This window comes from Hyla sarda, chromosome 3 (genome assembly GCF_029499605.1).
Source record: "Hyla sarda isolate aHylSar1 chromosome 3, aHylSar1.hap1, whole genome shotgun sequence".
Lineage (NCBI taxonomy): Eukaryota > Metazoa > Chordata > Amphibia > Anura > Hylidae > Hyla > Hyla sarda.
In genome coordinates this window covers 141502100-141646278 of record NC_079191.1, presented here as the reverse complement: position 1 = coordinate 141646278, position 144179 = coordinate 141502100, and the positions used below count along the sequence as shown (strand labels likewise).

The window sequence follows — 144179 nt, the reverse complement described above, 5'->3', positions numbered from 1 at the left end:
ACTTGCCTAAAGCCTTGCTGCTCTGCATCCTCATCCTTTCACTGCTGCCCGCTATGCAAAATTAGCCCGCAGGAACAATTGGGGGGGAGGATCTGTCATTACAGGAGCAAAACCACGTGAATCCCCCCCCTCTATAAAACCCTAATGGTACAGCCTACCTAAAAACATAAATTAGTATACGCTCCTTCCGGACACCCTATAACTGCAGGAAGAGGGTCACCTACTGAATTCCTGTCTAGCTATGTAGATAGGCCCATCTCCCCACTTTTGAAACATACTACCGCTTTCCTTCGTGATACAGTGGGGGGGGGGATCTCATCTCTGCTCTACACTGTTTTAGTGGCAGAAGGGTTTTAAGCTTGCCTCAATAGACATGGAGAGCTTGTACACCCGCATTTCACAGGATGCGTGTGTACAGGCTTTTTGCAAATTTTTCCAATGTACTGAAAAATCTGGCAAGTTTATAGATTTTGTGGCTGAGTCTGTATCTTTGATTCTCCAGAATAATGCCTTCCAATATGATAACCAATGGTATAGGAAACAAATGGACATGGCGATGGATATGCCTATCTCGTGCTAATTCACAAAAAAAAAAAAAAATGTTGCCTATGTTCGAACGGAAATTTGTATTCACATCTTTAAACCCTTATGTATCCCACCTTGAGAGTTTCCTCCGTTTTGTCAACGATATTTTCTTCGCGTGAGACGGTACTAAAGAAGAGTTTGATGGCTTTGTGAATTTATTTAACGTGATCAATGTTGTTAATATGAGGCTTACATCATCCTTTTGGGATCAAACATTGGAGTTATTGGATGTTAAAATTGAAATCATTGATGGTTTCCTGAAAACTTCTGGTTACAGGAAACCTACATCCAAAACTCCATTTTGCATTATAAATCCCCACATCTCACCCATGCAAAAATAGTATTCCTTACAGCCAACTAATTCGCCTTAAAAAGGGGTACTTTTTTTTTTTTTTTTTTTTATCAACTGGTATCAGAAAGTTAGATTTGTAAATTACTTTAAAAATCTTAATTGTTCTAGTATCAGCTGGTGTATGTTCAACAGGAAGTTCTTTTCTTTTTGAATTTCTTTTCTGTCCGACCACAGTGCTCTCTTCTGACACCTCTGTACATGCCAGGAACTGTCCAGATACAAAAAGACAAAAAGCAGATGAGCACTCCAATGTGCCATGGTTCCCAAATATAAGGCAGAATCTACAGGTAGGATAAAACTCACTGTTTTTTGTTGTGCAATTCACGAGGCACAATGCTCAGAGGATTCGATCATCAACAATCACATCCTACAGGCTCGGAGAATGGTGGTAGTATTTCCGTATTCGGCTGAAGCTTCAACCCTTTACTCAAATTCATGTGGAGATAACAGCATACAGGAGGTTTCTACACTGGTAAAGTGCAGGTTGTAGGGATGTGCAAAAGCACTCCATGGATAAGGTGCAAACATTATTGAATAAAGTGCAATTTTATTGTAAACATGTAATGCGTTTCAGGGACGGTCCGTCCCTTTCATCAGATATATGCTAAACATGATCAAAAAACGCCAAGTCAATGCACATGACCGGAAAAGGACATCACAATCGGAACGAAAATTTTATAATCTAAAAACAAAAACAGTCCATCATATTCCAATTAACTTTGCGTTGTTCTCTCAATGGTCTCGTTCAGACCATGGGGCCATAAGGAGTTCAACTTAAAGATCCAGAACAATTCCCGATTTACAAGTCTCCGATACCGATCAGGACAACAAACAGGTATGCTCTCTAAAACACAGTTTAAAGGGTACACCGGTGGAATTTTATTTGTGTCACTCACAAAAATCTTTTTAAATCCCAAAATAAAAATAAAATTGATAGGTGTATGTTCTCATTTAAGAATACTTCTATGAATTGCCAGATTAAAAAAAATCTAACCTTTCTAATTGGTACATGTTGCAGCAGGACAGCGATTTAAAAGTATGTGTGGCAAAATCCCCAACCATAACCCATAGAAAAAAAACATTACCATACGAGACTTCATTAAAAACCAAAACCGTTAGAGCAAAAAAGTCTAACTGGTTAATAGATAGCTGCCCAATAGGGAACTTTGCATGCGGTTCATGTTCTTTCTGTAACTACAATGCTAAATATTCAGGTAACACAGTATTACGTGTAGATCTGATCATGCTGTCTACAGTCTAATATGCAGCTGTGGGAGGTTTCATTTTAGTAAAACCATTAGACCCCTATTCCATCGTATTCAGGAACATAGTCAATCCCTGACTACAGGAATCAAAGCAACCCGTTTTATATCCTACATGTAAGAAGTAAACAATGACCCGAGCGCCATGAAAATTTGCTGCCTTAGAAAGCGTGGAATACGCAGATAGAGGTAAAGACAGACACCAACAGCTACTGATAAGGAGTCTAGATAGATACTCCGCACAGAGGCAATGGGTCCTTTAGGGCTCAATGAGTGCAATGAGATGGGAGTTTCTCATCTCCTACGTCAGTAGCTTTGGTTCCTGGATCTCACCTTCATAGTAGGTTTTTGATTTTAATCAGTATTTTTGCATCTTTGTCTGTTTTTTGCTTTGTTTACATGTCATAGTGATACCTGTATGCTCAGATTTAAAAGCACACCCACTTACGGCATGATGCATAGGCTTTACGAACGGTCCGTCACCTTTCTCCTTCCCCCCACATTGTCCTCTTACCTGCTCCCCGCCTGTACATGCTGATGCACTGTTTGCTTCAATAAAGAAGCTACGCACTGCAAATCTTACCTAGTGAGTGCTTAGTTTTCATTCTTCTATATAGATTGGACTATAAATAGTGTATTGCTAGCCCTCAGGTGAATGAGACTAAACTGCAGTCAGACACCTGCTACAAAATGTATGGAGCTGTACCTGCTATGCCCACTTCAATCACTGGCTGAGAGGGTGCTGGGAGTCACCCATATTAACCTGTTTCTAATGGCCTATCCAAAGGCTATGCCATTAATATTAGCAATGGGAAAACCATGCGAGTACTAATCTACAGCACAAGCAAGTATGGAAACAGAAGCACAAGTTTTAGAGGCCTGTAGAACTAAATGTGGTCATTGTACCCATCACTGCCATTTAATTAGTGCTGTAGTGCCGGAGCCTCTCCCCATATCTGTTCTTGCATCCATGGTGTAGACTTATACAAACGGAAATCATTTGCACATTGGACAATGCATAGCTCAAGTTACTGAGGAGCTGCTAATCATCCACACAGCTGTATACCTAGCCATGGTATCCACTTACATACAAGCTCATCCAGCTTTTCTACTTATTTTACTCAGCCATAATCCATGCAGGAACATGGAACAATTTGCTATATATTGTCTTTTAGGTGGGGTTCAGACTGGGGAATTTTCAAGCATAATTCCGCTTGGGAATTAGAGTGCAGCGGAATCCCATTGCTGTCAAATGGAGTTTTGCTGCATCGTCCACACTTCCAGAGATTCCAAAATGTCCATACAGTCAGAAAAATTCTCAATGTGATCCTAGCCTTAGAAAACCCATCTCATACACTATTCCTGAACTGTGAGATAATAAGTGATCCTCATCTCTTGGACAGAGTGGAGAGTAATTCTAAAGAGAGATCCAAGAGAATTATCCAGCCTTAAAATATTGATGGCCTATCTTCAGCATGGGTCTGACTTGCAGAAAGCACTGACAGAGTTTAAATGATTTCTACACCAACATGGATAAATCTCCCCTTTATCCCTGGTAGATTGCCCCCCCCCCTCAGAGAAACCTATGGACATCTTCTCAACTGAACCCTTGGCAGAAAGGCTTAACCCCTTTAATAAAATGTATATTTCTTCAACTCCCATATCCACTTAATAAAATCAGAAGGTTAGGGCTGTGCTTAGTCTTTCTTTGGCACAAGTCATAGGGTCAAAGATCAGAACTGAAAAGCAAAAGTGGTAACTTTAGTAACGTTTGTTCACACAGCGGAATTTCTGCAATCTAAACACAGAAATTCAAGCATCATTTATTTCAATTCTGCCACATAATTCCACAAAATATACGACTAGTCCTAAATTTAACAAAATGCAGAAAGCAGAATTTCTGGAGGAATGCCTGCTGCAGAAATTCTGTCTCAATAGGACTGCAGAATCCCATTCAAGTCAATTTGCAGTAAATTGCCACAGAATTGGTCTGAATTCTTCAATGGAATTCCGCAAGGAAATTCCGCTGCGTGAACATACCATAACATACCCATAACATCCCTGATAGGAAAGTGGATGGGCAAAATGAGTATTCAAATTAAAGTTCAATTAAAACATTCATCTAAGAGGTATAAAGGCTTTAAAATCTTTTGGCCAACGCAAAGCTCAGGTCTGTAAGCTCTGGCTGGCAGGGCCCGCACGCCTACTGCTTGAATATTTTGTGCGTAATATTGTAATGTCTAATACTTGTCTCTATTTGCATCCTCAAATTTGTAAAGTGCTGCAGAATCTGTTGGCACTATATGAAAATGATTATTATTAACCAGTTAAAGACAGAGTGTATGGGTACACCCTTGTCCCGTTACCCAAGGTTTGAAGTGTGCTCAGGAGCTGAACACACTTCATACCCCATGGGTCCCAGTTGCTATCAGCAGCCAGGACCCAGGGTTAATGTTGGATATCGCTAATTGAGCTGATGCCTGGCATTAACCCATTAGACGCAGTGATAAGAGTTTATTGCAGCATCTGAAATGTTAAGAAAACAATCCCAGCAAGATGTCCTGATCAGCTGAGTGGATGGTGGGAGGGACCTTACCTGCTTCCTCTCCGTCTGATCGGGGATCTGATGCTCCCAGCCAGCCACGGCAGGCTAGAGCAGCAGAGCACCGATAACACTGATCAATGCTGAGCCAAAGCTCAGCATTGAATAGTGTATGCAATTGAAAGATTGCATGATATAGCCCCTTATGGGGACTTAAATAAATAAAAAATGTGAGTTAACCCCTTCCTAAGTTTAATTCTCGTTTTTCCATTTTTTTAAAATAAAATAGTGTAAAAACAAAACAATCATATGTGGTATACGTAGATGTCCGAACTATTAAAATATAAGGTTAGTCTGCACAGTTGATGGTGTACACTTAACACCAAAGTCCAAAACTGTGCATTTTTCATCACTTCATATACAAAATAACTAAATCATAAAGCTCTGTAGTAAAAAAAAAAAAAAAAAAGAAAATGACATTTTTTAAACATAACGTTGATGCATGTAGTTATATATATTTTTTAATTAGTCAAATAAAATCTACATAAATTGGGTATCCTTGTAACTAGAGATGAGCGAACTTCCAGAAGTTCGATTCGTCACGAACTTCTCGGCTCGGCAGTTGCTGACTTTAGCCTGCATAAATAAGTTCAGCTTTCAAGTGCTCTGGAAAAGGTGGATACAGTCCTAGGAGAGACTGGAAAATGAAGGAGAAGTCCGGCACTGCAGTGGAGGCAGCTTTATTAAGTGAGAAGCACACAGTAAAAACACACCAGTCAGACATGTTTCAAGCGCGAACGCTCTTCCTTGGTGACTCTCTTCCTAGGAGAGAGTCTCCAGCCCACCGGAGCACCTGAAAGCTGAACTCATTCATGCAGGCTAAAGTCAGCAAACGCCGAGCCGAGAAGTTAGTGACAAATCGAATTACTGGAAGTTCGCTCATCTCTACTTGTAACTGCATAGACCTATAGAATAAAGAGATGGTGTCATTTTTACTGAAAAAGTGCTCTCAGTAGAAATGGAAGCCACCAAAAGTTACAAAATGGCGTTTTTTATTTTTATTTTATTTGACCCCATAAAATTTTTTTTTTTAAATTTGTGTTTTGCTGCAGATTATGTTATAAAATAAGTGATGTCATTACAAAGTATGATTGGTGATACAAAAAACAAGCCCTTATATGGGTCTGTTGGTGCAAAATTTTAAGCGTTATGATTTTTAGAAGGGGAGGAGGAAAAACGAAAGTACAAAAATGAGAACTGGCCGGGTCCTTAAGGGGTTAATAATAAAAAAAGTTAATAGTTATACAAAGAGCATGATTGGTGATTTTTTAAACAAACCATACACAGTGTAACCTTCGTGATTAAAATAAAAAAAAATAATATTAATTTATAGAATCAAAAAACAAAAAAATGAACATAAAAACCTACTAATTTAAAACTACCAACCCAAGTGGGATAATTTAGTGCACAATTTAGTTCATAGGCCCCCATTCACATGATGGTTGGACAATCCTACCAAAATTGATGGGTTCAGTAAACTCATGTAATATGTGCCCCTTCCTTCACTGGGTTTCCACGCAACAGATTTTTATTTCTTATTCAAAGTGGATTCAAAACAAAATGAGAAATATAAAGTAAGAATTTATACTTCACCTTCCTGCTGCATCTACTTCTGACTTTGGCTCAAAAACTGCAGTAGAGGTTGTAAAAAAGTGGAAAGCTAGCATACCAAATTGCCCTACAGATAAGAGCTAATTTCTGTGGGTCCTTTCCGATCAACCTATTGTCAAGAGTAAATAAGTAAGACTGCTTTTACATTACGTTTTGTGCCCTCCATCAGGCTACACCTCGGCATCCTGTGAATGAGCTGAATGTAGTCTAAATAGGGGACATTTATCAAAGCATTTAGGCTTTTTTTTTGCTTAAAATTGTCGCAAAAAAAGTAGCATGTGCGACTATTTTTTGTACGACTGATTGTGCAGTGCCCTAAGCAAAAAAGAAACTCTTACCAAAGCAAAAAGTGATTTTTGACTTGCAGTGGTCAGATTTATCAAGTGCAAAAGTCGCAAAAAAGTTGCATCACATCAAAAAAAAAAAAAAAAAAAATCCAAAAACAAAAGAACTTTCTCTGTAATATACAGCTGCTGGTAAGTACTGGAAGGATAAAGAATGTTTTTAATAGAAGTAATCTACAAATCTAACTTTCTGCCACCAGTTAAAAAAAAAAATATATATATATATTATAAATATATCTTCTGTAACTAACAGGACATGCCCTGCCATTCCTCTGTAACACGACATTTCAGACGAAGAAATGAAAGTGCCTTGGGTGGTGTAATGTCAAATATATTTTGTGACACAAAATGCTTTAATAAAATACGTCATAAGTTGAGACTGGACAAGTCCTGGAGAGCCTCATTGATGATAAAAAGTAGGGTCTGCAGCACAGTACAAATACTCAGGTCGCCAAAACTACCAATAAGAGCTGAAGGGGCACACCAGTCAAAGTGCAGCAGCCCCTTCACTTTGAGCTATGTTTCCTAACCAGTGTGCCCAGCTGTTGCAAACCTACAAATCCCAGCATGCCCACACAGCCCTTGGCTGCCCTAGAGATTGTGGTGGGCTAAAGCCCAGGACCCCAATTAACTGACAGATTTGTATGACCATGTTAGCTCGCGAATCTTAGAGATTGGAAGTTTTTGTGAATACGTAGGTGGTAGTAAGCGTCCCTGAGGTCTAATGTAGCCATGACTGCCCTGCTTTTTATTAGGTGAATGGCTGACCTCACGGTTTCCATCTTGAACTTTCTGTAGGTTACTAGTTTGTTCAAGGGTTTCAGATTGATGAGTCCTGAATTTCCCATTTGGCTTCTTGACTAGAAAAAGACAGGAATAGTGACCTGAGCCCCTCTGGTCTTTTGGGACTTCTATGACTGCCCCTAAATCTAATAGATCCTGGACTCCCTGGAGGAATAAGGCTAGGGGGCCTGGGGATTGGTTGGTTACCACAAATCTTGGGGGAGTGGGAAAGGAAAATTCTATCTAGTAACCCTCCTGAATGTTGACTATCCAAGGATTGGGAATCGTTGATTTCCAAATGGGGGCGAAGGATGACAGTCTCGCCCCTACCGGAATGGCGTCATTGTTTACCTCCCCCAGTGATGGACTGGTTGGGGTTAAACAAGAAGCCTCTTCCTCTATCAGCTTTGCTGTAAGACCAACAGCCTGTCTTACCCTTTCCTCCTCTAAAGGTCTGATTAGTTTGAGAAAAGAGATAAAAAGGGGTCTTTTTTGGCTGAGCTTTCTCTTTGGGAAAACCTTTTTTTTTTGTCAGAGGCCTTTGCCTGGATAATATCCAAATTAGGTCCAAAAAAATTGTCCATGGAACGGAAGGGAGGCAAATTTGATTTTTGGAGGCAACATCACCTGTCCAGGATTTTAACCATAACACCCTTCTAGAAATATTGGACAGAACAGCAGTGCGGGCAGATAACTTGACAGATTCTGCAGATGCATCCGCTAGAAAGTTAGTAGCCATTTTAAGATTAGGCAGACTTTCGATGATATCCTCTTTAGGTGTATCGCCCTGTAAGTAACTGAACTTGGTTAATCCATACCCCCAAGGTTCTGGCTACACAGGTGCTATGTTGGGCCTAAGCAAAGTAGCTGCTGCCTCCCAGGTTTTTCTCAAGAGACTCTCTGCTTTTCTGTCCATTGGGTCCTTTAAAGGGGTTAAACAGTGCTTAAACATCTTATCCCCTATCCAAAGGATAGGGGATAAGATGCCTGACCGCGGGAGTCCCGCCGCTGGGGACCCCCGGGATCATGCACACGGCACCCCGTTTGTAATCAGTCCCCGGAGCGTGTTCGCTCCAGGACTGATTACCGGCGACTACAGGGCGGGCAGCGTGTGACGTCACGCCTGCGCCGGCGTGACGTCACACTCCGCCCCTCAATGCAAGTCTACGGGAGGGGGAGTGATAGCTACCCTGTATCCTCTTCTTCCTGTGGGCTGTCTACACATTCACCTGCCTCAATGTCTTTTTGGATTTTCATAGATGTAGACTGACTGCCTGACTAGAAGATAAACGCGGCCGGAAGTGACCTCTAGAGGACTCAGACATCACCGGAAGTGACGTTTAACCATAAAGTCCTCCAGCCTAGTGACGCCGCGGCCTGTGCCAGCCTGCATGGGACCGGAAGGCAGGACTTGGGGGGGGGGGGGGGGGGGGGGGGAAGTCAGTTTCCGGAGCTCCATCGCAGACAGAGCCAACGCCGAATCCAGGTAATTGACCTGGTAAAAATCTTCTATGGGGCAGACAAACATTAGTAACCCCTAGAAGGAAAGATCTACTGCACTTTCAGAGATTCCTTCCCTAATCGGGTCAGGAAAAGCACTGGGAATGGAGAGGAATGACGTAAGTGTACGTCCTGGTGGCGTGGTACTTAACGCACCAGGACGTACATTTACGTCCTAAGCATAACCGCAGGCATCGGAGCGATGCCCGGATCATGCGCGGCAGGTCCTGGCTGTTGATCGCAGCCAGGGACCCGCCGGTAATGGCGGACACTCGCGATCCCACGGATGTCCGCCATTAACCCCTCAGATGCCGTGATCAATACAGCTCACGGCATCTGCAGCATCGCGGTCAATTAAATGGATGATCACATCGCCCGCAGCGCTGCCGCGGCGATCCGATCATCCAGCACGGCAGACGGAGGTCCCCTCACCTGCCTCCGCTGCCTTCCCGGTGTCTTCTGATCTGCCTTCCCGCAGACCAGAGCAGAAGATGACCGATAACCCTGATCAGTGCTGTGTCCAATACATAGCATTGAACAGGATTAGCAATCGAATGATTGCTATAAATAGTCCCCTATGGGGACTATTAAAGTGTAAAAATAAAAGTTAAAAAAGTTTAAAAAAGTAAAAGGGAAAAAACCTCTCCCCCAATAAAAACGTAAGTTGTCCTATTTTCATTTCCTATTTCACCCCCAAAAAGCGTTACAAAAATATTTTATATACATATTTGGTATCACCGCGTGCGTAAATATCTGAACTATTAAAATAAAATGCTAATGATACCGTACGGTGAGCGGCGTGAAGAAAAATTCCAAAATAGCTAAAATGAAAAAGTTATGGGTATTCAAAATAGGGGGATTTTAAACGTACTAATTTGGTTAAAAAGTTTGTGATTTTTTTTTTAAGCGCAACAGTAATAGTTATCATGGGTATCATTTTAATTGTATTGACCCAAAGAATAAAGAACACATGTCACTTTTACCGTTAATTGTATGGCGTGAAAACGAAACCTTCCAAAATTAGCAAAATTGCGGTTTTCTTTTTAATTTCCCCACAGAAATAGTATTTTTTTGGTTGCGCCATACATTTTATGGCAAAGTGAGTGATGACATTACAACAGACAACTGGTCGCGCAAAAAACAAGCCCTCATACTAGTCTGTGGATGAAAATATAAAAGAGTTATGATTTTTTGAAGGAGAGGAGGAAAAAAAAAAAATCGAAAAACGTAAAAATAAAATTGTCTGCGTCCTTAAGGCCCAAATGGGCTGCGTCCTTAAGGGGTTATGGACCAAGCCCATTTTAATCTTAAAGGGGTACTCCGCCCCTAGACATCTTATCCCCTATATGAGTGGCGGGACCCCCGGGATCTCAGGTGCAGCACCCACCTGTTAAGGCTTCCGGCAGCGCTGGAGGCTCTCATCCTAACACCTCCCGACCACGGTGACATGAGATCGTGACGAGGCGCAAGGATGAGAGCCTCCAGCGCTGCCGGAAGCCGCAACAGGTGGGTGCTGCAGCCGAGATCCCGGGGGTCCCCAGCGGCGGGACCCTCGCGATCTGACAGGGAGGAAATTTAAATGAAAACCACAATTTTGCAAATTTTGGAGGGTTTTGTTTTGACACTGTACACTTTACAGTAAAAATGACATGTGTTTCTTATTCTGTTGGTCAATACAATTAAAATGATACCCATGGCTAGATACTTTTATATTTTTGTACCGCTTAAAAAAAAAAAAATTATTTAAAACTTTTTGTACAAAATCAGTAATCTAAAAATCGCCCTATTTTGACCACCTATAACTTTTTCATTTTTCCGTATATAGGGCGGTATGAGGGATCATTTTTTGCGCCGTCATCTGTACTTTTTATCGATCCCACATTTGCATATATAAAAATTTTAGATAATTTTTTTTGAATAAAATGTGACAAAAAAAGCTGCATTTTTGGACTTTTTTATGTTTACGCCATTTACCGTACAGGATCATTAACATTGTATTTTGATAGTTCGGACATTTATGCACGCGGCGACACCAAATAGGTTTAAAAATGTTTTTATGCTTTTTGGGGGTAAAATGGGAAAAACTGACAATTTTAATTTTTATTGGGGAAGGGTATTTTTCACTTTTATTTATTTACACTTTTCATGTCCCCATAGGGGACTATCTATAGCAATCATTTGATTGCTAATATTGTTCAGTGCTATGTATAGGACACAGCACTGCTCAGTATTATCGGTGATCTTCTGCTCTGGTCTGCTCGATCGCAGACCAGAAGACCCCGGGAGACGGCCGGAGCCAGGTGAGGGGTCCTCCGGCTGTCATGCTGGATGATCGGATCGCCGCGGGCAATCCGATCATCCATTCAAAATACCTCACTGCTAGCAGCCGGAACCTGCCGTGTGTGATGCAAGCACCGTTTCGATGCTCGCGGTCACACACAGGACGTAAATGTACATCCTTGTGCGCGAAGTCCCGCCAAACCAGGACGTACATTTATGTCCGAGGTCATTAAGGGGTTAAACTGTTTTTTTCCTGTCCCAATTAGGCAGAGGCAATCTCAGAGTGCTGTCATGGAGACGACTTGGGAAACTTTTTAAAAATCTACTCGTGCCAGAACGTTAAACAGATTTGTAAATTACTTCTATTAAAAAATCTTAATCCTTCCAGTACTTATCAGCTGCTGTATAATACAGAGGAAGTTCATTTCTTTTTTAATTTCTTTTCTGTCTGACCACAGTGCTCTCTGATGACACCTCTGTCCATATCAGGAACTGTCCAGAGCACTAACAATTCCCTATAGCAAACCTCTCCTGCTCTGGACAGTTCCTGACATATGAACAGAAGTGTCAGCAGAGAGCACTGTGGTCAGACTAAAAGGAAACACAAAAAGAAAAGAACTTCCTCTGTATTATGCAGCAGCTGATAAGTACTGGATTAAGATTATTTAATAGAAGTAATTTACAAATATGTATAACTTGCTGGCACCAATTTTCCACCGGAGTTTTAGGCACCTCCCCCACTGTACTATTACTTTACCCCTATTTATAAAGTCAAGGAAGACAAGTGGTGCCCGACAGCCGCTCATCCCACTGGAAACAGCACATTGGCCCAGATTTATCAAACTGTGTGAGGATAAAATTGGAGAGATTTTCCCGCAGCAACCAATCACAGCTCAGGTTTCACTTTACCACAGCTTCATAGCTGAGCTGTGATTGGTTGCTATGGGAAAACCACTCCAATTTTTCTCACACAGTTTGATCAATCTGGGCCATTATGTCTAAGGCTGGGTTCACACTACGTTTTTCAACTACGGTTCCTGCATACGTTTTCATTAGTCAAAACGTATGGAACGGTATTGAAAACCGTATACATAGGCAAAGCATTGCAAACCGTATGCACCCTGATGCATACGGTTGCGTACGGTTTGCTTGCAATACGGTTTTTAACAGTACTCCAAACTGTGTTCAACCACGGTTTTGGCTCCAGTTTTAAAACCGTATTGCAACCACATATACGGTTCCATACGGCAAAACCATATGCGTTTTTTCTTTGCACATGCGCATCCTAAAGTCCCCACCAAAGACCCCTCCCATTAAAAATGGACAGAATTTTCAAAAAACTTATGTTTTTTTTTAATAAATACGGACAGAACAGTATGCACTTTTAAAAACGCATACTGTTTACTTTTTCCCATACTGTTCCATCTGTTCCCCCTCCCCCCCCCCCATTAGGTGATAGAAAACGTATGCGGGAACCGTAGTTGAAAAACGTAGTGTGAACCCAGCCTAATCTAGATTTAGCCAACAGCAGATATTAAGCATGGCTCAGGTAGTAGACTATAGGGCAGATCCACAGACAGGTAACTTCAGGCTGCATTTGCTTGAAACCTTCCCCTGAACATTTTCCTGATGTGTTCAGTAATTTACATGATGCCTTGTTAGTGACGGAAACCACAATGTAAAAAAAAATATATATATAAGTAATTCTAGGTGGAGATACCGACAGATTCCGTAGTGGGCGCCAGCAAAACACGCCAGCCTTAGGACAGCTCTTAAATGCGCCTTCTCAATACATGGCAATGTATTTCAGAGCGGATTCCGCTGACAGAATGACAAAGTTTATTTTTTTCGGTGGAGTCTGGGATCCAGAACATCTGCCGTGGAAATTCCGATCTCCCTAACAGGGCGCCGCCATAAGCACTCAAGGTGAGCGCTAAAGCGCGTAGCGGTTACCTAGAGGTCGACGGTGACGCGCCGTCTCCTCCCCGTCCCCATACAGTTCTATGGGGAAGACGGGGAGGCACGAATGCCATAGAGATGTATGGAGGAGGCGTGCCGGCCGCAACGTCATGCTGCGGCTGGCATGCCCCCTGCACGGGAGAGCTGCGGCCCCGTACAGGAGATCAGACCCCCCTAGCGTTCAGACCCCCCGCGATCAAACACTTATCCCCTATCTTGAGGATAGGGGATAAGTGTTTGTAACGCTGCAGATGTCCTTTAATGGGAACTTAGAAGGGGGTCCTCCCTCTATATCAGTGTTTCCAAACCAGTCCAATCCAGCTGTTGCAAAACCACAACTCCCAGCATTCTCAGAAAGCCAAAGGCTATCTGGGCATTGAGGAGGCTGTAGTATTGCAACAGCTGGAGGCACACTGGTTGGAAAAACACACTTTACATTTCCCAGTCCTTTGAAAGCTACATCAGGCTCAAACAAAAACAAACAAAACTGAAGGAGGAAAATGTTCCCGAAGGACAGGTTTTCCTGCTTTCTTTTAATGTGACCTACATGTTCCTGGTATGAGATGGATAGCTGTGATGCAGCCTGAAGGCACCTGGACACAATACATGAATGTGGTCAGACCTGCTGGTGTGTGGGTGACGAGTTATGTGTCCACAGTAAACTATCCCCATTATGCAGTGCTCTCCAGCTGTTGCAAAGCTACAACTCCCAGCCATTTGGCGTCCAGGCATGCTGGGAGCTGTAGTTCTGCATGAGTTGATGGTCCACAGTTTGGAGACCACTGCCTGGTGCACAGTCCACGGACAGCGCTCCACTCTAGGGGGGAGATTGATCAAAACCTGTCCAGAGGAAACGTTGCCGAGTTGCCCATAGCAACCAATCAGATCACTTCTTTCATAGGCCTCTAAAAATGAAAGAAGTGATCTGATTGGTTGCTATGGGCAACCCAGCAACTTTTCCTCTGGACAAATTTTGATAAATCTCCCCCATATATGTGGCCACCAAACATTCAGGAGTCAGACCCCACCAGTCAGCTTGTTATCCCCTACCCAAACGTCACCTGGCAGCTCCATTACAGGAGAAAGAGGGAGACAGGCCGCTGCCAGACACATCCAGTCAGTGCCTGAAGACTTTGTCCAGAATTACTTGGTGTACAGCAGTGGTCCCCAAACTATGGCCCTCCAGATGTTGCAAAACTACAACTCCCAGCATGCCTGGACAGCCAAAGGCTGTCCAGGCATGCTGGGAGTTGTAATTTTGCAACATCTGGAGGGCCACAGTTTGGGGACCACTGGTATACAGCAAGATGGTAGAGGGGGAATGTATCCAATGCCAGTGGTCTTCAACCTGCGGACCTCCAGATGTTGCAAAACTACAACTCCCAGCATGCCCGGACAGCCGTTGGCTGTCCGGGCATGCTGGGAGTTGTAGTTTTGCAACATCTGGAGGTCCGCAGGTTGGAGACCACACGCCTGTCTACGTGAGCCTCACCCGCTCTATGGCTCCTATATATAGATGACTAGAAGTGACTGCAGCGGACCCCAGCACACCTGCCTATCGGCACCTGAGGAGCTGAACCCCCGTCACAGCCTCTTACCTGCTCCCCGCACAGGAACATATGTCCGCCGCTACTGCTCGTGTTCTCTACAGGACACATACATCCTCTATGCGCCCCTCCCCAGTGCAGGCAGCGCTATAAGGGCGGGCTCTGTGCTCAGGTGTGCGGGGCGGCTCCATATTGCGCCATGGACACCTGCTACAGGGGAGCAGTTACCCCTAGCAACCGGACAGGTCATCACTGTTCAGTGCACGGTAGAAAATGAAAGCAATAATTTGAGGCTGCTTTGGGCATTTCCTTTTTGTACAGGTATTAACCCTTTGAGGAGGCAGAAATGTTTCATTTTCCCCTCCTTACATAATAATAATATTAATAATACTGCTTTTAATTTCCCAGCTACAGACCCATATGAAGGCTTGTTAATTTGCGCCTCTAATGGGACTTTGTAATGACACCTTTCATTTTACCACAAAATCTAGAATTTAAAAAAATAATAATTTTAGGGTAAAATTGAAAGACAACCCTGCCATTTTGCAACTTTTAGGGGCTTTATCCTCTTCTGACCCCTGGCTAGGTTCAGACTTCGGAATCTCCAAGCAGAAAATTTCCGCCCAGAGATTCCGAGTGCGGCCAGCGCTGACTGAATCAGTTGGCGCTAGGACCGCGCGGACACTGCAGTCTCCAATAGACTGCAATGTGTTCCACGATGATTTCCGGCATTAAGAAAGAGCAACGCCATTTTTCAGGCGGACATTTCCAAGCGGATTTTCCGTTCACAAATTCCGCTACACAAATTCCAGAGTGTGAATTTGTGAACGGAAACCCATTCACTATACAGTACATTTTAGCAAGCGGGATTTCCGCCTACAATTTCAAAGCGGAGTTGCAGGCGGAAATTCCATAGTCTGAACCTAGCCTAAAGCTCTTTTCTGTATAAGGCTAGGTTCACACAGTGGAATTTCTGCTGGAGATCAAGTGGGCGGCACTAGGACCGCATGGACTACATTGCCGTCCCCATAGATGGCAATGCATTTCTGAGCAGATCTTCCAGAAGATCCACCCAGAAATGCATTGCAGTCTATGGGGGCAACAATGCAGTCTGCTCGGTCCTTGCGCCGCCGGCTCAATCTCTGGCTAGAATTCTGCACAGACATTTTGCAGTGTGAACCTAGCCTAAGGGTCTGATTTTTGTGCCGCGATCTGTACTTTGTTTGTTTTGATGGGACTTTTTGATCACTTTTTATTCATTTCTATAAGTTTTTTCTGGCATATAATGTGACCAAAAATCCGCAATTCTGGAATTGGTATTTCTTTTACACCATATAACGTTTACACCATTGACCATGCAGTTTCATTAACATATTTTGACAGTTTGGATATTTACCCAGGCAGCGGTACCATATATGTTAGCATTTATGATTGATTAGATTATTTTATTTGAAAAATGGGAAAAAGGGGTAATTCAAACTTTTATTAAGGGCTTATTCATTTGTAATAACTTTTTTTTTTTCTTCACATTTTGCTCAATATTTTTTAGTCCCCATAGGGAACTATTAGCCTATGTTCACACGTCAGAACTCCCATGCTGAATTCTTCACGGAGATTCCGCAGCAGCAGAGTCCCATTGTATTCAGATGTTTATGAGACGGCGCATTCCTGTGCGGTCCTAGTGCCGGCAGTCTGCAGAATATCCACACAGAGATTTTTTGTGCTGACATTTTGCTGTGTGAAGATAGCCTTAGAAGCAAGGGAGGAGGCAGAGGGCGTACATTTAATCCCTTAGGGACTCAGCCCATTTTCACCTTTAAGGACTCAGACCTTTTTTACACATCTGACCACTGTCACTTTATGCATTAATAACTCTGGGATGCTTTTACCTTTTATTCTAATTCTGAGATAGTTTTTTCGTGACATATTCTACTTTAACATACTGGTAAATTTTCGTCATTACTATTTACTTGCATCCTACAATAACAAGCTGGTGTAGACCCCAACTTTACCTTTTAATAAGAGGTAAAAGGAGAAAAATCCCCCCAAAATATGTTAGGCAATTTATCCCAAGTACGGAAATACCCCATATGTGGCACTAAATTGTTGCCTTGAAATACGACAGTACTCCGAAGTGAGAGAACGTCATACGAATTTGAGACCTGAATTAGGGATTTGCATAGGGACGGACCCGGATGCAAGAATTACACTTGCCTGTAGTATGAAACAGCTCTCTCCTGCGGCCGACGAATCAGGACAATTGTGATGTGGTGGCCCAATACGGGATGGTGTTGCCTCGTACCTTTCCTGCCCTTTCAGGCAGTGTCCCTTAGTGTCCCCAGGGCCCCCTGTAGTTGTTTCCCCATTTGTACATATGTTTTATATTATAAGATGTGTTATAATTTTAATAAAATGTACCATGTAATTGATACAGGAGGTATCAGTGGCCAGCTGACCACAATGGTGACCTATGGTCTCCCTGCTAGTCTCCCCTATATAAGCCCTGGGTGGAGCTAGCTTCTTTCTCTTGTTGCTAAGGTCCAGTGCAGTCAAGCTGTCTCAGTGTGTATCCAGAGCATTGAAGGCCTCAAGCCCAGTCTGCAGCCACAGTCAAGTGTAAATAAGCTAAACCTGCAATAATTGTCAGTCACCACTCAAATCATCTGTCTAGTCAACGTTGTCTGCACTAAAATACCCAGTCCTACTACAAGTCCCAGCAAGCCTGCAAGGTCTCTGAGTCACTGGTCACCTCCTTGGGTCCTAGATGAACTATATAGACTTTACCAACTGTCTACCCTCAGTAAAGCTACCATTGTCCGTAACTTGGCGTCAGAGTCTTTATTGCCCCGTGCCTAGTCCAGGATCCAGCGGTATATCTTCGGTTAGTTATAGTCTGAACAACGCCCTGGCGTGACATATACGAGGGGTCAATACCATCTGCCCTACACCACACACTCTGCCACCAGTGCCACCTCACTCCTGCTGCTAAAGGATGATAGGGGCCGTCTCGGACAGCCCCTATCATCCTTTTTTTCCAGGTCACCGGGTACCCGATTTACCCGGAATCGCCGCAAATCGCTGATCTGAATTGATTGGCAATTTGCAGCGATCACTGTCACGGAATGCCTGCTGAATGATTTCAGCAGGCATCCTTTTCCAGACCGTAAATACTCAGGGCATACAGGTACGCCCTGAGTGCTTAAAGATTGGGGATGCAGGGCGTATGCATACGCTCTGCATCCCCAAGAGGTTAAAAATAAGAAAAAGGAGGTGATTCAAACTTTTATTAGGGAAGGGGCTTATTCACATTTATTAACAGTTTTTTGACATTCTACTTACTATTTTTTAGTCTCCATAAGGGAGTATTACATGCAATCTGTCAGTGGCATACCCTGGGCAATGCTGTAGCGGTGGTCCAGATCAGTTCCCTGTGCTAACCAGCAATGGTTTTTTTCCAGTTTTATTGTCAAACATCAGCAACCAGGACAAACCGGGTATTAAATATGCATATGCTGAGTTCCGGGAGCAGGACATTTATGTTCCATGGCCTAAAGGAGTTAAATGTATTTATTGAAAAAAATGTTTTAAAAAGCTATATAAATAGGCTTGTTGTAGTTGTACTTACCTACAGAATAAAGATAATGTCAGTTTTACCGTAAAGTGCACTGCAGAAAAAAAGAATCCCCTAAACCCCCCCCCCCCAAAAAAAAAAAAAAAATGTGCATTTTTATTTATTTTATTGTCCACAGTAAATAACTTCTGTTTTTTGCTTTTATACACTTTATGGCAAAATTAAAGGGGTCATTACAATGTACAGTTAATTCTGAAATAATCTAAGTCCTATGGCTCAGTTCATAGATTACTAGGGGTAAAGCTTTTAGAAGAAGAAAAAAAGATTCCAGGTTTTAAAAGGGTTCAAGGATCTGACTGGATGAAATAGTCTAATATTGCTATTTCAGCCTTCATTTTCTGTAGTATTCTAACATATACGAGCACACAAAAATTATCTATGGAAATCAAATTTATCAACCCATGGAGGTCTGAATATGGAGTCACACTCAAAATCAGTGGAAAACCACACTACAGGCTGATCCAACTTTGAGGTAGTATCCTTAAAACAAGTCATAATAAGGCTCAGTAGTGTGTGTGGCCTTCACGTGCCCATATGACCTCCCTACAATGCCTGGGCATGCTCCTGATGAGGTGGTGGATGGTCTCCTGAGGAATGTCCTCCCAGACCTGGACTAAAGCATCCGCCAACTCCTGGGCAGTCTGTGGCGTTAGTGGATGGAGCGAGACATGATGTCCCAGATGTGCTCAATTGGATTCAGGTCTGGGGAACGGGCAGGCCAGTCCATAGCATCAATGCCTTCCTCTTGCAGGAACTGCTGACACACTCCAACCACATGAGGTCTAGCATTGTCTTGCATTAGGAGGAACCCAGGGCCAACTGCACCAGCATATGGTCTTACAAGGGGTCTGAGGATCTCATCTCGGTACCTAATGGCAGTCAGGCTACCTCTGGCAAGCACATGGAGGGCTGTGCGGCCCCCCCAAAGAAATGCCACCCCCCACATTACTCACCCACCGCCAAACTGGTCATGCTGGAGAATGTTGAATGCAGCAGAATGTTCTCCATGGCGTAACCAGACTCTGTTACATTTGCCACATGTGCTCAGTGTGAACCTGCTTTCATCTGTGAAGAGCACAGGGCGCCAGTAGCGAATCCAATCTTGGTGTTCTCTGGCAAATGCCAAACGTCCTGCATAGTGTTGGGCTGTAAGCACAACCCCCATCTGTGAATGTCGGGCCCTCTTACCACCCTCAGGGAGTCAGTTTCAGACCGTTTGAGTGGACACATGCACATTTGTGGCCTGCTGGAGGTCATGCATACAAAATGCCAACATCTATGTGTATGTTCCCATACCATGCAAAATTATAACAAAAAGGAAAACCAAGGTATTCAGGGACACAAATTTCAATCTTTATTGTTTAGCAAAAAAGACATACATTTAAAAACATTTAAAAAAGGCACAAAATACCAAGATGGTCCTACAAATACACAACCGGAGGTCCTAGAGCAAGGGGTTAATCCCCAAAATTAACTATATATCCAGATAGCTAAAAGAGCCTACTTATAATAACAAAAGTGTCCCAACTAGTGGCTGCATCCAGTAAGGTAATAGCCCTATACATTTGTACACATAGCAAGAGGTTGTTAACTTCACCTTCTAGGGACACACCAGGACCTCCGTCACCCAACGTTTCGCAATTAAATGCTTCTTCCGTGGCGTAGGTTACTGTGGGTCTGCCACCTATTTATACACCTAAATAGCCTATCATATGTGTCTACGTAATATTGCCTCACCTCCGGGTGTGCGTCGTCCCTGCTTCCTTATTTCGTGCCGTGTCACATGACCCATCGTGTCATGTGACGACGTATCGTGAGAGTCAAGGAGAGTGATCTCGCTACATAATATCTAAGTGTCACGGGATTCATTGTACCATCGCGAGATCCTAACGTCATGTGATGACCCGCTGACTGAGCCGAGGACATGTCAGGGGACCATCCAGGTCACATGACACATCATAGAATCATGAAAAATACGGAGAACTAGCTCCGAAGCCATGGTGACCATATTAGCAACGATCTCCCTCTGTATTTGTATATATTGGGGTCTCCAAGTGTAAATGCTAACTACAGGTAAATTAAAAGTGAAAATTAAAAGTGAAAAAAGTGCAATAGTTACCGATACCTTAAACTCAGATATATAAAGCAGTTATTATATACTGCAGATATTATAAACTAAATAACCTATGTATATTATCCTGTATATTACACCTAGTGACCTAATAAACACTATTCACCCCTTTCTCTAACAATTCATTGTACATGATGTGAAATTATACAATACCAAGAATAAATTACAATTACATATTATGTACAGTCACAACCCTATATAAAGGACAATAATAGCTTGACACCTATAGAGTTAAGTTAAATGATATGGCTCACACTACAGGTACAATTATACTCATAGTCGAGCCATACCATGTAACACCCAGTGTATAAAGTGAAATCAATTTATATATTTATTTTCTTTTGTTTAAGATGGAGACCAACCCGTCAACAAGACAGAAAGTACTCCAATGGCCATGTGTTGATTATTAAAATGTGTAAAATGTGAGTATCATAGTGATCAAAATTAATGTGATTATAATTCCACATATAACATATATCACATACAAGGACATACAGGGCCCACTTTTATACATTTGTTACACACATCTAAATCCACCACGTCAAAAACAAACAAACAACACACTAACGGAAATTATATGATAAAACCACCACGTGAAGTGTACATACCGTGACCACCACAATAGTGAGAGGACGTGACATATCTTGTGCTGTACTAAAAGGAAAAGGAATAATTATTTGTGGATTGTGTTCATGTACATGGATATGTTAACATGTTAAAATTCCTATTTTAAATAAGTCACTTAGTATAATAGATAATCCCCATTTGGGAGGAGTAGATTCTGATACTCAGTTCATATTGATACCATATGGAAGGGGGGAAGAAAGGAAAAGAAGAGAGAAAGAAAGAAGAGGGGGAGGGGGGAAGAGGGGGGGGGAAAGAAAGGGGAAAGGGGGGATAAAAAGGGGGAAAGGGGAGGGGGATCGGGGAGGGAAAGAGAGAAGGGGTAAAGGGAGGAGAAAGAAAGAAGAAAAGGGAGAAAAAAGAGAAAGGAGAAAAGGAGAAAAAGGAAGAAAGAGAAAAAAGAAAAGAAAAATAAAAAGAAAGGAAAATAAGGGGGGAAAAGGAGAGAAAGGAAAAAAGAAAAAGAGAAAAGAGAGAGAAAAAAAGGGGGAGGAAAAAAGAGGGGCAGGAGGAAAAGGAATAAATCACCCCATCATATGGTGAACAAAACATTTGGGTTATGTAGCCCACGGTATATTGCACAAAACCTCATTATGTAGCACCAAAGGTGTATTGCACTTAATCCAGGTCATATAAAAGAATCCCAATTCACCATGAGATATTATATATTGCACTTAATCCAGAGGATATATATTGCACGAACGTCCCAAATATTCTTCTTGTGATCGCAATTTTATATTTCATCTTGTGTAAGGGATATCCCATAATTCAAGGAACCAGGTGCAACACCATCCAAAGATATTCATTACATTAGGCTAATAACTCAATATTCCTAAGTGAAAAAGGAGGAAGAGCAAGGTGTAAATTCAGTTAAAATTTTTAAAAAAATGAACTATAAAAAGGTTAAAACCCTATGTCAGAAATCTCACGTCACGCCCAAAGTCTACAGAAAAGGGACAAAGCTGTTAACCTCATTTAGGCCTTGGGGAATCATCGTATCAAGTCAAAATATCCAGCGTGTTTCACGTTGGGCTACCACTTTCTGCCAGTTCCCTCCTCTTGGGCCCACAGGTACATGGTCAATGCCTCTGAATCTCAAGAGGCTTGTCACGATGCCGGCTGGCAGGTAGTGGATCCTCTGTGCCAGAGAGGGATTGGCGTGGACCGTGCTAGAGGATCGGTTCTAAGTCACTACTGGTTTTCACCAGAGCCCGCCGCAAAGCGGGATGGTCTTGCTGCGGCGGTAGTGACCAGGTCGTATCCCCTAGCAACGGCTCAACCTCTCTGGCTGCTGAAGATAGGCGCGGTACAAGGGAGTAGACAGAAGCAAGGTCGGACGTAGCAGAAGGTCGGGGCAGGCAGCAAGGATCGTAGTCAGGGGCAACGGCAGAAGGTCTGGAATCACAGGCAAGGAACACACAAGGAACGCTTTCACTGGCACTAGGGCAACAAGATCCGGCGAGGGAGTGAAGGGGAAGTGAGGTGATATAGGGAAGTGCACAGGTGTAAACACTAACTGGAACCACTGCACCAATCAGCGGTGCAGTGGCCCTTTAAATCGCAAAGACCCGGCGCGCGCGCGCCCCAGGGAGCGGGGCCGCGCGCGCCGGGACAGAACCGACGGGGAGCGAGTAAGGCACGGGAGCCGGGGTGCGCATCGCGAGCGGGCGCTACCCGCATCGCGAATCGCATCCCGGCCGGAGGTGGTAACGCAGCGCCCCGGGTCCGTGGAACCGACCGGGGCGCTGCAGTGAGGGAAGTGTAGCGAGCGCTCCGGGGAGGAGCGGGGACCCGGAGCGCTCGGCGTAACAAGGCTACCGTCACAATCATGTTTAATCTTAAAGTGCCGGGGGATAGTTTTCACACATGGGCGATCTGGTTGTTCTAGGGCCATTCTTATGTCAAGCACATGTTCCCGGACCCTTCTACGGAGAGGGCGTATAGTTTTACCAATATATAATAGCCCGCAGGGACACGTTGCAATGTAGACGACACCTTTGGTTGCACAATTGATGTGATGTTCAATATCGTATGTGTGGGAGTTATTAGAGTTTTGAAAGGTGGTACACCTATCCATGTTTGTGCATGCAACGCAGTTACCACATGGATAGCTCCCCATTTTGGGTCCCCTTGAACCAAAAATGTAGGATTCAGGTCTAATTGTATAGTGGCTCTGTACAAGTTGATCCTTCAAATTTTTAGCACGTCTAAAGGAAATGGATGGCCTTTCCCCAACGATATTGTTAAGCATTTCATAGTTTTGCAAAATTGGCCAATGTCGGCCCAAGATTTCCCTTACTTCTGAGCTCCGTGAGTGGAAATCAAGTATGCACCTCACCTGTTTAGAAGGTTGGGTGGCAGATTTTGGTAGGTGAAGTAAGGTGGTCCGATTGCTTCTTTTGGCCCGCCAGTACGCTCTGTTGATGACACGATTGCTGTAGCCTCGTTCTCGAAATCTAGTTTTTAGGTCCTGCTGGAGGTCATTTTTATTCTACTGGTCCTCCTTGCACAAAGGCGGAGGTAGCAGTCCTGCTGCTGGGTTGTTGCCCTCCTACGGCCTCCTCTACGTCTCCTGATGTACTGGCCTGTCTCCTGTTAGCCCCTCCATGCTCTGGACACTACGCTGACAGACACAGCAATCCTTTGCCTTTGCCATACTGGATGAGCTGCACTACCTGAGCCACTTGTGTGGGATGTAGACTCCGTCTCATGCTACCACTAAAGTGAAAGCACCTCCAGCATTCAAAAGTGACCAAATCAGCAGCCAGGAAGCATAGGAACTGAGAAGTGGTCCTAGGTCATCACCTGAAGAACCACTCCTTTATTGGGGGTGTCTTGCTAATTGCCTATAATTTCCACTTGTTGTCTGTTCCATTTGCACAACAGCATGTGAAATTGATTGTCAATCAGTGTTGCTTCCTGAGTGGACAGTGGGATTTCACAGAAGTGTGATTGACTTGGAGTTACATAGTGTTGTTGTTAAAGTGTTCCCTTTATGTTTTTTGAGCAGTGTATATCAAGAGCTACAGTGTAGCTACTAGAAGCTACAAATCACATTATATATATATATATATATATATATATATATATATATATATATATATATATATATAATTGGCATTTGGTTTTTGATTAGCAGTAAATTCTAGTTTGTACAAAGGCGTTCAATTAGTATTCTAGTTTGTACAGATGCATTCAGTAAATGTTCTAGTTTGTAAGAAGGCAGTTAGTAAAAACTGGTGTTTCAACAAAAGCGTTTAGTGAAAACAGGTTTTAACTAGGAAAAACAGTCAGTTCTAGTTTTCGCAAAGGCATTCAGTCAAAACTAGTTTTCACTGGGGAAGAGCAGTCAATTCTAGCAGTCAATTCTAGTTTTCACAAAGGCATTTAGTCAAAACTAATTTTCACAGTAACTAAAAGCTAGTTTTAACTGTAACATATATAACAAAAGATTTATAATAAAAGGTAGTACAGTGGTCCCTCAAGTTACAATGGCCTTGGGTTACAATATTTACAATATACAATATAAACATAAACATAAAATGGTTTTTAATGGACCATTGTAACTTGAAACTGTACTCCACATACAATGCTACAACCAGTCCAGATGACACATGTGAATGGTTGGAAGATTTGACCAAGCAGAAGGGGCATTTCATTGGTAAATCCCCTGACTAGCTGTCTACTAGCTCCGAGAGTACAACAGTATATTGCAGTATTGTACAGCTCTTTACCTTTGCCATTATGATCTGCTTCTTTGGACACCAGGTAAGAGCAGCTCCATGGTTTATGGTTTATTGTGTATATTGTACAGAACCTTAAATAAGCTCCTGTCACATATATATATATATATATATATATATATATATATATATATATACAGGGTGGGCCATTTATATGGATACACCTTAATAAAATGGGAATGGTTGGTGATATTAACTTCCTGTTTGTGGCACATTAGTATATGTGAGGGGGGGGGGGGGGGGGGGGAACTTTTAAAGATGGGTGGTGACCATGGCAGACATTTTGAAGTCGGCCATTTTCAATCCAACTTTTGTTTTTTCAATAGGAAGAGGGTCATGTGACAGATCAAACTTATTGGGAATTTCACAAGAAAAACAATGATGTGCTTGGTTTTAACATAACTTTATTCTTTTATGAGTTATTTACAAGTTTCTGACCACTTATAAAATGTGTTCAATGTGCTGCCCATTGTGTTGGATTGTCAATGCAACCCTCTTCTCCCACTCTTCACACACTGATAGCAACACCGCAGGAGAAATGCTAGCACAGGCTTCCAGTATCCGTAGTTTCAGGTGTTGCACATCTCGTATCTTCACAGCATAGACAATTGCCTTCAGATGACCACAAAGATAAAAGTCTAAGGGGATTCCCATGCTCGTAAAATTTACACCAGACTTGATTTACTAGTCATTGCCTTCTTCCTAGCGTGCTGTCAACTTCTATTGGGTCCATGGTGTTCTCGGACCATGCCCCAGTATTTTGTGAGCTGTCGCTTCTGAATGGTGCATGGAAGGAATTTACTTGGAGACTTAACGAATCGCTCCTTTCTGACGCATTATGTGCATCAGAGCTAAAGACAACAATTACTAATTTTGTGATAGGTCACACAGCCGATCCCACTTCCCCTCAATGCCAGTGGGAAGCACTGAAATGCGTGCTTCGTGGTGTTTTAATTAAACACGGGGCTCATCTCAAGAGGGCGGCAGCTCACAAACTACAAGTTTTACTCAATCGTTTGCACTCCTTGGAGACCCTTCATAAGTCTTTGTCGGAGGCAACTCTTAGAGATCCCTTGACAGTACGCAGGGAGGTTCAGGTACTGATTGATAAAAAAACACAATAGATACAGACAGATATGTTCAGGGGTACATTATGAATGGGGGAACAAAGCAGGTAAATTGTTGGCGAGGGCTCTTCAGGATAAGCGGGCTTCCTTACATGTCCCCTCTATCAAGACTGCAGGGGGGGAACTTGTGCACCTTACGTCCCAGATCCTAGATTGCTTCCGCACCTATTACTCCGCTGGGGTCCTCGGGGGTTTCCTTGCTCCGCAGGAGATTCCCCTTTCAATGGGCGTCTTCCTCCTTTAAGTACCTGAGGATTCAGGTTCCCAATGACCTTTCCCGCACTTTTGACTTGAATTTTGCCCCCCTTCTATCCACCTTCCATTCTGACCTGCTCAAATGGGACCGTAGGGACTTCTCCTGGATAGGACGAGTGAATATTCTAAAGATGAACATGCTGCCCCGACTACTCTATCTCTTTCGGACTCTCCCGATTTTCCTCCCCAGGTCCTTCTTTCACGCAGTGTCCAGACTATTTACCAAATTTGTCTGGGGATCCTCGGGGCACCGACTTGCACGCTTAACTTTGATTAGAACCAAGAGAGATGGTGGTCTGGCAATGCCTGATCCCTATCTGTATTATCTTGCTGCTGTATCCTCTAGGATACTGGATTGGTTCCACCATTCCCAGTCTAATCTGTGGGTCTGCCTCGTGAATCTGTTGTCCCCACTCTCTCTCACGGCCCTGCCCTGGACTAGACAATCTTACTGGACTAATGCGCACTTCCTGAGTCTTCCCTGGGGTGCTAGGGTTATTTTACGAGTGTGTCATGGTTACCTTATTAAAGCGGGGCTTTTGGGATTAGGTGGGCCCCTTACCCCGATAAGAGACAACCCTGACTTTTAGCCAGGATGCCTTCCCAGCGCTTTCCCGGGGAGACAGAAAGGGGTGACTTTTGTTTTTTCTCACGTTCTTCACCCTCTCGCCCTCAAGCCTGTCATAGAGATACTAGGGGGCTCTTCCCCGACGACTCCCCCGGATTGGCAATACGCCCAACTATCCGACTTTTACTACACTTGGAGACAGCCTTTGGCACTCCACAGAGAACCCCTCCCTTGTGAGAGTCTTTGTATAGCCTCTACCCCCCCCCCCCCCCCGGGCCGCTTGATATCGGAGCTCTACCCTCTCCTCCTTAGTGGTGCCCATTCGTCACCTCCGGCTTATAGGTTGGGGTGGTCTCGGGAGCTGGGCTGCAACCTTGGTCAGGGGGATTGGGAGAAGGCCTCTATACTATGTCATAAAACTTCAGTCTCTGTCCAAATACAGGAAACCAATTTTAAGATCATGTCTCGGTGTTGCTGAGTTCCGGATTTGCTACATCGATACTTCCCGGCTGTTCTGGAAGCCTGTTGGTGGTGTGGTGCGGCTCCCGGGACCATGTATGGTTGGATTGCCCAGTTCTGCTCCCATTCTGGACGGGGGTCTTGGAAGCGATCAAAAAAGTGACGGGGACCTCTCTACCTCATGCACCACAGGCTCTCCTGCTCTCTGTACTATCGGGCTCCCTCAAGCATCTGAAGAAGGGGTTGCTTTGTATTCTGTTAGCGGCTGCTCGTAGGGTGATCCCAAGGCGATGGAAGTCAGTGCTCCCCCCAACGATCACAGATTGGTTCAGAGAGGTGCATTTTATTCATAGCATGGAAGAATGTGCTGCAGAGTCTCTGTCTCCTTAGGGTGCCTTTCCCACACCTGTCCCTACCCGACTGGCTTTATATACCCTTTCCTCCTTCCTGAGCTAGCTGCACTGGCGGAGTCTCTCCCCTCCAGCTCCCTTCTCCCCTCTTTCCCCCCCCCCCCCCTTCCCCCTTTTTTTTTTCTTTTTCATCTTCTTTTCCCCCACCTTCTCCTTCTCTCTTGTGTCCTTTCCTCGTGTTTTCATTTGCTTTGTCTATGTTTACCCCCTCTCCCTTAGGTGTTTCTGTGTCTGCAGTTTTTTTCTTTTTGCTTAGTTTACTTATGTGTTTGTTCTTTCATGTTGGTTCTACTTTATGGGGTCTTACTGATGGAGCATACCACTATTGAGGTCCCTTCCCCATGGGCAGAATCTTCCACCTCTCCTCGCTCGGAGTTATGGAAGGATAGCGGACAGCTACCTCTCTGACCTCATTGCCAGTTTATTTAGAGGCTTATGTTTTATGGCTGCATTTGTATGATTATTTGTTTCATGCCCTGATCTGTAACTCCATCTAAACTCCTCATGTTTTTGTTTTATTGTTTACCTGTTTTTCACTTCAATAAAACTCGTTTTGTATATGAAAAGTCTAAGGGGGTCAGATCGGGAGACCTTGGGGGCCATTCAACTGGCCTACGACGACCAATCCACTTTCCAGGAAACTGTTCATCTAGGAACGCTCGGACTTGACACCCATAATGTGGTGGTGCACCATCTTGCTGGAAAAACTCAGGGAACATGCCAGCTTCAGTGGCCCCACTATCTTTGTACCCCATATACCACACCATACCATAAATTTTTGTGTTCCAACAGTCTTGGAGGGATCTATCCAATGTGGGTTAGTGTCAGACCAATAGTGGTGGTTTTGTTTGTTAACTTCACCATTCACATAAAAGTTTGCCTCATCACTGAACAAAATCTTCTGTGTAAACTGAGGGTCCTGTTCCAATTTTTGTTTTGCCCATTATGCAGCACCTGAAACTATGGATACTGGAAGCCTGTGCTAGCATTTCTCCTGCAGTGTTGCTATCAGTGTGTGAAGAGTAGTGTTGAGCGGCATAGGCCATATTCGAATTCGCGAATATTCGCGAATATATGGACGAATATTCGTCATATATTCGCGAATATTCGCACATTCGTTATATTCTCGTTTTATTTTCGCATATGCGAAATTTCGCGTGTTAGCATATAGGAAATTCGCATACTCGAAAATTCGCATATGTGAAAATTTGCATACACTAATCTTCGTATATGCGAATTTACGCACGCCAGTCTCACACAGTAGTATTAGAGCCTTCTTTACACCACACAAGCTGGAAGCAGAGAGGGGTGATCACTGTGATGTGTACTGTGAAGAAAAAAAAAAAAAAAATGAAAATTCGTAATTACGAATATATAGCGCTATATTCGCGAAATTCGCGAATATGCGATATTCGCGAATAATATTCGAATTGCGAATATTCGCGAGCAACACTAGTGAAGAGTAAGAGAAGAGGGTTGTATTGACAATCCAACACAATGGGCAGCACATTGAACACATTTTATAAGTGGTCAGAAACTTGTAAATAACTCATGAAGAAATAAAGTTACGTTAAAACCAAGCACATCATTGTTGGTCTTGTGAAATTCCCAATAAGTGTGATGTGTCACATGACCCTCTTCCTATTAAAAAAACAAAAGTTGGATTCAAAATGGCCAACTTCAATATGGCCGCCATGGTCACCACCCATCTTGAAAAGTTCCCCCCTCACATATACTAATGTGCCACAAACAGGAAGTTAATATTATCAACCATTCCCATTTTATTAAGGTGTATCCATATAAATGGCCCACCCTGTAGTTTTAACAAAATTACTCAGTTCAAACTGTTTCCACAGAGGTCAAAGTTCATATAGCTTACATGTGGCGCTTGAGATCAAAGTTCATCTAGCTCACACGTGGTGCTTGAGAATGATTCTTATTGGTTGTGCGATGTCACACGACTTGTGGTGGGTTGACCACGCCGCCTCCACATACCCATGTACCCCTCTGCTAAGCATGACTAGGGTATCATTCACATGCACTGTGACCCGTATACCCCCCTCCATTTTCCCACATAACACACTGACTACATAGTTTTGATATAAAGGCCACAGCAGCCATTTTTATTTTCTAACATAAACTTAATACCCAAATATTAAATACCATTAAATAACCTTATACATAATCAGGTAACATTACCTGACCACCCATTTACAGTATAGACATTAGTGCAAACATTAGTGCAAAACTTATTCCTTAACATGGTTATACACCTAGCCGGAGGGGGACTTGGAGGCTTCCCAACTTTTACTCGGGTCTCCTACTTTGCACTGGGTCGACCCTTCACCTAACCCCAGGGCACCACTTTTAGAGACCCCCGCCCCTTTGGGCTTCTCCCGCCGGGGCTCACCACACGAGGCTGGGAACCGCCCCCAGCCTCACCATCCCATTCAGTGCCAACTCTCTCCAATTGTCTCCAAGTCCCCCTCTAGCTCCTGCCGCTGCGACGCATACAATTACCCCACCAATGCCAAAATACAAGGGTGGGCAACTTTCTCCCTGCTGTCCTCCCCTCGGAATGGTCTCTCTGCTCCCTGACCTCTTCTATATATAAACTCCCCTACACTCCTCCCCCTTGTCCTCCACCTGCCCTCTTGAACTCTCCCTCACCCCATGTACACTCCTGGGCTGTCCCCCGTCATGGACCCCCTCCCTTCCCATACTGTCCAGTACGGAGTTATCTTGACTAGGGTATCATCCACATGCGCTGTGACCCGTAAACCCCCCCTCCATTTTTCCCACATAACACATTGACTACATAGTTTTGGTATAAAGGCCACAGCGGCCATTTTTATTTTCTAATATAAACTTAATACCCAAATATTAAATACCATTAAATAACATAAAATAATCTTATACATAATCAGGTAACATTACCTGACCACCAATTTACAGTATAGACATTAGTGCAAACATTAGTGCAAAACCTATTCCTTAACGTGGTTATACACCTAGTCGGAGGGGGACTTGGAGGCTTCCCAACTTTTCTTCGGGTCTCCTACTTTGCCCTGGGTCGACCCTTCACCTAACCCTAGGGCACCGCTTTCAGAGACCCCCGCCCTTTTGGGCCTCTCCCGCCGGGGTTCACCACACGAGGCTGGGTACCGCCCCCAGCCTCACCATCCCATTCAGTGCCAACTCTCTCCAATTGTCTCCAAGTCCCCCTCTAGCTCCTGCCATAGACGGCCCTTTGTGACCTCTTACAAACGGCCGTCCTCCCACAACTGAACCGCTCTCTCCACCACATCCCTGATTTCCCAAGCCCAGAGGTCAATACCCACAGGGTTCAAATGAATCCCATCAGGCCCCAAAAACTCAGAGGAGGCCACCTCCAGCTCCCTATGTCGGACCACCAAGCCTCCATTTCTTGCCACGAATCGACTCACCACCCGATTTACCTTCGCCCTTGCCCTATTCAAGCTGGACACCGATCTAGCATTCCTCCATTTAAGTCGAGCCACGATATCCGACCAGATAAGAAAAATCCCCGGAAACGAATTCCAGATCCTCAACAGGTCAAGCTTGATGTCCCTCATCAATGACCTAGCGGACCGTCCCCTAAGATCATTGCCCCCAACGTGAAAAACTACTACATCCGGGGCCCTGTCCAGCTCAACATACCTCTGAAGGAAAGGCAACACCCCCGACCACAGCATACCCCCTTTTCCCAACCACCGCACCTGTGCCACTTCCCTGGAGAACCCCAACTGCCTCCCATCCGGCCACACCGCGGCCCTCGCCGCTCCTCTCACCAGGATCCATATCAGGCACGGAGCACCACCTGTAAAACATAAACGGAAAACCCCCTTACAGCAAATAACTCCCACACCAATCACAACAATTGAGGACGTACGTACAAACGAAACCTCTCAGATTCCCATCGCCCAATGTGCCGGATAGCATCGGGCCAAGCCCCCACCTAGACGCCTCAGTTGCGGTCCCAATCCTAAAGGAATGGGAACTGAACTCCCCAGGGATCCTACCCATCAACTCCAAAGCCTTGCTGAAAACCCTTATAAACTGAAAACGGGATAAAAATTCCCGCCAGCATGCAATAGTAAGGGCCCCCCAAGCGCGGGACGCTGTGCCCGATACTCCCGAAAACAACGCACCGGGCACATCCCCGACCCGGCCAAAGGTGCCAATTGAACCACAAACCCCCGCCCCACTTGATCCGTTTTTGAATGTCGAACCACACACACCAAAACAGCCCCCCCATCGATCACATATGCAAAAAACAAACCCCCCGCCTTCACCTTTCTAGGCGCCACCAACTCCGAAATCCGAAATGCCCCAAAAAACGCCAACGAGAAGGCACATCGGAACAAAACCCGTTCGAACTCCGAAAAACACACACTGGCCAACACCACACCCAACTCCTCCAACAATGAAAAGGAAACCGGCCTCCTAGAATCCCTAATCTGCATTCCCCTCCGAAATCCCCTGGCCGCCCTCCTAACCAAAAACGATTTGGTCGCATCCGCCAAACCCCTCACTTGGAACCAAAAGGCTAAAGCCGCTAACCGCCTGCTAAGCCCCGACCCAGACACCCCGTCCCCAAACAACCTGCCTACAAAAAACAACACTGCCATCTCCCAATCCCCCACTGAATGCAACTCCCCCAAACCGTCCAGCAACTCCTCCCATTCCTTCCAGCTCTTACAATAGCCGACCCAGGTACTCGCGCAGACTGACCGCCTGACAAGCCCAAAAGCCGCCGTCAGACCACTCTCCACAGCTCCTCTGGACATGCGATCCCATGCGCTTCCGACTCCGGCGCCAACTCCCGAAACCGATCCCACTGGAAACGAGAAAGGGAATCAGCGATTTCATTCAGAACCCCAGGGACATGCACGGCAACAAACTGAGCATTAAGGCGCAACCCCCTCAACACCAACTGCCTCAACAAACGCACCACCGGCACCATTCCCCTTGCCAATATGCACCGAAACCATGACTCCCGGAGGCGTCAGTATACAGCTCTAGATCCCCATTGGACACCTGCCCCTACCCATAATCACGGACCTCCCATTATAAACGTCCAAAAACTCCCTCCACACCGCCAAGTAAGCCCGTAATTCGGCTGTCAAACGAATATAATGTCGCGGCCTACTAGCACCTGCAGTCGCTGCCGTTAATCTCCGACAAAAAACCCTCCCCATTGGCATAATCCGACACGCAAAGTTTAGCCTGCTCAACAAAAACTGTAGATCCCTAAGCTGTATCTTCCGTGCCCTAGCGGCTGAGGCCACCGCCGCCTTCAGGTCCCCCAACTTGTCCTCGGGCAGTCGACACTCCATAGCCACGGTGTCGATCACTATACCCAAAAACTGTGTGGCAGGCCCCTCCGTTTTGTCGGGCGCCAAAGGCACCCCAAAGCTGGCCGCCATCCTCTCCATAGTTTGTTACATAGTTACATAGTTAGTATGGTTGAAAAAAGACATACGTCCATCAAGTCCAACCAGGGAATTGAAGGGAAGGGTGTAAGGGGATAAGGGAAAGGGATGTCGTTTTATAATTCTGCATAAGCATTAATGTTATTTTGTTCCAGGAATGTATCTAACCCTGTTTTAAAGCTGTTAATTGTTCCTGCTGTGACCAGTTCCTAAGGTAGACCGTTCCATAAATTCACAGTCCTCACGGTAAAGAAGGCGTGTCGCCCCTTTAGACTAAACCTTTTCTTCTCCAGACTGAGGGAGTGCCCCCTCGTCCTTTGGGGGGGTTTAACCTGGAACAGTTTTTCTCCATATTTTTTGTATGGGCCATTTATATACTTATATACGTTTATCATATCCCCCCTTAAACATCTGTTCTCAAGACTAAACAATTGTAACTCCTTTAATCGCTCCTCATAGCTAAGATGTTCCATGCCCCATATTAGTTTAGTTGCGTGTCTCTGCACCCTTTCCAACTCTGCAGTTTCCCTTTTATGAACAGGCGACCAAAACTGAACAGCATATTCCAGGTGAGGCCGTACCAATGCTTTATAAAGGGGGAGTATTATGTCCCTGTCCCTCGAGTCCATGCCTCTTTTTATACATGACAATATCCTGCCTGACATTGCACGCTATTCTGTAGTCTGTGATCTACAAGTACACCCAGATCCTTCTCTACCAGTGACTCTGCCAGTTTAATCCCCCCTAAGACATACGATGCATGCATGTTCTTAGTACCCAGATGCATAACTTTACATTTATCCACATTGAACCTCATTTGCCAAGTGGATGCCCAGACACTTAGTCTATCCAAGTCATCTTGTAACCTATACACATCCTCTATAGACTGTACCGTGCTACAAAGCTTGGTGTCATCTGCAAAGATAGAAACAGAGCTGTTAATACCATCCTCTATATCATTGATAAATAAATTAAACAGCAGCGGGCCCAGTACTGAACCTTGGGGTACTGTTAGGTTCGACCCCAAAGGCCGAGACGTCTTCTGTCGGCGGATGCCCAATTTGTGTGTGGAAAGCCTGTATGGGGCTGCAGTCACCCAACGTTCCTTCCAACACTACCTGCCATTCAAAATCACGACACAAACACAAGTGTTGTCTCTGTAAGCTGAAGGCAGAACTGGCCTGCCCTCTTTTCAGGAGTATTTTATAGCCCACTTTCAATTAGGCGTGCGCAGTAAACTCTACATTGTACAAACACAGGAAAACCATAAATCTTTCGCAGAAGAAAGTTAGATACAAAATATACATTGCTTAAGCTCAAATATAATGAACCGTTGTTTCAAGGACGCATCTGGGGTAGAAAAAGATAAGAGTGTCTGCATTCTTGAAGATAAGGTACCCATCGTCTCTTAGTTCAAAAGTTTAAAGTTTGTTATGTAGAAAAAAACAAGAAAGATAGAATACAGTCACTTAGACCGAGAATAATCAAGTCTTCATACAAAATGGTGTCTTTGAAAACAAAAAATGGAGTCTCCTCTACCCAATTCTATCATTTCCCCCTTTGACATCATCATCTGAAAGAACTGGATCCTCCAGGTCAGGTGTATAGCGGGTCTTTCCTCAGGTGCTATCCCAGACCCCGAGTTGTCTGAGGGAACCAAGTCTTCTTAAATTGGCTCCGTCCCCTGAGTAATGGACCGGCATCCTCACCAGGAAGAGTGTTTCAGGTGTGATGTCAATCTAAAAACAAACGAAAAAGAGAGGAGACATGAGAACCTGAAAACAAATGCCGATCATTATTCCTTCTACATCCTGGGAAAACAACATAAAATGTTTATGTTAACCCATTCATTTGAAGTAAACAATACTCAGTATTTACCGATTCTATATTTACAGCGACTTATGCATATCATCAAAAGCTTTATAACTAAATAAGATAAAAGAATAACAACTGCGACTTGTAATATAAAATGTATGGCGCCTCCTACCCATCCTCCAATACCTTTCAACCAGGTGACTGGGTTCATTATGGAGAAAGTGTCTCCCCACCATTTATCTTTATTTTTCTCATTGTCTTTAGCGTACTGTTCCCTTAGTTTTTGTATGTTTTCAAGTTGGTGGTGCATCTGGATGGTACTTGTGGTGTCTATGTAGTGACAGCAAGTGGGGCCTATAATCTGGCACATTCCCCCTTGAGCAGCTGTAAGGTAATCAAGAACTATTGTGTGCTGGTTAGTTACTATCATCAACTGATTTTGTACAGACACAGAGGTGTTAGTGATTTCCAGAATGTCATATATTTGGTCGTCAAGGTAGTCAGTGGCCTCAACTAATTTGTCCCACATTTGCATCATCATGGGGTATACAAAGAGAGTGCTGAAGAGTTTATTGGCTGTTCCCATCTGAACTACGTGTGGTCTTCCATTTTCTCTTTCCTTGTTGTCAGCTGCTCTCTGGTATAGCATGTGTCTTGGGACTGCTCTCATGTCAACGTCTTTGTTGGGTATCACAAAAGTCGAGGGAGTGAGTCTTGCTAGGGTACATGTGCCATTTACCCCTACTGGCAACCACTTGTAGGCCCCTCTTCCGCATACCCAATATGTGTCTCTTGGGATTTCCCAATATGAGGAATGTTGATTTATCAGTTTGTTAACTATGTCAACCAGTCTTGAGGCGTTAGTCATGTAGCACCATCCAGGTTTCTGTCCCAATGTACCACAGTAACCAATATCTGGGTTATTACATGTCGGGTCATAGGGCTGGTAATATGAGGATTCATTACATCTTTGATGTCCTATCATGTTATGACACTCTTCTCCAGTACCTTGAGGAAAAAGTGTATTATTCAGCCAGTTTTTGTCATGTAAGTACCTCTCTATTTGACTAGGCTTAAATGTATCAGTACTTACAGATGTTCTGCTAAAACTGACCTTTATCCCCTGTGTGGGTATTCGTCCTAGGTCTAGTATTTGTGTGACTTCACGTGCTACCCAGGAGCCCCCCTTAAAGGTCAGTATCTGCTGTGGTCCTTGTCCATAACTGCTCAGGTTTCCCTGCCACCAGGGTTGCCCAATCCACCCCACTATTGGAATCCCCACTGAAGTGTTCCAATTTTTTGTATACCGTGGCTTGCTGCTTGCTAATGTGTCGAAGCAATTCCCCTGGAACATCTCATGTGGTGGCACAGGGTTAGCCAAATAAGGCATACTCTGGGCAGATGTAGGAGCATGTGTGCATATCCAGCAATCTTTTACTGTGAGATTTTGTGCCAACATTAAGTGGTGTTTCAAGAATTTATTATCTGGATGCTTTTCTAGCTCATCATGTAAGGTTGTGATGTAACATATTAGACAGTTAAACAGAAACCAAAGTATTGTCATGGTCAGATACCGCCCTTTTGCAGTGTGATGCATGAATCCAGCTGGCTTTTCCTTGCAGCTTGACTGATGTTTTGACACAATCATATAAGGGCTGCATATGTGCGCTGGCATGGATGATCCACTGTCTGCAGTAAGATATGAGACCCAGGAATGCTCTGAGCTGTTTGTGATTCCTGGGAATTGACATGTTCTGTATGACTTGTATGCGGTCTGCTGTAAGGTGACGTGTACCTTGTGAAATGCAGTGTCCCAAAAAGACTACTTGAGTCTGGCAGTACTGTAGTTTGTCTTAACTCGCCTTGCACCCATTCTCTGCCAGAAAAATGAGTAAGGACAGTGTAGCTTGTTCACATGTGTGAAGATCTGGACAACAGAGTAATAGGTCATCTACATACTGCAATAGGACACAGTCATGGGGTATTGGCCAGCCGGCCAACACCGAGGCTAGGGCAAGTGAGTAAAGTGTAGGGGAATGAGCCATCCCCTGTGGTAGTCTCGTCCATGTATACTGAATTTGTTTAAAAGTGAAAGCAAACAAATACTGGCACTGTTCTGAAATGGGTACAGAAAAGAAGGCATTTGTAAGATCAATGACTGTAAAATACAATGCATGGGCAGGTATTTGTGACAACAAAGTGTGGGGGTTTGGGACCACAGGTGTTAAAGGTAGCAGGATATCATTGATTGCCCTGAGATCTTGGACCATTCTGCATTGCACAGGTTCCCCAGGTTTAACTGCCTTCTTTTTAACAGGATACAAAGGAGTATTAGCTCCTGATTTTACAACTTTTAGGGCCCCTGACTTTAAAAGTTGCTGCACCTGAATATCTATGGCATGTTCTTGGGGTGCACTAAGGGGATACTGCCTGAGCTGAGGCAGAGTGACCCCTGGTTTTATGGCTACTTCAACTGGGGATACAGGTAGAAGCCCTATGTCATTTTTGTTGGTAGCCCAGAGACAGGGTGGCACCCTATCCAGCTGCGGAAGGTTGGTTACCAGTAATAAGGGAGTGAAATTTTCATAGGCCTCTATCTGAGTGCATGCCTCTAGTACATTGTCACTTGAAGGGACAGAGAGAGTGACTGTACCATCTTCATGATACTGGATGTTAGCTAATAGGTCTTTCAGGACGTCTGCTCCCAATAGACAGCTTGGGGCAGATTTTGACACCAGGAATCTAGACAAAAAGGTTACTGGGCCTAGTTGGGCTTTGACAGGTTTTGTAAGGGGCAGAGTTTGAGGCAATCCCTCGAATCCTGCTACTGGGATCGTGTCCCTGGATAATTGAGCAGAAGTTATGACAGACTCTTGAATGACTGATTTAGTGGCTCCAGTGTCTACCAAAAAAGGTACTGTCTTGCTATTTATGGTCACGGGAACTGTAAGGGCAGGGGAGTTGCCCTTTAGGGTGACCTGACAAATGGCAGGTCAGTCCTGAGCTTGAGCATCTCTTTTTGTCTGACGCTGACTATCTTTGCCTGTTGTGTCCTCCGTGTCACCCCCCTCGTCAGCAATACGTTTTCTGCAGTTCTTTTTTATGTGTCCCGTCTTGTCACAATAATAACAAATTGGGGGTTTACGGAGTCTGTCTCCTTTGTTATTCTGACCCCTACCTTGGGATTTTTCAGAGACATATGCTATTGTGGTCTTTTTGGGGGCTTCCTTCCCTACTTATTTTGAGTTTTTCTCTTATTTGGGGTCTTAGACCGTCCACAAAAGCACGTACAAACAGTCTCTGTATTACGTCACTGTCCATGTCTAATCCTTCGTAAGTAAGTAATGTTGTTCTAGACCAAGGTAATAGTCAGATACAGTCTGGGTCTGGGTTTGAGTCCCCACTGCTACCGTCCCCCTCTCTCTCTGTCTTTGCGAGCAAAAGGTTCTAAGAGAGTTAGTAAACGTCTGTCTGGAGGCCTCTCCCCTGGGTTCATTGGGTCTAGCTGCATGAGTGACAGTTATAAATTGAGAGAACATGGTGGGTGGCATTTTTAACCTGCAAAGGTCTTCCCCATCCTGCCATGTGGCATTATGAGATTCCATGACCTGAGTCAGGTACCTACAAAAACCCAAAGGCTTAGTAAGTGGGTCAGGGGCATTTTGCACAAGAGCCATACATTCCGCAGGGCTCCATGGTTTATACAGGTGCCTATTTAAAGGTACTGTCTGATACTGGTTGTCTCCTATCATCTCTCTTACCTCGTCCCTCCGTAGATGTACAGGGGCTAGGCTGACAACCTGTCCTTGCCGGGGTGCCCCACATGCCAAGCATGTGTCTTTCCACCCTGGATTTTGCTGGCCGCAGTTTGTGCAGACCCAGGAATGCTGAGGATCATAGGGACCAGGTTGTGACAGGAGGGCAGTCTGTGGAGTAATCATTCTGATACTCCGAGGTCCCCCACAGTGGAAGCATTCTAAGGTTTTCTCTGGGTTAGGATACCCACATTTACAATGCCATCCTGAATAAGGGGGGTTACATACTTCTGACCCACGTAATGTAGAGAGGACGGGGTACATTTTCTCAACAGAGGGTTTTAACTTCTGTTGGGGAGATGGATTATTAGTTGGTGTAACATAGGGTGGAGGTGGGGCGCCTGTTTTTCCCCGAGATTTACGGGGCTCTATTTTCCACCCTTTCTTCTTATCGTCATATGTCCAGCCTTCCTCAACACATTGTGTGGAGGTGCTGATCAGACATTTGACTTGATAATCCCAATTGTGATCTTTCACTATGCCCCTCTTTCTTTCTGCAATATTTTCCCAAAACTCTGGATTCAATTGGTCATTTTTTGGAACATGGAATTCCTGCAATATTCTCCTTAGCTGGATTACTGCATCCTTGCCGTGTAATTCTTCAAGGATTGTTTTAAGAGCGTTTATCTGGGGCTCTCCGTCTGCCTTCTTTTTGGACATTAGCTGACCCATCCTTAGCCGTCCGGTCCTAAGTAGCTTATTGGGGAATCCCTCGTAAGGTGTCTATTCCCTCGTTGCCGTCCTCTTAGGCGACTAATATGTTAAAGGGCTCTCCTGGCCTTTCCTTTTGATGTATGACAATTCTATATCCTATCCACAAAGCGAATAGACAAATGCAACCAATAGCAATAACTGTCATCCACATCACTCTTATAGGGTCAGTGTCCGTCTAGATGTTTTTACCACACCTTATTCCCCAACAAACTACACGGGCTTATCACACGAATCCTGTCCTGGACTTATGATGTAATCCAGGCTCATGCTAGCAGCCAGATAATGGTTTATGTGATAATATGGGATTTAAGCATAATCTGTGACCCCGTTAGGCGCTTTCACAGATCAGTTCGGCAATACCCTCATAAAATCACATACCATCCTCTCTTGGCTCATACATTCATTCCATGTCTCCTGGCGGAGTAACACTGTACTCATCCAACCGACAGAAGGTATATGGGTTCATTGTCTATTCAAATAGACCCACTATCACAGGAGCTTAGCTATTCTAAAACCCAGTCTAAGTGCAGGACCCACAGCCACAGATCTCAGGAGGGCACAGATATAAGAAAAATAAAGCTTTTTCTTACCTGGTCAGGTTTTGTGTAGTCTGTGGTCTCCGGAGGCCCGAGCCGTAGTGTTCCCGCACTATATCTGAGTACACCACTAATAACCGGGGACCAATCAGAGTACGAATCATTGACCACCACTCTCTGAATACGATCCATGAGCCAGTGTTCAATCCAGTTACAAACTAAAGTTTCCAAGCCCAAGGACCTTAACTTACCTGTCAGACGTCTGTGAGGGACAGTATCAAACGCTTTGGCAAAATCCAGAAACACTATATCCACAGCCATTCCTCTGTCAAGGCTTCTACTCACCTCTTCATAAAAGCAAATTAGATTGGTTTGACAACTTCTATCCTTAGTAAACCCATGCTGGCTATCACTTATAATACAATTATCCCCTATGTATTCCTGTATGTAATCCCTTATAAGTCCTTCAAACAATTTACCCACAATGCACGTTAGACTTACCGGTCTATAATTGCCTGGCGAAGACCTAGAGCCCTTCTTAAAGATTGGTATCACATTCGCCTTGCGCCAGTCCCTTGGCACAATACCAGACACCAGAGAATCTCTAAATATCATGAACAAGGGTACAGATATTACTGAACTTACCTCTCTAAGAACTCTTGGGTGTAGTCCATCCGGCCCTGGAGATTTGCTTACATTTACTTTACTTAACTTACCTTGTACCATCTCTACATTAAGCCAGTTCAGTACATTATATGATGTGTTACCAGCACTGACCTGGCCAATGTCAGCTCCTTTTTCCATAGTGTATACAGAATTAAAGAACCCATTCAGTAACTCCGCCTTCTCTTGATCGCCCGTGACAACCTCCCAATTATCATTATTAAGGGGTCCTACATGCTCTGTCCTTGGTTTTTTTGTATTTATATATCTAAAAAAATATTTAGGATTGGTTTTGCTTTCTTTGGCCACCTGTCTCTCATTTTGAATTTTTGCTGTTTTTATTACATTTTTACAGATTTTATTAAGCTCCTTGTACTGTTTAAATGTTATAGCTGACCCATCAGATTTGAATTTTTTGAAGGCAATTTTTTTGTTGTTTATTGCTCTTTTAACCTCATTTGTCAGCCATGTAGGATTTAGTTTTAATCGTTTATATTTGTTCCCCTTTGGTATATATTTAGCTGTATAGTTATTTAGAGTTGATTTAAAGATGTCCCATTTACCTTCTGTATCAGTATTTGAGAACACCTCCCCCCAGTCTGTGTCCTGTAGTGCAGCTCTCAGCCCAGGGAAATTTGCCTTTTTAAAGTTATATGTTTTTGCTTTGCCCGTCTGTCTTTGTTTTCTACATTTTAAGTCAAAAGTAACTATATTGTGGTCGCTATTACCAAGGTTTTCCCGCACAGTTACATTACCAACCAGCTCTGCGTTGTTGGAAATGATCAGATTCAACAAGGCATCACTTCTTGTTGGGTCCTCCACAAACTGGCCCATAAAATTATCCTGCAATAAATTTGGGAATTTTCTCCCCTTTGTAGTTTTAGCCAGCCCCCGGCCCCAATCTATATGTGGATAGTTAAAATCTCCCATTATTACCACTGTACCTGCCCGGGCGGCCCTCTCTATTTGTTTATACAGCCGACCTTCTATCTCTTCAGTGATATTAGGGGGTCTGTAGATTACACCAAATATTATTTTTTCAGTATTTCCCTCCTTTTGTAATTCTACCCACAGTGATTCCACCTCCTCAGAATCATCACACACTATGGCATCGTTCACACTGACTTTCATACCACTTCTTACATACAGACAGACTCCACCACCTTTTCTGTTCATTCTATCCTTGCAAAACAATGTAAACCCCTGCAGATTAACGGCCCAGTCATGCTAGGAGTCCAGCCATGTCTCAGTGACCCCAACTATATCAATATGTTCCTCCAGCATCAAGGCCTCAAGCTCCCCCATTTTATTTGCTAGGCTTCTGGCATTTGTGAACATACACTTTACATTTCCATTAAGTTTAACACATATAGTCTCACTAATGGGATTTTCAGAGTTATTGGGGTTAATGTTATTATTTGAGTTATAAGGGCTAATTGTACTATTTAAGTTATTGGGGCTAATGGGATTTTTTGCGTTATTGCGTCTAACGTTGTTATTTAAGTTATTGGGGCTAACGGTAGTTTTTGAGTTAATGGGGCTTATTGTAGTTATTGAGTTATTGGGGCTAATGGAATTTTTTGAATTATTGGGATTACAATTTTTTGTAACAATACGGAACACAGAGCCGAACCCTGAGGGCCCAAAAACAAAAAATCATCCAGGTAATGCAGAACAGAGTCAACCTGCGACTCCGTCCACACCACCCATTCCAGAAACATGCTAAAACTCTCGAACAATGCGCAAGATACCAAACACCCCATAGGTAAACACTTATCCACAAAGAACTCGCCCTCCCAACAACACCCCAACAAACTAAAACTCTCAGGATGCACCGGCAAAAGGCGAAATGCCGCCTCAATGTCCGTCTTTGCCAAGAGAGTCCCCCTACCATATCTCCGCACCCAAGTCAGCGCTGCATCAAACGAAGTATACAACACTGCACAAATCGCCGGATCAATTCCGTCATTAACCGACCCCCCAACCGGATGTGAAAGGTGATGAATGAGACGGAACTTGTTCGGCTCCTTCTTTGGAACTAACCCCATCGGCGATACCCTCAACTCCTGCAAAGGAAGAGCCGGATCAATTCCGTCATTAACCGACCCCCCAACCGGATGTGAAAGGTGATGAATGAGACGGAACTTGTTCGGCTCCTTCTTTGGAACTAACCCCATCGGCGATACCCTCAACTCCTGCAAAGGAAGAGCCGAGAAAGGGCCCGCCATCCGGCCCAATGCCACCTCCTTCAACAGCTTCTCCCTAACTACCTCCGGATGCCGCAACGCCGATACCAAATTCCTGACCTCCCCCTGCGGTTTAACATTAACACATGGAATAAGAAAACCAAACTGAAAACCTTCCTTCAGCAACCTAGCATCCCCCCTATTTGGATATCTGTCTAAAAACAGCCCCATCCTTGCAACCTTCACCGGAGTTGCCCCCTTTGTGCTCAACCTCAGATCCTCCCTTCTTACCCTTTTTAAAACACCTAGACAATCTATGGGAACCTCCGCAACCGGAGTATTCATGTTTCAATTTGCACCCTTCCCCAAAACGGCAGTGCCCCTCATTAAATTGCGAACAGCAACCCTTTCCTGTTCCCGCCGGCCGACCGGACCCTGATCCGGAAGAACCGGCGCCATCCCGAAAGGACTGATTGCCCACCTTTGGCGCCGCCATCAACCGCATCCAAAGACTAATGTCTTTGTAGTCCCAGCACAAAGAAGGCCTAACCGCCTTCCTTTGCCGGAATTGCTCATCATACCGCAACCATGCGGTACCCCCATAAACCCTGTACGCCTCCCCCACGGAGTCCAAGTAACAAAAAAGGCCCGAACAATCACACTAGCCAATATGGCAAATGCCTGCAACCAATTTGAAAACGTACGGGGTATCAACCGATATCGCCGCCTCTCCTCTTCCTCTTTCTTAGACTCATCTGGCTTTGCCCTATTCAAGTTAAACTTCTCTAGAGGCAGGAGAGAAAATCTCAACATACTCGTCCTTCCAAATTGGCCCTATCTTGCAACAGAACTTAACATCCTGCAACAAAGACTGTAACCATCCCCACCAACCCTAGCCGAAGTCGTCGACTCACCAAGCCTCTCTGGCCCCAGGTGACCAGCGGCTGTAGCTCCGGACTCGCCATCCACTCCAGCTCCAGAAGATCCCGATCCAATGGCTCCTGTAGGCGTGCGGCGGGCAGACACCGCAGCTGCAGATCCCGACCTCTCTTCGCAACACTGTCCCCGACCAGAGCAGGCGGCACCACCACCACACTCCCGGCCGCTGACAGCCTGCGTCCACTTCCTGCCCCAGCATCACGTGACTCCTCTCTCCTTGCAGCTGAAGAAGCAGTCCTCCCACCGGAAGGCCTCAAAGCAGGGGAGCGATGGCCCCTCCCCTCCTCGTCACTGCTCGGCTCAGCCGAGCTGATATCCGATGTGCCGGGGGCTGGCCCTCTCCCCGCCCCCCTTCCCCGCCCCCCCCCCCCCGTGTTTCCACTTTCGGCCTCCTGTCTTCCTGCAGCCTCACTGGAGACTCACTGTGCCACCTCTCTGTCCGCCGGGCCCCCCTCGCTCTCGGAACATCAGAGCGAGGGTCAGCCATCCTCACTGCACCTGATTCTTGGCCGCCGCTCCCGGATCCCACGGCGGCCCGATCGTTGCATCCGCCGCCCGTCCCCTGCCGCAGAGATTCCTCCCCGCCCCCCTGCTCACCGAAGTGAAAGTCGCAGGGGCAGCCGGAGGGTGCCGTAAGGGGCTCTCATAGTGACGGCGGGTGCGGGGTATGACCTCTGGGCTCAGGCGCTCTGGAGGCCACGACCTGCGGGTACTGGACCTGGGAGCCCCCGATCCACTGGGGCCGTCATCCAGGGGAGCCCTCAGCTGCGCCTCCAGCCATCCATAACCTCGAGCCTGCACTTCAGCCCGGACCCTCCTCATAAAGTCATCCAGACCGTCCGACATGGTAAGTGCTGTAACTGTTGCAATCTCCAAATCCAACTTTCTCCCTGCTGTACTCCCCTCGGAATGGTCTCTCTGCTCCCTGACCTCTTCTATATATAAACTCCCCTACACTTCTCCCCCTTGTCCTCCACCTGCCCTCTTGAACTCTCCCTCACCCCATGTACACTCCTGGGCTGTCCCCCGTCATGGACCCCCTCCCTTCCCATACTGTACAGTACGGGGTTGTCTCACATGCTGTATATCTTGGCAAAACAAGTTTTTGTAATATACTTCTTTTAAAAAAGATCACATATTATTAAAGAAAACTGTCTTTGAAAATCGCATCACTAGGGGTCCTCATACCTCTTGGGACACTGACGAGTCCCGCAGCAGCATCAGCTTGCCCAATAGTCATGGACAAGAGATGGCTGATGAACAAAGCTGCAGATGGGACTAGCGTTCTGCTGGGCTCGCTCCCGTCCTGTCACTTTGCCTGGGGCAGCGCACGGCTGCCAGGAGCGAGCGTGCATGAATTTACAGCATCAGTGCTAAGAGCCTCTGAGGATTGCAGCACAAGACCAGGAGTTCATAAACTTTTCTGGAGCTTCACTCCAAGGGACACCATTATATTTTTCTGTAAATATTTCTACTTTGCTACTGTTTTTTTTCTTTTTCTTTTTTTCTTTCTTTTTGTGGTGGCAAAGTTCGGCACAGGGGGAAAACAGCTGATCGGGTGCAGGATGTTACGGAGCAAAGGGCAGTGCAGGACTTTACAAAATATGTGACTTTGACTTCTGTTAAATGCTGACAGCCAGGGGTGTCACGATTCGGCTGGCAGAAGGTGGATCCTCTGTGCCAGAGAGGGATTGGCGTGGACCGTGCTAGTGGACCGGTTCTAAGCTGCTACTGGTTTTCACCAGAGCCCGCCGCAAAGCGGGATGGTCTTGCAGCGGCGGTAGCAACCAGGTCGTATCCACTAGCAACGGCTCAACCTCTCTGACTGCTGAAGATAGGCGCGGTACAAGGGAGTAGACAGGAGCAAGGTCGGACGTAGCAGAAGGTCGGGGCAGGCAGCAAGGATCGTAGTCAATATGGCAATAGCAGGAGGTCAAGTACACAGTAAGGACAAACACAGTAAACGCTTTCTCAAGGCTCTAAGGCAACAAGATCCGGCAGGGGAGTGCAGGGGCAGTGATCAGATATAGTCTGGGAGCAGGTGGAAGCCAATTAAGCTAATTGGGCCAGGCACCAATCATTGGTGCACTGGCCCTTTAAGTCTCAGAGAGCTGGCGCGCGCGCGCCCTAGAGAGCGGAGCCGCGCGCGCCAGCACATGACAGCAGGGGACCGGGACGGGTAAGTGACCTGGGATGCGATTCGCGAGCGGGCGCGTCCCGCTGTGCGAATCGCATCCCCGACGGCCATGACAGTGCAGCGCTCCCGGTCAGCGGGAATGACCGGGGCGCTGCGGAGAGAGAGACGCCGTGAGCGCTCCGGGGAGGAGCGGGGACCCGGAGCACTAGGCGTAACAGTACCCCCCCCCTTAGGTCTCCCCTTCTCTTTGTCCGGTAACTGCCTCCCCTGGGATGAGGACACCGGGAAAGAATGGAGGGTTTCCTCAACGGCAGGCAGTACAGCAGGGGTGGGAATGGGGAGGGAGGGCAGAGGGCGAAGCCTGGCACAGGGCAGTGTGACACCAGGACGGGGGCCATGAGGAGGCACTGAGGCTTGCCTGACTGGACTGGGAGGGGGGGAGAGGCACTTCCTATGGCAGGCAGAGTCCCAGTTCTTGATCTCCCCGGTGGTCCAATCAAGGGTGGGAGAATGAAGCCGGAGCCATGGCAGACCGAGGAGGACCTCAGAGGTACAGTTGGGAAGGACGAAGAACTCAATGACTTCATGATGGGGTCCTATACACATCAGGAGTGGTTCTGTGCGGTAACGCACGGTGCAATCCAACCTGACTCCGTTGACCGCGGAAATGTAGAGTGGCTTGACGAGACGGGTCACCGGGATGCGGAATTTATTCACCAAGGAATCCAGAATAAAATTCCCAGAGGCACCAGAGTCCAAGCAGGCCACGGCTGAGAGGGAGGAGTTGGCTGAAGGAGAAATCCGTACGGGCACCGTGAGACGTGGAGAAGCCGACTTTGAATCAAGAGACGCCACACCCACGAGAGCTGGGTGCGAGCGTGCGTCTCCCAGACGTGGAGGACGAATAGGGCAATCCACCAAGAAATGTTCGGTACTGGCACAGTACAGACAAAGATTTTCTTCCCTACGGCGATTCCTCTCTTCCTGGGTCAGGCGAGACCGATCCACTTGCATGGCCTCCTCGGCGGGAGGCCTAGGCGTAGATTGCAACGGAGACTGTGGGAGAGGTGCCCAGAGATCTAAGTCTTTTTCCTGGCGGAGCTCTTGATGTCTCTCAGAAAAACGCATGTCAATGCGAGTGGCTAGATGAATGAGTTCATGCAGGTTAGCAGGAATTTCTCGTGCGGCCAGAACATCTTTAATGTTGCTGGATAGGCCTTTTTTAAAGGTCGCGCAGAGGGCCTCATTATTCCAGGATAGTTCAGAAGCAAGAGTACGGAATTGTATGGCGTACTCGCCAACGGAAGAATTACCCTGGACCAGGTTCAGCAGGGCAGTCTCAGCAGAAGAGGCTCGGGCAGGTTCCTCAAAGACACTTCGAATTTCCGAGAAGAAGGAGTGTACAGAGGCAGTGACGGGGTCATTGCGGTCCCAGAGCGGTGTGGCCCATGACAGAGCTTTCCCAGACAGAAGGCTGACTACGAAAGCCACCTTAGACCTTTCAGTAGGAAACTGGTCCGACATCATCTCCAAGTGCAGGGAACATTGCGAAAGAAAGCCACGGCAAAACTTAGAGTCCCCATCAAATTTGTCCGGCAGGGACAAGCGGAGGCTAGGAGTGGCCACTCGCTGCGGAAGAGGTGCAGGAGCTGGCGGAGGAGATGGTTGCTGCTGTAGCAGAGGCAGAAGTTGCGACTGAAGTTGCTGCACCATGGTGGACACTTCCGACAGCTGGTGGGTTAGATGGGCGATCTGTCGGGATTGCTGGGCGACCACCGTGGTGAGGTCAGAGATAGCTGGCAGGGGAACCTCAGCGGGATCCATGGCCGGATCTACTGTCACGATTCGGCTGGCAGAAGGTGGATCCTCTGTGCCAGAGAGGGATTGGCGTGGACCGTGCTAGTGGACCGGTTCTAAGCTGCTACTGGTTTTCACCAGAGCCCGCCGCAAAGCGGGATGGTCTTGCAATGGCGGTAGCAACCAGGTCGTATCCACTAGCAACGGCTCAACCTCTCTGACTGCTGAAGATAGGCGCGGTACAAGGGAGTAGACAGGAGCAAGGTCGGACGTAGCAGAAGGTCGGGGCAGGCAGCAAGGATCGTAGTCAATATGGCAATAGCAGGAGGTCAAGTACACAGTAAGGACAAACACAGTAAACGCTTTCTCAAGGCTCTAAGGCAACAAGATCCGGCAGGGGAGTGCAGGGGCAGTGATCAGATATAGTCTGGTAGCAGGTGGAAGCCAATTAAGCTAATTGGGCCAGGCACCAATCATTGGTGCACTGGCCCTTTAAGTCTCAGAGAGCTGGCGCGCGCGCGCCCTAGAGAGCGGAGCCGCGCGCGCCAGCACATGACAGCAGGGGACCGGGACGGGTAAGTGACCTGGGATGCGATTCGCGAGCGGGCGCGTCCCGCTGTGCGAATCGCATCCCCGACGGCCATGACAGTGCAGCGCCCCCGGTCAGCGGGAATGACCGGGGCGCTGCGGAGAGAGAGACGCCGTGAGCGCTCCGGGGAGGAGCGGGGACCCGGAGCGCTAGGCGTAACAAGGGGCATCATGAGATTAAAACATTTGGGGCTTGTTCCCCAAATAAAAAGCCAAGTCAGCTGCTGAGTGAGTCCATATACAGTGGTCCCTCAACATACGATGGTAATCCGTTCCAAATGAACCATTGTTAGTTGAAACCATCGTATGTTGAGGGATCCGTGCAATGAAAAGAATAGGAAGTTATACTCACCTGTCCCTGCCGCTCCTAACCATCACCGCTGCCCTGGATGTCGCCCTCCATCACTGTCACCGCGTTCCTGGGGTGTCCCCGCCGCTCCGGACCATCTCTGCTGCCTGGGATTGTCGATCTGCAGGGGATCCTGAAGAGAACGGTCCGGAGCGCCAGGGACAGGTGAGTGACCATCACCGGTGCACACAGGGCACCTTAAACGGCTATCCGGCGGCAGCATAAGCAGTCTGCGCTGCCGGATAGCCGTTTATGTGATGGCCCCGACATACAAAAGCATCGTATGTTAAATCTGCCTTCAACATGCGATGGCCGATGAGAGGCCATCGTATGTTGAAATTATCATATGCCGGGCCCATCGTAGGTCGGGGGGTCACTGTATCAGTGTTTCCCAAGCAGGGTGCCTCCAGCTGTTGCAAAACTACAACTCCCAGAATTCTCAGATAGCCAAAGGCTGTCCGGGCATGCTGGGAGTTGTAGTTTTGAAACATTTGCTTGGGACCACTGCCATGCACTTAGCAATCTTGGCCTGTCTGCTCAGCTCCTCCCCCTTCTCTGACCCCCCCTCTGTTGTGCATGTGATCTCAGACTCACACAGAGGCCTCCTGGGGTCAGAGGAAAGATTTGAGACTGCAAGAGAACAGAAGATTAGTAAGTTATAAAGGTAAGAGTATATATACTATGCCCTTGACCCTGCCATTTTATAATACCCCAACCCAACACAGTGATATCACTGCATATATGTTTATATGTATTATCCCTCTACTGTGACATCACTGTGTGTATTATCCCTGTACTGTGACATCATTGAGGTTATTATCCCTGTACTATGACATCACTGTGTGTATTATCCCTGTACTGTGACATCATTGGGGTTATTATGCTTGTAATGTGACATTACTCACACAGAGGCCTGCTGGGGTCAGAGGAAAGATTTGAGACATTTTACTCAAACAGGTTTGCCTACTTAAAACTTGTTTTAATGCCTTCCCAAGGCATTACATACATGTACATCATAGAAGGTTTTCCTGACCTGTGACGTACATGTACGCCATGCAGATACTGGCTGCCGCTGAACGTGGAGCGCTGCGCCTGGTAAGATGGTGGCTGATAGCCAGCCATCTTGCCTCGGGACCAGTGCCCCCCCCCCCACCCACGATCGCTGCACCGTGCTTGATTCGACAGGGGGAAAAGAAAGAAGAGCCACAAGAGGTACGTATGCTGGAGGGGTGGGGGGTGGAAATTGCTGCCTGCTATAGAGGAACCGTTGCCTACAATGGGAGAACTGCTGCCTCCTATGGGGGAGCTGCAACCTACTATGGGGGAACTGCTGCCTACTATGGGGGAACTGCTGCCTACTATGTGGGAACTGCTGCCAACCATGGACATAGAGGTGTCAGCAGAAAACACTGTGGTCCTGACAGAAAATAAATCCAAAAAGAAAATAATTCCCGCTGTAGTAGACAGCAGCTGATAAATTCTGGAAGGATTAAGAATTTTTTATAGAAGTAGTTTACAAATCTGTTTAATTTGCTGGCACCAGTTGATAAAAAAAAAAAAAAAAAAGTTTTCCACCAGAGTAGCCCTTTAAGCTACAATATATAACACATCGGGTACTGATATACAATGAGTGATTCTGTATTATTTTGCTTCAGGGACAATTGCATGATTACAATAGGACAGGTGTTTTGGGAGGGGGCAACGGGTTATATAAAGAAATATTGTTGTTTCTGTACTAACTACTAGATGTGCGCCATATATTGGTGTATTTATTTCTTTAGCTATTTGTCTGCTGAGCATTTTATCTTCTTGTTACTGTATGTTACACCTGTGCTGGATTGGAGAGTACTAGAGCTGTGGAACCTAGTTATAATGTACTAAATACTAAATGGCTGCCATCTGTGCTGGGGCAGGTATCTGCAGAGAAGCTTGCCCCATAAAGGAGCAGATGACTGATTGCACACACAGTATTTAGAGCCTTAATTACGGTCAGTATTTGCATAGGAAATGAGTTCAAAACACAGAAAAGTTATTTTCTGTGTCAGTTCCACTCCTGGTTTCGAGGAAAGAGCTGAAAAAACTGAACCAAAAGCAAAAAAACATTTTGGGAACTGGTTTCATCAGGTTGTATTATGGCTGAATATATAGGGTCCATCCACATCCATACCCTGTAGGATTCTTTTGCTAGAACCATACAGAGTTCATATATTAAAACCTTTTGGTAGCCCAGATGTTGTGGTCAAATTACCAAAGGTGGAACCACTAAGGCTCTGGGTGTTGTGAAACCATCTACATTTTGATGCATTGTGATCCTGCTCTAGTGTAACTAAAGTACGCTACTAAGGTTTTGTGGCTGGTTGCATTTCAGATTTGTTCACAAAAATACAATGGTGGGTCCATTCTACAGGTCTACAATGTTTTCTCTACTTAAAGGGGTACCCCGCCGAAAAACATCTTATCCCCTATCCGGAGCTGGAGACCCCTTCGATCTCTGGGCCAGCAGCAGCGGCGTCGGAACACGGAAGCTTGGAGCTTCCATTTTCATGATGTCACGCCACACCCCCTCCATTCATGTCAATGGGAGGGGGTGTGACGGCTACTACGTAGCCGTCACACCTCCTCCCATAGACATGAATGGATGGGGCTTGGTGGCTGTAGTTGCCAGTCATTTGTCACGGAGCAGAGTTTGCTCTGGGCATGGATGACTGGAGTGCCACGTCAGAGGTCTTAGGGGTCCCCAGCAGCAAGACCCCTACGATCAGATATCTTTGGATAAAGAATAAGATGTTTTTTGGCGAAAAACCCTTTAGTTCTTTTTTTATTTTTTTTTATATGCCGAATACCTTCCCTTTCATTAGAATGTTTTGATGTGCAGAATAGTGTAGCCTGCCAGTAAAGGAACCAAAACCGGAAATTCTTCATTTTTACAATTGTAGTCACTAGGTATTCAAATGATAATGGAGAACATTTATTATTATGCTCCTCCCGCATCAATGCATGCAAATCAGAAATCAATGTATAGTGTGAAGAGGGATTATCTTGTTGTGTACATGACCATGCTTTGTTATGTAACTGAATACCTTACTCTAAATCGGTAGGTTAATTCTGACAGCAAATGGTAATTATATCTGAGCATAATTATCTAGAGAATGCCGGATGTAAGCTGTAGACAGATGGTAAGGCTAGTTTCAACCTGTGAATTCCCCTGATACTCTCATCTCTTACATATGATATTACAATTACCTGTTGTTGTTGGTGGGTGCACCAGGCCTGTGGACTCACAGACATAGAAATGACAATATAAACATAGAAATCACCAAAGATCAGGCTTTACAATTGGTATCAGTATGCACTCTAGCAATACTAGCTTATTGTTACACTGTGAGCTGCACTTGTAAGCCTATTTATTACAAATAACAACACTAAAGAACAAAACATGACGAGCAGAAACACAAGAAGCTAAGGAGGCTATTTATCATTGAGTTGAGGGGTATTCAGTAAAATAAATTATGCTGTGAGATAAAAAAATGTGTAAAAAATAAAAAAAGCCTTTTTCTCAGGCATTGCTTAGGGTGGTGTGTTTTGCGCTGTATATTTGCGAAAATTTGCACTTCTTAAATATTTGACCACAACTAGTAAAAACGTTTACCAAGTCAGTTTAGCAAAGATCTCTTGAGGTACAGGGATGTTTAAACATCACTAAATTTTTGCACAAAACGGCCAATTCGTAAAAAATATGCAAAATATATACACCATGAACACAGAAGACAGTGATAATTTTCTCCCCTAAATTCTGAATATTTTATTTTCAGTTTTTAAATTGTCAAATTCTAATTTCTCCTTTGGCCCCACTCACACTACGGAATATCCAAACAAGATGAGAGGAAAGTAAGACAATGGCACTCACCATCCGGTTATTTCAGATTTATTGAATCTTCTTCATGAATGCACTCAAAACACTCTGCTTCAACAAGGAGGTATCACCAGGAGCGGGGGGAGCAAGAACGCAACAATTGTTTTGTACGCCGGAGCGTACTTTTTCAAGCCGGCTTGAGAAAGTACAGTCCAGCGTACAAAACAATTGTTGCGTTGTTGCACCCCCCACTCCTAGTGATACCTTCCTGTTGAAGAAGAGTGTTTCGTGTGCACACATGAAGAAGATTCAATAAATGTGAAATAACCGGATGGTGAGTGCCATTGTCTTACTTATTACAATAGAGCACCACTACTACGGACTGCACAGTTAGACTCCAGCAGGGTCACACATTCTATTCATTGATTTCTCCATTGCATGAACGGGCAGTGCCAGAGCTCCCCTGTCTACAGTGGACTTTGACACTACGGAATATCCTTACAGGAAAATACCATTGATCCCAATGGGATTCTGCTGCGAAATTTACAGTATGAAAGTTCTGTAGCAGAACTTCCAACGTGAAATTGAAATATGTTCAATCTTCCAGCAGAAGGCGACAGAGAAGTCTCAGCACTATGCTGTTATGAACGCAACAGTGCTTACTGCAGATTACCCCAGACAATAAGCGCCAATTCGAGAGTAGGCTGCTGGGAATTTTCTATTGGAAATTCGTACTGAGAACTGCCCTAACTCTGTATCAGGGAGGCCACAAACTGCTTTTTGGCAGTGAAGATGAGACCAGCTGCTGCTGTTTACGAGCCTCAGCCATGAAAGCATAGTAGTTAAGCCTTTTCCCACAGCAGCCAATCACGGCTTAGCTAATAAGCTCTGGTAAAGTGAAACCTGAGCTGTGATTGGTTGCTCTTACATTTTTTCTCTTACACAGTTTGATAAATCTGGGCCAGTGTGTCTTTTATTTTGATCCATGATTTGTTTTAATCAATCAGAATTGATTCTCTTTTTATGAACACCAGCCATAATATTAAACGAGAACACCGGTACTTAAAGGGGTTATCCACCATAAGGTGATTTTAGTACGTACCTGGCAGGCAGTAATGGACATGCTTAGGAAGGATCTGCACTTGTCTTGGGGCTAAATGGCTATGTTGTGAGATTACCATAACACTGTGGCTAGCTTTTTGTGAACTGTCCCGTTCAACTTTTCTTTTTTTTCCTACAAATCTCATAATTCCATTTTCCTCCCTCCAACACATCAGCCACCCCACCCATTGAAACATAAATGAGCTGCATCCATTCAAAAGACCTGTGGTTTTCAATCAGGGTGCCTACAGCTGTTGCATTTGTTGCAGATTGATCTCTTTCCCACCAAGCTAGGTGGGTTTGTCCGACCACTGAGATACCCCCCCCCAAATCACCTGCTCAATGCCCCGGCTCTCCCTATGCACAAAACGGCCACCGCTGTGTCGACCAGCGCGCAAATTAGCGGTCCACACACACCCTCAATGCACCTTCATAGGAGAGCCAGAGATACACGGGAATTGTATTTCTGGCTCTTCCATAAAGAAGCATGGAGGTGGGGGGTGTTTGGGGATGCTGCTCCACGCATGGGGAGAGTCGGGCGCTGGACAAGAGACTTCTGGGTGGTCCCAGTGGTCAGACCATACACCCCCCCCCCCCAACGATTAGACACTTATCCACTTCTCTCCTATCCTATGGCAAGGGGAAAAGTTGTTATGTTCCGGAGTAACCCTTTAAAACCACCAGCCTTATGTTAGACAAGTCCCCTCGAGATGTTCCATGATTTGTTGAGACGTGGAGTCCAAAAGACATCTGAGGGTGTCTTGTGGTATTTTGCTGGCACCAAGTCTTTCTCAAAAGATCCCTTTGATATGGATTTTATCAGTGATCTTATAACTATCTTACTCCCGGCCAAATCCGTATACAGAATTTCCTATACCGAAGTATACCAAAGTAAAGCAAAGGGAGCCGTGTCAGTTTCAAATAGTTCAAAGTTCTGCTTCCACTGAGCTTTATTGCAAACCGTCACCTTATATCACCTTTGCAATTAACATAAGTTCCCACCCTCACTAGGGGGATGTTCTTAGTCTTAAAATACCATATGCATACCATATAAGGTATAGTCCTTTGTTAAACTTCAGGGGGCTTCAAGTCCTCTCGGATGTTGGCCAAAAACTTCCTTTATTCGATGGTGGGGGCCAAACAGGAAGGAGCAGAGTAGCACGAGGAGAATGGAGGCCCCCTAAATGAACATTTTACATATACACATACGCAAGCATATATACATCCATTACACCTTAAAGGAAATTTGTCATCAATGTCACCTGCACTAACCTGTTGGTACAGACAGGTAGTGAAGGTGACACTGATGACAACGGTCCTCACCTTGTCCCATTCTGTGCTGTGGTTCTCTGACAATCCTCTTCGGTATCTTCATCTCCGGGCCCGACTTGGAGCATGGGCGGAGCATATGACATCACTGCTGCTGTTCTCTGCTGGGTCCCGCTGCTAGCAAACAGCAGCGGTGATGTCACTAAGCTCCACTGATACTGAAGAGGATTGCCAGATTATCACAGCACGGAGCGGGACAAGGTAAGAACCGTTGTCATCAGTGTCACTTGCACCACCTATCTGTGCTGACAGGTTAGTGCAGGTGACACTGATGACAGATTTCCTTTAAGCCTTACCTATCAAAAACCCATAATTGGTGTCACTGCCCTAAGATAATCAGTTATTTACTTCACCTGTCAGTGGTTTTATTGCTAGGCAACTAACCCCATTTTACTGGAAGCCATCCATTTTTATGCTCCATTGCCAATCACCCACTCAACTATGCTTTTTACCTAATTCAAAAAACAAACACCAATAGCAAAAAGGAGCTGTGACAGACTGAAGTAGCAAAGAAATTGGCAACTTTATTGATAAAAGACACAGGTTAAAATGCATGATAACAAGGGAGGAATGGCAGCTGAAACAAAGGACGTCTGCTGGATAAAGTGCATGAAATACTAATGTCTGGGATGACATGTGCCACACACAGTATGTAGATATACAATGGGGTGGGTATACACAGGTTGCACACAACGTGTAGTATATGTATACCAATATAAATGGACTATACACCAGTACACTAAGGTGCAGGTAAGTAATTGCGTAAATAAATGGGCATGGGCTATATACACCCTATCAAAGTGCAATAGTGCAAGCTGGAAGATACCCACATGTGCAGAGCATATACGCAGCCAGGAGATGTCCACCCCTACGACCATTTCGGACAAAGTCCTTCTTCAGTGAAAGTCCTTCTAACGGGAAAGTTGCCAATTTTTTGGCTACTTCAGTTCTGTCACAGCTCCTTTTTGCTATTGGTGTTTGTAGTTTGCTGCTGTTCTAGCAGACATTACATGGTCCACTTACGTGTACCCTGGGAGTACATAGGGGTGATATGACCCCCCCCCCCCCCATAAATAGGGTTTTATTGTCTGTGTCATTGGTATTTTTATATTTTTTTTACCTAATCCATGGCCAAGGTTCCCAGCAGTTGTAGCATCAGGTGATATTGCCAAGACACTGTCTGATCACCTAGCAGGATGTTTTTCACCCCTTGAGGACCAAGCACATTTTGGCCTTAAGGACCAGGCCAATTTTCATTTTTGCACTTTTGTTTTTTCCTCCTCTCCTTCTAAAAATCATAACGCTTTCCATTTTGTACCTACAAACTCATATAATTGTGCTTTGTAATGACATCACTTATTTTATACCAAAATCTGCAGAAAAACAAAAAGAACATTATTTGTGCATTTATATGCAGTGCACTTTTCGGTAAAAATGACACCTTATCTTTATTCTTTAGGTCTATACAGTTACAAGGATACCCAATTTATTTAGTTTTTATTTTATTTTACTACTACTAAAAAAAAGAAATGATAACTACATGCACCTTCTGACCCCTATAACTTTTTTTTATATCTTAGCATATGCAGCTTTTTTTTAATTGCTAATTTTTTGCGCCGTGATCTGTAGTTTTTATCGATACCATTTTTATTTTGATAGGACGTTTTGATCGCTTCTAATAAAAATTTTTTATTGTATATGAAGTGACCAAAAATTTGCAGTTTGGACTATTTTCTTTATGTGTAAAAGACCCCTTACCATACCCTTATCACACCCTCAGCCATGCCCCTAACCACACCAAATGCATTCCTCCTTCAATATTCTCACTCATACCAGTGTGCAACTGTAAAGTGTGGTTGCAGCAATCACGCTCTTATCACTCTCTGGCAGCCAGTACATGCCGAGATCTGAGGCTGATAGGAGTGTAATTGCTGCAACCACGCTTTGATCACCCTTGAGCAGGCTGTACATGCCGAGATCGTATAGAGAGTTTAAACAAAAAATAATTTTCTAAGTGAAAAGTAAGAATATATATATATATGTAATATTACCATAGTATAATATATCAAAAATACAAATGAACAAAGCGTATGTAGATCAAACATGTTCTACATACACTTTGTCCGTATGTTCTACATACACTTTGTTGTATGTTGCATAGTATAATATATGTAACATCTAAGGATGAGATTACCTCTAAAAGATAGTCCTACAGTTACCAAATAACAAGAATACAAGGAGCAAATACTGTTACTGACCCAATCCTGTATACTGAGACCAATAATACTAGTATACAAGGAGGAATATTATCACCATACATATCAGCACTATACTGGTACTGACCAAATCCAGTATAAAGAGACAATGGGGGGAATTTATCAAACTGTATAGACCTTTTTTTTTTTTGTCAGCAGACTGTCGATGCAACTTTTGAGCTCATATTGAGCTCTTCTAGTGTCCTCATCTAGAGCCCTTTGTGCAGTGGTCAGTGATTTATCATGTGTGACTTTTTCGTGAATGTTGCAGGTTTGGGGCAACGCCTGTCATTTACAAGATAACTTCAACTAACTTCTACCAGCCCTAAAAAGTCATCTAATCTGGCAGCATGACTTGCCGTGTGACAAATTCTTTAAGTGCTGTTCGCCACTTGATGAATTTGTCGCACGCACGCCAAACCGGCAGCCTCTTTTTTAAACTAAAATAGAGTGAGCAGTAGAACACTCTTAATAAATTTTCCCCAATATTACCAGAATACAAGGAGGAACATTATCACCATACATATTACCATCATACAGTTACAGAACAAATCCTGTATACTGAGACCAATATTACAAATAATACCAGTATACAAGGAGGAATATTATCACCATACATATTACCATCATGTAACACCCCAACAGGGTGAGTGACGTCATCATGCCTGCACTGCATGGGGCAGAGTTAATGGCCTCCTGTCAGCGTAAGTCAAAGATCCGACACTTGCGGAAAACACTAACAGACAGCTTTCTCCTGTATGTGTATACTACTAAAAGCAGCACTAGCTCTCTTGGGGATCTGAGGCAAAGGAGCCTGAGCCAAACACGAGACTATGAGTGTCAGACCTGAATTTTTTAAGTAATTTGTGCATTTGTTGTAAAATGGTGCCATTTGCTATTCACTATTTGGGGGAAATCTGGCTAATAACACAGGAAAAATAGGGTGAGCTTTATCAACACCTGTGTAGAGGAACAGTTGCCCATAGCAACCAGATTGTTTCTTTAATTTTGAAAAAGACCTCTGAAAAAATTAAGGGAGCAATTTGATTGGTTGCAATGGGCAATTGCACCATTCTTCCTCTACACAGGTTTTGATAAATCTCCCCCACAGTGTGTGGACACAGCCTTAGGGGAGATGTATGACTTCCATACATCATGATCCTATAGAGATGGCAGCAGTATACAGATGGAGCTTGGTGGGGATGAGTCTGTGAGCAGCTGGGAGGATATGACAGGTAATGATGTCATTTCACAGAAAGTCAGCTGACCCAGGACAGACTACTTACTGTGAAACATTAAGCAGTGAGATTAGTGGCTAGAGTGGTTACAATCAAGTACATGGCACTGTACTAATAGGTATTTGTCAGCTGTATTTGCTAATGGCAGAAGATACCATTTGATCACTGTTAGAGTATTAAAATAAAATTGTACTTTTCCCGGAACTAACCTTGGTTGCCAAATAAAATTTTGTTTTTATTGCTCAGGCGAGTGTCAAGGAGGCGGAGCCAAGTTGCTTAAATGCCACTGTCCGACATGCTTCCTTGCTTCCCCTCACATGTAATATCAGTTAAAGGACATCTGTGTTACGCCGAGCGCTCCGGGTCCCTGCTCCTCCCCGGAGCGTTCGCGGCGTTCTCCTCTCAGCAGCGCCCCGGTCAGACCCGATGACCGGGAGCGCTGCACTGTCACTGCCGGCGGGGATGTGATCCGCGTAGCGGGACGCGCCCGCCGCGGGTCGCATCCCAATCTACTCACCTGTCCCGTTCCCCGGCTGTCACGTCCCGGCGCGCGCGTCCCCGCTCTCTACGGATCTCTGAGATTTAAAGGGCCAGTGCACCATTAATTGGTGCCTGGCCCAATCAGTGTCAATTAGCTTCCATCTGCTCCAGGCATATATAGACCCACTTCCCCTTCCTGTCCTTGCCGGATCTTGTTGCCTTGTGCCTAGTGAAAGCGTTTTTGTGTGTGCCATTACCAGTGTTTTCAGACCTTCTGCCGTTGCCCTTGACTATGAACCATTGCCGCCTGCCCTGACCTTCTGCTACGTCTGACCTTGCCTCTGTCTAGTCCTCCTGTACCACGCCAGTCTCAGCAGTCAGTGAGGTTGAGCCGCTACCGGTGGACAGGACCTGGTTGCTACCGCCGCAGCAAGACCATCCCGCTTTGCGGTGGGCTCTGGTGAAAACCAGTAGCAACTTAGAACCGGTCCTCCGGTACGGTCCACGCCAATCCCTCACTGACACAGAGGATCCACCACCAGTGTCCTGCTGCATACCAGTCCGGATCCTGACAATCTGTACTGCATGAATTTTACATATTCCTGTGCCCGGGCTTCAAAAATAAACAAGCTAAACTTTAACTCACCTTCCTATGTTCCCCTGTTGCTCCGGTATCTGTCTCTTTCCGGCTCCTTACATTACAGTGTGCTGAGCCTGTCACTGGCCGAGGCGGGACATCGCTGCAGCCGGTAATACGCTGACGGCTCTGTGACGTTCCCATCCCCAGGAAGCAGCAAGAGGGTCGCAGCGGAGGACCGTGAGGCCGATACCGGAGCAACGGGGGAACGTAGGAAGGTGAGTTAAAGTTTAGTTTGTTTATTTTTGCAGCCCGAGCACAGGTATATGTAAAATTCATGCAGTACAGATGTCCTTTAAGGAGGGCTGGAAAGTGAGGACAAGCAGAGGCATTAAAGGCTTTGGCATTTGAGCAGTTTGTCTCCTCCTCCTTGACACTTGGCTGAGATATAAAAAGGCAATTTTATAAGTTTGTCAATCACTATCAGCTCCTGGAAAGGTTCAGTTTGTTTTTATACGCTAACAGCTATCCAACAATATCTGCAGTTATTAACAGTAAATTAAACTGTCAGATTCCCTTTAAGTTACTACAGTACAATGCCTAACTTTTTTTAAGTGCCACAGGGAGTTGTACAACAAAAGGATTGGACTTCCAAATTCAACACATGCAATCCCAATATCTTGTGTTGGGTGAGTTGGGAGGCCCACACATGCATAAGATTAGAGTCATAAAGGCCCACACATGCATAAGATTAGAGTCATAAAGGCCCACACATGCCTAAGAAAAGAGTCATACAATCCCATTGGGCCAATAGTAGTAACAAACTCCCCCTTATAGGTGTAAGGTATACACATTTGGAGAGGCCTATGAGCCCTCAGAGCAGCTTATAGGCCTCTCCAAATATGTAAACCTTACGTCTACCGTATATAATCATAATGTGTCCTGCTGACAATGTAAGTTAACCTATATTTTCGTCAGAATATACAACTATGAATGCACAATCTGCTCCAGAAGTGTTTGGACACTGGCTTCGTTTTCATAATTTAGTTTTCATAACATAAGGCTTCTATTATCACAAGCTCAAAAGTACCTGGACAAACTAACATGATTGTAAATATGAAAGATTATTTTTAATACCTGAATGCAAATCCTGTGCAGTCAGTAACACCCTGATGTCTGGAGTCCATGGACATTACCAAATGTAGAGTTTCTTACCTTGAGATGCTTAATCTGCCTTTAGTTACCTGAAAACTGCAAAGTGACAGCAAACTCAGGAAACAGCTGAGGCAGCAGATCTTCAGCTTGTCATATAATTCATGTGGTTTTCCACACAGACTTGAATAGAAACGGTTGACATTCTACAGCGTGTGAACATAACAATGTTATTGATTATATTGCGCAGTAGCTGAGAGGTAATTGAGGTAAGGATTATAAATGTGTGCAACTTCCCTTCCTGTTCCCTCAATAAACACTTCATGCCTGCCAATTATGGATAGGAGGAAACAACCAGGAGGGTTTCTATGCAACAGTGACTCCCAATCAGTTTGGACGGCCATTTTTTGCAGAAACAGCCAAAACTTTTATTGTTCCTCCTGCACATTCTTGTCTTGGCTACTGTAACTCTTTACTAACCTGTCTTTCTTTGTCCATATCCCCCCCTTTTCAGAGTTAAAGGGGTTGTCCATGCTAAATTAAGTGTTGAATGAAGGGAATGAGGGCTGAGAGGCAGTAACCCAGACTTGGCACAATACAATCAATGAGGATAGGCCATCATTTAAGCCAAAAAACATGTTAGAGACATAGCAGATATTATTTGTCTTTCCCTCTGGGGTACATTGATGTATATCAAATTTATATTTATAAGTAATTAATTGGATTTCTAGCAGATGAAGTATAAAATCATTCATTGGTTCTTTAAAAATACATCGAACTAGCTAGTTATAATTTGCAGAGGCAGCAACTGAACATTAAAGGGGTACTCCGCCCCTAGACATCTTATCCCCTATCCAAAGGTTAGAGGATAAGATGTCTGATCATGGGGGTACCGCCGCTGGGGACCCCCTCGATCTTCCTGCTGCACCCGGTGTTCGTTTAGAGCGTCGGGTGCAGCGCTGGAGGCTCGTGATGCCACGGCCACGCCCCCTCAATGCAAGTCTATGGGAGGGGGCATGACGGTCGCCACGCCCCCTCAAATAGACTTGCATTGAAGAGGCGTGGCCGTGACCTCACGAGCCGGGTGTGACCGTGATGTCATGAACCTCCGCCCTGCATCGCCAGTCATCTGGCACAGAGTGAAGTTCGCTTTGTGAACCAGATGTCTCAGATGCTGCAGCAGAGATCGTGAGGGGGCCCCAGCAGCGGGAGCCCCATCATCAGACATCTTATCCCCTATCCTTTGTATAGAAGATAAGATATCTAGGGGTGGAGTGCCCCTTTAATATCGCAACACCAAGAAGAAAAAATTACGGAATTATGGAAATGACAGTATTGACAAACATGTTAAGATAGAATAGAAACAAAATATTCAAAATATCTTAATTTATTCAGTATCAAGTATGAGCACCACATACATAAATACACTCAAAACGCCTTAGCATGCTATCAATGAGGTTATTAATGGTTGTCTGAGGTATGTTATATCACATTGAATGCACAACATCAAGATCTGCTGCTGGCAGCTACCTTTGCAGTTCCTGACCAATCACATCCCAGACGTGCTCAATAGAAGACAAGTCTAAAGGCACTGCAGGCTGTAGTAGCATGTTTAGGCAATGCAAGCTGCTCACAGCCTTGTTGTTTGGAGGAGTAGGACCAGTGTATTACCTTGTCAAGGCTTCTTCTTGGTTTTACTAGTGTTCTATAGACTGATCTCTGGCAATCACTGCATCTGAGACAAAAATGGGACTCATAGCTTAGGAGGGCAGACCTTAATTCCAGCCTACATTAAAGGGGTTCTCCGGTGCTAAGCATCTTTTCCACTATCAAAAGGATAGGGGATAAGATGTTAGATCCCACCGCTGGGGACCCCCACGATCTCTCTTGCAGCACCCCCGTTTTTCAGCTGCACAGAGCGAGGAACACTCTGTGACTGATAATGGGCGGTGCAGGGGATGGAGTATCGTGACTTCACGGCTCCCCCCCTTGTGACATCATGCGAGCCGTGACGTCACGATACTCCATCCCCTGCTCCCCCCGTCATCAGCCACAGAGCAATCTTCGCTCTGTGCAGCGGAAAAACGGGGGTGCTGCAGGAGAGATTGCGGGGGTCCCCAGCGACGGGATCCCCGCGATCTAACATCTTATCCCCTATCATTTTGATAGTGGATAGGATCCGTTAACCCCTTAAAGGAGTAGTCCAGTGGTGATTCAGTGGTGAGCAACTTATCCCCTATCCTAAGGATAGGGGATAAGTTGCAGATCGCGGGGGGTCCGACCGCTGGGGCCCCCTGCGATCTTCTGTACGGAGCCCCGACAGCCCGCTGGAAGGGGGCGTGTCGACCTCCGCACGAGGCGGCGGCCGACACGCCCCCTCAATACAACTCTATGGCAGAGCCGAAGCGCTGCCTTCGGCAATCTCCGGCTCTGCCATAGAGATGTATTGAGGGGGCGTGTCGGCCGCCGCCTCGTGCGGGGGTCGACACCCGCTATCTCGGCGGAGAGCCGGGGCCCCGTACAGAGAGATCGCAGGGGGCCCCAGCGGTCGGACCCCCCGCGATCTCAAACTTATCCCCTATCCTTAGGATAGGGGATAAGTTTTTCACCACTGGACTACCCCTTTAAGGACCAAGGACGTACTGGTACATCCTTGGTCCTGCTCTCCTGATATAACGCGGGGTTACACGGTAACCCCGCATCATATGACGGCGGGCCCAGCATCATAGTGAAGCCGGGACCCGCCGCTAATAGCGCGCAGCGCCAATCGCGGCGCCGCACGCTATTAACCCTTTAGCCGCGCGCTCAAAGCTGAGCCGCGCAGCTAAAACTGAAAGTGAAAGCTGCCGGTTAACTCAGTGGGCTATTCGAACAGCTTACAGGACAGCTGGAGGGCCCCTACCTGCCTCCTCGCTGTCCGAACGCCGAATGACTGCTCAGTGCCTGAGATCCAGGCATCAGCAGTCATGCGGCAGAATCATCGATCACTGATTTCTTATGAGAAACCAGTGATCAATGATGAAGATCAGTGTGTGCAGTGTTATAGGTCCCTATGGGAGCTATAACACTGCAAAAAAAAAAAGGGGAAAAAAAAAAAAGGGAATGAATATCATTTAACTCCTCCCCTATTAAAAGTTTGAATCACCCCCCTTTTCCCATAAAAAAAAAACACAGTGTAAATAAAAGTAAAAATAAACATATATGGTATCACCGCGTGCAGAAATGTACGAATTATAAAAATATATCATTAATTAAACTGCTCGGTCAATGGCGTGCGCGCAAAAAAATTCCAAAGTCACTTTTTATATCATTTAAAAATGAATAAAAAGCGATCAATAAGGCCTATCAATGCAAAAATGGTACCGTTGAAAACTTCAGACCACGGCGCAAAAAATGAGCCCTCATACCGCCTCATACAAAGAAAAATAAAAAAGTTATAGGGGTCAGAAGATGACAATTTTAAACGTATTAATTTTCCTGCATGTAGTTATGATTTTTTCCAGAAGTATGACAAAATCAAACCTATATAAGTAGGGTATAATTTTAATCGTATGGACCTACAGAATACAGATAAGGTGTAATTTTTACCGAAAAATGTACTACGTAGAAACGGAAGCCCCCAAAAGTTACAAAACTGCATTTTTTTTTCAATTTTGTCGCACAATGATTTTTTTTTCCGTTTCACCGTAGATTTTTGGGCAAAATGACTGATGTAATTACAAATTAGAATTGGTGGCGCAAAAAATAAGCCATCATATGGATTTTTAGGTGCAAAATTGAAAGAGTTATGATTTTTTAAAGGCAAGGAGCAAAAAAAAGGAAAACCCCCCGGTCCTTAAAGGGGTAGTCCAGTGGTGAAAAACGTATCCCCTATCCTAAGGATAGGGGATAAGTTTGAGATCGCGGAGGGTCCGACCGCTGGGGCCCCCCGCGATCTCTCTGTACGGGGCCCCGGCTCTCCGCCGAGATAGCGGGTGTCGACCCCCGCACGAGGCGGCGGCCGACACGCCCCCTCAATACATCTCAATGGCAGAGCCGGAGATTGCCGAAGGGAGCGCTTCGGCTCTGCCATAGAGTTGTATTGAGGGGGCGTGTCGGCCGCCGCTTCGTCCGGAGGTCGACACGCCCCATTCCCGTGGACTGTCGGGGCTCCATACAGGAGATCGGGGGGGCCCCAGGGGTCGGACCCCCCGCGATCTGCAACTTATCCCCTATCCTTAAAATAGGGGATAAGTTGTAAACCACTGAGTCACCACTGGACTACTCCTTTAAGGGGTTAACATCTTTCTCTGCACCAGGATAGCATTTGGTAACGGTGGTGTGAGGTCAGTGGAACATCTGCGAGTGGATGTCTAGCTCTTAGCCTAATTCTGTGCAAGTGACTTCTGATGGTTTGTAGACACTGTTCTATGCCCAAGGCTTGGTATGTGACGTCCAATTTCTCTCAAAGTACAGAATGGATCACTACACACCATTCTTTTAATCTAAATGTGAATTCGGGTAGAAAACAGACATGGTGCACATCTACAATCTTGTATAATGATCTAATTGCTTCTCAGCATAATTTCAAAAACTAACAGGTTGTTAGTATATACGTTTTGATCAAAAAGTACAAAGCCCACTCGCCACATCAAGGCCACCTATTTAGAGTGGGTCCCTAACGTCCCTAGCATAAAATGGTGTAGCACTGGGCGGCAACCACCACCGCCGCGACACCAGTGCCCACAGGGGGAACGACCCACTGGCAGAGTGGCCCCAATGCCACTCAAACCAGTCCATGGGTCGCACCTCCCCGCAGACATGGCGCCACGGCAGCAACGGACGCCGCCTTCACCACACCAGTGTGAACAGGATGCTACAGCTCACTTACCATGCATTCTTTTAATCTATCTGTCCATATTGAGGTCCACCTCTGTGTACCTCTTGCTCCCAACTGAGACACACACTGTTGAACAGTGCTGACATGTCGGCCTACATGTATAGTGATTTGCAGGGAAATAAACCAAGATCTCTCATTTTAACCCCTTAAGGACCCTTGTCATGACACCCTGGTACTTCATGGACGCGTACGTCATGGACAATTCCGGCCCCCGCCCCGCACCGGGTGGGGATCGGACCGGGATGCCTGCTGAAATCATTCAGCAGGCATCCCGTGCAAAGGCCCAGGGGGGTCATCAGATCCCCCCTCCCCCCATGTCGGCGATCGCGGCAAATCGCAAGTGAATTCACATTTGCGCGATTCCGGGTCATTACGGGTCTATGGTGACCCGGTGACCCAGAATAGAAGGGGGATCGCGGGTGTCCATGACACCCACAATCCCCCTGAAGGGATAGGATTGAGGTGGCAGGGGTGCCACCCCTCCTATCCCTGCTATTGGTGGTCTAGACGCGACCACCAATAGTAGATCGGGGGTGGGGGGGGGGTTAACTTTTGTTTTCCCCGTCCTGCCCACCCACAATAGGCGCGGCAGGACGGGGAAACCCGACAGGGACCGGCGCCGTAGATCCACTTACCGATCCGGAGGCTGCCGGCGACAGAGATCGGCGATGGAGATCGATGGGCGGCAACCTCGTGCGGCTGAATCCTACGGAAGCCGGTAAGTTGCCTAGCGACATCTGGAGGATACAGTCTGAGACCACTAGATAGTGGTCTCTAACTGTAGCCCTCCAGATGTTGCAAAACTACAACTCCCAGCATGCCCAGACAGCTGTTTGGGCATGCTGGAATATGTAGGGGGGGGGGGGGGAGAAGTAAAAAACATTCTCTATGTTGCGTTTCTTGTACTTTATTTCACAGTCCAGTGGGCTCCAGTCTTCTAGGGGTGGGATCGGAAGAAGCAGATCTACCCACCCACACACCTTACTGTTAAGTTGCACTTGGTTTGCTGGTGGGGCTGTTTTATGCTTATTCACATTCACTATCTCTGATCTAATAAGGGGGGGGGGGGGGGGGGAGGAGGCCTAAACTGATACGGATGAGCTCCTGTTGCTACAGCGTGGAAGAAGGGAAGTCTCTAAGGAGAATACTACCCCTACATAGGAAATTGTGGTAGGGAGTGGTACCTTGGTTGTTTAGTGCCCTGTCCATGGGTAATGTTTTGGAGAGAGGGGGGGGGGGGATATTTTGCTTTCCAGGGTTCTCTATTTTTCTATATATGTTGAGCTGTGCCTGTTGTTACACATTGCCTAAGCTTCCAAAAATTATGTTATTCTTAACATGAGAGTCATTACATAGAATGTGAAGGGGCTTAAGTTTCCCCCATAAAAGGGGCATTGTATTTAGACATCTTAAGCGCCTGTCACCTGATGTATTCTTGCAAGAAACACACCTGGTTGCGGAGGATTTTGCGCGCATGCGTAAATGGTGTGTGGGTCGGGTGGATGGTTCTCCTGCTGTGGATGGGAAAGCTGGGGTCTTAATTATTTTCCGTAAAGCCTTCACACGTGTGATATCTCGGGAGTCTATCATGATAATAAGGGACAAATATGTGGTGCTAGAATTCAGACGCAATCTGAGGATCTGTGGGTATGCATCTATTGTCCAAACATGGGGGGGGATGGGTAGAGGGCTAGCTTCAGGGCCCTCTTCTGAAATCGTGGTGGGTGACTTTTATTTGGTTATCTCAGAATTGGAGGACAGGTGAAGGAATATCAGGCCTGTAGGACATGCAAGGCAGCTCACTCTATATTGGGCATGTGGGCTTCTGAGACACACCTGCTGGATGGGTGGAGAACTATTCATTTATAAAAACTGGTTGTTCTATGTGGTTTTTTACCCTATTTATTTTGCGTTGTTTTCAACGGACTTGCACCAAATTTATCATTTGCCGCACACTATATCATAACTTTGGCGTTTATTGGGGTTTACTAGCCAAAACTGATGGTATGGCACTTTTTAATGTCAGTTTAAAAATGACTTTGATTTGTGACAAAATTGAGGTATTAGTAACCGTTTTTGCGACAAAGTATAAAAGGAGCAATTAGTAAATTCCCAACCACTGCAGAAAAAATGCTGTCAACAGTTGAAATCCAGCCGGAACATGAAAACGACAAAATGACAAAGGCGCAATGCAAAGTCGCAAATCGCAATGTCTCAGAGGAAATGCGACAAAAGTACACAAGAAAAGACGTGTATATCCAATTATAAATATCCCCCATTATGCACACGTCCATGACTCTTGGTCTAGGTTGGATCATTGCTTTATAACATCTGCGCTTTTTTTCTAGGGTCAATTTAGTGGACATTGAGGATCTTGTGATCTATGACCAAGCCACGGTGTCGCTGACTCTTCATGATACTATCCCGAGAGGTACAGATGTGCTATGGCGTTTTCCGATGGGATTGGCTAGAAGGGAACGATTCCATGAGTTACTAAAAGGTTGGTGGCTGGAATATGCGAGCGACAATAGGGGTCATACAGATAATCCTCAACTATTTTGGGATACAGCCAAGCAGTTTCGAGGGGCCGCATTTTTTCTCACACTAGCTCCCTAAAAAAAAAAAAAATTCTACTCAAATGCTCTCCCTGGGTAAAAATCTCCAAACAGCTTACACTACCTATTTGTCTGAGAGCTTGGGAACTGGCGAAGTCGGCATACGAGATATGTCTTGATTGTAAGGATAACCTAGCCAGGTCTCATTTTGAGGCACAGCTTTTTAGGTATGGGAATAAACCTGGGCGTCTGCTAGCTCGCTTTGCTAAAGCTCGGACACCCCCTAGTCTCATCACAATTTTAAAAGAAAGGTCGGGGGTTCCTCAGCGGGACCCTAAAATGATTAACAATACCATCTGTGAATACTTTTACTCCTCTGACGATTCCACTGGTCCTCCGTCCGGGGAGTGGTTGGCCTCTATCCACCTGCTGAGTCTTTCCGATGAGGATCTCTCATTACTTAATGCTCCAATTGATCAAGAGGAGTTGTCGGTGGAAGATACTATTGCCTGAAGTCTCCCCCACCTTTTTGGCCTTATGTAACTCCTATCTCTCTGGAGCATCTATTCCTCCGGATACTAACACGGCCTATATAAAAGTCCTGCCCAAACCTAGTAAAGATTTATCGACTCCTGATGGCTACCGCCAAATCTCACTTATAAATGTCGACCTCAAGATAATGTCTAAAATGATGGCGGATAGGTTAGCTAAGATCCTACCATCCTTTATCTCCCCGGCGCATCTAGTGGCTGTCTTGGATGAGATCCAGCTTTGGCCTCAGTCCCATCCATCCCCAGCCATTTTGACCATAGATGCTGAAAAAGCTTTCGATAATATGCGCTGGGGTTGAATGTGGTCGGTCCTTACATGCATGGGATTCCAGGGCTCTTTCCTTACCTTTTTACATGCTCTACATAACTCCCCGAAGGCCAGGATTCATACTCCGGGATTCTTATCCTGGACTTTTCTTCCCAAAAAAGGCACTCACCAGGGGTGTTCCCTATCACCTCTTTTATTTAATCTAGTCATAGAACCATTGTCTAGGGGACTGGCTACTTTGAACTCTGTGGAAGGTATCTCGGTGGGTCATTCTCATATCACGTACTTTTCGCAGATGATCTGCTGATCTTCCTGTCTAACCTCTCCAGTCTTATTCCATTTCTTATCTACTTTTGGGGAGCTTTCTGCTTTTAGGGTGAACGCTAGCAAAATTGTGTTATTTGATCTCTCCTCAATGGGAAGAGCGCTGCGTTGTTCGGATCTATTAATTCCGATCACGGTGACTAGAACCTTTATAAAATATCTGGGCATTTGGATTGGCCGCACTCCGCGTTCTCTCTATACCTTGAATTACTCTCAGCTTTTCCAGAAAATCATGGGCGAACTAGATAGATAGGGCTCTCTGCCTATACCGTTCCTGTCTAGGGTGCACCTGCTCAAAATGATGAGCTTCTCCAGATTATTGTATTCTATGCAAACTATTCCATTATTACACATAAAGACGTTAATCTTCTTAATTCCGCCTTTACAAAGTTCATATGGGCACACAGATGCCCTCGCATTGCCTTACATAAACTGATGCTGCCAGTAGAGAAGGAGCGAGTTAATTCGCATCCGGCAGTACAACTTGGCATGTCTCTTCCGCCATGGTATCAACTGGATACGGGGTTCCAGCAAGTACTCTGGATGCTGGATACCATGGCTGCGTGTCAGGCATGTCGGGCGGTAATGGGCCTACTGTTTTCTCTCAGCAAACACATGCCACTCTGAACTCACCAGGGAAGGGTGAACTGCCTGTACGGTATGTGGAGGGAGGTGGGCATCACTAAGGTAATGCATCTCTTACATTCCTTATGAGACTAGGTATTTGACATTTCCAGAGCTTTGTACTACTTACGGGCTGAGTGGGTCTCACTTTTTATAGTACCAACAAGTGATGGGATTTTTGAGACCACGACTGTTAGACCTTTCTAAAGAAGGGCTCCCTACAACTTTTGATAACCTGATATCCTCTGATGTCTCCTGCCATTCCCTGTCATTAGTACCATCATCTTCATAGTCGCTGTAGTGGGGACAATGCAAACACCTTGTTTCAATATTGGGAAGGGAAGCTAGGAAGGGGGGAGCTGGTGGTACCGACGTTGTAGGGCTGGGCAAAAATCCGCAGATAACCATAAATTAGACAATTTAAAATCATGCATCATGCAGTTTATGGCTTTACATTACCTAAGACTCCAGAGAGGCCCGACCGGATTAAGCACTGTCCAAATTGTGGGCAGAGGGCCACCTATCTTATTCATGGGTTGGTATATTGCGACCACACCAAACGCTTTTGGACGGCTGTTTGCTTTCCTAAATAGAAAATTGAACATTCGCTTGTCTATTGACCTTCTCCTCATAGTTCTACATATCGCTTCTGATGGCTTAGAGGTTACCTTGCTATTGCATGCTTTCATTCTGGTGGCCAAAAGGTGTTTGTTGGCACACTGGCTGACTTAGAATATGCCCACAGTTGAGGAGGTTCTTAAACAAATGAAAAGGTACCTGTTCTTACTTAGATCAGATTGAGTTTGGGCGCACTAGGGAGAAATCGGCGAAGGCCTTTTTTAGGAAATGGGAAAACGTTTATAATTACTTTCTTGACTGATGGTGAGGTAGCTCAGATTGTTCACCCCTTTCAGGATACAACCTTGTTTCTGAAGAGAGCTATAGTGGGATCCTTAGGTCGTTTACGAGTGGCTTGATACAGGACCCTGAATTATTCTCTCTACCTCATGAAGTGATGCTGGTCTGCTTGGAGGGGACCTTTTAGACCTATAGATTTGTATGCATAGCTTAACAACTTACCTTTTTATATGTTGGTTTGGGAGAACCTGGAATGGGGAGTTGGGAGGGAAGGGGGAGGGGATGTTTTTCATTGTTAAGCCATGACATGTACTGCAAACTTTGTTCTCTTATTTACCTGTATTGGTTCTTTGTTTTCATGCTGGGGAATGCCCTGGTTTATTTAAAAATCCAAATAAAATGTTTTCAATAAATAACTAAATAAATATATAACCCCATATCAGCATAGATTTATGAGGGATCGGTCCTGTCAAACTAACCTGATCAGCTTTTATGAGGAGGTGAGCTCCAGACTGGACCAGGGAGAATCGCTGGATGTCATGTATCTGGATTTTTCCAAAGCATTTGATACGGTTCCACATAAAAGGTTGATGCATAAAATGAGAAGGATTGGGCTGGGGGAGAATGTGTGTAAGTGGGTAAGTAATTGGCTCAGTTATCGGAAACAGAGGGTGTTTATTAATGGTACTTATTTTGATTGGGTGACTGTTACTAGTGGGGTACCACAGGGGTCAGTCATAGGTTCTATTCTATTCTATTAATATATTAATGACCTTGTAGAGGGGTTGAATAGTAAAGTAGCAATCTTTGCAGATGATACTAAACTCTGTAAAGTGGTTAATACAATACAGGACGGAGCACTGTTACAAATGGATCTGGATAGGTTGGAAGTTTGGGCTGGGAAGTGGCAGATGAGGTTCAGCACTGAAATGTAAGGTAATGCACATGGGGAGGAAAAATCCGGGCTGGGATTATGTATTGAATGGGAGCACACTTGGGAGGACTGCTATGGAAAATGATTTAGTGGTCTTAGTTAAAGGGTTACTCCGGCCCTAAGATATCTTATCCCCTACCCAAAGGATAGGGGATGAGATGTCTCACCGCGGGGGTTCTGCCGCTGGGGACCCCCGCAATCTTGTATTCGCCACCAACCTGTTTGAGCTGCATGCCGCGGTGCCAGCTCACAAACAGCCGAGTGACGACCACGGGGCCAGAGTATCGTGACGTCAGGACTCCGCCCCCGTGTGATGTCACCCCCGCTATACAAGTCTATGGGAGGGGGCGTGTCGGCCGTTTGGCGTTCGAAATGCATCTGATGGTATGGTCAGTTTTAACAGTGTCAAGTGATCTTCAATAAAGCTATTGTTTCCAAGTGCTGGATCATCGTTCTTTTCTGCATATTGTGTGCCATGCCGGGCACAGATCCGTGCACTACATCTCACATCTAAGAGGTTAGCCAGGGTGCAGAAAAGTCTTATTAGTTCCACCCCCTGCATGTCGTCTAAAATACACCATCCAGAATGAAAAGTGGGCGGGTGCCAGCCACGATCAAACCATGGTCGCAAAGGATGATTGCAACTTGCTACAAAAATACCCACCCCTCATCTCAAAATAATAATTTAACACGCAATAGACATTTAATGTGTTCAGCCTGGGGGAAAACAAACAACATACTTACTTTCCTCATTCCTACTGCTGTTTTCCCAGAGCCAGTCCCAATACATAGTGCGTGCTGTGTTTTGGTCGGCGTATGAACTGCCACAGTGGTTCCTGCATCAGGCAAAGATTAGATATGCTGACTCCAAACACAGCACCAGGAGCGGCTCCAGCAGAACGTTAGCAACAAGGGGAAGTGAGGAAGGTGAGTATGTTTTGTTTTCCCCAAGGCTGAGTACATGTGCATGTTTGTATTAATGTGGAGGAAAATGTTTCTTCTCTTATGTGCCTTAAGAATCAGGTTAGTTGAAATTCAACATTCCCAATGTTTCTTTCTCCCCCATACACATAAAAATAGTTGGCCAATCCAACTTAATTCAGTAGGACTGGGAGAGTTTTATCTTTACAGGACATGATCTAACAAATTCCATTATTACTCATATGTTGGCTCTGGATACCTGGCATCTGGGTAACAGTGGGTCACTCTCACTTCCATGTATGGAATCATTCGTAACAAGCTTTTCAAGAGCATCCCATTTCACATTAAAAATACAAATAATACATACAAGATTTTGTCACCATTACTTTTAATAAGCATAGTATGACTTATACTTACATACATGGAATGTTGGCACAAACCTATGCTGTGAAAACATCTATTTTCTTACAAACCTCTTTCAGGATCCAGGCCAAGCTCTTTCAGATATTTTTTTTCTTCCTTCTTGACAGTTACAATCCTGCATGGGCCTGGAGCAGGTGATCTGTCCAGATCCCTCAGAAATGTTTAACCCAAGAACACTAGTTGTTACAAATGAGTGTAAGACAAGCTGGAAAGGTTTACATGTGTGTGTACAGAATACACTACATACAAAAGTTAGGAGACTAACATTAAAGTGGATCCTTTAGGACCACACAGCAGAACAGTCATTTTATGTTATCAATTAGACACCAATGAAAAAATTCCATGTTCAGCCAAAAGAAATGGCCACCTCCACCAGGTGTAAGGGATGGAGGGCCGCATTTTATCACATGCCGATTTTCCCCAGTATACCTTTACATTACATAGCATTGTATGGCAGAGAAACGGTTTACTGTGGAAGTATCACCAACATATTGTAAGCCTGTCAATTAGAGTTTAAGGCATTAAAGGTATAATAAAAAAGGCTAATGCTAGCAAAGCAGATTGAGCCTGCATATATGACTGCCACTAGGTGACATGATGGAAACCAAGCCACGCACTGCTCTGTACCGATCTTATAAGAGGAAATATCCCTGTCAAGTATTAGTGTCAATGTAGCAACGCCTAGTTTACTAAAAGGGGTATGAAACAATATGTGTCTAGTGTCAAAAAAGTATAATAAAGCAACTTACTAATATGATGTTATTAGCCATACTGCAGAGCTTTCCATATCAGCCCAGCTGTCTGATCTGTAGCTGTAACATCTTGTCACACTCTCTGAAGCAGAGCTGCTCCCTGCCCCCCCCCCCTCCTGTCTGCTCAGGACCAGACCATTGATAAGAAGGTGAGCTCATATTCCTGATCATTAGATTTTAAGGCAGAAGGAAGCTTAGTCACAGTAGTTTCCAACAGAGCAGGCTCACTGCTGCCTTATCTGAGAAAGGCTTCCTGCTACCCTAAAATCTTTTGAGTACAGGAATATGAGCTCCCTCTTCACATGAATGATATCTCCCTGAACAGACAGGAAGAGAGGACTGACTTGAGATCTCTACATGATGTCACAGCTACAAGAGAGACAGCTCAGCTGATAAGGAGAGATCTGTGCACTATGGCTAACATTATATTAGCAAGTTGCTTTAGTATACTTTTTTTTTTTTTTAACACTATACACATGTTGTAACTGGAAACCCCCTTTAATATCCAGTTCTTCCAAGAAAAAAAAAACTGTCCTAGTCATGAAGCAACATCAAGTATTAAATGAAGGGGGTAATGTCTGTGCATCATTAAGATAGCAGGTAAATATACTTAGACTCACATATGGGTCAACATATGTTAAACATTTGCAACAACCACCAATATTACAGTTTATTGAATCACAACCAACTTGAATGTTTGCACGGCAGTTTTTGTTTCTTTTAGCATTTTTTTTTGCTTTTACAGGACTATACATTTCAGAACGGTGCCTCGATAGGTGCGCAGACTCGTACATATACATCATAACAATTCTCACTTCTTTTTATAGTCTACAGTTAATGTTTCAAAAAGGAAGCCCCACATTCCCCATCTGTCCTTTTTCACCATCTGGGCCTGCTTGGTGACATTCATTTACACAAATAAGCGCTACATATACTAAATTATAGACATTATATTAGAAGTAGAGAATATAGCACAGAGCAAACTGTCTAACCCTCCAGCAAATGCATATCATCTGCTCAAGTGATTGACATAGACGACCAAGACAAGAAAAAAAAGAGAGGTGTTGAAACACATTCTTCTAAAAAGTTAACTTGTGTAAAACAGCAAATGCACCCCCCATTACGCCAAAGGTGCAAGAACACATTAACCAGCTGGCAGAAAAAGTACAGTATTTAGTTTGGTCAAGTAAAGGTGAGGACTAACAAGGATCTCTTGGGCTGAAAGACTGCGGTCATAGCTGTATCATATACCAAGGCTGTCCAACTTACTTCCAGAAAGCCTGCACTATATGAAGTATGCAACTAGAAATATCAACTGGTGATAGACATATTATTCAGATTTTATCAGCTTCTTTGCATGCAAACACAAAAAAAGTGATGCATGTGTTATATGAAAGAAGTGGGTTTTGTTAGACATCTAGGTTTAAGGCTCTGTTCACACTTCGGTCCTTTTCTATCAGATTAGTATAGCATGTTGTGATGTGGAACCAATATCAGCCAATTTGCAAAAAAAATATGAACAGACAGATTCATCATGGATCCTGTAACTGTGGCCATGATAATAGTGTGCACAGAGTCTAACTTAAGAAGTTCTCCACCCAAATTTATATTTTTACAAGAATATAGATAACCTAGCAGCAAGAATTAATGGGATTGTCCAGAATTTTTAAATGGGTAAGGCAGGGTTAAAGGAGAACTCCTGGATATAACAACTTATCCTAAGGATAGGTGATAAGTGTCAGATCGCTGGGGATCCATCCACTGGGCCCCCTCCCCCACGATCTCCCGTACAGAGTCCCAGCTCTCCGCATGAAATGAGCCTTTTCCGACCACAGCACGAAGCTGCGGCCGACAAGCCCACTCCATGCAGTCCTATGGCAGAGCCGAAGATAGCTGAGAGAAGGGCATTGGCTCTCCCATAGAGCTGTATGGAGGAGGCATGTCGACCGCAGCTTCGTGCTGTGGTCAAAAAGGCTCATTTCATGCTGAGAACCGGGGCGCCATGCTGGAGATGAGGCCCCCCGCGATCTGACACTTATTCACTATCCTTAAGATGGGGATAAGTTGCTAGACCTCCTTTAAAGGGGTATTCCCATCTCAACTAATGTAGTTAAACCTGTATGTAGGGCACGCCAAGTGTGTGTATATAGATATACAGCGGCGCTACGGGGGAACAGAGGAAGGTGAGTTAAAGTTTGTTTTCCTTTTGGGCAGCCCGGGCACACCAGACTTTTCACTAGACTACTCCTTTAAGGAATCTATTTTAAAAAATATTAAACTTGACATGCCCTACAAGTTTAATGTTAGTTGAGATAGGAACACCACTTAAACAATAAACCCCAAGCCAATACTTGCCTACCTGTACGGTGTTTTTAGGACATCGTCAGTCGTCAGCCGTAACTCTGTCTCGCCTCCTCCCTCGGAGCAATCTCCATCAGGCGTCAGTCGCAACTCCCTCCTCCAAAACTCCGTCATCCCTCAGCCAAAAAAACTTTCTGCCGTGTATCAGAGCCAAGTCAGTGTCGGCTCTCTACGGGTTCTGCTGTACATGCTATTCAGTGTCGGCTCTGCTATACAGACTCTGTAGCACATGAAGTGTCTGTAGTACACATGCAAGTTTCACAGTTTCGGCTCTGCTATACATGCTGTGCAGCGTCGGTTCTGTTCTGCGGCAGGAAGTTGTGTCTGAGGGAGAATTGTCTGAGGCATGATGGCGTTTTGGAAGAGGGAGTTTCGGATGAAGGATGATGGCAATTGGAGAGAGGGAGGAGAGGCAGGACGCTGTTTCGCCTGACGGGGGTCGGAGTTGTGGCTGACGATGTGGATGCAAAATGGACGCCGTATACCTGCTCCCCTTCCACTGCTGTTCCGATGCTCACCAGGTCCCAACCAATCTCCACTTTATGATCCTACCTGAACACAATTAAATACCCGCTCAACCAGTCACTGAGTGAGACAGGTCACCATTGCTGTGGCTAGTCATTGGCTGAATGGCCATTTCTATTGTGTCCATATATGACCAGGAAGCATGGATCAGCAAGAACCTGATGTTTAGCATCAGCAGGTAAGGCTATGTCTATATCTGCATCGAAGATACCGAAACAATAAATAAATTATACAGTAACAATTTGGTTTACCATGCCCTATTGTCCATTCAGTGTCTTCAATTGCTACAGAACTGCTGCTTGACAACACCATATAAAAGACTGTGGTTGTTAAGCAGTTTATCCCTAGCACAGTGTTTTTCAACCATGGTGCCTCCAGCTGTTGCTGAACTACAACACCCAGAATGCCTGGACAGCCGAAGGCTATCCGGGCATGCTGGGTGTTGTAGTTCTGCAACAGCTGGAGGCACCCTGGTTGGGAAACATTGCCCTAGCAACTGTTTTCTCACATGACAGCTCAGCACTGGACTGACAGGGGAAAGCAGCTTGGTAACAGTATCACCATTTAATTCACTATTACAGTATTAATATAAAGTTAGGTGGAAAACCTTTTTTAAATCTGCTCCGATGAGATGTAGTATGATAGTGAGATATTTAAAAGGGGTGCATCATAAAAACTAGAATACTCCTCAAACCTCAGCATCATGTCTTGTTTAGTATTTGTGAAAATGCTCATGATTGAGTGACTGAAACGTCAAAAATATTGTTTATGTTTTGCACAATACGACTCCTTTATTCATGGCAGTCAGTCTTAAGACTTCTTCACATAGTGGACACCATTATGGACTGGTCCCACTTTGTGTACTGTACTGGAGATTTGTCTGGTCAGAGATCCCGATGGTTGTATTTTACTTTACCATGCGTAATACTATCCTTGGGAGACCCTCCAGTTGCACTACTGCTTGATCACGCTGACCACTGGCATGTGAAGAAAGTCTTAAATCTGAATGCACCATCTTGTTGGACAGTTCTAGTATATAGTCATCTGCCTAACGATTGATTCCACTGCTAAAAGTACCATCAATAAGAGTGAGATGGTACTTTTATTTTGCGATTTAAAACATAAAACAAATACAAAGATGGTGAGCTCAACTGGGTTGTCAACAACAGGTAAATGTTGTATTTAAAAAATCTAAACTTTAATATACATGAAGGGACAGACAGATTCTGAATATGTAAATAGGGATCATGAAATTCAAGAAAAAAAAAAAAAAAAAACTCCAGTTGATAGCACTTTAAAGGAGTACTCCACTGGCCAGTGTTCAGAAGTAAATAATCCTAACGCTGTGGGGGTCGACCACATCCATCGTGACATCACAACCACGCTCCCTCAATGCAAGTGTATGGGAGGTGTGTGAAGGCCCCTCCCACAAACTTGCATTGAGGGGGCGTGGCCGTGATGTCACGAGGGGCTTGGTCGACCCCCGTAGCGCAAAAACAGCATTAGGAACATTTACTTCCGAAAGCTGGCCAGTGGAGTACCCCTTTAATGGCAGGTATGGATTAACACCTGATGAAGCATATATAAAAGAGAGAGTACCTCTTAAAAAATATATTAATCATTAAATACTTTGCTACAATAGAGAGCTGATGAGGTTTTTTTTTCCTAACACTTCCTGAAATGAAGAGACCGTATTGCAATTGCATGCACTAGAGTGACCACTATGTGCTAGAGCGGCATGCAGAGGCCAGAAAAAGCATCATCTAACCCAGTGGCTCATATATGAAAGTGCACTAAGAGCAGGCAGGAGCTGAAGACCCTTGTGTTTTGGTCTTTAAACAAATTCAAAAAGAACTTTAGCATCGTATTTGAAGCTGGAACTCTACAGGTGTAGTGAATTTGATGATCCCTATCTATCCTGCATATCTGATAGAAGACAGAGAAGAGATGTGTGAATGTCTTGGTGATCACTCCACAGAAAAATCCTTTCGTACACACAGTCCCACAGCCCGGCCGCTGCATTACGATTTTGCAGGCAGGAGCTCTGACTCTGCTGGTGCTTCCTGGTCTTCTTCCTCGCAGTCTCCTTCGTCTGTCTGCTGCTCAAGTTCCTCTTTCGTGATCATTTCAAAATCATTGCCATTGCCGCTACTGTGCTGTGAGCCTTCATCCTCTCGCCTGTCACTGTCTGTATCTGACTGCCGCTCAGGGCCTGAGCCTTCCGTGCCCGATCCCTCCGCCGCTTCAGCTACCTTAGTCTCCTCTTCCTTTTTCTCACTATCAGATTTATCTTCGGTGTCAGATTTTACAGGCTTTTTGGACTCTGGTTTTTCATCTTTCTTCTGATCAGCCTTTGGTCCCTTGTACTCGTGTGTATATAGCGGTCGGAAAGAGTCGATGAAGCCAACATCAGCCGTCAGGTTAGGAAGGAACCAGAAGTGGTGTCTTCCTCCAGTCAAGAGCCAAATGATAAGGAATAAGATGCATCGAGCTAAAAATAAAACCCAGAAACATTAACGAGATAAAGCTCCGCTATTCTGTACATTTTAGACTACTTATGGTCCCAGTTTTATCAAACTGTGTGAGAGAAAACATGAAGTGATTTTCCCATAGCAGCCAATCACAGCTCAGGTTTCACTTTACCACAGCTCTTTAGCTGAGCTGTGATTGGTTGCTGTGGGAAAATCCCTCCACTTTTTCTCTCACACAGGTGATTCTATATATCTTTCCCCACCGCAGCGCTTCAATTTTAAAACCCAGTTTGAAAAGTGTAAAAATGAAAGTAAACACATCGTACGTCACAGGGGAGTGGAGCATGCCATCCACTCCCGTTTACTAACTTCTAATCGCATCGGGTCTCAGAAGTGAGACTCAATGCGATCAATCCCTCAGCCCCTGTACTACAACCCCCATCATGGAACAGAGTTTGTTCCATGATGGGGGTTGTAGTACAAACACTAATGTAGTCTCCCCAGCCACCAGCAGACTTCCACAGCCGGGGAATTACTACTCCCATCATGGAAACAAGTCTGTTCCATGATGGGAGTAGTAGTAGTCCCTCAGCACTGCAGGAATCTGCTGATGTCACCTCTTTTGAGCATGCTCAGAAGTAATAACGGATATTATAAACCAGGTGCAAACGGATGACATAAAGGCTCATCTGTTTGCCATAGACTTCAATGTTAAAAATAACGGCCGATAATTTACCCGATTCTCGTGACGGGAAAAAAATTAGTGCATGTGCCATTTTTTCTTCCGTCACAACAAACGTCCATTATTCATGACGGACTATAACGGGTCATAACGAATGATAAAAAAATCCCATAGACTTGAACAGGATTTTGTAACGGACGTTTAACATCCCTTTTTAAAGTTTTTCTAATGGACGTTTATGACGGATCTTTTAACGGATGAATTTTATAGTATGAAAGGGGCCTAACCTGATGACCTGACTGGATACCTCTGATCTGGACCCAGGACACCACCAGTCTTGATGCACTCCTTATTATCTTTTTGTAACCTGTATGCGATTTCTTTCTGTATTTTTGTACATAGCACTGTGATACATTTTTTCAGATAAAATTTTTATTCAGCTCTGGTCTTTGATCTCTAAATGTATCCAGCAATACATGCTCCCGGACATTTAAGGGGTACTCCGGTGGAAAACAATTTATTTTAAATCAACTGGCTCCAGAAAGTTAAACAGATTTGTAAATTAGAGAATAAAAAAAGATCACTAGCGCTGGATGGGTCTAGTTTGATGTGTGATTGTACTGCTGCTTTACTATAAATGTGCTCCCCTATGGATGCACACTGTGTAGAAAAATTTATATACTGAAAAATAATTGAATAGTAAGCGCTGTATGATACACACAAGTTACAAACTGACCTGTAGATAGTACGGTTGCTGATAAAAATCAGTGGTTGCGGTGTAAGTGTAATGATCCCACAGCAATGCTGTTACAGCGCGATCGCTGTGTATTGCAGTGAAGGAGGTACCGCTCTGCAGATACATGGGCTCCCTGAAGTGGTGTTCCAGAGGTTGCAAGTGGTTCTTACTGAATTGACTCCCGGATGTAGCGGGTTACTTCTTTTAATGTTGTTTCCCAGAGTGTTACTTCATGAAGGGTCCGGTCTCTAGGAAGGAGCGTGGATTGAAAGGAAGCGCGCCCCGGCCGGTGGCGCCTCTACCAACTTGCACGCACGCAACGATCAGGTTAAGGTTCCGACTGAGTGTGTTGTGAGTGACGTCACTATGGTATCTTTAGCAGTCCACAAGGCTATCGGAAGGAAGCCGAGACTTCCAAAACGTACGTCAATAGCCTTGTGGACTGCCGAGGATACCATAGTGACGTCACTCACAACACACTCAGTCGGAACCTTAACCTGATCGTAGCGTGTGTGCAAGTTGGTAGAGGCGCCACCGGCCGGGGCGCGCTCCCACTGCAATCCACGCTCCTTCCTAGAGACCGGACCCTTCATGAAGTAACACTCTGGGAAACAACATTAAAAGAAGTAACCCGCTACATCTGGGAGTCAATTCAGTAAGAACCACTTGCAACCTCTGGAACACCACTTCAGGGAGCCCACGTATCTGCAGAGCGGTACCTCCTTCACTGCAATACACAGCGATTGCGCTGTAACAGCATTGCTGTGGGATCATTACACTTACACTGCAACCACCGATTTTTATCAGCAACCGTCCTATCTACAGGTCAGTTTGTAACTTGTGTGTATAATGTCTTTTTTATTGTTGTCCTTAGTGGGATTTGAACCCAAGGCCCCAGCACTGCAAGCGCTATATAATACAGCGCTTACTATTCAATTCTTTTTCAGATTTGTAAATTACTTCTATTTCAAAATCTCAATCCTTCCAGTATTTATTTATCAGCTGCTGTATACTACAGAGAAAGTTCTTTTCTTTTTGGAGTTCTTTTCCGTCTGACCTCAGTGCTCTCTGCTGACACCTCTGTCCGTGTCAGGAACTGTCCAGAGCAGGATAGGTTTGCTACGGGGATTTGCTCCTACTCTGGACAGTTCCTGAAATGGACAGAGGTGTCAGCAGAGAGCACTGCGGTCAGACAGAAAGGAAATTTAAAAAAGAAAAGAACTTCCTGTGAAGCATATAACAGCTGACAAGTACTGGAAGGATTAAGATTTTTAAATAGAAGTAATTTACAAATCTGTTTAACTTTCTGGCACCAGTTGATTTAACAATTTTTTTTTTTCCAGGGGAGTACCCCTTTAAATATGTAAGCCCCCCCCATTACAATCACCGCATTGGATCATGTTCATCCCCCTCTGATGAATTATCTTAATCATCAGAGGGACTACTAAGCCCTAAATGCTATAAAAAGGTATGTGATCATGTGAAGGTCACAGACACTTTTTTCAGCGTGATCAAAGGTCCCTTTATTTTTTTCCTTCCTCTATAGAGCAGTGTTTCCCAATCAGGGTGCCTCCAGCTGTTGCAAAGCTACAACTCCCAGCATGCCCGGACAGCCTTCGGCTGTCCGGGCATGCTGGGAGTTGTAGCTTTGCAACAGCTGGAGGCACCCTGATTGGGAAACACTGCTCTATAGAAAATAGGTAGACTGAGGACATCCAGTGGCTGAATATGGTAAAACATCTGGATATTTCAGAGTAATAGACTTACCGACAGCGAGAAGTAGAATACTGGCCACAAAACAACCTGCTCCCACGCTGAGATAATAAACTCCAACACGCATTTCCGCTGGCCACAGAGGAAAGAGGGTGGCGGCAATCACTGCGATTACTGCAACAAGGTAAGAAGCAGATTACACAATGACATCTAGTTCAGACAGCTACATAAACAGATAGCTACATAAACCTGACTAGATACTAATCACAGCAATTACAATATATGCGCCATAAATCGAGTCACATCCTAGAAACAACTTACATTTACAATCTTTTTAAGCACTGACCAGCAACAACTTCAGGACCGGGCCAATTATTGCCATTAAAGCAACTGACCTGTCTCAACATGCAAATAACTGTGTTGCTTTACCTTATCCAAGTGACCGTGAGACTGTTTTTTCATGACACTTTGCATTTTATGTTATGTTAGGGGTTGATTACATCTTTGTGGATACATTTAGCAATTTTTTTTGTAAAAGAAATATAGCCGGTAAGAAATATAGTCATGTCACATAAATGAGTTATTAATTCACATTAATAATACGTTTACCTTATGCTGGCATTATTTGGTAAATGTTTTTCATATATTTTTTTTATTTTGTGTTTCAACTTTTTTAGGATGAGAGGGATTTTAGGGCCTCCTTTTATTTTGGACATTTTGCAAGCACCATATCAAGTTGCAAAGGCCTTGGGGCCCAAAAACATCTTTGCATGACAAGTTGATATCTTCCTTGGTACAATTGTGGGGTACATGTGACACTTTGATCCCCCCTTTTTTTTTTTTTTTTTTTTTTACCCCTTAAGGACCAGGCCATTTTACACCTTAGGACCAGAGCGTTTTTGAACATCTGACCACTGTCACTTCAAACATTAATAACTCTGGAATGCTTTTAGTTATTCTGATTCAGAGATTGTTTTTTCGTGACATATTCTACTTTAACATGGTGGTAAATTTTTGTCGATACTTGCATCCTTTCTTGGTGAAAAATCCCCAAATTTGATGAAAAAATTGAAAATTTAGCATTTTTCTAACTTTCAAGCTCTCTGCTTGTAAGGAAAATGGATATTCCAAATAAAACATTTTTTGATTCACATATACAATATGTCTACTTTATGTTTGCATCATAAAATTTATGAGTTTTTACTTTTGGAAGACTTCAAAGTTCAGCAGCAATTTTCCAATTTTTCACAAAATTTTCAAACTCACTATTTTTCAGTGACCAGTTCAGTTTTGAAGTGGATTTGAAGGGTCTTCATCTTAGAAATACCCCATAAATGACCCCATTATGAAAACTGCACCCCCCAAATTATTCAAAATGACATTCAGTCAGCGTTTTAACCCTTTAGGTGTTTCACAGGAATAGCAGTAAAGTGAAGGAGAAAATTCACAATCTTCATTTTTTACACTTGCATGTTCTTGTAGACCCAATTTTTGAATTTTTACAAGGGGTAAAAGGAGAAAATTTATACTTGTATTTGTAGCCCAATTTGTGCACATACCTCATATGTCTATGCAAAGTGTTCGGCGGGCGCAGTAGAAGGCTCAGAAGCGAAGGAGCGACAAGGGGATTTTGGAGAGTACGTTTTTCTGAAATGGTTTTTGGGGGGGCATGTTGCATTTAGGAAGCCCCTATGGTGCCAGAACAGCAAAAAAAAAAAAAAACACATGGGATACCATTTTGGAAACTAGACCCCTTGAGGAACGTAACAAGGAATTAAGTGAGCCTTAATACCCCACAGGTATTTCACGACTTTTGCATATGTAAAAAATAAAAATTTCACTAAAATGTGTGTTTCCCCCCCTAATTTCACATTTTTGCAAGGGTTAATAGCAGAAAATACCCCCCAAAATTTGTAACCCCATCTCTTCTGAGTATGGAGGTACCCCATAAGTTGACCTGAAGTGCACTACGGGTGAACTACAATGCTCAGAAGAGAAGGAATCATATTTGGCTTTTTTGAGAGCAAATTTTGGTCGGGGGGCATGTCGCATTTAGGAAGCCCCTATGGTGCCAGAACAGCAAAAAAAAAAACAACACATGGCATACCATTTTGGAAACTAGACCCCTTGGGGAACGTAACAAGGAATAAAGTGAGCCTTAATACCCCACAGGGGTTTCACGGGAAAAAAAATATAATTTTTCACTAAAATGTGTTTCCCCCAAATTTCACATTTTTGCAAGGGTTAATAGCAGAAAATACCCCCCAAAATTTGTAACCCCATTTCTTCTGAGTATGGAAATACCCCATGTGTTGAGGTCAAGTGGTCAAGGAGGAGCGCCATTGAGCTTTTGAAGAGTGAATTCGGGGGCATGTGTGTTTACAAAGTCCCGTGCTGCCAGAACAGTGGACCCCGCACATGTGACCCCATTTTGGAAACTACACCCCTCACAGAATTTAATAAGGGGTGCAGTGAGTATTTACACCCCACTGGCGTTTGACAGATCTTTGGAAAGGTGGGCTGAGCAAATGAAAAATTTTATTTTTCATTTTCACGGACCACTGTTCCAAAAATCTGTCAGACACCTGTGGGGTGTAAATGCTCACTGTACCCCTTATTACATTACGTGAGGGGTGTAGTTTACAAAATGGGGTCACATGTGGGGGGGGGGGTCCATTGTTCTGGCACTATGGGGGCTTTGTAAACACACGTGGCCTTCAATTCCAGACACATTTTCTCTTCAAAATACCAACGGTGCTCCCTCTCTTCTGAGCATTGTAGTTCGCCCGCCGAGCACTTTACATCCACATATGGGGTATTTTCTTACTCAGAAGAAATGGGGTTAAAAATTTTGGGGGGCTTTTTTCCTATTTTCCCTTGTGAAAATGAAAAATTTAGAGTAACACCAGCATTTTAGTGAAAAAAAATAATTGTTTTCATTTTCCCATCCAACTTGAACGAAAATGTGTCAAACACCTGTGGGGTGTTAAGGCTCACTATACCCCTTGTTACATTCTGTGAGGGGTGTAGTTTCCAAAATGGGGTCACATGTGGGTATTTATTTTTTTGCGTTTATGTCAGAACCGCTGTAAAATTAGCCACCCCTGTGCAAATCACCAATTTAGGCTTCAAATGTACATAGTGCAGGGATTGCAGTTTTGCAACATCTGGAGAGCTACAGTATAGAGACCACTGCAAACTGTGGCCCTCCAGATGCTGCAAAAGTACAAATCCCAGCTTGCCCAGACAGCAAACAGTTGTGTAGGCATGCTAGGAGTTGTAGTTTTGCAAGATCTGGAGGGCTATAGTTCAGAGACTACCAAATAGTGGTCTCTATACTGTAGCCCTCCAGCTGTTGCAAAACTACAACTCCCAGCATGCCCAAACAGCTGTCTGGGCATGCTGGGAGTTGTAGTTTTGCAACATCTGGAGTGCTACAGTATAGAGACCACTATATAGTGGTCTCGGACTGCAGCCCTCCAGATGTTGCTAGGCAACTTACCGGCTTCCGTCGGATCCAGGGAGCCTGCTGCACGACATCGCCGCCTGCCGATCTCCGACACCGATCGTCGCCCGCAGCCTCCGCAGATCGGTAAGTGTACTCCGGCGCCGGTCCCCGTCGTTTCCCCGTTCTGCCCCGCCTATTGTGGGTGGGAAGGACGGGGAAAACGAAAGTTAACCCCCCCCGCCCCCAATCTGCTATTGGTGGTCGCGTCTAGACCACCAATAGCAGGGATAGGAGGGGTGGCACCCCTGCCACCTCACTCCTATCTCTTCAGGAGGATTGTGGGTGTCTTAGGCACCCGCGATCCCCCTTATATTCCGGGTCACCATAGACCCGTAATGACCCGTAATCGCAAGTGAATTCACACTTGCGATTCCGGGTCATTACGGCGATTTGCGCCGATCGCCGACATGGGGGGGGGGGGGGGGTGTCTGATGACCCCCCTGGGCATTTGCGCGGGGTGACTGCTGATCGATATCAGCAGTCACCCCGGTCCGATCCCCGCCCAGCGGGGACCGAAATTCCCACGGACGTATGAGTACGTGCCTGGTCCTTAAGGGGTTAGAGTGTACCTGTCGTCAACAAAAACTTTTGATATAATGTAGATAATACCATTATATGTATATTTGTAACATATTTTGATTAAAAATTGTGTATATTTTGGGGTGAAAATGGGGTCCCTGCTGCTATTGTCTGTGTGTCTCTATAATGAGTCCAAAAACAGGAAGTGAGGGTAAGACAAGCAGGGATCTGTGCAGACTCCTGGCTTGTCAATCATCCTGATGTATGACCCAGGAGCATGTTATAGAGCCTCAGTGCACACTGTCCTGCTTGTCCTCAGTGTACAGAGCCCTGCTTGTCCACCCTCACTTCCTGTATTTGGACTCATTAGAGACACACATACAATTGCTGCAGGGACAAAAATATACAAATTTTTTAAGCAATGTATATTACAAATATTCATATAATGGTATTATCTACATTATATAAAAAGTTTTTGTTGACTACAGGTACACTTTAAATAGAAAAAATAAAAAATTCTGCAGTTTCTTCATGTCTTTCCCCATGCAGTATAAATGGCATGTATTCTGCATTTCAGTACAATTAATGCACTACCTAATTTTTGTACTACTTTATTTCATTTTTTTTTTTTTTTTTTTTAATCGTTTAGGACATTTACAACATTTTGCTTTACAACTTTTTGCTATTACTGATGGAGCTGTGTGAGGATTTTATTTTTGTTTGCTTGTTTTTATTGGGATGATTTCACATTTGTTCTGCTACCATTTTTGGGTACACATGACAATTTTATATAATTTTTTTTTTAGAGACTTAGGATTGACTAACATGAACGTTCGTTTTGGCAAGTTTTCTTTATTTATTGTTTTTACTGTGTTCACCATGCGGCATAATTGACAGGTTAAAGGGGTACTCTGGTGGAAAAACTATTTTTTCTAAATCAACTGGTGCCAGAAAGTTAAACAGATTTTTAAATTACTTCTATTTAAAAATCTTAATCCTTCCAGTACTTATCAGCTGCTGTATGCTCCACAGGAAGTTCTTTTCTTTTTGAATTTATTTTCTGTCTGACCACAGTGCTCTCTGCTGACACCTCTGTCTATGTCAGGAACTGTCCAGAGCAGGAGCAAATCTCCATAGCAAACCTATCCTGCTCTGGACAGTTCTTGACATGGATAGTAGAGATGAGAGAACTTACAGTGATTCAATTCGTCACAAACTTCTCGGCTCGGCAGTTGCTCACTTTATCCTGCATAAATTAGTTCATCTTTCAGGTGCTCCGGTGGGCTGGAAAAGGCGGATACAGTCCTAGGAGTGAGTCTCCTAGGACTGTATCCACTTTTTTCAGCCCACCGGAGCCCCTTAAAGCTGAACTAATTTATGAAGGCTTAAGTCAGCAACTTCCAAGCCGAGAAGTTCGCTCATCTCTAATCAACAGAGGTGTCAGCAGAGAGCAGTGTGGTCACACAGAAAAGAAATTTAAAAAGAAAAGAACTTCCGGTGAAGCATACAGCAGCTGATAAGTACTGGAAGGATTAAGATTTTTAAATAGAAGTAATATACAAATCTGTTAAACTTTCTGGCACCAGTTGATTTAAAAAAAATTGCGTTCCACCGGAGTACTTTTTATGTTTTATTCTGCAGGTCAGTATGATTATAATGATACCTAATTTATGTACTGTTAAAAGGTTTCTTAAATTAACATTGTAAAAACCATTCTTTGTTAAAAATAAATAAATAATTGTGTTTGTGCATCACCAGTCTAAGAGCCATATTTTTTTACCCATAGTTGTTTGAGGGCTGTGAGATGAATTGATGTTTTTAGTGATCCTATTTTTGGGTAGATGTAAGTTTTTTTGTATTTTCTTTTCAGTGTTCACTGTGCGGGTTAAATAATATCATAGTTTTATAGACTGGGATGTTACAGCAGAGATGCCAAGTATGCGTGTATAAAGACCTTTATAGTAGGGTAAATGGGGGTTGTGTATTTTTATTTTCGATTTATATTGTATATTTTTTTGTCCCACTCGGGGACTTTACTTCGGGTGCATTCGGACCACATTTTGTGCCTCTGTGGCACACACCATACAATCCACATGACTGTATCCAACTTTTGGCCCTAACTGAAAACTGCAGCAGACCACGATTCAGTCTGGGCCAAAAATCAGTAACTTTGGAAATTGAGCTTTTCATGCCAGAACTGTGCCACAGAAGCACAAAACGCGGTGTGTATGCACCCTAAATGATCTATCGATCGCAGGTGTAATAAACTGCAGTACAGATCTGTACTGCAGTGTTTTATGCTTGTCAGTATTATGCTGAACAGCATAGCCGATCAGACTCTGCCTCAGGCAAAGCCTGATTGGCTTCCATGGCAAGCAGACAATGCCATGGCCACCATTGGCACTCTGTAAAGGGTTCATGGGCCACCAATGGAGAACAAAGGAAGTGCCCTCCCTCTGTCAACCTATTATATGCCGCTGTAGGCACTGACCGCAGCATCTAAAGGGTCTTTGTTCCTGGCTGTTGCAGTGGGAGCCCGGCAAAGTGTGGTAGGTGGTACAAATGGACGTAACTGTAAATCCATTTGCGAAAATACACTGCTAAAAAGAAAGTACATATTCTTCTACTTGGAAAAACAGGTTAATATACTGTAATGCATCGAAAAAAACATCAACCAAAAACTAAAACTGTTTTAAACTTACAGCAATACATAAACAGTGCGATCTGTTCCTAAGACACCCACAAAAGTCAACTTACGGATGTTACTTACCAAGAATGAGGCCCATAGCAAAAGTTTTAAAATGGACTGGATCATATATCCACACATACACCTGAAATATTTTAAGAATTCAAAAATGTAAACGATTCTAATATTAATAGACAGATTTCTAAATGGACATTGGGAATAAAAAATAAAATTAAACAATGTTGGCCATAAAACTAGGAGTATAAACATATGTTTTGTAACATGGATATTTTGGGGACCATATTGGCACAGATCAGAACAAATGCAGTATATTCAGATTAAATACTTTTCTGTTGCACAAACATCACAAGTCAACATATTATGAATCTGAATATTAAACACTAGTGCTGAGAGACAAAATGGGAAAATCTGCATTCAGTTATACAAACCTTATAACCCTTTAAGGCCATGTTCACACACAGTATTCTGACCTGCAACTGGAAAATGGCCATTCTATGGTTCAAAAAGCAGCCATATTTTGTACTATTGAGTTCTGGGGCCTTTTTTACAGACCAAAATAAGGCTGTTTTTATTAAACCATATTTTGTCCTGTGAATTGCTGCAAAAATACTGAAAATAAAAACAGGCCAAAAAAGCATGATTAAAAATAAGTCTTGAATTTCAGCCGCATTTAGATATTAAATTAAAAAAAAAAACTGTGTGAGCATAGAGTTATAAAATCATTCCGTGGTTATTTTCTCTCTCCCTCTGAATTAAAAAGAAATGTTGCTTTAGGATTAGTCTTAGCGCTTAGAAACCAATGCTCCAAGCCATGGCATTTACTTTTATAGGCCATACAATAGAGAGCACTGGTCATCTACCTACGTCACCTCCCAGATTGCTCAGGCTACCGCACTGCTGGGTGTTACATGGGAGCAGGATTAGGGCAGTATTAAAATGTTTGGGGTTTGTGCATAGGGTTTAGGCACCTTCACCCTACTTTAGGGGAACTACTAATATTGGAGCACTATGGGTGACCTCTGCAAAGTTATAACGGGGAATTAAGGGCAATGTTACCATTGTGGGCACTCAGATTTGCACTATGGGGGTATTCTGGCAAAATAATTGGGGGGGGGGGGGGGGTTACTGTGTTGGCACTATTAATGTTGGTAAAAGGTATATTGGGGAAAATGTGGAATTATTACTGTTGATGGAAACTTTGCATGGAACTACAGCAGAAACTCTAAATAGAACCTTTTATGTGGGACACTATACATGTGCAATTTGGAGGCATGTTCTAGACACTATAGGGGACCTCTGTTTGGTACAATTATTTTGATAGCATTATGTGGGCACAAATACAGGGCACCATCTGCTTAGCACAATTATTTTTGTAAATGTTATGCAGGCACTATTACTGATTGTAGGTAAGATTGTGAAATAGTGACACTTATACAGTAGGGATCACTCTACTTGACATGGTTATTGTTGGGGCCACAGTTACTGTGGGGACACTCTTTACCTGGCACTATTATGGTTGGGGGCACTGCATGTGGCACATTACTGTGCAGAGAAGTATCTGTTTACAGTAATGTCTTGGGTCACTATGTATGGTGCAATTTCCCCTCAGGGGTGCAGTCTGCAATAATTTTGTGGGACATTATGTGGGCCCTGTTATTGACTTTATTATTTGCCTAGTACAATTATTTTTGGGGACCATGTTGTATAAATTACTACAAATGGGCACTGGGGAGCACAGCAAGTAGCATATTATGGCTATAAGCAGGATGACATTCTAAGGGTACTGATTGAACCTACAATGTCTGGATATCCAACCTGTGACAGCATCTGATCAGTGCTGTATGTTCTCCAGTATTGTCTCATTCATCTGTATGTTCTCCAGTAATGTCTTATTCACCTGTATGTTCTCCAGTAATGTCTATCCTGTGCCATCTAATCAGTGCTGTATGTTCTCCAGTATTGTCTTATTCACCTGTATGTTCTCCAGTATTGTCTTATTCACCTGTATGTTCTCCAGTAATGTCTATCCTGTGCCATCTGATCAGTGCTGTATGTTCTCCAGTATTGTCTCATTCATCTGTATGTTCTCCAGTAATGTCTATCCTGTGCCATCTAATCAGTGCTGTATGTTCTCCAGTATTGTCTTATTCACCTGTATGTTCTCCAGTATTGTCTTATTCACCTGTATGTTCTCCAGTAATGTCTATCCTGTGCCATCTAATCAGTGCTGTATTCTCCTGTATGTTCTGTCGTAATATCCATCCTGTGGCTATGTGTGATCAGTGATGTATTTTCCTGTGATTGATAAGTGCTGTATTCTCCTGTATATTCTATTGTAATTTTCACCCTGTGACTACATCTGATCAGTGCTCTATGTTATCCAGTATTGTCTTATTCATCTGTATGTTCTCCAGTATTGTCTTATTCACCTGTATGTTCTCCAGTAATGTCTATCCTGTGCCATCTAATCAGTGCTGTATGTTCTCCAGTATTGTCTTATTCACCTGTATGTTCTACAGTATTGTCTTATTCACCTGTATGTTCTACAGTATTGTCTTATTCACCTGTATGTTCTCCAGTAATGTCTATCCTGTGCCATCTAATCAGTGCTGTATTCTCCTGTATGTTCTGTCGCAATATCCATCCTGTGGCTATGTGTGATCAGTGATTTATTTTCCTGTGATTGATAAGTGCTGTATTCTCCTGTATATTCTATTGTAATTTTCACCCTGTGACTACATCTGATCAGTGCTCTATGTTCTCCAGTATTGTCTTATTCACCTGTATGTTCTCCAGTAAAGTCTATCCTGTGCCATCTGATGAGTGCTGTAGTCACCTGCATGTTTTGCACTAATATCCATCATGTGACTACATATGATCAGGGCTGTATTCTCTTGTATATTTTGCAGTAATAGCCATCATGTGAACACATCTGACCAGGGCTCTATTTCTCTTTACTCTGTACTTTCTACAGCACTAAATTAAAAAAAAGTAACAACCACCGCTGGTGGGTTTTGGCCGCTGAGGGTGCGTTCCCACATGGCGTATACGCAGCGTATTCCTTGCTCACTATACACACAGAGCTTTCCGGTGGCAGCCCTATGCATGTAGTGAGTTTTAGAGGCGGGGCCGTGTGCCGTCGTGACTGACGCGCAGCTCCACCTCCAAAACTCACTACACACATAGGGCTGCCGCCGGAAAGCTCTGTGTGTATAGCGAGCAAGGAATACACAGCGTATTTCCCGCTGCTGCCGTAAATTTTGCGCAGCATCAAATACGCTACGTATACGCCGTGTGGGAACGCACCCTGAAGGTGTATGGCGGCCTCCCGACTCCACCGACAGAAGGCCACTTCAAGGATCCTCCCTTTCCTTCCCACCTCACCTCATTACCATCCATGAAAACCTGATCTTCATGTGGCTCAAGCTTAAACTTTCTCTTGGTTTCCTTCTTCTTAGGAGTTCCAGGAGTTTCATCCTACAAACACATACAATTTAGAACCAAATCAATGGAATGGAAAGCATTTTTTTTCTTGTTTTGTCTAATACTTATGACTGTGAAAACAGGTTTTTGTCAGAAGCTAGATATGCACCAGTTGATTAAAAAAAAAAAATAATTCCACCGGAGTACCCCTTTAACCTGTAAAGGTGGCCTACCTTTACAGGTTAAAGGGGTACTCCGGTGGAAATTTTTTTTTTTTTTAAATCAACTGGTGCCAGAAAGTTAAACAGATTTGTAAATTACTTCTATTAAAAAAATCAATCCTTCTAGTACTTATTAGCTGCTGAATACTACAGAGGAAATTTTCTTCTTTTAGGAACACAGAGCTCTCTGCTGACATCATGGCCACAGTGCTCTCTGCTGACATCTCTGTCCATTTTAAGAACTGTCCAGAGTAGAAGAAAATCCCCATAGCAAACATATGCTGCTCTGGACAGTTCCTAAAATGGACAGAGATGTCAGCAGAGAGCACTGTGGTCATGATGTCAGCAGAGTGCTCTGTGTTCCAAAAAGAAAATAATTTCCTCTGTAGTATTCAGCAGCTAATAAGTACTAGCAGGATTAAGATTTTTTAATCTTAATTCTGGCACCAGTTGATTTCAGAAAAAAAACAAAAAACGTTTTCCACCGGAGTACCCCATTAAAGGGGTACTCCGCTGCTCAGTGTTTGGAACAAACTGTTCTGAATGCTGGAGCCTGTGACTTCATAGCCCTGCCCTCTCATGACATCATGCCCCACCCTCTAAATGCAAGTCTATGGGAGGGGGCGTAACAGCCAACACGCCCCTCCCATAGACTTGCATTGAGGGGGTGGGGTGTGACATCATGAGGTCTATGATGTCACGAGCTCCCGGCTCCAGCGTTCAGAACAGTTTGTTCCAAACGCTGAGCAGTGGAGTACCCCTTTAATGTCAGGGCCCTGTACTTCAAAACTGCCATCTCCTGGGTTCTCATAGTAGACGTTTCTCTCATCCCCCTAATGAAAACATATGTATTCTCAGCTAAGTCAGGCATGCATATGTGTGGAGGAATCAGGAGCTGTCAGCTGAACCCTCAGTTACTAAAGGTGTATGGCCCCCTTCAGGCTTCTCCTTCACCCATGCCTTCTGTGAGTCCTCTTACATTAGTGACAACTTGGCAGGGTCCTAACACAAACCACAGCTGCTGCAGAACCTCCTAACATTCATTTAAATTGCTGCAGAAGCTAATAAAGACCAGGCACCTAGGCATTTTATGAAGATGACATGGTCTTCTAGTTGCTTTAACATATCCCCACATATTTAGAGGTACAAGCACTGGCCTTCTTCCAGCCTATGCTACAAAGGAATTTCAGTGCACTTACCTTTTTGCTTTCTTCTTTCTCCACTTCCTTTTTCTTCTCTTTCTCTTTCTTGGCTTTATCCTCTTTAGAATTCTCTTTTTTTCCCTTTTTCTCATCTTCCTTAGCACTCTCACTTTTGCCCTTTTCTTTCTCCTTCTTTACGTCTTTTTCTGGCTTCATTTTCATCACTTTTAATGCCCGGTGAAAGAACTGTTTCTTAAGAAGCCTTAAAAAGAAAAATTCGACATTAAAAGAGATACTCCGGTGGAAAACATTTTTTTTTAAATCAACTGGTGCCAGAAAGTTAAACAGATTCGTATATTACTTCTATATAAAAATCTTAATCCTTCCAATACATATCAGCTGCTGTATACTACAGAGGAAGTTCCTTTCTGTCTGACCACGGTGCTCTCTGCTGACACCTCTGTCCATGTCAGGAACTGCCCAGAGAAGAAGAAAATCTCCATAGCAAACCTCTCCTGCTCTGGACAGTTCCTGAAATGGACAGAGGTGTCAGCAGAGAGCACTGTGGCCAGACAGAAAATAAATTAAAAAAGAAAAAAACTTCCTGTTCAGTTTTTAACCCCTTAAGGACACATGACGTACTGGAACGTCATGTGTCCACTCCCGATCTATAACGCGGGGCCACGGCGTGGCCCCGCGTCATAGCGGGTCGGGCCCGGCCTCTAACAACGGCCGGGACCCGTGGCTAATAGCGCGCGGCATTGATCGCTGTGCCGCGCGCTATTAACCCTTTAGACGCGGCGTTCAAAGTTGAACGCCGCGTCTAAAGTGAAACCGAAAGCATGCCGGCTAGCTCAGTGGGCTGTTCCGGATAGCCGCGGTGAAATCGCGGCATCCCGAACAGCTGACAGGACAGCGGGAGGGCCCCTATCTGCCTCCTCGCTGTCCGATCGCCGAATGACTGCTCAGTGCCTGAGATCCAGGCATGAGCAGTCATGCGGCAGAATCATCGATCACTGGTTTCTTATGAGAAACCAGTGATCAATGTAAAAGATCAGTGTGTGCAGTGTTATAGGTCCCTATGGGACCTATAACACTGCAAAAAAAAAGTGCAAAAAAAAAGTGAATAATCATTTAACCCCTTCCCTATTAAAAGTTTGAATCACCCCCCTTTTCCCATAAAAGAAAAAACACAGTGTAAATAAAAATAAAAATAAACATAAATGGTATCGCCGCGTGCGGAAATGTCCGAATTATAAAAATATATCGTTAATTAAACCGCACGGTCAATGGCGTGCGCGCAAAAAAATTCCAAAGTCCAAAATAGTGCATTTTTGGTCACTTTTTATATCATGAAAAAATGAATAAAAAGCGATCAATAAGTCCTATCAATGCAAAAATGGTACCGTTAAAAACTTCAGATCACGGCGCAAAAAATGAGCCCTCATACCGCCCCATACACGGAAAAATAAAAAAGTTATAGGGGTCAGAAGATGACAATTTTAAACGTATTAATTTTCCTGCATGTAGTTATGATTTTTTCCAGAAGTCCGACAAAATCAAACCTATATAAGTAGGGTATCATTTTAATCGTATGGACCTACAGAATACATATCAGGTGTCATTTTTACCGAAAAATTTACTACGTAGAAACGGAAGCCCCCAAAAGTTACAAAACAGCGTTTTTTTAAAAATTTTGTCGCACAATGATTTTTTTTCCCGCTTCACCATAGATTTTTGGGCAAAATGACTGACGTCATTACAAAGTAGAATTGGTGGCGCAAAAAATAAGCCATCATATGGATTTTTAGGTGTAAATTTGAAAGAGTTATGATTTTTTAAAGGCAAGGAGCAAAAAACGAAAATGCAAAAACGGAAAAACCTCCGGTCCTTAAGGGGTTAAATATGCCTAAGCTGTCTGCTTAAACAAACAAAGAAAACGTGTACTTACCTCCCTCACTGCCCCGCAGGCTCTATTATGATAGCACCTGGTGTCTGCCATGCTGTACTTACCGGTACTGTAGTCAATAGGTCACATTGTTACTACTTACTATGTAGTTTACTGTTGACTAAGTTTAGATAATTTTTTTGAACGTGTAGTTTATTTGAGGCTGAAGACCGCAATATCTCGCACCGACCCCTGCACCTTGTCTCCAATGAACCTTCCTTTCTAGTGGAGCCGGCGCAACACATTGATATTCAGCCAATCCCTGGCCACAGCAGTGTCTCGCCTTAGCCAGCGATTGGCTGAATGGGAATGTCGCACACTGACCACAGCACCAGAAAGTGCATTGTGGAAGTGCAGTGCCCACCGTGATAACAGAGGCTGCGGGAAAGCAAGGGAGATAAGTACCAGTTTATTGTTTGTTTAGTCAGGCAGCCCAGGCATGCTATGCTAAAAAAAAAAAAACAAGAAAAAACAAACAAACACTTTTTGTGGGATAGCTCTTCTTACTTATGTTTACATCTACTGCCAGACTGGACAACTTCATTTATTATCCATAAATTGTACAGCATCACTTCCTGAAGTAGACAACACCTTACACAACATCATTCTGTATACAGGAGGGGCATATGGCCGTGACACTATCATATTCTGTAGCTCTGCTTCATATGATGAATACAACACTGCTGAATTGCTGTGATAGCACAATATACTTCCTATGTTACCATTTACCCTTTCGCTAAATGCTATTGGTGCTGCTATACCAGTCTCTGCCCCACTCCATTCATAAGCATATCAGAACCTCTCCTCTCTATTATGTCAATATGCCCTCAAAAGATTTCAGTGAATACATTGCTTAAAGGGGTACTCCGCTGCTCAGCGTTTGGAACAAACTGTTGAAATGCTGGAGCCGGCAGCTCGTGACGTCATAGCCCCGCCCCCTCATGACGTCACGCCACAACCCCTCAATGCAAGTCTATGGGAGGGGGCGTGACAGCCGTCACGCCCCCTCCCATAGACTTGCATTGAGGGGGGGGCTATGATGTCACAAGCTGCCGGCTCCAGCGTTCAGAACAGTTTAAAGGGGTTATAAATCAACTGGTGCCAGAAAGGTAAACAGATTTGTAAATGACTTCTATTAAAAAAATATTAATCCTTTCAGTACTTATTAGCTGCTGAATACTACAGAGGACATTCTTTTCTTTTTGCAACACAGTGCTCTCTGCTGATATCATGACCACAGTGCTCTCTGCTGACATCGCTGTCCATTTTAGAAACTGTCCAGAGCAGCATACGTTTGCTATGGGGATCTCCTCCTACTCTGGACAGTTCTTGAAATCGACAGAGATGTCAGCAGAGAGCACTGTGGTCGTAATGTCAGCAGAGAGCTCGGCGTTCCAAAAAGAAAAGAATTTCCTCTGTAGTATTCAGCAGCTAATAAGTACTGGAAGGATTAAGATTTTTTAATAGAAGTTATTTGCAAATCTGTTTAACTTTCTGGCACCAGTTAAAAAAATAAAAAAAAAGGTTTTCACCGGAGTACCCCTTTAACCCCCTTAAGGACACATGACGTTCTCATACGTCTCCATTTCCAAGTCCTTAAGGACACATGACATATGAGATCATCATGTGCTTTACCGGCCCCCCGCAGCCATCTGGAGCGGAGCCGGTGCCCGATGCCTGCTGAAACGTTCAGCAGGCATCGGGGCATATCGCCCAGGGGGGGTCATGATGACCCCCCATGTCGGCGATGGCCGCAGATCGCTGGACAATTCAGTCCAGCGATATGCGGCGGATTTCGGGTCAATCGGGTCAGAGACGGCCCCGAACAGCCATAGCCAGCAGGGGTGAGGTGGCACTGGTGCCACCTCACGATCGCCCTGATTCGTCGGCCGGTTTCCCAGCCGACCAATCATGGCGCCTGCTGCGGGTGTCACTCCCGCAACCCGCTCCACCCCTCTTCCGGAGGACGTGAGCGGGTGGGGGAAGAAGACCCCGGGTGCTGGGGACCTCGATCCCCGCCGTCCCTGTTGGGATCGGGGCCCCAGGAGCGACGGCAGCGGCGAGGGACTGACCTGCGCGGCGACGTGGAGCAGCAGCAGTAGGAGGTGAGTGACAGCCTCCTGCTGTTGCTTAGCAACAGCTCCCAGCATGCAAAAAGGGCATGCTGGAAGCTGTAGTTATGCAAAAGCAGGAGGCAGACCACCACAACTCCCAGCATTCCCTTATGGGCATGCTGGGACTTATAGTTTTGCAACAGCTGGAGGCACATTTTTTCTATGGAAAAGTGTACCTTCAGCTGTTGTATAACTACAACTCCCAGCTTGCACAATCAGCTAAAGTGCATGCTGGGAGTTGTAGTGGTGCATCTGCTGGTTGCATAACTACAACTCCCAGCATGCCCGTTGGCTGTCGGTGACTGCTGAGAGTTGTAGTTTTGCAACAGCTGAAGGCACACTGAGTTAAGTAGCAAACCAGTGTGTCTTCAGCTGTTGCATAACTACAATCCCCAGCAAAAGTAGTATGCCTCCAGCTGTTGCATAACTACAAGACCCAGCATGCCCTTTCGCTGTCCGTACATGCTGGGAGTTGTAGCTTTTGCAACAGCTGAAGGCACATTGGTTGCAAAACACTGAGTTTGTTACCAAACTCAGTGTTTCACAACCAGTGTGCCTCCAGCTGTTTCTCCTCCCCAATGTGAACGTACAGGGTACACTCACATGGGCGGAGGTTTACAGTAAGTATCCGGCTGCAAGTTTGAGCTGCGGCAAATTTTCTGCCGCAGCTCAAACTGCCAGCGAGAAACTACTGTGAACCCCTGTCCGTGTGACTGTACCCTAAAAACACTACACTACCACAAAATAAAATAAAAAGTAAAAAACACTACATATACACATACCCCTATACAGCCCCTCTCCCCAATAAAAATGAAAAAACGTCTGGTACGCCTCCAGCTGTTGCAAAACAACTACTCCCAGTATTGCCAGATAGCCACTGACTGTCTAGGCATGCTGGGAGTTTTACAACAGCTGGAGGCACCCTGTTTGGGAATCACTGGCGTAGAATTCCCCTATGTCCACCCCTATGCAAGTCCCTAATTTAGGCCTCAAATGCGCATGGCGCTCTCACTTTGGAGCCCTGTCGTATTTCAAGGCAACAGTTTAGGGTCACATATGGGGTATCGCCGTACTCGGGAGAAATTGTGTTACAAATTTTGGGGGGTATTTTCTGCTATTACCCTTTTTAAAAATGTAAAATTTTTGGGAAAACAAGCATTTTAGGTAAAAAAAAAAAATTTTTTTTACATATACAAAAGTCGTGAAACACCTGTGGGGTATAAAGGTTCACATTACCCCTTGTTACGTTCCCCGAGGGGTCTAGTTTCCAAAATGGTATGCCATGTGGTTTTTTTTGCTGTTCTGGCACCATAGGGGCTTCCTAAATGCGGCATGCCCCCAGAGCAAAATTTGCTTTCAAAAAGCCAAATGTGACTCCTCTTCTGAGACCTGTAGTGCGCCAGCAGAGCACTTTTCACCCCCATATGGCGTGTTTTCTGTATCGGGAGAAATTGGGCTTCAAATTTTGGGGGGGGTATTTTCTGCTATTACCCTTTTTAAAAATGTAAAATTTTTGGGAAACCAAGCATTTTAGGTAAAAAAAAAAATTTTTTTTTTAAAATATGCAAAAGTCGTGAATCACCTGTGGGGTATTAAGGTTCACTTTACCCCTTGTTATGTTCCCCGAGGGGTCTAGTTTCCAAAATGGTATGCCATGTGTTTTTTTTTTTTTGCTGTCCTGACACCATAGGTGCTTCCTAAAGGTGACATGCCCCCCAAAAACCATTTGTCGCTCCTTCCCTTCTGAGCCCTCTACTGCGCCCGCCGAACACTTTCCATAGACATATGAGGTATGTTCTTACTCGAGAGAAATTGGGTTTCAAATACAAGTAAAAATTTTCTCCTTTTTACCCCTTGCAAAAATTCAAAAATTGGGTCTACAAGAACATGCGAGTGTAAAAATGAAGATTTTGAATTTTCTCCTTCACTTTGCTGCTATTCCTGTGAAACACCTAAAGGGTTAATACACTTACTGAATGTCATTTTGAATACTTTGGGGGGTGTAGTTTTTATAATGGGGTCATTTATGGGGTATTTCTAATATGAAGACACTTCAAATCCACTTCAAAACTGAACTGGTCCCTGAAAAATAGTGAGTATGAAAATTTTGTGAAAGATTTCAAAATTGCTGCTGAACTTTGAAGCCCTCTGGTGTCTTCCAAAAGTAAAAACTCATAAATTTTATGATGCAAACATAAAGTAGACATATTGTATATGTGAACCCCAAAAAAAATATATTTTGAATATCCATTTTCCTTACAAGCAGAGAGCTTCAAAGTTAGAAAAATGCAAAATTTTCATTTTTTTCATCAAATTTGGGGATTTTTCACCAAGAAAGGATGCAAGTTACCATAAAATTTTACCACTAAGTTAAAGTAGAATATGTCATGAAAAAACAATCTCAGAATCAGAATGATAACTAAAAGCATTCCAGAGTTATTAATGTTTAAAGTGACAGTGGTCAGATGTGCAAAAAACCCTCTGGTCCTTAAGGTGTAAAATGGCCTGGTCCTTAAGGGGTTAAGCTAGACAACCCCCTTTACGTAAGATTATAGAAAGCAAACACTGGAAGCTATTTCTAGTTAGAATACACAAACTACAGTACACCTAGCACATGACATACTTGTTGCAAAAATCGACCACAGACTCCCGGTTAGTAAACAAGGCTTCTTCTCCTTTTTTCGCTTTTGCCCATTTTGAGTCCAGAAGACAGTCCACCGCTTTGGACGCTGCATGAAGAAAATAAATATATTCATTTCAATAAGGGGACAACCAACAAACAGGAAAAGTAAAGTAAAGTATACTAAATATTTTTATTGTTTAAATAAACACCTGTCGTTTCATTTTCTGTTGTGTGACTTGTTTTACCCTGTATGTGTTATTTGGGGGATATTGAACCAAGTATGTCTTGTATATATGTTAAGAAGCAACTCCTTGTAATTTGTAGGCTGTACATTTTGGGAGTGAACATAACATTGGGTGATAACTGTATGCCTTCGTGGCTACTTAGCTGGATCTAGGAATAGACATGAATGGAGGGGGTGTGGCATCACGTCCCCAGTCCCAGGAACCCAGAGGTTTCCGAAACTTGAGACGCAGCTCTCGCATAGAATGCGGGTGCTGCAGGGAGATCGCGGGGGGTCCCAGAAGCGGGCCCCCCGCAATCAGACATCTTATCCCCTATCCTTTGGATAGGGGATAAAATGTTTTTGCCCGGAATACCCCTTTAAACTCCCATGATGGGAGTTGTAGTTTTGCAACAGCTGGGGGTACAATCTTTGCAAAAAAAAAAAACTCTGTTTTAGAGCTGTGTATTTTCCAGCTGTGTGCCTCCAGCTCTTGCAAAATTACAAAGGATGTGTGGGCATGCTGGGAGTTGTAGTTTTGAAACAGCTAAAGGCAACACTGCTCTAACACAGTGCTTTATAAACACTGCAGCTCCAGCTGTTGCAATGCAAAACTACAACTCCCAGCATGCTTGAACAGCCAAAGCTTTCTCTGACCCCAGAATGACAAAGAAGATGATCAGACATTCAGGAGTCTGTGAAAGCTGAAAGACACACCGTGACAGCTATGCTAGGAACAGATAGAAAATGAATGCATAAAAACTACTGTGCAGTGATTTGCAGACTGCCAGGCTTTTCCCAGATGAGTCATCCACAGTGAGGGAGAGAGTTGGACACGCCCCCTCAGAAGGCAAGAACACAAAGCAAGTGAGCAACATATAAATGCTATTTGTTATGGATATATAGTTTCTAGACACATAAAAATGATATGCACATGATCAGGATTAGGTAATGAGTAACATATCCATGGCTGAAGAAAGAAATCCTGGAATACCCTTTAGAGTAGGGTCACATGTAGCGTAAACGCTGCGTATTTGACGCACAAACGCATTTCTTAGCTAGCTAAGTCTATTATTGTAATAATAAACACCCATATACTTTGCTAGCACTGAAACAACCATGTGCGTCAAGTATGCAGCTTTTACGATACATGTAACCCTACCCTTAAGGGAAGCTATATATATCAGTGTAAATAAGGGGCTTTCGGTGCTTTACAAATAAAATGTGATGGAAGCAGCACATTATAGGAGACACCAGTACATGTTACAAACAAAAACAGGTGGTCCAGCACGTCAAAGAATGCAGCTTTATTTTAGAGAACAGCACACGTACAGGTAGATGTCAGACGCGTTTCGAGCGCATGCGCTCGAAAAGCATCTGACATCTACCTGTACGTGTGCTGTTATCTAAAATAAAGCTGCATTCTTTGACATGCTGGACCACCTGTGTTTGTTTGTTCCATGGAGTGTGCCTGGCCGGGAACGGGTCTGAGCACCAATCTGGGAGAGGAGAGCTGAATCTTGCATTCTCTTTACTGGTACATGTTGCCTGTGGGGCTTGGTCAATTCCTCCCCCATATAAAAGCAGCTAGGAAGAAGGAGGGCAACAGCACTACAGAGAGGAAATAACCTTGTTGACAACCTTTGTAAGGCATCCAAATAATATGTCCCACATATTAAAAAGGGCATTTTTATATTGTCAATTAAAAACTTACCAACAAAGTAGTCCACCCTGTGCCCCATCATGTTGGTAGACTTTGATGGGCAGTTGAAGCGAAGGTACTTCGCAATCGCCTTTTCATCTTTGGTCGGCTCACCTACCTCCTGTGGAGCAAAATAAAGTCTGTTACACTACATTCTTCACAGGTATATACAGGGTATACATTGGCATGCTGACACACCGATACATCCTCATGACGGCATTAATATTGACTGCATTCAGATAATGTCTTGATAATGAATACTTTTATATGTGCAGGACCCAAAAGTGTGGTGTATTGCACTTCGGAGCACCACACACACACACACACAGTACATCACGGAATACAACGTTCGCCTGTAACCTAAATGTGAACTGAGCCTTATATGTACCGAAATACAAATCACCAGAAATACTTACAAAACTAGCTTATGTATGGGCACTTGGGACACTTTGCTGCACTGCAGCAGTTTGGGTATGCAAGATCAATACTGTCAAAAATACAAATGACACCAACAGCGAATGGAGTACAGGAGAAGAAAGCTGCAAATCTTCACACACAGGACCCTCAACCACTTTCCTGGAGTGAGTTGGTGATGTCTAGGTTTCTTCCTGTTCATGAAACCATCTGTACCTGTGCAGAGGAAATCTGGTGCAGTTGCCCATGGCAACCAATCGGTGAGAAAAAAAATATATATGAGAGAACTGATTGGTTGTCATGGGCAACTGCTCCACTTTTGCTCTGCACAGGATTTGATAAATCTCCCTATATGTGTACTGAATGAGGAGAGATTGAGCTGTTGCCAGACATCTGCTGTCAGGGAAAAGTTTGGAGACTTAGGCTATGATCACACTACAGAATGTCCGCACGGAAAATCTCTGTGCCAACATAATATGCCGGCACTAGGACCCCACAGGAATGCGCCGTCTCACAGATGGCTATGCATTCCATGTGGTGTCCGCAGGAATAATGAACAGGTTCATTGTTTCTGTAGACATGGAAAACGGAATTTCCATGCCGGAAACATCTGGAACGGAAATTCCGCCGTGTGCACAGTGCAGCGGAATCCTGTTGAATTCAATGCTGCTGCGGAATTTAGGTGCGGACATTTTAAGCGGAATTTCATTAGGAAATTCAGACATGTGAACATGGCCTCAGGGGGAAATTTATCAAAACCTGTGCGGAAGAAAAGTTGACCAGTTGCCCCCCACACTATACACTGTGTAATAGTGTGGGTGAACAGAAGACCGATGAGAGGGTCACTGGCACCTATATGTACCACGGACTCCGAAGATCTTCTTCCATCTTCAGTGAATTGTGCGCTGGAGGCGGGCCGGCTGGCTTAATATGAACATTCATTGCTGCGCGTCAGGTGAGTGCTGCGCCGACTGAACACTCACGTGACCCGTGACACTGAGTATTCTAATTGAGCCGGCGGGCCCTGAAGATGGATGCCAATCTACGGTGGGATGGATCTCCGGAGTGCAGGTACGTATTTAATCCATTAAAGGGGTTGTGCACTGCCCTGCAGTTTGGAGCTCCGCTTAGTGTGGGTAAACAGATGACTGTTTTCCTTTAATACACATTAGGAAGGAGACTTATCAAGCTCCGTAGTAGATTTTTCTTGCGTAAAAAGGTTGCACGTACCTGCGCATGTGCGACTTTTCTATACATGCTCTATACATTTTGCTTATTCCAAAGCACATATCTGAAATCTGCTCACATAGTCATTTTTTTTTTACTTTGCAGTGGTCATGTATTTATCAAATGTGATAGTCGCTATTTATGAAGAAAATGTATGTCCCATATGTATTCCAGGTCCACCCTGGCTTACAGAAAGTGCATACGTCCTCAGAAAAGGACATTAACACCCACTTCAACAACTGTTCTTGTTCTGCATCAGGAAACCAAGCTACTACATTAATGTTAAAGGACAACTGTAGTGCTAGACTTTTATATATCCCTGTGCACAGGCCTCAAAAATAAACAAAATAAACTTTAACTCACCTTCCTATGTTCCCCCGTTGGTCCGGCACAGGCCTCACGGTCCAGCGGTGCAAACCTCGTTCAACTTCCTGGGGATGGGGACGCCGCAGAGCTGTCGGCATATCACCAGCCGCAGCGATGTCCCACCCCGGCCGGTGATAGACTGAGAGCACTGTCATGTAAGAAGCCGGCTAGAACTGGACTTCACCGCGCATGTCAGGAAGCGGCACATGCGCAGTGAATACCAGTTAGGAGCGGCAAAGAGAGGGAGAGCTGGAGGGAGGGGGGATGAATATTCATAAGTGGCACTGATGTCAGTGCCAGTTACAGCCACATTTCCAGATATAATAAAACTAAGATTGCAGCCAAATGGCCAGACAGATCCGGCCAAGGTAGGGATCGTAGGAATCAGCGTCTCCCGCACTATCCATCAGTACCTGTGATTAGTGCGGGAGCAAACATGTGACAGTTTTCCTTTAAAAAAAAAAAAAAATGGCATATAAAAGCCATACGGTTGAAAAGAATGATGAATCTCCTTCTAGATGGTTGGCTGCAGGCAATGTCTGATCGACAGGTCAAAAGTTATTTTTAATGACAGTAATGCAGTAAAGCATGTGCCCTATCCAGCGTCCTAAATAGTCCATCACCCACACCGCATCCAGTCCACTCTGCTGCCCACGCCTGGTTTCACATGAGAATATGGACTGATTTTTTGTCTGTATTATAAGTGCAAGTCCCATCAACATTGATCAGTGTAATGCTGTCCGTTCAGGTCATCAGATCTGTGGTCAGACCGGGACATGCAGCCAAAATACAGGCACAAAATGCATCCATATCGCCCCTGTGTGATACTAACCTCACCCTCCAGGATAACGTCTTAGGAAAGCGTTCACAAGGATGACCCGCTGATGGGAAACATACTGGGCTCACACACCTGCTGTATACACATCTGATAACCAATCATAGGCCGTAGCACTAGACGGATAAGGGTGAACGTTCAGCTGTTTTATTCCCAGTTGTAAGTGTATGCTGAACTGTACTGCGCTGCGGACTATGTCATCGCTACACAACAAAAGATTAACAGAATTAAGGCTGCGTTTACCCAGTCCATTCTCTGTATATATCACCATCCAGTTACCAAGGGGATCACAGCGAAGGATCTTTATCAGTCCCCACAGAGCAGTGTTTTTTTAAATTTATTTTTAACCGTGTGCCTCCAGCTGTTGCATAACTACAAATCCCAACACAGCTCCACCCGTTGTGATGTCACGCTCCGCCCCGTCAATGCAAGCCTATGGGAGGGGGAGTGACAGCTGTCACGGCCCCTCCCATTGGCTTGCATTGAGGGGGCGAAAGCGTGACGTCACACGGGGCGGAGCCGTGACCTCACAATACTCCGGTCTTGTGATCGACAGTCATCAGACCCGGAGCAAACACGCTCCGGGGGCTGATGGTAACGGGGTGCTGTATGAAAGATCACGGGGGTCCCCAGCAGCGGGACCCCCACGATCAGGTATCTTACGCCCTATCCTTTGGATAGGGGATAAGATGTCTTAGCGCCGGAGTACCCCTTTAATGGCTTGTTCTTCAATGAAAAGTAAGGCCAATTCCCACAACAGAATTTCGGAAATTCTGCTGCCTGAAGGTAAAATGCAGGTGAATGGGTTTTTTGTTAACCCATTTACACTGCAGAATTTTCAGGGCGGACTTTCCAACAGAAAATTCTGAACAAATAATTCCACCAGAACATTAAAAGGGGTTCTCCACTGGAATCAACTAGTGACAGAAAGTTACACAGATATGTAAATTACTACTATTTAAAAATCTTAATCCTTCCAGTACTTATCAGCTGCTGAATGCTCCAGAGGAAGTTCTTTTCTTTTTGAATTTCTTTTCAGTCTGACCACAGTGCTCTCTGCTGACACCTCTGTCCATGTCAGGAACTGTCCAGAGTACAAGCAAATCCCCATAGCAAACCTCTACTGCTCTGGCCAGTTCCTAAAATGCACTGTGGACAGACAGAAAGGAAATTCAAAAAGAAAAGAACTTCCTGTGGAGCATATAGCAGCCGATAAGTACTGGAAGGATTAAGATTTTTAAATAGAAGTAATTTACAAATCTGTTTACCTTTCTGGCACCAGTTTATTTTAAAAAAAAAATTATGTTTTCTAATGGAGTACCCCTTTTAACCTGCTCAATGTTCTGGTGGAATCCGCGCCGCAGACATTGCCGGGACAGCAATGTCCGTACGGTCCTAGTACCTAGAATCTCCAGCCGGAAATTTTGCGGCCGCAGATTCTCCAGTGTGAACCAGGCCTGAGCCATCCAATAGATGGTGCAAACAGACCTGTCAATCTAAAAATACACCAGATTATCATACGGCCTGAGCCAGATAAATCTGGGGCATTCTCAGACTGTCTAGTCTAAGTTTACACTGTCTAAGAATTACAGTTTTTATTAGACATCCAGAACAGAGATTATTGAAGATATCCTGGTAGTTTTTTTTTCTTCTTACTACATCATGCGTGAAGACTGAGGTTTAAATTAGGGATCGACCGATTATTGGTATGGCTGATATTATCGGCCGATAATCACGATTTTGGGCATTATCGGTATCGGCAATTATCTTGCCGATAATGCCCCGCCCGCCGCACCGTACCCCCGACCCACCCTCAGAACTTAGGATGTCATTTTTAAGGCAAGACAGAGCTGGTATGAATTTGCGCATCTTTTGAATGTTTTGCACATTATTGTACCTTTTTTTAAAAAAAGACGCAGTAAATAAACCTCAAAGTTGACTATTGGGAAATTGCGGATAATTTGTGCGCAAAAACTAACCACCAAATTTCAGTCAATGAAGTGCCAGGAAGGCAGCTGCGCGATTTGTCAGTAAAATTCATTTTCGTATCCTGTGCCGATTTTTTATGCGCAGGATTTGAAGCTGCTCAATGTGAACTAAATGACTGAACACAGCTTGATATCCTGCACAGGATACCGTATGTGTGAATACACCCTCCACTTATAAATTAGGGCGTCTGTGACTGGATAGACACCATGACAGAGACCCTCCGCGGTCAATAGGTCCATTAGGCACTGTGAGGCTCTATTGCAGGGTTTTCCAACCTGGGTGCCTCCAGCTGTTGCAAAACTACAACTCCCAGCATGCCCGGACAGCCTTCGGCTGTCCGGGCATGCTGGGAGTTGTAGTTTTGCAACAGCTGGAGGCACCCAGGTTGGGAAACACTGGTCTATTGTGTGCTGGATCAATGGCAGTATGACTGATGCCTTCATATATGGCTCCTGTACAATAATATAACAGTATATGGTATTCTGAAGAATAGAGGCCTAGATTAGAGATGAGCGCATTGACAGTAAATTCAATTCGTCACGAACTTCTCGGCTCGGCAGTTAATGACTTATCCTGCATAAATGAATTCAGCTTTCAGGTGCTCCGGTGGGCTGGAGACTCTTCCCTAGGACTGTATCCACCTTTTCCAGCACACCGGAGCACCTGAAAGCTGAACTAATATATGCAGGATAAGTCATCAACTGCCGAGCCGAGAAGTTTGCGACGAATCGAATTTACTGTAAATTCGCTCATCTCTAGCCTAGATGACTAGACTGCAATATTTATAGGATTAGGCCCCTTTCACACTACAGGTATCATCCTGCTTTTTTACTGCTGTTATTTTACAATAAGGGATGGAAAAAAAACCTGATGCAATAACTGGTAATAATGGATGATAACTGTTGACCATCATCCGTTATGATTAAAGGGGTACTCCTGTGGAAAACTTTTTTTTTTTTTTTTTTAAATCAACTGGTGCCAGAAAGGTAAACAGATTTGTAAATCACTTCTATTAAAAAAAATCTTAATCCTTCCAGTACTTTTTAGGGGCTGTATACTAAAGAGAAATCCAAAAAAGAAATGCATTTCCTCTGATGTCCTGGCCACAGTGCTCTCTGCTGTCCATTTTAGGAACTGTCCAGTGCAGCATATGTTTGCTATGGGGATTTTCTTCTTCTCTGGTCAGTACCTAAAATGGACAGCAGAGGTCAACAGAGAGCACTGTGGTCATGACATCAGGGGAAATGCATTTTTTGGGGGGATTTCTCTTTGGTATACAGTCCCTAAAAAGTACTGGAAGGATTAAGATTTTTTAATAGAAGTGATTTACAAATCTGTTTAACTTTCTGGAGCCAGTTGATTTAAAAAAAAAAAGTTTTCCATGGGAGTACCCCTTTAATGTTTTTTTTCTTAAAAAACCTGATGTTCATCCATTATCGTCTGTTAGTTCCATTTTTATCATGTTTTTAACCCTTTTTATGTAAAGCTGTACTTAGCATGCTAGTATGCTGAGCATAACAATGTTAAAAAAAGCAGACAAAAACTGATGACTGATGATAACGGATGTATTTTTTTGAACATCCGGTTCCCATAGACTCCAATGTTAAATTTTAACGTCCGGTTTTTCACCATTTTTTTTTTTGCCAGATCAAAAATTGGTGCCGGCAATAATAATGGACATGCCTGATGCAAAAGGATGTTCACAAAACATCCCATTGACATGAATAGGATTTTTTGCAGGCCGTTTTCAGGACTATTTGCTGGGAGTAATAACAGAGGTTTCTTTTTTTTTACAGGATGATACCTGTAGTGTGAAAGGGGCCTTAAAGGGGTACTCCAGCGCTTAGAAATCTTATCCCCTATCCAAAGGATAGGGGATAACATACCTGATTGCGAGGGTCCCGCCCCCCTCCATAGGCTTGCATTGAGGGGGTGGAACATGACACACACCGGGGGGGGGATTTGCAAGTTACGCCTACTAAAAAATCTTAATCCTTCAAGTACTTATCAGCTACTGTATACTACAGAGAAGGCTGAGTTCTTTTCAGTCTGACCACAGTGCTCTCTGCTGACACCTCTGTCTGTCAGGAACTGTCCAGAGCAGGAGAGGTTTGCTGTGGGGACAATTTTTGATATGGACAGAGGTGTCAGCAGAGAGCTCTGTGGTCAGACTGAAAAGAACAACTCAACTTCATCTGTAGAATACAGCAGCTGATAAATACTGGAAGGGTTAAGATGTTTTAATAATCTGTTCAAATCTGTTTAACTTTCTGGCACCAAGTGATTTGAAAAAAATTGAGGAGTACCCCTTTATGGCTAAGTTCACATCTTTTTTTGCACTGAATGGCCCCAAAAGTGAGTCGAAGCATAACGGACTCCATCGGGTCCCGATGGATTCCATTGACTTGAGGTAAGTCGGTAGAGATGAGCGAACTTACAGTAAATTTGATTTGTCACGAACTTCTCGGCTCGGCAGTTGATGACTTATCCTGCATAAATTAGTTCAGCCTTCAGGTGCTCCGGTGGGCTGGAAAAGGTGGATACAGTCCCAGGAAAGAGTCTCCAGCCCACCGGAGCACCGGAAAGCTGAACTAATTTATGCAGGAAAAGTCATCAACTGCCGAGCCGAGAAGTTTGTGACGAATCGAATTTACTGTAAGTTCGCTCATATCTATAAGTCGGGGGATCTGGTAATTTACTGTAGTGAAGTTTTCGCCGCTAAACTGTCGATGGAACTCCGTATAACGGAGCCTGATGGCAATGTGAACAAGCCCTTAGGTGTCAACTGGGTGTTACCATTCCCCTTGAGTCAAGGGGTGTGTCCTTACAGCAGTGTTTCCCAACCAGGGTGCCTCCAGCTGTTGCTAAACTACAACTCCCAGCATGCCCGGTGAGCACTGCTTGCACATGGTCAGAGTTGGTAAGAACACAGCCCTAACTAGTAACCCCCACTTGGCAGTGTATCCCAGTGTTTTCCAAACAGTGTGTCTCCAGCTGTTGTGACCCTACTGCTGGTGGTGGCACACTGCTTTGAAAACACTGCTGTATTGATAGATTTCCAGGAGCATGAAGAGAGATAATCAATCCAATGAGATGTCTGGAGAGCTGAATGATCCTAAGACATGGAGGTATGTTCTTATATAAGTGTGTGTACAGTGTCCTATAGAGACCCCTTGTACAGCGCCCCATCTGAATCATTGTCCCACAGGATGCCAGCAGGGCTGACGGGCATAATACCCCACATAGAGGAGGCTAACATACAGATGTGTCAGGGGCTGGGGTAGACCCCCATATGACAGGATGGGCAGCCATACCGGCTAGAAGAAGAGTTGTGAGAGCGTGAAACAGTCTGTCCCGGTTACATCCCCCGCCTCCACTATTGCACCTGTTTGTCACGAGTGATTTGCATCAATAAAGCCTCATTGAACGGTGAGTGCTGTCCTGTCCTCTGTATCTATATTACATTGTTTACTTTTACGGACATTGCGCTTCCATTATCAACCTTTTTCTGGTGTTGTCATCGCACTCCACTAATGTATACATCCAGATAGTCTTAGTCCTGTCAGTGCCGGACCTACTTACCTTCTTCTATACAACACATCTAGGAACAGTGCCAGCATCCATGGGCAGCACAGGGCACCTAGGGGCAGTATCCACATCGATGGGCAGCACAGGGCACCTAGGGGCAGTATCCGCATAGATGGGCAGCACAGGGCACCTAGGGGCAGTATCCACATCGATGGGCAGCACAGGCACCTGAGGGCAGTATTCGCATCCATCAGCAGCACAGGGCACCTAAGTGTAGTAACAGCTTCCATGGGCAGCACGGGGCACCTATGGGCAGCAATGCCATCCATGGCCAGCATGGGGCACCTGTGGGCAGCACTGCCATCCGTCAACAGAACAAGGACACATATGGGCAGCACTGCCATCCATCCATGGGCAGTACGGGGCACCTATGGGCAGCAATGCCATCCATGGCCAGCATGGGGCACCTATGGGCAGCACTGCCATCCACGGACAGCACAAGGACACCTATGGGCAGCATTGCCATCCATGGGCAGCACAGGGCACCTATGAGTAGCACTGCCATCCATGGGCAGCACAGGGCACCTATGAGTAGCACTGCCATCAATGGGTAGAACAAGGGCACCTATGGGCAGCACAGGGCACCCATAAGCAGCACTACCATCCATGGGCAGCACGGGGCACCTATGGGCAGCACTTCCATGCATGGGCAACACAGGGCACCCATGGGCAGCACTTCCATGCATGGGCAGCACGGGGCACCTATAAGTAGCACTACCATCCATGGGCAGCACTGCCATGCATGGGCAACACAGGGCACCACTACCATCCATGGGCAGCACAGGGCACCTATAAGCAGCACTACCATCCATGGGCAGCACGGGGCACCTATGGGCAGCACTGCCATGCATGGGCAACACAGGGCACCACTACCATCCATGGGCAGCACAGGGCACCTATAAGCAGCACTACCATCCATGGGCAACACAGGGCACCTATGGGCAGCACTACCATCCATGGGCAGCACAGGGCACCTATAAGCAGCACTACCATCCATGGGCAGCATGGGGCACATATAAGCAGCACTGCCATCCATGGGCAGCACAGGGCACATATAAGCAGCAATGCCATCCATGGGCAGCACAGGGCACATATATGCAGCACTGCCATCCATGGGCAGCACAGGGCACATATAAGCAGCACTGCCATCCATGGGCAGCACGGGGCACCTATGGGCAGCACTGCCATCCATGGGCAGCACGGGGCACCTATGGGCAGCACTACCATCCATGGGCAGCACAGGGCACATATAAGCAGCACTGCCATCCATGGGCAGCACAGGGCACATATAAGCAGCACTGCCATCCATGGGCAGCACGGGGCACCTATGGGCAGCACTACCATCCATGGGCAGCACAGGGCACATATAAGCAGCACTGCCATCCATGGGCAGCACGGGGCACCTATGGGCAGCACTACCATCCATGGGCAGCACGGGGCACCTATGGGCAGCACTACCATCCATGGGCAGCACAGGGCACATATAAGCAGCACTGCCATCCATGGGCAGCACGGGGCACCTATGGGCAGCACTACCATCCATGGGCAGCACGGGGCACCTATGGGCAGCACTGCCATCCATGGGCAGCACGGGGCACCTATGGGCAGCACTACCATCCATGGGCAGCACAGGGCACATATAAGCAGCACTGCCATCCATGGGCAGCACAGGGCACATATAAGCAGCAATGCCATCCATGGGCAGCACAGGGCACATATATGCAGCACTGCCATCCATGGGCAGCACGGGGCACCTATGGGCAGCACTACCATCCATGGGCAGCACGGGGCACCTATGGGCAGCACTACCATCCATGGGCAGCACAGGGCACATATAAGCAGCAATGCCATCCATGGGCAGCACGGGGCACCTATGGGCAGCACTGCCATGCATGGGCAACACAGGGCACCACTACCATCCATGGGCAGCACAGGGCACCTATAAGCAGCACTACCATCCATGGGCAACACAGGGCACCTATGGGCAGCACTACCATCCATGGGCAGCACAGGGCACCTATAAGCAGCACTACCATCCATGGGCAGCATGGGGCACATATAAGCAGCACTGCCATCCATGGGCAGCACAGGGCACATATAAGCAGCAATGCCATCCATGGGCAGCACAGGGCACATATATGCAGCACTGCCATCCATGGGCAGCACAGGGCACATATAAGCAGCACTGCCATCCATGGGCAGCACGGGGCACCTATGGGCAGCACTGCCATCCATGGGCAGCACGGGGCACCTATGGGCAGCACTACCATCCATGGGCAGCACAGGGCACATATAAGCAGCACTGCCATCCATGGGCAGCACAGGGCACATATAAGCAGCACTGCCATCCATGGGCAGCACGGGGCACCTATGGGCAGCACTACCATCCATGGGCAGCACAGGGCACATATAAGCAGCACTGCCATCCATGGGCAGCACAGGGCACATATAAGCAGCACTGCCATCCATGGGCAGCACGGGGCACCTATGGGCAGCACTACCATCCATGGGCAGCACAGGGCACATATAAGCAGCACTGCCATCCATGGGCAGCACGGGGCACCTATGGGCAGCACTACCATCCATGGGCAGCACGGGGCACCTATGGGCAGCACTACCATCCATGGGCAGCACAGGGCACATATAAGCAGCACTGCCATCCATGGGCAGCACGGGGCACCTATGGGCAGCACTACCATCCATGGGCAGCACGGGGCACCTATGGGCAGCACTGCCATCCATGGGCAGCACGGAGCACCTATGGGCAGCACTACCATCCATGGGCAGCACAGGGCACATATAAGCAGCACTGCCATCCATGGGCAGCACAGGGCACATATAAGCAGCAATGCCATCCATGGGCAGCACAGGGCACCTATGGGCAGCACTACCATCCATGGGCAGCACGGGGCACATATAAGCAGCAATGCCATCCATGGGCAGCACGGGGCCCCTATGGGCAGCATATGCCCCACACTAAGGAGACTGCCCCCGCACACAGGACACCCCGCAGAGCTCCGGACCCTCCAGATGTTCCCAGCTGCGGAGCCGCACAGAGGCCGCATCCAGGTACAGGCTTGTTGCGGCTTCTCCTCGACTTCCCCAGATGTGTGATCCCAAATAGTGATCCGGGCCTCCCACTGTGTCCGCCATAGTGATGGAGGGGGCCGGGGACCCCACACTCAGCCGCAGCCCAGGGTCAGGACAATCCCATCCTACACCCCCAGCCTGGAGTCACACACACTGCCCCCCGACATGCGAGCTCTCCCCCCGGATCTCGGTTACCTGGATCCGCTTCTTGTGTCTCCTCCGCTCCGCCATGTCTGCCCCGGCCTGTCTGGTGACGTGGAGGGGGCGGGTCTACTGAGCGTGCGCGGTCACAAGGGGGCAGAGTGCGCGTCCCCGGGGAATGGGGAAGGTGGTGGCAGTCGTGTGTGAACACTGCCAGAGAGCGGAACATATGCTACTGGTGCGGTGTTTTCCAATACATTTCTCTTCAGCTGTTACACAACTACGACTCCAAGCAGGGCCAGGCAGCATGTAAATGCAAGGAGTCGTAGTTCTCCAACAGCTGTAGAGCCGCAGGTTGGGAAACACCGTTGTAGAGGGAGGTGGCGATGTGCTGCCCCTACTGCCACTCACCGAAACAGCCCCTATAGTGTCCATACTGATTGTTAACCCTTTGATAGAGTTTTAAGTTGGTTTGAGCTTTTTTCCAGTTCTTAGGTTTGTGTTTACTAACCAGGGTGCCTCCAGCTGTTGCAAAACTACAATTCCCAGCATGCCCGGACAGCCGAAGGCTGTCCGGGCACGCTGGGAGTTGTAGTTTTGCAACAGCTGGAGGCACCCTGGTTGGGAAATATTGTCTTAGGTTATCTAAGACCACGTTCACATGTCAAACGATTCTATAGCTGTGGTCTCCAAACTGACGCCCTTCAGCACGCTGGGAGTTGTAGTTTTGCAACAGCTGGAGGCACCCTGGTTGGGAAATATTGTCTTAGGTTATCTAAGACCACGTTCACATGTCAAACGATTCTATAGCTGTGGTCTCCAAACTGAGGCCCTTCAGCATGCTGGGAGTTGTAGTTTTGCAACATCTGGAGGGCCACATTTTGGATACAGATCAATAGACATTGCATTTATTTTTTATGTTTTTTTTTTTTGTCAAGCTCCATCAAGTTGCTAGGTCTGGGGCCCTGCCCATGTGTCTGGCATGGTGCTCCATTACAACCCATGGAGGGTTCCCAGGTAGAAATGCATCCAGCATTCCTATCCACTGAACTCGGGCCTAGTACTGTGCAGTATTTTCATGTCTCCAGAACGCTTCGTAACATAGGGGGAGATCCATCAAAACCTGTGTAAAGGGAAAGTTGTCCAGTTGCCCATAGCAACCAATCAGATCGCTTGTTACATTTTTCACAGGCCTTCCTAAAAATGAAAGAAGTTTTCATCTGCACAGGTTTTGATAAATCTCCCCCATAGTTCATAAGGTTGAAAAAAAGACCAGAGTCCATCAAGTTCAACCTATAACCCTAATGAGTCTTTACTGAGTTGATCCAGAGGAAGGCAAAAAACCCTCATACTGGAGGTAAAAATTCCTTCCCGACTCCAAATATGGCATCAGAATAAATCCCTGGATCAACCTTCTGTCCCTATAAATCTAGAATCCATAACCAAAAATGCATCCAGACCCCTTTTGAACTCTTTGACAGAGTTCACCATAACCACCTCCTCCGGGAGAGAGTTCCACATTCCCTAACGTCCTAACCAGTAGCACAGATGGGGGTATTCCACCCCCCGCGAACTGGTAGGACAGATGGAAGTTTTATTGAACCTAATTAAACAATCAGTAAGACACACCCACAACCCCCTGTATAAGTCATCCTCTGCCTCATTGTGTTTTTTTTCTGTCCTCCCGGACAGTGGGACAGATGGTGACCCCCTTACTCCTGTTGGAGGGGGTTTTTTTTTTCTTACTTGCAGTTCTGGGCTTAGTTTGCGCCCATCTGCTTCTATCCTCGGAGCCGCGACTCCAATCGCGGCCCCGGCCGTAAGTGCGTCAGCGGCGTCTGACGTCACTTCCTGTTTCTCTCTTTCGCTCCCGGCTCGTTTTTTTGCGCCGTTTTTGCCAATAATGCGGCGAAACCGAGCGAGGAGCCTCTTCTATAACCCTCTAACTAATAGGGTTCCTTTTCCTCCTGTTTTTTGTAAGACAGGATTTCTTTTTTCTGCAACTCCGCCTTGTGGGCGGAGTCTTGTTTGGCGCCAGCCAGGAGGATATTTAAACTCCCCCTAGGCTGCCATTCAGCCTCCTAGAGCGCAGAGCTGTTGGTACTTCCACAGTCCTGTCTTTTTGAGTCTAGTAGTGCATCCTTGCGGATACTACTGTTTCCCTATCTCTCTATCTTACCTGGTCTCTTGCTGAGAACTTTGGGTATTTTTATTATATTTTAGCTAGCCGCAATTTTTTCTTGCCGCTACATTATCTAATCACTCCTCTCATATTTACCTAGATATGTCGACCGAGGGCTCAGGGGATCGTGAAGGCTTGGCAAAAAGATCCGCCAAGCGCAAGCACCTCTCTTGCCATGACTGCAATACTCCCCTGGAGGATAATTATGAATTTTCCAGGTGCCCTCCTTGTAGGGCTAAGTCTCTACCTTCCCACCAGACTGAACCTACAGTCCAAGATATGTATGTGTGGGTCTCCTCTAACATGTCGGCTATGCAAGCCTCTATTGAGGAGCTGAAACACGTTGTCTCTCAGAAACGCGCCAGACCTTCTTCACCTCCCAGAATGGAGATGTCTGTGGATCAGGAGAGAGAAGATTCCAAGTCCTCCTCTTCGGATGAGGAGGTCACTGCATCTTATTTTTTTCCGCTGGAAAAGACCCAGCGTCTTCTGAGATCCACCCGGTCGGGGGACCAGGATGTTGATCCCGGGGAAGCCTCTACCTCCGCCTCTAAGGGACCTAGGGTCTTTAAAGCGGATGATACCCTTCTGTCCGTGCTTAGAACGGAATGGAAAAAACCAGAAAAGGGTCCGGTCTTAACTAAAAGATTTAAGACCATGTTTCCTATACAGGAATCTCAGCTTTCTTCCTGGGGCCCTGTCCCTAAGGTTGACATGGCAGTTGCCAAACTGTCCAAGAGGACAGTGGTCCCTGCTGAGGATGGGTCTTCCTTGCAGGATCCAATGGATCGGAAGGCTGACTGTGCCATGAGGCGCTCCTACTCCACTGCTTCTGCGTCTGCATCAGTGGCGATAGCTTGCTCTGAGGTAGCAAACTTTTTGAAGACCCGTCTTTCTAACATCCAGTCGGATTTGGACCAGGGGGTTCCTAGAGATGAAATTCTTTCATCCTTCAAGACGTCCAATCTGGCCGTTGATTTTTTGTGCGATGCTTCCACCCAGCATCTTAAATTGGCCTCCAAGTCTATGGCCCTGGCTTCCGCTGGACGACGTCCTCTATGGTTAAAACCTTGGAAGGTTGACAACTCTTCCAAGAACACCTTATGTGCTATGCCTTACGAACCCGGCATTCTTTTCGGAGCTGAGCTGGACCGCATTATGGAGGGACTTTCTGACAAGAAAGGCAAGTCCCTTCCTTATTCCTCCTTTCGTGGTCGAGGCCGGCGTTCTGGGGGCGGATCAGCCCCCCAGCCTAAGCCTCAGAGAGAATGGGGTAATCAACGCCGGGGCGGAAAACGCTCCCGTGGCTCCAAAGACAACAGAAAGCTCTGACTGCGGGCTTCTACGAAGCTCTGGGTTCCTTGCCGAGGTGACCTTTCCAGTTTCCCATCCTGCCCCCCAGATTCCAGTTGGTGGTCGTCTTCACCACTTTTCAAGCGCCTGGTCCCTCCACATTCAGGATCCTTGGGTCCTGAGATTAATCTCGGATGGTTATTCGATAGACCTCGAATCAATTCCCCCATCCAATTATGTGGAGACAAGAGTTTTTTCACCAATCAAACAGGGGGAGCTAGAAACCTACATTCTGGAATACATCCAGAAGAATGCCTTAGAGGAAGTTCCTCTTTCAGAGCGGGGGTCAGGAATTTATTCTCCAGTCTTCCTAGTTCCCAAGGTAACAGGAGACTGGCGGATGATTATAGATCTGAGATATCTCAATCAGTATGTGAAGCACAAACGCTTTCGTATGGAAACTATTCAATCTGTGGTCAACCTCATCTCGCCAGGGGATTACCTGGCTACTCTGGATCTAAAGGATGCTTACCTTCATATTCCTATTCATCCGGTATCCAGAAAGTATCTAAGGATCGCAGTTCAGGTAGGGGGAGTTCTAAAACACCTCCAGTTTGTAGCCCTCCCGTTTGGAATTTCTTCGGCCCCACACACATTTACCAAAGTGGTGGTAGCGGTAGTCGCTGCTCTAAGGCTCCAGGGGCTCAGCATCGTTCCCTACCTAGACGATTGGCTCCTCAGAGCTCCTTCTTCTGCGATCCCGTCCCAACATCTGCAACTAGCAGTATCCTTCCTTCACCAGTTAGGGTGGATAGTCAATTGGGCCAAATCCAATTTCCTCCCAACTACCTCAGTGAGGTTTCTCGGCTTCATAGTCGACTCAATCTCCATGACACTCTACCTCTCTCCCGAGAGGAAATCTCGGGTGCAGGAATCGGCCCTTTTTCTCTCTGTACCCCGGAGAGTTTCCATTCGCACTCTCATGCGGATGTTGGGACTTATGTCCGCTACCGTGGATGCGGTTCCTTGGGCTCTTCAGAGGTGCTCGCCACTTGGAATCTCAGGCCCTCGGGCCTAAACAAGTGCCACTCCCTGTCTTATCGAGTCAGGTCCTCTCTCAGATGGTGGTCTCACCTCGAGGACGGCAAGTCAATGATCCAACCTCCTTGGACCATACTTACTACCGACGCGTCCCTTGTAGGTTGGGGAGCGCATCTCTTGGATCTGTTAGTGCGGGGATCTTGGTCTCCTCAGGAGAGAGGGTTAACCTCCAATCTCCTCGAGATTCGAGCCATCAGATTAGCACTCCTCCACTTTGCTTCTCTTCTTCAAGGGAAAGCAGTAAAGATCCAATCCGACAGCATGACGGCTGTATTGTACATCAACAAGCAGGGAGGCACTCGATCACAAAGCCTCCTCAGAGAGGTGGGTCTGATCTTGGATTGGGCAGAGAGGAACCTAACCCACCTGTCGGCAGTTCACATTCGGGGATCTCTCAATGTGATCGCCGACCGCCTGAGCAGAGGACTTTCAACTGGAGAATGGTCTCTCCATCCAGAGATGTTCAAACAAATAATACTCAGGTGGGGTATGCCAGAAATAGATCTTATGGCAACAAGGTTCAACACCAAAGTGGTGAGATTTTGTTCCCTGTACAGGGAAGACAACCCAGTAGCAATCGATGCTCTCTCAATCCCATGGAGGTTCAGGCTGGCCTACATCTTCCCTCCAATTTCCTTGATCCCAAGGGTATTGATGAAAATCAGGCAGGACCAAGCCTCTGTCATAGCCATAATTCCATTTTGGCCCAAGAGAGCTTGGTTTACCCAACTCTTGCAAATGAGTCGGGGACAATTCTGGAGGCTTCCCCCAGAGCAAGCACTAGTGTCAGGGGACACTCACAGCTGCTCAAATCTTCAAATGTTCAACCTGACAGCCTGGAGGTTGACCAGTCCCTTCCACATCTAGAAGGGCTTTCTAGTGCGGTCTTGAATACCCTCTCGCATTCCAGAGCGGAGTCCACTAACAGAGCCTATAAAAGAATTTGGACAACTTTTCAGTCTTGGTGCTCCAAGAAACAACTACCTGGACAGAATCCAGCTGTTGCCACAATCCTCAACTTTCTCCAGGAGGGATTAGACAAGAATCTATCTCCTTCCACACTCAGAGTTCAGGTATCAGCCATCTCTGCCTTTCTCAATAAACCATTGTCTCAAGACCCACTAGTCAAAATATTCTTGAGGGGATCCTCAAGGTTAAAACCTACAATTATACAACCTGTCCCAGCATGGGACTTATCGATGGTGCTCAAGGGGTTAGCATCTCCCCCCTTTGAGCCCTTGGAGGAGGTGGACATGAAGTTTGTTACCATTAAAATAACTTTTTTACTGGCAATCACTTCAGCCAAAAGGATTGGGGAACTTCAAGCGCTCTCGGCACTTGAACCATATACTAAATTTTTGCCGGATCGAGTGTTACTCAGATTCATGCCATCCTTTATACCTAAGGTTCCATCATTCCAAAATATAAATCAAGTTATATCCCTGCCAGTATTTTCTCCTCCTCCATCCTCCAATGAAGATAGTTCTCTTCATTGCCTAGATATCTCGAGATGTCTCCAGATCTATATAAGAAGATCTTTGGAGTTTCGGAAGGATGAAAATCTGCTAATTCTCTTTTCAGGACCCAAAAGAGGTCTTAAAGCTTCAAAGCCCTCCATCAGTAGATAGGTAAAAGATGCCATTCGTATTTCCATGGTATCCCAAGGTAAGGAGCCTCCTGAGTTTGTAAAAGCTCATTCCACCAGGTCTGTATCTACCTCCTTTGCGGAAAGGAGTCTTGTTCCCTTGGAACATATATGCAAAGCTGCTTCCTGGAGTTCACTCTCCACATTTATCACCCACTACAGACTTGACAGTAGATTGGCCGATTTTTCCTCATTTGGACGGACAGTATTATCTGCCGTCAGGCATGAGAGCCCTCCCTCATAGGGTTTCTGCTTGCCATTTCCCCATCTGTGCTACTGGTTAGGACGTAAGGGAATCGTTAATTTCTAACGATAATTTGTTTTCCCTTACTCCTAACAGTAGCACAACTTTCCCTCCCTAGTTAAGTTATTTTCTTCTATTATTTACCTTTAGTTCTTCTTGTTACTACACAATGAGGCAGAGGATGACCCTCTTACTTATACAGGGGGTTGTGGGTGTGTCTTACTGATTGTTTAATTAGGTTCAATAAAACTTCCATCTGTCCTACCAGTTCGCGGGGGGTGGAATACCCCCATCTGTGCTACTGTTAGGACTAAGGGAAAACAAATTATCGTTAGAAATTAACGAATCTCACTGCTCTTACAGTAAAGAACCCCCGTCTGTGCTGCTGTAGAAACCTTCTTTCCTCTAGACGTAGAGGATGCCCCCTTGTTATAGATACAGTCCTGGGTATAAATAGATCATGGGAGAGATCTCTGTACTGTCCCCTGATATATTTATACAGTGACCCCCCCGACCTACCATGGCCCCGACATACGATAATTTCAGCATGCGACGGCCTCTGAGACCATCGCATCTTGAAGGCAGCATCAACATACGATGCTTTTGTATGTCGGGGCCATCGCATAAACGGCTACCTGGCAGCGCAGACGGCTTCATCTGCCACCGGATAGCCATTTACGGTGCCCTGTGTGGTCCGCTGACGATCACTTACCTGTCCTCGGGGCTCCGGCGCGTCCTCTTCGGGATCCCTTCTCCATCGTCGCGCACGCTGTCCCTTATTCCAATAGGAGCGGCGTGCGTAGCGACGTGATGGCGGCGACAGAGAGCGAGGATGCCGGGGAAGCAGAGGCCTTGCCGGAGCGACGGGGACACCCCGGGGATGCGGCGACAAAGATGGAAGGCGACATCCAGGGCAGCAGTGATGAGCGGTGACGGTCCGGAGCGGCAGGGACACGTGAGTATAACCTCCAATACCAGTGGTCTTCAACCTGTGGACCTCCAGATGTTGCAAAACTACGACTCCCAGCATGCTCGGACAGCCAACGGCTGTCCGGTCATGCTGGGTGTTGTAGTTTTGCAACATCTGGAGGTCCTCAGGCTGTAGACCACTGTCCTATACTTTACATTGCACGGATCCCTCAACATACGATGGTTTCAACAAACGATGGTCCATTTGGAACGGATTACCATCGTATGTTGAGGGACCTCTGTACATAGTTATGAGGTCTCCCCTAAGCCTTCTTTTTTCTAAACTAAATACAACTGTATGTTATGTGTGAATGGTATTGTCCAGCATTTATTTATTTATTATTTTAAGTGGGTCAGGATGGGTTTAAACAACATAAAAGCATTGCTCACCTGCCCGATCCACCACCAGTCACTGGCTAAGGTGAGTCAGTGCTGCAGAATGATTGGCTGAGAAGGAGTTTCCAAGATGGAACCAGGAACTGGTGATCATCAGGGACCTAAACAGAATGGGAGTGGGAGATAAGGCTTAGGCTGCGTTCACATCACGATTCTGGAGTATGCTCCACGTATAGATGAGCAACCTGTTGTTGAATGACCCGCACTAAGTCACTAGCTGACTACATTTGGGTCAATGAAGTCAAAAGGACCTATGCCAGTATGTGCATGTATTCATGTTGGCGTCCCATCTCAACAGTTTACCCGCACCAAACCTAATTCACAGGGTTATAGTGTGGGTACACTGCATTACAATGAGGTATGACTTATCGAGATTGGGAGATAGCCATTGTATCAGCCTCCATTGCTAATAGCCGGTCTTGTGCAATGGAGACGGGACCCTGAATACTGGGTATGCCATGTCCTGGCCCAGTACACAAACATTTTGCTGATCCGAGCAAGGCTGGGATCACACCATGTTTTTCAAATACGTTTCCCGTATACGTTTTCATTTTTTAAAACGTATGGAACCGTATTGAAAACTGTATACATAGACAAATAATTGAAAACCGTATGCATCCGGTTGCGTACGGTTTGCTTGCAATACGGTTTTTCCCCGTACTCAAAACCGTGGTTGACCATGGTTTTGTCTCCGTTTTAAAAACCATACTGCAACGGCATACGTTTTTTTTTTAACATGGACGTCAATGGGAAACGCACATGTATACGGTTCCATACGGGAAACCGTATACGGTTTTTACTTTGCACATGCACATTTGCATCCTAAAGTCCCCACCCAAGACCCCTACCATTAAAAATGGACAACATTTTCAAAAATTTATGTTTAAAAAAAAAAAAATTTCAACGGACGGAACTGTATGCACTTTTAAAAACAGTATACGGTTTACTTTTTCCCATACTTTTCCATCCTTTCCATGCGGTTTTCTTTAGAAAAACGGGTTGAAAACAGTATGGCAAAAACGTAGTGTGAACCCAGCCTAAGTGATAGCTAGTTGTAATCCGGTTCACTCTCACTATAACCCTGTGTATTGAGTTTAGTGTGGATGAATTTGCCATCTGTTTCCATTTAATAAATGCTGTTGAATGCCTATAATTTTCAATATTTACAGCTAAATTATTGTGAAGAGAATAAATGTTCTGATAAAGTTAAATATGTGTATATACACACACACACACTTACACATATATATATATATATATAATTTTGTCTATTTTGCCGTGATTGTTATGCATTCGTCTACATTATGATATTATGCAGTCTTTTGTTCCAGCAGTCTGTACTCTGTAAGTGGTCTTCTCACAGAGGCTGTTCCGATCACCTTCCTTAATAGTAAATAATAGTTACTGGAAACATTCTCTACCATAGATGTGCTACTGTTCTATGAAGAATGCTTTTGCTTTGAAGGGTCAGAGTCCAGTCACATAATCACAGCTGCTTGTAGAGCTTCCCTTATATGCGCCCTCAGCTTCAGGAAGGCATGTGGCGCTTATGATAAGCCAGTGTCCATGTACTTAAAGGGGTACTCCGGTGAAAAACTTTATTATTATTATTATTTTTTTTTTAAATCAACTAGTGCCAGAAAGTTAAACAGATTTGTAAATTACTTCTATTAAAAAATCTTAATCCTTCCTGTACTTATTAGCTGCTGAATACTACAGTGGAAATTCTTTTCCGTTTGATACACAGAGCTGTCTGCTGACATCACGAGCACAGTGCTCTCTGCTGACATCTCTGTCCATTTTAGGAACTGTCCAGGGTAAAAGGAAATCCCCATAACAAACATATGCTGCTCTGGACAGTTCCTAAAATGGATAGAGATGTCAGCAGAGAGCACTGTGCTCGTGATGTCAGCAGAGAGCTCTGTGTTTCAAAAAGAAAAGAATTTCCGCTGTAGGATTCAGCAGCTAATAAGTACAGGAAGGATTAAGAATTTTTAATAGAAGTAATTTACAAATCTGTTTAACTTTCTGGCACCAGTTGATTTAAAAAAAAAAAAAAGGTTTTCACCGGAGTACTCCTTTAACTTTCTGGCACCAGTTGTTTTGAAAACATTTGTTCTCCACTGGAGTAATCCTTTAAAGGGGTACTCCAGCGCTTAGACATCATATCCCCTATCCAAAGGATAGGGGATAAGATGCCTGATCGCGGGGGCCCCCTCAATGAAAGCCTATGGGAGGGGGCGTGACAGCTGTCACGCCTCCTCTCATAGACTTGCATTGAGGGGCGGGTCGTGACGTCACACGGGGGGCGGAGTCGTGATGTCACGGTCTCACGTCACTGTGGTCGGAAGCCGAAGCCTCCAGCATTTCCGGAAGCCGCAACAGGTGGGTCCTGCAGCCGAGATCCAGGGGTCCTCAGCTGTGGGACCCCCGCGATCTGACATCTTATCCCCTATTATTTGGATAGGGGATAAGATGTCTAACGGCGGAGTACCCCTTTGATATGATTGATCCTCTGGGCCTACCACGGCACATGTACATTACTATATGCAGCATGGCTCATTGGGGGAGATTTATCAAAACCTTTGTAGAGGTGTCGCATTTGTTTATAGCAACCAATCAGATTGCTTCTTTAAATTGAAAAAAAAAAAAGCCCATGAAAATGAAAGAAGCATCTGATTGGTTGCTATGGGCAATTGCTTCACTGTTCCTCTTCACAGGTTTTAATAAATCTCCCCCATAGTCCTGAACCTAGTGCCCTGGAGTCTAAGAGCACAACCCATTTGGAAGCAGAGGCATTACAATTCCTATTGTAGGAAGTTTGTCATAGATAGGTACAAATTTTAAGTGGTAGGTAGGTAAGTAGGAAGTTTGGTTGTTGCGTAGTAAGTTTACTAGGTTGGGAGGTAGTTTTGTTGGTAGGTAGGTAGTTTGGTAGGTATTTGGGTAGGTAGTAAGTTTGGTAGGTAGGTTGGTAGCTTGTATGGTGGTAGGTAGTTTGGCTGGTAGCTAGGTAGTTTGATTGGTGGGTAGTTTGATTGGTTGGTTGGTTATTGGGTAGGTAGTTTGGCTGGTAGGTAATTTGGTTGTAGGTAGGTTGGTTGTAGGTAGTTAATTTGACCAGTAGGTAGGCAGTTTGGCAGGTGATTAGGTTGGTTACCCCGACCCTCAGCAACCCATGTATACCTTGTCACCATGACCACCTCCTCAGGCAGAGAATTCTACAGTCTCACTGCTCTTACAGTAAAGAACCCCCATCTGTGCTGGTGTAGAAACCTTCTTTCCTCTAGACGTAGAGGATGCCCCCGTGTTATAGATACAGTCCTGGGTATAAATAGATCATGGGAGAGATCTCTGTACTGTCCCCTGATATATTTATACATAGTTATTCGGTCTCCCCTAAGCCTTCTTTTTTCTAAACTAAATAACCCTAATTCTGATAATCTTTCTGGGTACTGTAGTCCTCTCATTCCCCATATTACTCTGGTTGCCCGTCTTTGAACCCTCTCCAGCTCCACTATATCTTTCTTGTACACTGGTGCCCAGTACTGTACACAGTATTCTATGTGTGGTCTGTCAGATGCTCCTTTTTTTTCCTTAACCTCTTGGGGACCGAGCAGGAACATTTGTTTAATTTTCTGTGATCAGTCCGAGAAAGCTGTGATCAGCATTGAAGGGTTAAACAGTGGAGATCAGAAGCTCCACTAATCTCCTCCATTAGAGCAGGCTGTGTATTACAGCCATTGCCCTCGCTCTTGATCTTATGGCACAGTAACAGGAGCTGTCTGCTGCCTATAATGAACATATGTATTAAAGCTTCAGACATAGTCTTTCATACCAATACCACAACCACTCTTTATTCTGCTATTTTATCATAGAGTCCATGTTAGTTATGGAGCCATCAGATATGAAAACTGTGTCTGAGTCCATATGTGAGAGTAATATGTTTATGTTGACAAGTGATCTGTTCTGGTTGAAGGTTAGATTTTCTCTTTTCCTGGCAGTGAGTCAGCTAATGTATATAATCTGTTCACACCATGTTTTTGCCTCCTGTTGAAAGGTACTGCTTTACTTCTAGATTAAAAAGAAGGTACCTTTAAAACAGGATGGCTATTTGGTTGCCATTCAGTTATATGTTTAAAAAAAATGTATATGTTTCAAAACAAAATACTGAACCATTTGACAGGATGGATAATCTTACTAAAACCATTGAAGTTTCCATTGTAGTTTCTGCCGTGTTTAAAATGATCCACGTGTGACTATCTGCCAAGTTTTTGTCATTTAAAAAAAAAAAATAAATAAATTAACGTACGTTTTTTTGTCCTTCAAAAAAATTCTGGATTGTGATGGATTCCTTGCTTGTACAATTCAATTCTCACCTTAAAGGGGTACTCCGCCCCTAGACATCTTATCCCCTATCCTAAGGATAGGGGATAAGATGTCAGATCGCCGCGGTCCCGCTGCTGGGGACCCCGGGGATCGCTGCTGCAGCACCCCGCTATCATTACTGCACAGAGCAAAATCGCTCTGCACGTAATGACGGCAATACAGGGGCCGGAGCAGCGTGACGTCATGGCTCCGCCCCTCGTGATGTCAAGGCCTGCCCCCGTCAATACAAGTCTATGGGAAGGGGTCGCCACGCCCCCTGCCATAGACTTGCATTAAGGGGACAGGCCGTGATGTCATGAGGGGCGGAGCCATGACGTCACGCTGCTCCAGCCCCTGTATCGCCCGTCATTACGCACAGAGCGAACTCGCTCTGTGCAGTAATGATAGCGGGGTGCTGCAGCGGCAATCCCCGGGGTCCCCAGCAGCGGGACCGCGGCGATCTGATATCTTATCCCCTATCCTTTGGATTGGGGATAAGATGCCAGGGGCGGAGTACCCCTTTAAGGGTCTATTCACATGTACAGTATCCTGCTCCTATTTGATGCACAGTTCAATGTAAACTAAATGACTAAACACAGCTTCCAATCCTGCACATCAAATATGTCTAGGTTACTACTGTAGGTGTGAATAGACCCTAAAAGAGAAAAACAAAAATGGATTAAGTTATAAATGAGTGCAAACAGATATAAAACTGCTATATCTTAAAAAAGCTTCCTGTTGTTTCCTGTAAAAAGAACACAAAAGAAAACTTTTTCTCTTCATTCTGAGTGATAAGTGATGATCCAAGTGTGCATTTTTATGTGTAAGTCTTAATATTTGGACAGTTATCTAATCTATATGGGGGCAGCCCAACATGATTCCCAACAGAAAGGAAGAGGAAATAAATGAAATAATATTAAGTGAATTAAGCAAGCATCCTTAAAGGGGTACTACTGTGGAAAACTTTTTTCTTTTTTTTTAAATCAACTGGTGCCAGAAAGTTAAACAAATTTGTAAATTACTTCTATTAAAAAAATCTAAATCCGTCCAGTTCTTTTTAGGGGCTATATTCTACAGAGGAAATGCTTTACTTTTTAGATTTCTCTGATGTCACGACCACAGTGCTCTCTGCTGACCTCTGCTGTCCATTTTAGGAACTGTCCAGAGCAGGAGAAAATCTCCATAAAAAACATATGCTTCTCTGTCCTAAAATGGACAGCAGAGGTCAGCAGAGAGCACTGTGGTCATGACATCAGAGAAATCTAAAAAGTAAAGCATTTCCTCTGTAGGATACAGCCCCTAAAAAGTACTGGAAGGATTAAGATTTTTTTATAGAAGTAATTTACAAATCTGTTTAACTTTCTGGCACCAATTGATTACAAAAAAAAAAAAAAAAAGTTTTCCACGAGAGTACCCCTTTAACCAATCTGAATGTGGATGTTTGTGTTGGGGATGAGAGGAGACCAAACGTTTACACATCTATTGGCTTTACCCATAACTAGGATAAGTTCCTCCATCTCTACTAAGACAGTTACAGACATCTGCTGAGATGTAGACACCAAATTCAAAGTCCTAATTTTCTCAGTAGGACATCTTGTAATGCAGAACACTTTCCACCCACTTATTGCATGCCTTCCTGCATCTAAATGAGGTCACAAATACCATCAAGACTATCCACCTGCCCTTTACTCTTATATATATTTTATTACAAAAACAAACCATATGTAGTCACAAAATATGCATTAAATTATTGTTTTAACCTCAATTCTTCTTTTAATAACAAAAACAGATACATTGTATTATGTTTAAGAAGAAAATAGTAACAAAATATAAAAAAACAACATCATAGTATAACCACTTTCAAAAAATGCAGCTTGTGTTATAAACATCTGCTCCTTGATGCATATTGCTTGTACAGCGGGGCAAAAAAAGTATTTAGTCAGCCACCAATTGTGCAAGTTCTCCCACTTAAAAAGATGAGAGGCCTGTAATTTCCATCATAGGTATACCTCAACTATGAGAGACAGAATGAGAAAAAAAATCCATAAAATCACATTGATTTTTAAAGAATTTATTTGCAAATTATGGTGGAAAATAAGTATTTGGTCAATAACAAAAGTTCATCTCAATACTTTGTTATATACCCTTTGTTGGCAATGACAGAGGTCAAACGTTTTCTGCAAGTCTTCACAAGGTTTTCACACACTGTTGCTGGTATTTTGGCCCGTTCCTCCATGCAGATCTCTGGATATCTGGAGACTGTCTAGGCCACACCAGGACTTTGAAATGCTTCTTAGGAAGCCACTCCTTCATTGCCCAGGCGGTGTGTTTGGGATCATCTTCAATGCCCTTGCTGATGGGAGGAGGTTTTCACTCAAAATCTCACGATACATGGCCCCATTCATTCTTTCCTTTACACAGATCAATCGTCCTGGTCCCTTAGCAGAAAAACAGCCCCAAAGCATGATGTTTCCACCCCCATGCTTCACAGTAGGTATGGTGTTCTTTGGATGCAACTCAGCATTCTTTCTCCTCCAAACACGACAAGTTTTTACCAAAAAGTTCTACTTTGGTTTCATCTGACCATATGACATTCTCCCATGCAAATGCTCTCTAGCAAACTTCAGACAGGCCCGGACATGTACTGGCTTAAGCGCATTCTGATTGGTCGTTTCTTCCAGCCATTGACACGTTTCACAGGTCTGAACTGTCCGTAGCATTGTATGTTGAGTCTGGTTTCAAGTTACATTGGTCCAGGAAAGACCATTGCATGTTGAAACTATAGTATATTGAGGCCATTGTAAGTTGAGGGATCACTGTATATTTACTGTATGTGGTATTGTAAAAGTGACCAATCAAGAAAACACCAACAAAAAGACAAAATAAACTAATGACAATAGTTTTTATGAATATTTATTGGTTCATTTGTGTAAATTTTAACTATTCAGTTTTAACTATTCAGTTTTAGAAAATCAGCTAATTCCTGGTTAACTGCAGGAACAATTCTGGATGACGTCCTGACATATTCTTATTATAACTAATGACAAATAAAATATAATATATACTGTAATGTATATTATCTATAATATTGTCTAAAATAAAATAGGTATTTTGATTTGTATGAACTATTAATTAAAGGGGTACAACACTGGAAAACGTTTGTTTTTTTTAATCAACTGGTGCCAGAAAGTTAAACAGATTTGTAAATTACTTCTATTAAAAAAAATCTTAATCCTTCCAGTACTTATTAGCTGCTGAATACTACAGAGGAAATCTTTTCTTTATGGAACACAGTGTTCTCTGATGACATCACAAGCTCAGTGCGCTCTGCTGACATCTCTGTCCATTTTAGGAACTGTCCAGAGCAGCATATGTTTTCTATGGGGATTTTCTCCTACTCTGGACAGTTCTTAAAATGGACAGAGATGTCAGCAGAGAGCACTGGGATCATGATGTCAGCAGAGAGCTCTGTGTTCAAAAAAGAAAAGAATTTCCTCTGTAGTATTCAGCAGCTAATAAGTACTGGGAAGATTACGATTTTCTATTTTTAATAGAAGTAATTTACAAATCTGTTTAACTTTCTGGCACCAGTTGATTTAAAAAAAAAAAAAGTTTTCCACCGGAGTACCCCTTTAAATTCTTATTATGTAATCCAGTGATCCCCAACTGTTGCAAAATTACAACAGCTATAGGCATGCTGGGAGTTGTAGTTTTGTAACATCTGTAAAGCCATAACGCTCCCTCCATAGGGGCGGGGTGTGATGTCACACGGGGGCGGAGTCGTGATGTCACAATGCACACTCGGAGCCTCCAGCGCTGCGGAGAGCTCGCAAAGGTGGGTACTGAATGACAAATTGCAGGGGTCCGCAGTGGCAGGACCCCCACGATAAGACATCTTATCCCCTATCCTTTGGATGGGGAATAAGATGTATTAGGGCCGGAGTACCCCTTTAATGAATTTAAGCAGTTTTGCAATGTACTGTATTCACGTGTGGTTTGTTCTTAACCTATTGAGTGGAGTCAATTTGTGCATACATTTTAAAAGTCCCATATAGTGAATGTGGCTAAAAATACACTTAAACTATTTCGCATTTATACAGAAGCTTTACTCCCCTTTGACTGAGGAGGTGCACAAATCACCAAAACACTTTTTATTTTTCTAGCATACTGACCCTGACTTTTTTTTACACCAGAAAACTGGTATGGAAGCCTTAAAAAATTTCCTCCCATAGTGTTCTAATAAGTGGGGGGAAAAATGCTGTGACTTTGGCCAACTGCTGAAACACAAAGGGAGAAGTCAGCTGCCCCTTTTGGCTGGGTTCACACATGGGGTTTTATTTTAAGCCACTATTCCTGGCATGAGACTTGTAACTTTTTTGTACAAGGTTGCGACTTTTCACAACATTTTTGCCATGCTCTTAGGATGGGTAGAGCTTTGTGCAAATACATTTGGCCTCTCAGGTGAAATCAAATTTACTGCAGTTTATAATCTAAATGTAACAAATAGTAGATGGAACTCACTACATCATGATAGTACAATAGGTCACTCATGACTAAGTACTTGGAGTGCAAAACGCCCCATCAGCTATATAGGCCATGTTCACACGGTGGAAAATCTGCCTATCTGCATGAATTCTGCATCCACATTGGTTCTGTGCAGAATTCTGCAGTCTTTAAACACATGCGGAATTGGTGTGGAATTCATGCAGAATCCATGCAGAAATTTCTGCACGGCTTCCGCATGATTCCACATCTCTATAAAAAGATAGATTTTGAAAAATTGAACAGTGGTATACAATAGTTGGTGCGGATTCCGCGCGGAGTCTACATGCATTCTGCATGCATTCCACGTGAATTCCGCACAGGTTGGCAGAAAGTCAGCCCCATTGACTTCAATGGGATTCCACAGCCGAAGTCCGGAAAAATATAAGACTAGACATATTTTTCCGCATCGCGGTAAACAGAATTTCAGCAGCGCAATTCTGCATGCGGAAATTCTGCTGTGTCAATGATAGTGTGGAGTCCTATCAAAGTTAATGGCCAATAAAATTTGACAGAATTCCGTATGGAAAACTCATGCGGAATTCCGTGCGGAATGTAATCTCTGTATGTCTGCATCAAACATAATATAGAATCTCTGGAGCTGTGAGTGCCATCTGCTATTTGTTATATTTTGTTAGACTTTACTACAGCTTATGCATCCTCACAGATGTACATTGTAGCTGAAATGTATGCCAGGCGTAGATTTTTTAAGGTTGTTGTGTGGGTACTCCGCCCCTAGACATCTTATCCCCTATCCAAAGGATAGGGGATAAGATGTCAGATCTCCGCGGTCCCGCTGTTGGGGACCCCTGGGACCCCCGCTGCGGCACTGCGCTATCATTACAGCACAGAGCGAGTTCGCTCTGCACGTAATGATGGGCAGTACAGGGGCCGGAGCATCGTTACGTCACGGCTCCGCCCCTCGTGATGTCACGGCCCGCCCCTTTCAATACAAGTCTATGGGAGGGGGCGTGGCGGTTGCCCCTCCCCCTCCCATAGACTTGCATTAAGGGGACGGGCCGTGATGTCATGAGGGGCGGCGCCATGACGTCACGCTGCTCCGTCCCCCGTATCGCTCGTCATTACCCACGTAGCGAACTCGCTCTGTGCTGCAATGATAATGCGGTGCATCAGCGGGGATCCCAGGGGTCCTCAGCAGCGGGACTGCGGCGATCTGACATCTTATCCCCTATCCTTTGGATAGGGGATAAGATGTCTAGGGGCGGAGTACCCCTTTAAATGTACCAGGTGTGCACCGCATAAGACCGTATATATACTGTAGTATATTAGTCAGTATTTGTTCTTTATTTTTATCTCGAATCAGGACTTAAACCAGGACTGTTTTGGACTTATTTCTTGTTTTCTTCTAAAATATAGAGAAATATACTACATGTGAACTCAGCCTTCCCTTACGTCCTAACCAGCAGCACAAGTGGGGGTGTTCTGCCCCTGTGAAGCTGGCAGGACGGTGGAATTTTTAATTCCGCCCAAGCAATTTAAATTAATTAGCCCCCCCATAAAAGGCCTCCTCCCCTAGGCCATCTCGCTTTTTTTCTGTCCTGTGTAAGGACAGCAGGACGGTGCAGGCTCCTTTGGAGCCTGCCTGGATGTCTCCCCTGTATTGGGGAGATATTTTTGGGGCGCAGTACCCTTTTCAACTGCCCCCTGTTTTTTTCTTTTTATATTATCTGGGCCTCCGGCCTGGTTTATCTTAAAACTATTTGTTTTGACTATTTTATGTTGCTATAGGGATCCGGTGATCCCTCATAGCATTAGGGATGCCGCTGCGGGTTTTTTCTTACCCGCCTGGCTTCCCACGTGTCCCGGCTCACGCTCGCCTCCATTACACTGTGCGAGCCGTGGACCGGAAGTACGTCATCTGACGACTTCCGGTCCCGGCCTCACTTTCTTCAGCGCTTTGCGCTGCCTTTTAAGTTTTATATTTAGGTGAAAATTCAGGCGTGAGCCCTTTCCTAGTTAGGGAAGGGCTCAGTGGATAATTTTTATTAAAATTCCCTTCCGGGTGTTTCAGCCTATTGCAGGCTGGTCTTTCTCTGAAGGGGGCGGGGCTTCCGGGCCCCTTCCCATATAAAGACAGCTGAGACCTTCATTCAGTCTCTGCTGCCATCATAGCTAGTCCTATTTACAAGCCTAGCATTAGTGGTTAGAGCTCCTATCTGCATTAAAGGTATCTCTCCCTCTCTATTTGGCGTTAGGGCGATAATAATTTTATTTATTGTCCCTAACTTATTTTCTTTCTTTCCAGAGTCATGTCTACTCCTTCCTCTAGTGACCCACGCTCTGGTGGTCGTAAGGCTAGCGCCAAAAAACGCCATCTAACTTGCGCCAATTGCGGCACTCCGCTTCCGGACGATTACGAATATAACAGGTGTCCCGGTTGCCGTCCACCCTCTAATCCAGCTGAACCTACTGTCCAGGACATGTTCATCTGGATGAAGGAGTTTATGGGAAATTCCATATCTGAAATTAAGAGTGCTCTTGTTCCCAAAAGAGCTAGAACTGAATCCACTCCTCCTTCTGTGGCGGAAGAATCCGTTATGTCGGTCGATGTATTGGACCAGAGGTCATCTGTACAGTCTGAACAGCCTGTTGAGGTGAAGATGTTTCCGCCTCTTTTCCCTGCGGAAAAGACGCAGAGATTACTTAGGTCCATCCGGTCAAGGGACCAGGATGTTGACCAAGGGGAAGCCTCTGCATCCACCTCTAGAGAACCTTGGGTTTTCAAGGTGAATGATGCACGCAAAAAGATGATGAAGGCTGAGTGGAAGCACCCAGATAAACCTGCGCTTGTCACTCGTACCTTCAAATTGATGTACCCTCTCTCGGACGCGGAATCTGATTCCTGGATGCCACCTCCTAAGGTTGATATGGCAGTAAATAAACTGTCCAAGAGAGTCTTGGTTCCCGCGGATGATGGAAGCAACCTCCAGGACCCGCTTGATAGGAAGGTGGATTCCCTTCTCAGACGCACATATTCGGCAGCATCAGCGTCTGCCTCTGTGGCTATTGCCTCGGGAGAAGTGTCTGACTTCGTGAAGGAGCGTGTGGAGCGCATACAGACTGAGATTGACAACAATGTCCCCAGGGAAGACATCTTGGACAGCTTCAAGACACTCCTCCTTGGTATAGACTTCCTCTGCGAGGCCTCCCAGCAACACCTTAAGCTAGCTGCCAAGTCCATGGCACTCGCTTCTGCTAGCAGACGTCCCTTGTGGTTACGCCCTTGGGTAGCGGACAACACCTCCAAGTTTAACTTGTGTGGGATGCCTTTCGAGCCTACTTGGCTATTTGGTTCTGAGCTGGATCGCATAATGGAAGGTTATGCTGACAAAAAAGGCAGGTGCCTTCCTGTTCAGGCCTTTCGGGGTAAAGGTAGAGCAAGAGGGGGGAAGTCCCAGGGCCCTCCTAGATCCCAGAGACGTCAGTCCTTTCAAAAACGTGGTGGAGGTCGCGGCCGCGGTAAAGACCGGAAGGCCGAGCTATGACTCTCCACTGACATCCACCAACGTTTTCCCTCTCCCTTCCCCTCAAGTGTTTGTTGCAGAGAATCTATCTGCCCATCCTCCTCCAGTAGGAGGACGTTTAAGTTTATTCCTTACAACCTGGATGCAAGAAATCCAGGATCCCTGGGTTCTGAAGGTTATTCAGTCGGGGTACAGGATAGAATTTACCTCCCCTCCCCCAAGGAATTTCGTCTTAACAAAGTTACTTCCTCAGCCAAAACAGGCTGTCATAGAAACCTCAGTTCTCCAATACTTGGAAAAGCAAGCTTTGGAAGAAGTTCCCCCAGATCAAAGAGGATCTGGCGTCTACTCCCCGATATTTTTGGTTCCCAAACCAAATGGCGACTGGCGCATGATAATAGACCTGCGCTACCTAAACCGATTTATAAGGAAAAGGCGGTTCAGAATGGAAACCATTCGCTCGGTGGTCAGTATCCTGAACCCACAAGATCTCATGGTCACTATAGACTTGAAGGATGCATACCTTCATGTCCCTATATTTCCTGCCCACAGGAAGTTCTTAAGAATCGCCGTCACCATAAAAGGTATGGTAAGGCATTTCCAATTTGCTGTTCTACCGTTCGGCATTACCTCCGCTCCCCACACCTTCACAAAGGTGGTGGCTCCAGTTGTCTCTGCTCTAAGACTAGAAGGCCTAGAGATTGTTCCTTATCTAGACGACTGGCTTTTAAAAGCCGCGACTCTAGACATTCTTCAAGCTCATCTTCAACTGACCCTGGATTTTCTTCAACACCTAGGGTGGCTCATAAATTGGGAAAAATCCGAGATCATTCCATCTACCTCAAGAAGGTTTCTGGGGTTTGTCCTAGACTCCTCTCGGATGACGCTGTCTCTCACCCCAGAAAGGAGAGAGCGCGTCATAAGAGCCGCAGAGTTTTTGTCGGTACCCCGCAGAGTGCCCATCAGAACTCTAATGAAGATGTTGGGCCACATGTCAGCGTCTGCAGAAGCAGTCCCCTGGGCCCTGTGGCACCTCCGACCTCTCCAAGATCAGGTCTTGACTGCCTGGAATCGCAACCCCAGTGGGTTGGACAAAAAATGCACTCTGTCGTCCGAAGTCCGTGCCTCTCTCAGGTGGTGGACGAACCTGACAGATGGGAAGTCCTTGATTCAACCTCTGTGGATCACTCTGACCACGGACGCCTCCCTTCTAGGGTGGGGAGCCCATCTGGACGACCATCCGGTTCAGGGTACCTGGACCCCTCAGGAAAGGTTACTCTCATCCAACATGAGAGAACTGAAAGCAGTTCGTCTTGCGCTCCTCCACTTTGCTCCCCATATCTTAGGGAAAGCAATAAGAGTCCGGTCAGACAACACCACTGTAGTGGCTTATATCAACAGACAGGGTGGCACAAAGTCCCAAGTGCTCCTCAGGGAGACCGGACTTATTCTATCGTGGGCAGAGCTCAACCTATCCCACCTTGTTGCAGTCCACATCAAGGGGGATCTCAACGTAGTGGCAGATCGTCTAAGTCGCGGGCTTGCAGTCCAGGGAGAATGGTCTCTCAACGAGAAGATCTTCAGGAGGATAACCCTGAAGTGGGGTACACCAGAAATAGACCTCATGGCAACCCGGCTGAATGCCAAAGTGAGCAAGTTTTGTTCCCTTTACAAGGAGGACAATCCGGTGGCGATAGACGCTCTGTCCATCGCATGGAGGTTCAGGCTGGCCTACATATTCCCTCCACTTTCCATGATACCCAGGGTATTGATGAAAGTCAGGCAAGACCAGACCTCAGTGATTGCCATCATCCCATTCTGGCCGAAGAGGTCTTGGTTCACCCAACTCAGGGGTGTTATTGGAGGCTTCCCCACGTGCAGAACCTTATGTCTCACAACACAGGCTCCTGCCTAGATCTGAGGAGACTCAATCTGACAGCCTGGAGATTGACAGGACCCTACTAAGGAGTGGGCTTCCTGCGGAGGTCTTGAGAACTATTGCACACTCGAGAGCAGAGTCTACAAACAAGGTTTACTCCAGGATAAAGAAGATTTTCCTTCAATGGTGTGCAACGAAAGAGGTAGTTACCTCAGATCCTCCTCTTTCTGCAATACTGCGTTTTCTCCAGGATGGCCTTGACAAGGGTCTTAGCCCATCCACCTTAAAGGTTCAGGTCGCAGCACTCTCTGCCTTCCTAGGCAGGTCTCTATCACAAGAATCCCTGGTTAGAAGATTCCTCAAAGGGGCTGAAAGACTTAAACCTACAGTTCTCAGACCTATTCCCAGTTGGGATTTAACCACTGTTCTCAGGGGGTTATGCGCTCCCCCCTTTGAACCTCTGGAAGAAGTAGACTTTAGGTATTTATCCCTTAAAGTCACTTTTTTATTGGCCATAACCTCAGCCAAGAGAGTGGGTGAGCTTCAGGCCCTTTCGGCTTTCGAGCCTTACACTGTTTTTCTACAGGACAGAGTCCTGTTGAGGTTTTTACCTACCTTCCTTCCTAAGGTTCCGACTTTCTCCAATACCAACCAGGTCATTTCTCTTCCAGTTCTACTGCCTAATCCATCCTCTCCTGAAAGAGCGGTTGACCACACTCTGGACATCTCTAGAGCTCTCAGAGTCTATATCTCAAGAACTGGAGAATTCAGGAAGTCGGAACACCTCCTTGTCTCTTTTTCTGGAAAGAACAAGGGCTTGAAAGCCTCTAAACCTACCCTAAGTAGGTGGATTAAGGAGGCAATCCGAGAGACCTTCATAGTCCAGGAGCTAACTCCTCCTGCCTTTGTCACTGCCCATTCCACTAGGGCAGTCTCTACTTCCTTTGCTGAGAAAAGGTCTGTTCCTCTGGAACAGATTTGTGCTGCTGCTTCTTGGAGCACCCACAATACTTTTTTGAGTCATTACAGGGTTAATGCCAAACGATCGGAAGAGTTGGCCTTTGGGCAGTCAATCCTAAGTGCCACTCTGCCGTAGTCCCTCCCTATTTGTGTTGTTACTCGCTAAGTCCCCACTTGTGCTGCTGGTTAGGACGTAAGGGAAGCGTTAATTTTTAACGTAAATTTGTTTTCCCTTAGTCCTAACAGCAGCACACAAATTTCCCGCCCTAAACTTTTTTGTTACTTGTTATTAAGCGAGATGGCCTAGGGGAGGAGGCCTTTTATGGGGGGGCTAATTAATTTAAATTGCTTGGGCGGAATTAAAAATTCCACCGTCCTGCCAGCTTCACAGGGGCAGAACACCCCCACTTGTGCTGCTGTTAGGACTAAGGGAAAACAAATTTACGTTAAAAATTAACGCTTTGCTCCACTGATACTCAGATGGTCTCAGCCTTCTAGAGATGTCCCAACTTTGTTAGCATTCTTAGTGCTTTTGGCCCTTAGTGTCAGTGATTGGCAGACTCTCAGCACAGTGACCCCCCCACCCCCCACCCATCACAACGTCTGACTAGATAATGATGGTAGTTTTCTGAACTGATAGATGCCTTTTATCATTGTGTAATGAATGGTTATGCCACATTCTGTGTGTTTCAACTTCCTCCATTATCAAGATTTCTGCTTGTTGTAATTTAATAGTAATATTTAGGTTTCTATCCAGAGCCTGAAATGCATTTAACTCTAAGGCTATGTTCACGCTACGAAATGTCCGCACAGAAAATATTCATGTGGACTTTTCGCAAACTGCGGGCGCCGGCATAATATGCCAGCGCTAGGACCCAACAGCTCATAGACGGCTATGCATTCCGTGCATAGTCCGCAGAAAGCTTTTTGAATCCATTGGTCGGTATAGTACAGCTATTTGGGGTTTCTATGGAAATCTGCAATTACAGTGTTTTTATGCCGTTGTAATAAAAGATGTAGGGCATAAACTCTTGACAAGTAGAGTGAGGTCTAGAGATGACAATCCTGCAATAGGAGTGGCACAGTGAAAAACATCTTTGCACAGAAAACTCAAGGTAACTTTACTCTCAAGGGTCTGACCGCGGGGAGCCAGCCGCTGGAACCCCCCGCGATCTCCCTGCAACACCCGCATTCTATGCAGGAGCTGCGTCTCCATTTTCGGAAACCTCCGGGTTTCCGGGACTGGGGACGTGATGTCATGCCACGCCCCCTCCATTCATGTCTATGATAGGGGGCGTTACGGCCGTCACGCCCCCTCCCATAGACATGAATGGAGGGGGCGTGGCGTGATGTCCCCCGCGATCAGACATCTTATCCCCTATCCTTTGGATAGGGGATAAAATGTTTTTGTCCGGAATATCCCTTTCACCCCAATCTTTTGCCCATCTCCCCCAGAGCTTTCCAATGGCTGTGGCTTTCCAATAGCCTTAACCCAATGCAGACTTCGCTGAGAGTTGGCACGAACCTAAGGTCTTTTAGGCTGGGTTCACACTACGGTTTGTAATTACGGTTTCCGTATACGGCTGGGAGGAGGGTGGGCGGGGCTTAATCACGGTGCCTGCACTCAGCCGTATTCGGGAACCGTAGTTAATGTATGTCTTTGAGCCGACCGGAGTGAACCGCAGCCTCCGGTCGGCTGCTTTTTCGGCCGTATGTGGTCGACCACGTTTTTGCCTGCGGTCGGGAAACCGCATACGGCCGAAAAAGCAGCCGACCGGAGGCTGCGCATCACTCTGGTCGGCTCATAGACATACATTAACTAGGTTCCCGAATACGGCGTGCGGGCGCCACGATTAAGCCCCGCCCACCCCTCCTCCCAGCCATATACGGGAGCCGTAGTTCAAATCGTAGTGTGAACCCAGCCTTATCTCTTATAGGGTTCCCAGTTTAAACAGAACTAGTCTATAAGCAGCATGGTGTTCTGGGAAGGTATTTTCCTGCCACTAGCTTGTTCAATACAGGGTACAAACCACCAAACCTTACTAGTAAAAAACAGTAAAACATAAATCTATATCCATTCATAAATATCAATATACAATAAACTAAGAATCTTACAGTTTAACTTAAATTTAATGGGTTGCTATTTTAGATTTATTTTATAAATACAAATAGTTAATGAACATCAATAAGTAAGCAGTTTTCCAGCCTGGCATTGTTGTAAGACAATGGCAGATTCATCAATAGAACATATGCACTGTTTATAAACCTGCTGCAGGCTGGACTGGAGGAAGAGACTGGCAAACCTGTGTTACGTACCAGTTACTGGGAATCTTCTCTAATGTAATCTACAATTTCACATGAAAAATCTAATCAATAAGCATAATTAATAAAAAAAAATATGGCTGATTTTATAAACAAACAGGCTCACATATTAAAATCATACCTACATTGAAATAATTCCCTGTAGTAAATATAATCTCATATGTAGACAGAACAGATATTATGTATAATAAAATATGTTAATGAATTAATCCTAATGTATAAAATATTGAAAGCGTCATTAATGTGTCATGGATTTCTAACATTTCTACTTATGGGGACCATAAGTTCTAGAATATTTCAAATCTGGTAGCGATGTCCCACCTCGGCCAGTGATTGGCTGAGCGGCAGTATGACACTCTGAGCCCCGACTGGTGACTCTTACTTTCGTGATGGGAGAATTTGTATATGGTAGCACACGTCACAGGGTTATAATAGCCAGTCGTTGTGCTGTTTTTGTGTCTCTGGCAATGGTGGCTATTCCACCTTTGCAGTATTACTAGAATAGTGAATATATTTATACTGTGCCTTACCCTGTAATGAGGCATGTTGCAAGATATACTGTTTATAGCTGTAGATTGCATGTATTTGGGTCAGTTTATACTGCGGTTCACGCTTACAATGTACATGTGCGCCATGAGGAAGAGCGTCTTGTCCCCTCAGTTTTGTAGTGTACTATCATATGAGCATTTTAATTGTTTTTAAATGTGTGTCTGTTGTACCTATATGGCTAATAAAATTTTATAAACTTTTTATTACTACTGGTTATGCATTTATATTATAGTGCTTTTCTGTTTCTTGATGTTTCACTTTGGCCCCAGGCGTAAAGTTTTTTCACAAGAAGAGGATTGGAGTTGGGGACAAGAGTGGGACACAGTAAAGTTTTATTTTATTTTATATAATATAGGATGGGAACGCTTATAAAAGGGGGGGGGGGGTTGAAAGTAAGATAAGACATAGGGGATATGATAGAAAATTCTAAATACATATAGAGAATCAACACGATAAAAGAGGAGAGGACATTTAGAAGGAAGAAAATCTACCAAAAGGGGACATAGTTTTAACTAAGTGGGACAAAGTATTACTTTAGGGCCATGTACTAGTGATAGTATTTAGATTATTGGGTAAACTAGATGGTCCGAATGGTTTACAATTCCCATGTTTACATACTTTTATATTGTATTGCTTTTAAAAAAGTCAAACTTTTTCAAGAGGGTCTGTGCACAATCTCCCAAAAAATGAAATGTTACTGTCATTAAACTCATAATCATTGACAGGGTTTAGTCTTTTGTAATAGTTGTCTATGAGGCCCCGAATTCCTGCAGTTGGTATAGCTGCCTAATCTTGGCAAAATTCCTCCAGGTCATACAAAGTCTTTTATTATCTTGCATGAACAGCACATTTGAGATATCCCCAGAGTGGCTTGATGATATTAGGGTCAGGAGACCAATGCCACTCCAGAATGTTTCACTTTTTCATCATTAGAGGGTCAACTTGGCCTTGTGCTTAGGGTCATTGTTGTGCTGGAAAGTCCATTATTGTCCCAGGTGCAGCTTTCATGCTGAAGAATGCAAATTGTCTGCCAGTATTTTCTGATAACATGCTGCATTCATCTTGCCATCGCTTTTTAAGATTCCCCATGCTGTTAATACTCATATGCCCAGGGCCCAAGTCCTGCAGGAACGCGTAGGAACTGAGTTCCTGCAGCTTTTCTGTAGCAGGAACACCAATCCCATTAACAGGAGTTCTGCAGGACCGACCCTTGAGTGGAAATCTTAGGTGAGTTCAGCAAACTTTTTTTCCCCAGGACTTGACCCCTGCATACGCCCTTAAAACATCAGTAAGCCTCAGAATCAAGACTGATGCTGATCACTTAAAGGGGCACTGTCATCCGCAACAAAGTTTTATATACCGTATTTTTCGTCATATATGACGCACCAAATTTTATAGGATAAAAATCTAGAAAATAAAGATTTTGAACCAAATACAATGTAAAGTATAGGACAGTGATCTTCAACCTGCAGACCTTCAGATGTTGAAAAACTACAACTCCCAGCATGCCCGGACAGCCAACGGCTGTCCGGGCATGCTGGGAGTTGTAGTTTTGCAACATCTGGAGGTCCGCAGGTTGAAGACCACTGGTATAGGAGGTAGTACTCACGTGTCCCCACTGCTCCGGACCCGTCACCGCTCATCACCGCTGCCCTGGATGTCGCCCTCCATTGTTGTCGCCACGTTCCCGGGGTGTCCCCGTCACTCCGGACATCTCTGCTGCACTGTATCCTCACTCTCCGTCGCCGCCATCACGTCACTACGCATGCAGCTACGCATGCCGCTCCTATTGGATGACGGGACGGCGTGCGCGACGACGTGATGACGACGAAGGACAGCGCCGGCCATGCAGGGGAACTCGGCACGGAGCAGACACCGAGGAGGCAGGTAAGGTCCCTCCCGGTGTCCTGTAAGCTGTTCTGGACACCTACGATTTCACCGTGGTGGTCCCAAACAGCTCAACTGAACAGCCGGGTTACTGTTATTTTCGCTTGAGACGCGGCGGTCAGCTTTGATCGCCACGTCTGAAGGGTTAATACAGGGCATCAACGCGATCGGTGATGTCCTGTATTAGCCGCGGGTCCCGGCCGTTGATGGCCGCAGGGACCGCCGCGATAGGTGTGTTTTCGCCGTATAAGACGCACCGACTTTTTGGGGAAGAAAAAGTGTGTCTTATACGGCGAAAAATACGGTAATGTAGATGTATATATTTTAGATGAAAAAATTCTGTCCCTGCAGCTATTGTCTGTGTGTCTCTGTGAGGAAGTGTGGGCAGGACAAGCAGGGCTCTGTGCAGTGAGGACATGCAGAGATCTGTGCACTGTGACACTCCCCGGCTTACACAGCAGGTTGATTGACAAGCCAGTAGCCTGTACAGAGCCCTACTTGTTCTGCCCACACACAGGCAAAAGAAAGCATTTTTTTCAACCAAAAATAAACACATTTTTAACTGATGTATATTACAAATATACATATGATGTTATTATTTACATTATATAAAATATTTTTGCAAATGACAATGCCCATTTAAACGGATACTCCATTGGAAAATATTTGTTTTTAAAAATCAATTGGTTACCAAACAAAAGCGACTATATATGGTGTATCTATGGCCACCCAATCATCAACGCCGAAAATAAAGACACAGAAAAATAGTGATATATCAAAAAAATCACACTATCTTTATTGAGCATGTAAAAAATACACACAATGTTAAAATTCAATAGTATACACAAATGGCAAAGCAGAAAAACAAACAGAGAAATAGAGGGGGCATCTCATACTAATAGTTTAATAGTAGTCAGAGGTCAAAGATGAGTTTGATAGGTAGAGATGTACATGTCACTGCAAGTTAATATAATAAAGTACATAAGAGACTGGATAACGTACACTACTACCAATATGAATGCATAGACAATAGAATAGCATACAGTTAAGCTGTGCACTCTGCCGGAGATGCCTCACCTCCTGCCCCGAACGCACGTTTTCGCCCTTGGCTTCGTCAGTATCTAGCCATCCTCCCATAAACATGAATGGAGGGGGGCGGGGCAGCTGTGTTTGCCAGTCATCGGGCACAGAACGGATGACCGAATGACAAGGGTGCCGGCCCAGAGATTAGACATCTCCTTTGGATAGGGGATAAGATGTTTTTAGTGGAGTACCCCTTTAACCCCTTAAGGACCAAGGACGTACCGGTACGTCCTTGGTCCTGCTCTTCCGATATAACGCGGGGTTACACAGTAACCCCGCGTCATATCATGGCGGGCCCGGCGTCATAGTGAAGCCGGGACCCGCCTCTAATAGCGCGCAGCGCCGATCGCGGCGCCGCGCGCTATTAACCCTTTAGCCGCGCGCTCAAAGCTGAGCCGCGCGGCTAAAAGTGAAAGTGAAAGTTCCCGGCTAGCTCAGTCGAGCTGTTCGGGATAGCCGCGGCTAATCGCGGCATCCCGAACAGCTGACAGGACAGCGGGAGGGCCCCTTCCTGCCTCCTCGCTGTCCGATCGCCGAATGACTGCTCAGTGCCTGAGATCCAGGCATGAGCAGTCATCCGGCAGAATCGTTGATCACTGGTTTCTTATGAGAAACCAGTGATCAACATAGAAGATCAGTGTGTGCAGTGTTATAGGTCCCTATGGGACCTATAACACTGCAAAAAAAAAGTGAAAAAAAAAAGTGAATAAAGATCATTTAACTCCTCCCCTATTAAAAGTTTGAATCACCCCCCTTTTCCAATAAAAAAAAAAACACAGTGTAAATAAAAATAAAAATAAACATATGTGGTATCACCGCGTGCGGAAATGTCCGAATTATAAAAATATATCATTAATTAAACCGCTCGGTCAATGGCGTGCGCGCAAAAAAATTCCAAAGTCCAAAATAGTGCATTTTTGGTCACTTTTTATATCATTTAAAAATGAATAAAAAGTGATCAATAAGTCCTATCAATGCAAAAATGGTACCGTTAAAAACTTCAGATCACGGCGCAAAAAATGAGCCCTCATACCGCCCCATACACGGAAAAATAAAAAAGTTATAGGGGTCAGAAGATGACAATTTTAAACGTATTAATTTTCCTGCATGTAGTTATGATTTTTTCCAGAAGTCCGACAAAATCAAACCTATATAAGTAGGGTA

The 144179-nt window shown here is 45.0% G+C and overlaps 2 protein-coding genes across 13 annotated transcripts in view; both read right to left on the bottom strand.

Annotated features, from left to right (window-relative positions):
* The window catches only part of GPR160 (G protein-coupled receptor 160), a 21929-nt gene extending 6847 nt beyond the window's left edge, over window positions 1-15082 (bottom strand). Inside the window, exon 1 of one of the 12 annotated variants that reach the window (XM_056565144.1) lies at window positions 14877-15082. Coding sequence is in view for 6 of the 12 variants with exons in the window: in XM_056565136.1 (XP_056421111.1) it covers window positions 13826-13886 (61 nt within the window). In the remaining 6 variants the exon portion in view is untranslated. Of the gene's footprint in view, window positions 1-1022; window positions 1147-6394; window positions 6423-12076; window positions 12143-13825; window positions 13946-14339; window positions 14478-14843; window positions 14856-14876 lie in introns of those variants that run through there. The other 11 variants (XM_056565142.1, XM_056565146.1, XM_056565139.1 and 8 more) reach the window with 11 other exon arrangements.
* A 59416-nt stretch (window positions 15083-74498) lies between these two features.
* SEC62 (SEC62 homolog, preprotein translocation factor) lies at window positions 74499-114285 on the bottom strand. Its single transcript, XM_056565135.1, has 8 exons — window positions 114165-114285; window positions 102473-102581; window positions 100536-100641; window positions 93908-94112; window positions 92449-92541; window positions 89128-89188; window positions 82385-82504; window positions 74499-79219 (listed from the first exon to the last, which is right to left on the bottom strand). Exons 1-8 carry the CDS (start codon window positions 114198-114200, stop codon window positions 78750-78752), a joined length of 1200 nt encoding a protein of 399 aa, XP_056421110.1. The 5' UTR covers window positions 114201-114285; the 3' UTR covers window positions 74499-78749.
* Window positions 114286-144179: the final 29894 nt, after the last annotated feature.

Bases quoted from the DNA above. Each gene is read 5' to 3' on its own strand.
- SEC62 (XM_056565135.1), bottom strand. From the start codon at position 114,200: ATGGCGGAGCGGAGGAGACACAAGAAGCGGATCCAG. The intron at 102,582-114,164 runs GTAACCGAGATC...TTTGCTCCACAG, and splicing joins GACACAAGAAGCGGATCCAG to GAGGTAGGTGAGCCGACCAA. The intron at 89,189-92,448 runs GTGAGGTGGGAA...AAAATATTTCAG, and splicing joins TTTTCATGGATGGTAATGAG to GTGTATGTGTGGATATATGA.